At 42.1% G+C, this 141,499-nt stretch overlaps 8 protein-coding genes across 11 annotated transcripts; 6 read left to right on the plus strand and 2 right to left on the minus strand.

The window, feature by feature from the left end:
* The first annotated feature begins 4,145 nt into the window (after positions 1-4,145).
* chn1 (chimerin 1) lies at positions 4,146-14,243 on the plus strand. 3 transcript variants are annotated; one of them, XM_053439386.1, is made up of 7 exons: positions 4,146-4,797; positions 6,303-6,387; positions 9,332-9,505; positions 10,794-10,871; positions 11,567-11,704; positions 12,515-12,620; positions 13,198-14,243. In XM_053439386.1, the coding sequence occupies exons 1-7, from the start codon at positions 4,546-4,548 to the stop codon at positions 13,367-13,369; spliced, it is 1,005 nt and encodes a 334-aa protein (XP_053295361.1). In that variant the 5' UTR covers positions 4,146-4,545; the 3' UTR covers positions 13,370-14,243. The 3 variants fall into 3 exon arrangements, with proteins under 3 accessions (XP_053295361.1, XP_053295362.1, XP_053295363.1); XM_053439387.1 differs by lacking the exon at positions 11,567-11,704; XM_053439388.1 differs by lacking the exons at positions 9,332-9,505; positions 11,567-11,704.
* A 3,956-nt stretch (positions 14,244-18,199) lies between these two features.
* On the plus strand, positions 18,200-26,313 carry LOC128455646 (acetylcholine receptor subunit alpha). The gene is made up of 9 exons (XM_053439385.1): positions 18,200-18,242; positions 19,121-19,263; positions 19,353-19,397; positions 20,058-20,167; positions 20,661-20,856; positions 22,281-22,518; positions 24,769-24,992; positions 25,225-25,461; positions 25,547-26,313. The coding sequence occupies exons 1-9, from the start codon at positions 18,200-18,202 to the stop codon at positions 25,673-25,675; spliced, it is 1,365 nt and encodes a 454-aa protein (XP_053295360.1). The 3' UTR covers positions 25,676-26,313.
* Positions 26,314-27,385: 1,072 nt separating this feature from the next.
* On the plus strand, positions 27,386-35,841 carry gpr155a (G protein-coupled receptor 155a). Its single transcript, XM_053439389.1, has 15 exons — positions 27,386-28,411; positions 29,552-29,951; positions 30,310-30,478; positions 30,576-30,731; positions 31,253-31,336; positions 31,422-31,542; positions 31,655-31,739; positions 31,961-32,051; positions 32,168-32,381; positions 32,564-32,653; positions 32,783-32,913; positions 33,099-33,194; positions 33,280-33,344; positions 33,479-33,616; positions 34,045-35,841. Exons 1-15 carry the CDS (start codon positions 27,961-27,963, stop codon positions 34,238-34,240), a joined length of 2,487 nt encoding a protein of 828 aa, XP_053295364.1. The 5' UTR covers positions 27,386-27,960; the 3' UTR covers positions 34,241-35,841.
* scrn3 (secernin 3) lies at positions 35,548-39,809 on the minus strand. 2 transcript variants are annotated; one of them, XM_053439391.1, is made up of 8 exons: positions 39,684-39,809; positions 39,254-39,438; positions 38,969-39,150; positions 37,911-38,110; positions 37,219-37,431; positions 36,612-36,774; positions 36,332-36,512; positions 35,548-36,226 (listed from the first exon to the last, which is right to left on the minus strand). In XM_053439391.1, exons 2-8 carry the CDS (start codon positions 39,407-39,409, stop codon positions 36,065-36,067), a joined length of 1,257 nt encoding a protein of 418 aa, XP_053295366.1. In that variant the 5' UTR covers positions 39,410-39,438; positions 39,684-39,809; the 3' UTR covers positions 35,548-36,064. The 2 variants fall into 2 exon arrangements, with proteins under 2 accessions (XP_053295366.1, XP_053295367.1); XM_053439392.1 differs by having other exon boundaries at positions 39,254-39,435; positions 39,684-39,786.
* Positions 39,810-40,322: 513 nt separating this feature from the next.
* cir1 (corepressor interacting with RBPJ, CIR1) lies at positions 40,323-45,591 on the plus strand. The gene is made up of 10 exons (XM_053440287.1): positions 40,323-40,534; positions 41,083-41,177; positions 41,451-41,524; positions 41,652-41,665; positions 41,788-41,840; positions 41,933-41,981; positions 42,410-42,530; positions 43,305-43,411; positions 43,682-43,767; positions 44,161-45,591. The coding sequence occupies exons 1-10, from the start codon at positions 40,463-40,465 to the stop codon at positions 45,077-45,079; spliced, it is 1,590 nt and encodes a 529-aa protein (XP_053296262.1). The 5' UTR covers positions 40,323-40,462; the 3' UTR covers positions 45,080-45,591.
* A 2,128-nt stretch (positions 45,592-47,719) lies between these two features.
* Positions 47,720-49,581, minus strand: sp9 (sp9 transcription factor). Its single transcript, XM_053440288.1, has 2 exons — positions 49,452-49,581; positions 47,720-49,037 (listed from the first exon to the last, which is right to left on the minus strand). Exons 1-2 carry the CDS (start codon positions 49,470-49,472, stop codon positions 47,742-47,744), a joined length of 1,317 nt encoding a protein of 438 aa, XP_053296263.1. The 5' UTR covers positions 49,473-49,581; the 3' UTR covers positions 47,720-47,741.
* Positions 49,582-50,021: 440 nt separating this feature from the next.
* LOC128456255 (obg-like ATPase 1) lies at positions 50,022-95,135 on the plus strand. The gene is made up of 11 exons (XM_053440349.1): positions 50,022-50,081; positions 53,124-53,215; positions 57,581-57,724; positions 59,051-59,178; positions 73,584-73,759; positions 77,181-77,261; positions 77,602-77,699; positions 87,592-87,732; positions 88,286-88,382; positions 91,912-92,034; positions 95,034-95,135. Exons 1-11 carry the CDS (start codon positions 50,022-50,024, stop codon positions 95,133-95,135), a joined length of 1,242 nt encoding a protein of 413 aa, XP_053296324.1.
* A 5,712-nt stretch (positions 95,136-100,847) lies between these two features.
* sp3a (sp3a transcription factor) lies at positions 100,848-108,334 on the plus strand. The gene is made up of 6 exons (XM_053439953.1): positions 100,848-101,041; positions 101,412-101,509; positions 103,032-104,220; positions 105,117-105,303; positions 105,401-105,597; positions 106,411-108,334. Exons 1-6 carry the CDS (start codon positions 101,035-101,037, stop codon positions 106,701-106,703), a joined length of 1,971 nt encoding a protein of 656 aa, XP_053295928.1. The 5' UTR covers positions 100,848-101,034; the 3' UTR covers positions 106,704-108,334.
* The last annotated feature ends 33,165 nt before the right edge of the window (positions 108,335-141,499 follow it).

Here is a 141,499-nt window from a genome sequence, read left to right on the forward strand (position 1 = left end):
TGTTGTCGGGGGGGAAACAGCTCTCCACAGACTCACACAGAGATAAAGGAGCACTCCAGCCTTTTAATTATTCCTCACGACCATTTGTCATTCCACGTAACACACGGTCGTTCTTTATGAAAGCAGGTGATTTCCTTCACCGTGACCAAATTGGTTCTCGAGATTGGATTAATAGTAGAATGTCTCCTTGACTGTCTGTAGCTGTGAGGTTCGCTTGTAAATTCACCACTAATACATATTAAAAATGTATAAATTGATATTTAGATTTAAGACTTTTATTTGATTTTATATCTTAAAGGTACAGTGTGAAGAATTTGTCTAGTGGTGATGTTGCATGTTGGAGCTGAATACCACTCACCTCACGCTCCCCTTGCATGAGGGAGAATTATAGCCTTCACTTATAGTCATAAGAAACTCAAAAGGTGTTTAGTTTGTCCAGTTAGGGCTACTGAAAGAAAACATGGCGGCCTCCGTAGACAGGACCCACTTCTGATGTAAATATAAAGTATTTTATTAAAAAAGGACTCATTCCAAGGTAATGACAACGACTATTTGACAATTTAGATGATTAGACAGTTTCAAATACCTCCTCTTCACCTACATCTTACACACTGAACCTTTAATACCAGCAGTACAATTCAGAGTAAAGGCTTTCTGTTGTATATGTATTTCCCATTGTGAGTGAGACATCAGGGATTTTGATCACCTATTTGCTTCCACATCATTCAAGTATAGAGTTAATTTTATGTTCATCAATATGTATGTGGTATTTTCAGACTACACTATTAATACTGCAGTTTGACATCTATCAGCTCCATCAGTCAGACCAACATTCCTTTATTTCAATAGATTGTTTAATTCAACCACCGTTGATGCATGTTTCTATTCATCAAGAGTAAAAACCGCACGCTGGGATAAATCCACGGTTTAAAAAGCAGCTGCGACCTTCACCTCACACTTTGCATTGTAAAGCGTGTGTCCTGTGCAGGCTCTGACCTTGCTGTGCGAATAGTAAACCCTGATAGCAGGCCGCCATGCATCACTGTCAAAGCACAGACTGTTCCAGAGACACACAGGTAATGTATTTGTCTCACTGTGATGTCATTACTTCCAGGTTTCTCACAAGCCCAGCAAAATATCCTTGATTTACTCTCAACACTCTTTAAATTATTTCCGAAATCCCTTACTTTGGGAATTTGTTTATTTACGTATTATATGCTGCATTTTAAATAGTTAAAGGATGTAGAAGTAACGCTGATAAGACTCTAGTTGTTTTGGTTATTTCATACATTTCTCACATTATGCTATATACAGCTCCAGTGAGAGCTCCCAGTGTGCAGGCATCCCAGTCGCTGACATCCCTCCTCTATGTTCTTGGCCTTCATCGCGACTCCCTCGCTATCACACTCGTCATCCTGCTCTACATTCTGCTTATGTAACGTTACGTAACTTAATGATTTTCTGCTTCTCCCTAAGGATGAAGTCGATGGATCAGGAGGGTTTCACATCAATTCAGAAGCTTTTAGTGTCGAACGTCACTGAAACTTGTTGTGATGTTTTGCGTTAGATGGGAACTGATGTTATTTTAACCCCAACAAAGTGTGTTATGTGAGAGACGGGAATAGAAATCGTCGCCCTGAGAGTCGGAGCGGATATGTACCAATGTCCTCTTAATGGATGGTGCTGGGTCAGCTGTGCATTAGAGGAACATTGCCTTACCCACAGAAATAGTCAGCACAATGTTCAGCAGCTTAATGGCTCAAAGGAGGGACGGACGGATGGGGGGGAAGTAAAGTTTAAACAAAGAATGTGAAAGTTTGGAGGCTACATTCTTACTTTGAACTTAAAAAAATGCCTTTTTCAAACTAAAATAATCTCTGTCAACACAAGCAGTTTGCCTCCGTATCAGTTTGAATCCCCATCCATACCAACACACCTGAAAACGCACACTGGGCATGTGCATGCTGGTCTCCACAGGAATTGTTTGAATAATAGCAACTCTCCACAGCATGTAAGGAGTTGTATCATTGTCGATTGAACAATTTACCTGCACTGCAGTTAGTTGTAGCAAAGAAGTAGCAAAGATAACATAGTCAGTAACACTTGTAATAGTTAATGTTGTGTTCTATACTGGTAGTTAAGGCTAGTGCCAAAAGTTTTCTTCTGGAATTGGACCATTCTAAAAGTCTAGTGTGGATGTAGCCTGACTTTGTTCTAGTTTCTGAGTCAAATCAGTTTAAAACTCAATAATAGTAAGACTGAACCGAACAACCCCCACTTGAGGCAGGAGCCAAACTCTCAGATGAGCTCAGATGTCCAGGCCGGACACAGATGGATGCTGCAGAGATGTAAAGAGATACCGCTCGTATACATCCGTCCTCCAGGGTCCCATCTCTGGACATGTTTGGGAAACAAGCAAATCAATCAGTGTCAATTAGAGCTGCGTTCAAAGCCAACCACATCCTGGGAGTCAGGCGCTCATTCTGCACTTAACAGCGGGCAACACAATTAGGCCTCAGCCAGCCCCTCTAAAGTGCTCGGGGTCTGAGCGGATGAAGCGGTGCATATAAAAGGCTCTTATTGTCCTTTTATCTCCACCACTCTCCGGTGCCCTCCCGAGCAGAGACTCTTCACCGAGCAGGAGAAGAGCAAAGCTGCACGGGGGAAGCTCCTGCGTTTCCCCATCTTTCATGTTCCTGTCAGACATCACAGTTTGGCGAATGCCATTCTACATAAGTACAACGATGCTCAAAGCCCCCACGTCTCTGCCCCCCCCCCCCCCCACCGGTGTTCATATACATTGCTGTACCTCTCTGCTGAGGGTCGGGCAGCAGCACATTACAGCATCTCTCCTCATTGATTCCTGAAGGCGAGCCGGTACAGTCACTTCGTCTCCTGCCGCGCTCCATAAAGGTGAGAAGCAGCACTTTAACAGCTGAGTCTAAATCAGGCTCAGAGACGTGGGAGCATAATCACATCTGACTCCAAGTGTGAAACGCAGAAGCAGGTTGCGCATCCGTTCCCCCACATCGCCGTGTGCCACGCTGTATTTGACACTTCATTTGCATACACATAACACAACGCTCGGTTTGTGTGAACATCAAGGAGCTGAACCTTCAGACAAAGACAGAAAAAGCCTCTGTTTCTACATTATTTTCTTGTATATTTTATATTTTTTTAAAGATGCTATTAATTTGATGGTGTCTTTGAATATTGATTTGTCAAATGATTGACCGGAATGATATATGATATCTGAAATAAATGTAGTGATTCCTTTTGGGGCGATGTTTACATTGTTTATTGGTTCAGGCATCATGACAACAAAGCATGTTTCATCCACAAAGGAAACAAATTCAAAGTGTTTCACATAATCTGGAAAAAACAATGAGGGAAAATCCTATAAGAAATAAAAGATATACATGCATCCTCTCAAGCGGAGCACTTTGATTTCAAACTCTCGTTGGTGAATAAATGCATAAAGCTGTTTTTAATCATGGCGGGTTTGATTCAAATGCAATATTCCATTTTATCAAGGATTTCCTTTATGTTTCTCTTTATTTGTTATTTCATGACTTTTTCTCTGTTTTCATCCAGATGATGCTGAAAATAACAATAATAATAAATATGTATCTGAATGGAAGCTGGAGCACCGCTCTGTATGAAGAGGTGGGTTAATATGGATGACCTCACATGTTCCCACGGGTGCTGTGTGCTTTGGCTCGCTCGCTCCTTTGTGGTTCCGGCCACGACCAGTTTCTGTGGCAACATGATTTTGAAAATAGCTCCCCTCTCTTTTCTCTAACGGCCCAATGCTGTCGCAAGTTCCTGCCGGCTGCAGCCTGCTCCTGATGCATGACTCATTCATTGCTCATTATCATCCCACTCTCAGTTCATCCTAACCATGCAGCCTCCCCCCCCCCCCCCCCCCCCCCCCTCCCTGGCTTAGATATCTGATGGAGATGGTTGTGTGGGGGGCGGGGTGCATAGTGGATACCATACAGCCAGTGCAATCCATGCTGCTATTGGCTGGTGGGATGCGTTTAATCTGCTGTGACTGCTACAGGGTCCGCCCCTGCGCTCCTCCCCCTCGCTCTGATTGCCCCAGCAGCAGCATCCGTACACAACACTGTGCCGTCTCGGTTCCAGGGAGAATATCAGCTCTGCACAGGGAGGAGAGGATTAGCGCGGCCACTCGGCTCATCTGCATACACACATTCCCAGAGAAGCACATGAGCACCCAGGGCTGCACCTCTTTTGTATAAAACCTGGCACTCCTACTGCACAGGGCTCCACTTGATCCACTGTCACTGCTGTGAGAGGATTTATAAGGACCACTGCTTTACTTTTTTATTTTTTGGACTCCAGACTCTTTTTTTGGTCATTTGAATTGCTCTCTGCGATGTCTCTGTTTAACTGGGACAATGCAAGTAATATCGTTTGATACAGACTGGCTTTGAGCATCAAGGAGCTTCATCTGTCCTACTGTTCTACTGGGCTTGCTCCATCATCTGGTTGGGGGACAACAACAGCAGCAGCAGGAGCAGAATGCCATCTAGAGAGTCCTACGAGGTTCACAAGGAAGAGAAGTCCCTGGTGCAAAAGGCCAAGCGAGAGGCCAATCAGGAGGATATTCTGGCTGCCGCTCTGGGGATGAGGATGGGGCCACAGAAACCTCCAGCCGCTTTCTGGCAGCCACTTAAACTCTTCGCCTATTCACAGCTCACCTCACTGGTGCGCAGAGCGACACTGAGGGAGAGCGACCGGACGCCCAAATCTGAGAAAGTCCACAACTTCAAGGTGAGGGCCGAATCCGCTCAAAGAACTCTTGTCAGCTGTTGCATCTCCAAGAAATATGTCATTTAATTTCATCATGTGGGGCCTGAGGGCTGCCGCTCAAGCTTCCCTTGAGGTAGATGGAACCAGACGGGGGGGAGAGTGTTACTGAGCGGAAGAGGGATTGAAAAACAGAGATGTTTGGGTCTGTCCAGTGAGCCTCCATCAAAAGGAAATCTGTCGGGCGGGCCGTGGACCACTGCTGTTAGTTTTGAGCAGCAGATGGACAGATTAGGCCGAGCGAGAGGGGAGACAGTGGAGGAGTGTTTCCCCCGTTTGGCTCATGCTGACTCTCCTGGTTTGGCTGGTTAATGGGATGGAGAGCAGGGGGTGAAATATTACCTTCAAGGCTCTCAAACTGCTGATGCTCACTGGTTTCTCTCTGCTGCTTTGTTCCCTCACTGTGCTGAATGTTGCTCTTTTCAGCAGTTCCTGTATTTGAAAGCTCCTAGAAGCAAGGAGAGCGTTACATGTGTGTGAGTTTATAATAAATATAGAATAAGACTTTAATAACATAGAATGGGAAATCGTTTAACTTCAAAACTTTTAAAAGTGAGCTCCATGTCAAACACATTGATAAACATACTGAGCTTTACCGTCCTCTATATGTTAAAGCTTGAGACATAAATATGTAGTGTGTTGTGTCTCCTGTTTGAATTATTAAATTGGATTATGTTGTAATGGCTTTTATTCCACACTCTAAAGCGACACTTCAGTTTGACTCCTACATTTTACATCCCAACCTCTTGTATTAATTACTCTAAGTGAATCCACTAACCAGCTACACTTAGACATTTTTATTACCCATAAAAATGCATGACACGATGGGTCAAAAGCAGAATAAAGAATAATAAAATAAAAAAAAATAACAAATTGACCAGCTATGAAAGATGTGATTTACATGTTTATATTCTGTAAAGATGAAAATCACTGCTTTTCATTACTGATCATTACTCTTCCTGACACAGTGGTCACATGTACAGGGTTGTGGACGACAGCAAAAGCAGTTCTTATACTAAACGTCTCCTCTGCCTGTATCTGTTATTGATTTCGTGCAGAAGAACCGGGGGAGCTGTGGCTTGCTCTCGCTCCCACAGGCCTCCCTGATTGGCTGAGCTGTTGTTACCTGGTGGAGAGCGGTGGCTCCCTCTTCCACATGAGCATCCCAGCTCCTCTTATTGTCTCCATAGCAAAATGTCCCTGACAACTTCCACCAAGTGTCAAAACCCTACTGTGCCATAATGGCCTGGCCTCCCCGTGCTCGGTGTCACCCGCCTCAGTGTTGTCAGTTTGAGGTTCAGTGTGAACAACAATCCTCTTCCTCCTCCTCATTTAAGATGGCAGCACCTTCAGGTCTTGGGGCCTGTTGTGAGGAAGAGGAAGATGAGGTGTCTGTCGAGTAAACTACCCGCTGCTTTGACGCTGCTCTTCATCACTAACGTCTGTCACCTTCCTCCTCTCTTTCGCAGGTCCACACCTTCCGAGGGCCTCACTGGTGCGAGCACTGTGCCAGCTTCATGTGGGGACTGATGGCCCAGGGGGTCAAATGTGCCGGTACGTGATGTTCTATACGTTAACACATGTCTTATGTAAACTGCTCGATCATGTCAAAACATTCCCTCATGTACAAAGTGAGCATTATACTGAATATAGGTTACTTGGTTTTTAGTGCATCTGGTGCTGGATTATTCCGTTTTAATCCGAAATCCCAACAGTGGCTTGTGGATTATGGGTTTTATAATAGACTGAGGGACGTGGTGGCTCCGTAGCTGTGATGCAACCGATACGTTCAGGCTGAGTGTTATTTTTGACCCACTTTTTTTCTTCATGGGGTTTGTGAATGGTGTAGATCTAACACGCACAAGAATGGGTTTTGAGTGATGGTGACTGATTATATAGGATTGTTCATTATTCTTTTTCGCAACGAGTCCTAGCATCCGTCAGACAATAACAAGCTGTATACATTTTACAGATAAACATCTGCTGCAGTATGAACCGGAATACATACACACACACACACACACACACAACATAAGGCTAATTTGAATCCCTTTGCATATGAAGACAATTTGTTTTTAAGGTCCAGTCTCTTTAATATGAGGAACGAATGGCAAACGAGCTCGACAAACAATGAGCCCCTTATTGCAAAAATAAATACAATATACAACTACAATACAATTTTTTTTTAGCCTTTATAAACATTTATTGACATTTGGTGATGGATTAAGTATACTCCTATCCAGTCCTGGGACTGAAATGAAATGGTCCTGTTATAAAAGTCTCTTTTCGTGTCAACCAGAGATTTTCATTCGGTCGTATCCGTCTTTAGAATTCCTGTCCCTTCCCTGAATAGAGTGCTGATGCAGTCTGATGTGTGTTTGATGTTTTATTGATGAAACAAAGTGTGTCACACATATCTGAGGGAGCGCTGATATCAATTATTAACGTTTGGGTTTTGAAAGCTGACAACAATGAAAATAAAGGGCCCTCCGTATGTTTGGAGCCCAGCTTCTTCCACTGGTCGACCACCATTCCTTCAGACTCGACCACAGCTCCCAGAATCTAGGCCAACGAGGACTCACATGATGATCAAATTTGCATACCAAAAAAAGTCCTTTTCCGCCGCCCCCTTTCTTCTTTTTGAATGTGAGAACTGTTTTTTTGGCCGAGTGCCAGAGAGCCAGCCTCTGCTTGAGCTTGTTGTGCCACATTTCCTCATCAGAGTCCGCCCCCCCAGCCTCGGCCCATCATGCCCATGAAGGAAAACAAAGCTGGCATGTCTCTTTAATGAGGAGCAGAGCTCGGAGCGTGGGGAAAGAGCTTCGTTTCCACACACATTAGAACACAGCGGCTTCAACCAAAGAGCTGGGTCACGCAGCTCAACCCCTATTTAACTTCAATATTTTGGAGGAAAAAGGAACCAAAGACAAAACATCCAACCAAAATACAAGTGGTGCTTTGTCTTCAGGTCCTGTCAGAGAGAGACCGGTTTCAACTGGTAACTCAGACACAGCGGTGATGTGTTGATTAGCAGCCAGCCACCATTAAACCTCCTCTCATCACCTCCACGAAACAGAGGTGCCGCCCATAAACCCATAGCAACACAGACACAGCTGATGGTGCAGTGAAGCAGCATCCCCCTGTCTCCTGTCCCCTGTCTCCTGGCTCCTGGTGTCCCTTGGGCCCCTGTCTCACCCTCACCCGCCCCACCTGGGACCCTCAGGGCCCTCGGTGAGCTCACATGGACGCCAGGAGCTCAGCCGACTTCGGCGTGATGATAGGATCTCCTCTATTATACTGGCTGTCTCATATCCTTAAGAGAATCATCTCTTAAGGTAATTAGATTTCTGCATCAGTGAATATATATGCAGGCCGCCTGAATTTCTCCAGGGACCCATATTAATCTAGATATTGTCTGAGGTCCCGCAGAGGCAATGGATTCTTGGCGATTTTTATTCAACGTTGAAAAGTATCACTTCTTATAAGGGCTCAAAATGTGTTTATGTTAACGGCTTTGGAACCAAACCGCACATGGCATTTGTTCAACAACAACAACAAAAAATGGTTCAGAATTTGGAGAGAGCTCAAAAGATCTAAGAGCTTGAAGAGCTGCCCCATTTTAGTCTGGGAAACTAGGTCTAGTGTAGCCCGCAGCGCCTCTACTGCTGCTTCCACTGGCATTGTGTGTGAGCTTGGATCTGCAGAAGAATAGAGCGTGCGCAGCGGTGCTCGCTGTCCCTCCTCCAGGCCACAGCGTTTCCACTGTTCCTCTAATTCCCTGCATGCATCTCCGTTACAAAGCAGAGCTGCAACCCTCCCCGTGCATCTGCTCTCCACATGGCTTCTCTGTTCCCCACAAGGTGAATCCTGCCCTGGTACAGCGGAGCCTCGGGCCCCGTCCACTGGGACTAAAGACAAAACGCAGTGTGGGACACTTACACATGACATCACGACTAAAACACTACCTATTTATTTTTATATCATTTCTAATAGCTGTTAATAACAAATACAAATGTCCTCACTTGATCATCTGGTAATCGTTAAATTATTTTGCATGCTATTCAAAGTAGGAAAAGAAATAACAAGATTACTCTCTTGTCATCTGGTTAATTGTGGTCCTTTCGGACTATTGTTGATATCTGTGATTAGTAAATAGCCGTCTCGAGGTGACTTTGGATCTATCCAGTGCTCAAGGTGACTCCAAGGTCACACGCATGGTGGAGAGAAAGCTCTCTCCAGTGGTCTCGTGATATTCAGGTGCCAAGTATTGATCAGGGGAATTAGCTCTGTTCTTCAAGCCAAAACACACACACGAAAGCACCCAACCAAGTCCAAATGAACCTGATATTGAATTAAAATTTACATAATGGTCTGCAGCTCGGCGATTTAATGACTGAACTCTACAGAATCATTCTGTTGACTCTGTTTTTCTGGTTGACAAATTTTCCTCAGCAGTCAAGTCATGAACTCAATCTGCTGCATCTGTCTCTCTGTGTAGATTGTGGTTTGAACGTCCACAAACAATGCTCCTCTCTGGTCCCTGATGACTGCAAGCCCGACCTGAGACACATCCGTAAAGTCTACAGCTGTGACCTCACCACCCTGGTCACAGCTTACAACACAGCACGGCCCATGGTGGTGGACATGTGCATACGAGAGATCGAGTCCAGAGGTTTGTTCAGGACACTTGTGTGTGTGTGTGTGTGTGTGTGTGTGTTGTTTGTTTCAAATACAGTTTGAAACTGTGATAAAAATTGTTATATAGTTCGTATAATACATTTCAAGCACTAACAGCTTTAAAACTACAGTCTGATTTACTGTTATGTGATAAATGGATTTTCACTGAGGGTTTCAGTTGAAATGCTGCAAACTGATGAGGAGGAATTATGCAAGCAAAGAACAGTAATAATCTTATAGGCAACTGAATACTCACAGTGATGGTGAAAATGAATCACTTTAATACTTTCTGTTGAGAGTAAAATGTCAATGAATCTAAAGCATTTAAATAAATTGTGCTATTTTTCCAAATTTAGCAATTTTTCACAAATTTAGCTATTTTTCATAAATTTGGCTATTTTTCACAAATTGATATTGTGTCTCTACTAAACTCCTTCTTTGGAGATCATGTGACTGACAGAACGGAACCCTATGACCTCAGACAAACATAGGCCGGACTGTTTATACATAGTTTTCTAAATGTTCAAGTTTAAAATGTTTATCTCACTCTTGGTGTCTGAACTTAACCAGTCCTATCTGAACATCTCGATTTCAAACTTATAGAGTTATTATAAAATTGAGTATTTTTAGAAAATTAGATAGTTTTGTAGTTATTCACTTCAACATATATTTTTTCCAAACCCTTCAAAATATATATGAAAATGAGTTAAAAAAAATCGTTATCAATGTATTTACTATGCTTGTTATAAAACTGGTTTAGTTTGAGTTACTGTAAAAGATACAAAAATATTAACTGGGCAGGTTGAAGTGTTGAAAGCCTTATTTTATTATAACTCGCTAAATGTTTTTGGGTGGGGGTCGTCGGGGGGGTTGGCTGGGAGGACTGATGAGTTTGCTGGTAATTGTGGACCTGTAATGAGGAATACATTAGTCCGTTTCCTGCTGCCTTTGTTGATTGTCTTTCATTTAAATCATTCAGCAATGTAGGAAACTCATCGCTCCCTCATTGTCTCCCCTCTAATATATGTACATCTGGGGCTAAGTTTGATTTATGTCTTTATTATTTTGCCCAGTGATGCAGAAAACGATTTGCATCTGCCCATGATGTTCCTTTGTGTGACATTGTGGACATTTTATCCTTAATTTCTTATGCATATTCAAGAGCGTTTAATGGCATTTCCCTAAATGACCCAGGGCGATGTGTGCAGGTGAATTTTTCTACATTACCCGTTGACAGCCCTGACGATGTCTGAAGGTTGTTTATTTCTTGTTTGTTCCTCAAGGGCTGAAGTCTGAAGGCCTCTACAGGATATCTGGATTTAGCGATTCAGTGGAGGAGGTCAAGATGGCATTCGACAAAGGTACGTCTCCCTTGAGTTATAGATTTCTGTCAGCTCACAGCAACAACCCCACGATTGACATCGCGTGCGTGGATATGTTAACGGACACGGAACATTTCAGATTAATGAGAAAGTGACACATTAGTGAGGGATTAGTGTCCATCTGGGAGAGCAGATCCAATCCTGACATGACGCTCTCACGCGGGGTTTCAGTGGCAGGAAGAGGTGACTTGAGGAGATACAAACCCTGGACGTACTCTCACTCCCTCAAACGCAGCTGTAAAAAAAAGACTCCTCCGGTGGCTTGGGATTCAGTAGTAGTCTGAGAACCAGCCTGTCTCGGCCAAATGCAGTATGAATTTTAACTGTAAGAAAATCCTGCAGCGGTGGGATAAACTCTTAGCCAGATCCGCATGTGGGATATCATCCATGACAGAATGTCATTCCAGCTCACAGCACTGTGATGTTCAGTCTGCCAGCACAAGTAGGCCATGGCCTGCTCCGGAAAGCATGCATAACCAAGGGAAAGTCAGAATAAAACAGGCCAGGCGGATGATAGCAGCTACTCTGCAAAAAATACAAAATACAGAGTGAGAGGAGATATATTTTCCACATTCCTCAATTCACACTGTGATGTGCAAGTGCTGATGTGAGCCACTTTAAGTGTGACAATTTGTTTCTCCTTATCTTCCTTACTCCCTCTCACATCCTCACAGATGGCGAGAAGACAGACATCTCAGTGAACGCCTATGAAGACATCAATATCATCACGGGTGCACTCAAACTGTACCTGAGGGATTTGCCCGTTCCCGTCATCTCGTACGACGCCTACCCCAGGTTCATCGAGGCTGCCAGTGAGTCCCACCCTCACAAATTAGCCAGAAACGCACCTTTTCTGTTCAGTGTGTTAGTCTTTGATACCGCTAAAGATGGCAGGCAGTCGCTATTCAACTTTATGCCCTTTACTTGATGTGGTGACAAAAAGCTGAATTCTGGATATTCTCCTGAAATTATCTGGAGGGTCTGTATGTGAGAACAATAACATCAGAGTCAGATACTCCAGGTTTCTCGTGACTTTACCTGTCAGCCCCCAAGTAAAATGTCTGAGTGAGCCCATGTGAGAATAAAGCAGGATATTGTCAGGAGGATTCACCGCTAGTGAATGGGCACTTTGACGAGGTTCCTAACATGCGACAGACACCAAACAGAGGTACCATACGTGCAGAAGACACTGATGAAGATGAGAACTTGGAAAGAAAGTGAGATTTGAGAGCATTTGGCGATGAGGGACGATTCCAACATCGATGTGATGTAAACAAAAATACATTATTTTCACACAAGCATATATAAGTCACATCCTGCCTCCTGCCTCCTTCACGTCCGACCAGAACAATATCCTGAAATTGCGAAATGCAATAATAATATATCCGGGGTTCATGTCTGAAAACGGCTAAAGTGGTTACAACCAGAGACTCGAGAGCAGAGGGCTAATTTGCATAAACTCTATCAAGCAGCTTGGCTTCTTCAGACTTCCACTCAGTGACTAATGGCTTTTATTACACCCACAGGAGATAACTGCATTGATTTCTGATTGCGTCCTCTGAGGTCGGAGAGTGTATTCCTGCCTCTCTCTCTCTAACAGCTTGCTCCTTTCGGTTTCCCAGAGCTCACAGACCCAGAAAAGAAGCTGGAGGCTTTCCGCGAGGCTCTGGCTCTGCTGCCGCCATCACACAGCGAAACTCTCAAGTACCTCATGGCACATTTAAAAAGGTGAGCTTAGGGACTGGGTGAAAATTATAGGAGGGAGGGGTTTAAGAAAATGTGGTTGGTTTAAAGTTTTTTTTTAATTTGTCACTATTCTAGAGCACCTTGGTTATATCCTCCATCTAAACAGAAAGTAGATCCACGGTAATTTTAGAAGGGGTCTCAGAAGAGCACCTTCTGCCAAGGCCCAATAGACCAATCCAATCGCAACAAAATGCACACACATAGATACCAGTCCCCTTTAAATACCTTATGTTTCATGTATTCATGCATTATTCCCTGGGAAATTGGAGAAAGCATAAAAAAAGCACTAACCCTAACCATGTTAAATACTGCAAATTCCTGGATCCACCCCCACAATCCAAATCTGCCCGAAAATGCAATGTTGTCTTCTTTGGATTATGCCCCCCCACCCCCAAAAAAATATATCTCATGGAATTTGGTATTAAATCAAACAAACAAACATAAACACAACATCCTTCAATAAGTTTACAAAATGACCTCGACAATTAAGATTCATACTGTCCTTAGAATTTCCTTTCCAGAATTGGTGTAAGTTTCTAACTCTCATTCATATTTGCAGGGTGACGCAGAACGAGAAATTCAACCTGATGAACAAAGAGAACCTCGCCATTGTTTTCGCGCCCACCCTCATGTGCGCAGCGGACCTGGACGCCATCACAGCGCTCAACGACATCCGCTACCAGAGACAGGTGGTGGAGACGCTCATCAAGAACGAAGACGTGCTCTTCTGAACCCAGATCAGGACTTTTATACGACAGCCCTCTAATCACTCTTTGGTGTAAAGACTTGATTACTGTTTGTATTACACCTAGACTGTACATAAGATGGACGACAAGATGGCTCCCCAAAAGTGAAGCCAAAGCACCTTGATCGCCACCAGATGGCTGGCTGCAGTGTTGGACATATATCCCGCCTCATCCATGTTAGTGGATGGGACATGGACTAACTAAAAATATCTGAAATAGATTTTCTCTCTCTCTATTTTTGATTTTAATTTGTTATTTGAAGCTAAAACAACAGCTGAGACTGTCTCACGATTACTTTTCTGAAGACTGGCTCAAAATGCACAAGATGGCACATTTGTGTCCTGGTTATTTTGGCTTCACTTCTCGATAATGGTTGGAGAAGTGGAGACGCATCATCCATCTTTAAATACAGTCTATGGTTTTACATCTATTGATACATTTTTTTAATGCCCTGTGTATGGTCTAGTGCTGACCCAACATCTGTCCTCCCCTGTGCTGGGCGTGGATGATGAACCTGACACTTGTACGTACTCTTTGTCTCCCCATTTTTGTCGGGGGATTTTTCAGAAGCTGACAGACCAGCATGCATGGTGCGAGGTCTTTGTTGCATTGTAGTGGTGACCCAGCATGTGTTAAACATCGAGTAGCGCTTGTGATTTAGCTTATGTCTGATTTTGTAGAAGTTTTAGTTCACATTCCCGTTTGCCCCTGCGCAGTTATTTCTGTGAAACGTTGCATTGCTGGATGTAAAAAAAAAAAATGTTCTGGGGTAATTTCTATGATGCTGTATTTTTTTATCTCCTGTTTCTATGTAACCTGCAGTGCTTAGTTGAATGAGCCTTTCCTGTTACTGAGTACACACTGGTACATTTGCCTGATTGTAACATTACTGTTATAAACAGCATTATTTGTGAATTTAATTTTTTTAATGTAATGTTTTTTATAAACAACTTGTGCATGATCACTTTAATTTATTAAACCTTACTCTGACAAAATCCAATGTTTACTGAGTCGTCTGAATTGAAAACCTACATTCATTATTTTCGATGGCCACTTGGCCGCAGCAGAGACAAGCTGCATGTTTAAATTCATGTTTCTGGCGTCTTGGAAATTGGGAGTCCAGTACAAATTTTTTTCTGATTTTGGTCTCCACCAACTCCTGAAGGGAAAATAATCCCCATGTTGTCACCAGTCATATGTGTCTGTGTTCCATCAACCTGGCAACCACCTCCAATTTTTAAATGATCATTTATTCTATTGTTCATATAGAAAATAGGAATTGTTGTTATCTAATTTAGTTTTTGAATTTCATATATCAACAACAGTCCTGTACAAATAGACTTTGTCCAGATATGGAGATGCAGTGATGCAGGTGTAATGCTGCCTATGAAGTCAGTTTATTTCAACGAGAAATCGTGTGAAAAGACCAAAACCAATACTAAATTTACCTCACAACAAATATTGTCTATGCAGTCAGAGCTAGAGGTTATTTTTGTTATGCAGTATAACAATGGTGGTTGAACCTATGAGTATGTAAATAGGCCTACATACAGTATTTACTCAGTTGGTGACCCGCTGGTTCAAAAACAACAAAAAAAGGAAAACTTGGGATTTTGTAATATCAGCTGTGTAGGGAAGCTCCAAAGGAAAAAGAGATGTTGTTGGTTTTGGTCCTTCTGTGGGAATTGTTGACAAACAAACATACTCAGTCTAAGCCTTATGCTTTAGATAAAAATGAAATATATAACTGTATATAATAATTATTGTAGCTTTAGAAAATTGACATTAGCCACATATTTCTCTATGGCCACAAAATGACCGTGGCACATAAGAGTGATAGTCCTTCAGTTCTGCATACTCAAAATGACAGGTTGTGCCCAAAAGCCACACGTCATGTGACTGTACACAAGCCCCCCCGACAACACATCAGTCACACTGATTCAGTGTGTGATTAAAAACAAACCCACAATACCTGAGGCAGCAGCGCTGTAGCACTGGGAAGACTGTTAATTACTGGATGTATGTGCAAACAATGTCACATCAAATTTATGCATTTTAGGTTTAATTACCTGAAGGTTATGTCTTTCCAGGCAATTTCCATAGAGCAGCCACGCACAGCCATCAGTGGTGTGTCACATGATCCCTGCTGCACGCTGTTCAAGCTCGATTTGATTAGTTTGGATTGTATGTTTATCATATACAACATTTTGTATTAAATCCCATTTTTTTTCTCAGCACTGAATTTGGACATATGAGTCTTTATATTGAATTATTATGGACAGATATATATTTTGTTTTGTTCTACACCGTGTTGTCTGCAGCTTCACGTTGAGAAACCCCCAGTGTTTAGGTTTTGTGCTTCAATTCCCCCACAAAGCATCTGAGTCGCAATCACTTCTTGACATTTAATCACTTGGGTTGTGTGACCACATCACAGTGAGTTAATGTTAGCTGAATTCAGACTTGTCTCTGGTGATTGTGTGGCAAAATTGGATTTTCATCCAACCGTTTAGCCTCCCCCTCCATTATCGGCCATTTTAAATATATCATGCATTCATCTACATCAGGTATTGAGTGAAAAGGGGGTAAACCGCGCCATGAAGCTGTCGAGCTTCCTATCTGTGATAACACCGCGGTGAATTAATGGTCACAAAATGTATGATGTGGTGGATGGGCCTTATTCACAGTAATGAGAGTAGATCTGAAAGGCTGTGATCCATGGGATAAGTGACCTTTCTCTCTTGACTGGCTGCTGATGCTTTCCTCTCTGCAAACAGCTGAGCTGAATACATTTCGTGTTGTTGAAGTATAAAGAAAATATTCAACTCAGCCGTGTGAAGTGGTAGAAATGGAAACGTTTATTGTGCTTGCTTGCAAACAAAAGCTTTACATAATCCCAGTTATTTTATTTCACATAAAACTTACGTTCGTACAAGAAAAACATTTACTGTAAACAGTGACATATTTACATTACATTAAATGCAGCAACACTCACTCTTCATATATAGTTCAAAGTGATGAAAATATATGATTTTAAAATTCAAGGAATAATACGCAGTGTACTCAACATTTCTGTATTTATAGTGGGACCTCATAACTCAACACACATCATAACCTTTTATTTGAAAACTCTAATCCTCTTAATCTTTATAAAGGCAAAGTGTGTTTTAATCTAGCGCCTGCAGATATCACATCAACACTTTCCTCCACATTCGATGAGCATTTAATCACTTGCAGAGCAGATATAAAAACACACAGCTTTGAGGAAGAGACTGCTAGAGGTGCTTACATGGTGTGAACTCAGGTGACTGGGGAGGGAGCGAGAGGTGGGAGGTTTGAGACAAATCTCTCTTAATTCAGATGTTGCCAAAATGGTCATTTTTCTCTAAGTGAGATGAATGAGGCCTGTGGTTGAGTGACTGGCTGATTGAGCGGATTGGGGTTGTGAGGAAATTGAGTTGCCTGACCCATCACGGGCCTGACGGGGTGGGGTAGAGAAGAGCCAAGGGGGGGGCATGGGTGTAACACCTGGCCCTGTGGATACAAAAGGCTGTTTGAGTATCTGATGTTATCTAACATCATTTTATTATTCATTCTCAGGTCGGCAATTGGATGTGAGAGGCACTGTGAAAGTCAGTTCAAGATATTCATCTTAAGATATAACTGCATGTATATTTTCTGGTAACACTTTAGTTTGTCCTTTTATAAACATTTAACAAGCCTAATATAATGAAAAATAATTGAAGCAGCCTGTAAACACGTGAAGTTGTATAAACAAGATAGTGACATACATAATTTTAAATGTCCTTATAGCTGCTCACAATTATACAATAGTGTTTTAAACATTTATAAAATGTTTCATACGTGCTTATTTACGCTGAATAGAGGATTTAAATTCAAATTGTATCATTCTTAAACATGAAATGAAAATTCCAAGTTTATTTTATTTTATCAAATAAGAAAAAAATAATAGTATATATTCAACAAACAACATAAAATAAACACATTTTCCTTCTTCTCGCTCTCATCCAATTGCCGTTCATCTTCATTTAAATTCTAGGAATCGAGGTTTGTTAAATTTATCTCATCCTACTTGACTTAAATAAAATGTTTGTGTTTAGGGATTTGTGTTTTATGGACAGAGAAATGTTTTTTCCCCAGTAGAGCTTCCAAACAACTAATAATTACTGTGTTTATTGCTTTAAATCTTTTCTGAACAGGCCAACATATAGTTAAGATTTTACTCCATTAATTCTTAAGGTTTGTAGGAAATTTAAAAAATCTCAATTCTGAGTAATAGACAATATAAATCCTCATTGAACATTTATTTTGAATGGAGGTGATGTAACATTCTAGGACCGCAGCTTTAAATATGTTATATAATTGGAGACACTTTTTAAAGGGTCTAAAAATTACATTTGGATGTTCAAATCTGAAGCATTCGTCTTTAAATCTTTAATTCCTAACACAAGAGGAGCTGACGGCATTGAGCATGTGTTGCGTCTCTGCACCTCCTTGTTGTGTGTGGTCAAGTTCGCGATGGGATATTTCAGTATTGGATTACTTTGGCATGTTGATCTCATAACAGAGGACAAAGTATGGGACCCTCTCAAATGACAAGCATTGGCAGCCAGTCACTCACATCCGCTGCCACACAGTAACACCGAGGCTGCCAGTGGAGGGTCTGGAGGTTTTGCATTAAGTCAGTTGCCGGTGCTGAAGGAATGTTTTGGGTTGGCCGAAGCTTTTTAATTCTCAGGTGATCAACGGACAGCGTGTTGAAGTCGGATCGTGCTTTTGGATTCAGTGGCAAGGATGAATACTGTGTTTTTCATTTTTCATCTGTTCATTCTAGCAGGTAAGAACCTAACGCACAGAAAAACTTTTAAACTTGAAATGTGTTTTGATAACCTGCATAGGCATATGCATTTATATTTGAAAAAGCTTTCGTGTTTCAAGTAAAGTTTAGCTCGAAAAAGTTAGAAAAGAAAATACTAACCCTTCTCTGTATTAATTGTGATCGATGATACTGCTCCCGGGTCATTGTAAGCTGATCCAATTCAACAAACATAACTAATGAGCCAATTTTGCCTGTTGGTCTCCACACGCTAAAGTCCCCTGCAGAATTATGTTTAGACGATTCCTTAGTTGAGCGAGTTAAGCGACTGGAGAATTCAACCGCTCAAACAACATCTCGCTGTAAAATGACCTCCGTTTCAAGGTCAGCTGAAAATTGAAAGAGGATCCTGCTCTAGCTTGTGACGGATATGCTGCGGAGAGGATATGTCTATTAACGCCGCCTTTACTGGGGGGCCTTCACATGTTTGAATGCAGGGAAGCCAAATTTAGACTACAGACCCGACACAGTGAAGAGACATGGTTATATATACACATGGTGCATTTTAACAACAGTATACATGTTTGTGAACATGAGCTTGAATGCAGTTCACACACACATACACACACACACACACAGACGTCATACATCTGTAGTATGACACTATCACTATCACATTTATTTTCAGCTCGTGGTAACGAGTATCAAGTATCGCATGTTCTTAAAGGAATATTCAACTTTGGCACAACACAAGTTTTTTCCAACACACTCAGGAGGATCCTTGAAGGGTCAGACGCCTTCTTCTGCCCAAAAAGAGTCATTTCACTCTCCAAATGCTGCCAAAACAAATAACCAACTGTATCTGAACACCTGTACCTGCCGTGTGCTGTTTGCTTTAGGTGCTGCCTGGTGCTCCACTGATGAGACAAATCTAGTTAAGACTCTCTTCACCGGTTACAATAAGGTTGTCCGTCCTGTCAACCACTTCAAGGACCCGGTGGTTGTGACTGTGGGCCTCCAGCTCATCCAGCTCATCAGCGTGGTGAGGACTCATGTCACACACATATCAAACTGCATCATTAAGATTCACTGTCACATCAACTGTCTCAATACGTTCCTCTGCATCCACAGGACGAGGTCAACCAGATCGTAAGCAGCAATGTGAGACTGAAACAGGTTCGTTAATATGTTCTTTTTTTATATTGGCATCATTATTATATCACATTTATATTACAGATTATGTACTAATAAAAATGGATGCAAAAATAAAAATAATTTGTATTATGCTTCTAACTATTCATCAATTCCTAGACATTAATTATTTCTGTCATGCTCAATATAGACTTGAAGAGTTACAAAGAAATACTGATAACTCATGAGAATTAATCATAATGACTAATGTTAAACCACAATATTGAGCTTTTTGATTGACTGCATTCAAATGCATAACATTTTTTTGTGCCATTTTATCTATCGAGGCTGAAGTCAAAGTTGTGCATCCTGGTCATCTGCTCCACTGATGTTTGTATCTCTCCTCATGAAGACTTTTGTCATGAGGAGACCAGCTTGAACTGATGTTCAAACCAAATCAGTAACGTTTAGTAAGATTATGATAAAAGATATGAGCTGCATCATTCTTCCTTGAGTTTGAAAAGGTCACAAAGGATATTCAGGATAATCCCCATTTTAAATTAAATTATAATCTTCTCTAAAGAATATGTCCCCACTTGTTGTATCTATGTGTGCATGCTGTTTTCAGCTTGTATTTGCTTTAATAAAATAATAATGCTTGTGATGACTGATGTACTATCTATTGCTCTGCTTGTGTTTTCTCAGCAATGGAAAGATGTGAACTTGCAGTGGAACCCGGAGGATTACGGTGGCATCAAAAAGATCAGAGTTCCCTCCACTGACATTTGGCGGCCTGACCTGGTCCTCTACAACAAGTATGTCACCGGGCTATATTTGATCCATGTCCTGTAGCTCTTTGTTTTTTTCTCAAATCCTTTCATTTTTCATTACGTTAAGCTTTACGTGACCAGAGGCACCCGAACAATCATCCCACCTGTCAGCGTTGTCTCGGAATCACACTTTCCTAGGCTCCAGTCTGGAGCGTGTGAAAGCTCGGATTTCATCTGGCTAAATCTGGCCTCTGTATAGCATCCCCCCCCCCTTCCCCCATCCACACCCAAATCACCCTCCTTCCCTGCACCATATGTTGCATCTTACACACTGCTGTTTTTCCCTGACAACTCGCTCCACTGCCACGACAACTTGTGCCGTCCTGAGCGCTGGTTGGCTGGGCAGTGTGACAGCAGCGGCAGCCCACCCTCCGGCACTGATATGTCCCCCCACGTTAACATTTAACTTACTGCCCCCCCCCCCCCCCCCCCCCCCCCCCCATGTTGATGATGCTGCTGTGTCTCTCTGTGCCCGCAGTGCTGACGGTGACTTTGCCATCGTTCACCAGACCAAAGTGCTGCTGGAGTACACCGGGATGATCACGTGGAACCCGCCTGCCATCTTCAAGAGCTACTGTGAAATCATCGTGCTGCACTTCCCCTTTGACCTTCAGAACTGCAGCATGAAGCTGGGAACCTGGACCTACGATGGAAACCTGGTCGTCGTCAATCCTGTAATTCCCGTCACACATGACTCAAAGGGAGAAGCTCTACATGTTGGGAAACACGCATAGTCTCATGTGTGATATAGATGAGATGATTCACACCACTCTCATACCTGTCATTTAAGCTGATTGAACTATTTAAAGCTGAGCATGAACATGAACATTTTAATCATCGATTTAACAATTCAATACCCTTGAAATGCTAGGTGAACGCAATGCAAGGCTACCTTTTCAAAATAAAATAAAAAAAATCACTCGTATAAGAAGTGGCACTGAGGCAACAAGTTTTCTGAATTAATTAACAAATCGCTGTCAACATCATAGGGCGTCACCTAAACAGGTTTATTAAACAGAGGGGGCAAAAATATACCACTGAGATGGTTAAACCCTCCTAAAACCCCTCATGAGGCTCAATACAGCAGCCTATTAGCTTTTCCTGCCAGCTCCCTGGTAAAATGTGCACAAAGTGTCGGAGTGAGGGAATCAATGTGAGTGTTGGAATGTTTCTAACAAGTAACAGACCCAAAACTGATCAAGAAAAAATTTACTTAAAGTATACAAATATCTCAGGATGTAAAAAAAGGGGCCATTCCCTACACGTAGAGGATTCCGATCAAGATGTCAACATAGAAAAAGAAAGAGATTCGAGAGCTTTTGGTTCCCGCTGGCGTTGGTGTTGATCTGCTATTAAGACCGCGCTGTTTCCGCTGCAGAATAAATACGTCACATCCGGCCTCCTGCAGGCTCTACACAGGCACCACCCCTCAACTGAACGTTTTCAAAAAACATCTTGTATTTTTTAAATAACCAAACAACAAATTCCAGTTGTGTGGGGAAACATGTCTTTTATTAACCATTGGACCGAGGCAGGCTACCTTTCACCTGTTGTTAAGCTAAAGTAGGCTAACCTTCTTGCAACTGTAGCAACAGAGTGGTATCAATCTTCTCAACCATTTCTGGGCGAAAGACACAATGAGTGTTTTTCTCATTATGTATAGCTAACTTTAATAACAATAACTATTCCTTCACCCATTCAAATAGTGTATTGTGAAAAACCAATGGTTTAACATGATGGCACATTATCTCAAAGTAAATCTCAGAGTCGCGAATCATTTGGAACAATCCCTCATCAGGGAGTGTGGGATGTAGACACACAACAAACACAGTTTCCATTTCCCTATTAAATAATCCTTTGAACCCACACACAAGTCAGAGTACAAAATCAGCTTAAGAGAACTGTCACCAGGCACAACCCCCCTCCCAACAAATGTAATCTCTTTAGCATTTTACAGAGAGATTAGTGCAATCACATCTACAGGTAACAAGCTTATAAACAGTAGAAATTATTAATTTTTTTTAAAAGAGGAAGACAGCCAACATTAACTTTAAAGAATCCTCCTTAATTCGCCCCGTTTATTGTTTCTTTTTATCAGGACAGTGATCGGCCAGACCTGAGTAACTTTATGGAAAGTGGAGAGTGGGTGATGAAGGATTTCCGGAGCTGGAAGCACTGGGTCTACTATTCCTGCTGCCCAGACACACCTTACCTGGACATCACCTACCACTTCCTCATGCTGCGGCTCCCACTGTACTTCATCGTCAACGTCATCATCCCCTGCATGCTCTTCTCCTTCCTGACCGGCCTCGTCTTCTACCTCCCCACTGACTCTGGTATGTTGACAGACCTGCCGTTTTCAACTTTGTTTTCTTTCACATGGATATGAAGTTATCTGTTGGTAGTGCCATTATGACATTACGTCTCTCAGATCTGCACAAATATGTTATGGCTTCTTCCCTGACCCGTACCACATCCTTCCACCAGGTTGAGTTGTCATTCGTTTTACACTTTTGGTGTATTTTGGCTTAAAAACAAACCAACTTACAAATAAACAGACAGGGGCGAAAGCATAACCTACTTGAAGAAAGTCATAATAACAAACCCAAAAGGGTAAAATGGGATTAAACTGTCCGTCATCCTCCATCCTGAATAGACAATTATATGTAAGGCACAGCTCTCTCTCTCTCTTTGCTGATATTTAATATCTTCTGTCTTCATATGCACACACAGATCATTTTCTCCATTCTTTTGCAGGATTTCATATATATATTGCTTGTAAATCTCATTGTCTCTGGGCCAGTTACTCATCCTGTAGCAATTTATTTCTGTACTTTCCAGTTCATAAGATACAGGTTATGTAACATCTGATATAACCAGGCTGTGCTTGATTTGGCTTAACATTCTCCAGTTGTTTTCAAGAACTGAAGGGAAGATGTTCTGTGAAAGCAAGAGTTTTAAGACAGGATTGACACCACGTCTAACAGACAGTTGGCTTAGCTTAGCACAAACACTAAAAACAGAGAAACTGCGAGTCTTAACCAGGGTAATTTAATCTGCCTACAATCCCCTGTAAACCTCAGGGATGGCTCATTTCTTTATCATCCATGTGTTCTTGATACTCACTGATAACATGTTGGACAAATCCTCGTCTTTAATGGAGCCCGTCAGTCTCAGTTGTATTTACACTGGCTGCAACAGGAACTGCACCGCTCTTGTGCACATCTGGCCGCGTTCCCAGTGTGCAGGTCTGCCTCATTACCTAGAGTCCCTCTGTGCTGTCATGTCTGAGAAGCAGGCCTTTGCTTTAATGTATAATACATCACTTGATCCCTGTTTCTGATATGGCCGCTGACAGGATGGTGTACAGCTGAAGGAGAAGCTTGTGCCAAAAGAAACTCTCTCGGGGATAACAGCTCTTACCGAACAACAAAACAAAATGTCTCTCCTTTTACTTGTGTGAAATGGTGTCAGAATCTGTTTACTTCCTCTATTGTTGATCAGGTAAAAAAAAGTAGTCTCTCAGTCTTTAAACATGATTTGCTTGTGTAGGTGCACAGTGCCGTTATTGTGTTTTTAGAGGTGGACTGATTGAATGATGGGGAAAGTATATATTGTATGTACCATACTCATATAAACCGGGCTCGTGTAAACAGCTCTCCCATGTGGCAGCGTAATAATGAGATTGGATGTTGGAGGCGCCCTGAGAAAACTGAGAATACTGTTTGATGTGACTGCTCCACATTTTCTACTCCATTTTCACAATTACTTCAATATGTCGTTTCAAGCTCAGACGCTGCAAAGAAAACACACAGAATGTCTTATTGAATAAGAATAAGAATAAGAATAAGAATAAGAATAAGAATAAGAATAAGAACAAGAATAAGAATAAGAGTAAGAATAAGAATTAGAATAAGAATAAGAATAAGAGGAAGAATAAGAATAAGAATAAGAATTAGAATAAGAATAACATTTTAATCTATTGGACTTTTCACAAACGTTATGAAGTGCATCACTAAAGGATCAAACAACTAAGAGAACAAGAAAATAAAAGCTATGAATAGAATAAAATACAATTCTTCATTCAATGAAAGCTTTTAATTTCCGATAGTTAAACATTAAAATAAAATTCATATAGGGATGAAAACCTTTTAAGAGTGTTTTAAGAGGCGATTAAAAAGCAGGAACAGATGTAACATGTCTGATCTCAGGTGGTAAGTCCTTCCAGAATTTGGGAGCTAAAAGCATGATCCCCTTTAGTCACTAGTCGTGTTCTGAGAACTACCAGATATCCATAAAATCCTAAAATCGATCCAAAAACCAAACAGGAAGCCAATACAGTTAGGCCAGAATCAATATGGCCAAATTTTATCGAACGATATAATACATTTCTGAGTTTCCAATCTTTTTGCCCAGTGACCCCTCAAAATTAAGTTGTGACCAGGGCAGCTGAAGAAATATAGCATTTGAATATAATGTGATGATTATGTATTATAATGATATCATTATATAGGATTTTTAGAGTCCCTGATAAGAAACATTATCCAGTTATGATGTTAACAGAGATGCTTTGCTGTGTCTCCCAGGGGAGAAGATGACTCTCAGCATATCCGTTCTGCTGTCTCTGACTGTGTTCCTGCTGGTCATCGTGGAGCTGATCCCCTCCACCTCCAGTGCTGTGCCGCTCATTGGGAAGTACATGCTCTTCACCATGGTCTTCGTCATCGCCTCCATCATCATCACTGTCATTGTCATCAACACCCACCACCGTTCCCCGAGCACCCACACGATGCCAGACTGGGTCCGCAAGGTGAGTTCAGCTAGGAGCGAGATTGATGACTGATCATTTTGACTGGAGAGCTGAACAACAACAAATGAATCCATCACATTTCCAAGCCTTGGAAAACTTGTCCTAACCATTTTCACTCTGCATTACATCGCCATCTAGTGGTACTACAACAGATTGACGTAGATCCAACTGCTCTGATGCTGTACACTCCTTGACAAATGTATTGATCCTTTGTCTTTTTTTTTCCTGGCAGGTTTTTATTGAAACTATCCCAAACATTATGTTCTTTTCAACGATGAAGCGCCCGGGCAAAGAGAAACAGAATAAAAGCATCTACGGTGCCGACATGGACATCTCCGACATCTCTGGCAACCAGACCACCTCTGTTCCCTACCAGTCGCCCATCACCAAGAACCCTGACGTGCACAGCGCCATCGAAGGGGTCAAGTACATCGCAGAAACCATGAAATCAGATGAGGAGTCCAACAATGTGATGAATTGTCTCACACAGAAATCTTCTCTAATGTATGAGTGTAGCCTTGTGTGTATTGACATGTTGTCCCTCTTCTTTCCAGGCTGCTGAGGAGTGGAAGTTTGTGGCCATGGTGTTGGATCATATTCTGCTGTGTGTCTTCATGGCCGTGTGTCTCATCGGCACGCTGGGAGTGTTTGCGGGACGTCTCATCGAGCTGAGCATGCTCTGAAGGCTCTCAAGTTTTTCCTGTTTGACTGATGACCAGTATTCTTGTTCGATGAGAAACGATACCTCTGTTTGTTTCCTGTTCTCTGGTATTTGAAGAATGGAATCTTTTGTCCATGTACAACATTTTTACATTTAGTATGGTTAAGTGCATTTTTTGATAGACAAGTTTTGTCTCACTTCTTTTTCTCAAGGAATATAATGTTTGTGTCCCCCTACATGTACTCATAGGGGACAACTTAATAACATGGTTTTGTCCATTTTCAGGATGAAACATATTATTGATTATAGACTGCTGCCAAACCCACTTTCCTGACAAGATTGTTACTTAGCACATATCCCCATCATAATCACCTATTAATAAAGGTAGGGCTTTAATCTAGTCCTCACAATGGCTTTAGGGTTTAACAGGCTGATACGTTTACACAAAGGAAAGCTGTTGGACAACACCCGCTCTCTGAAGCACTGAAGCTACCAACTCTATTTGACATTTAGATAAAAATGCAAATATTTGCCATGGCACTTGTAGCTCTTGTTACCAAACATGACTGACAGTGAAGGTGGACAAACCAAAAGAGAGAAAGGATCATTCTTCTTGGAAGTACAGACATGCAGGGAACAGTAAAGAGCAACAAAGTATAATCCGACAGTTAGGTTAAGAATATTATTGATAGATTGAAAAAGATTCTCCTTCAGGGAAACCCTTGTACCCTCAGTGTTTTTAAAGGGTCTTCCTGATAGTTCTCAACTCACTGAGAACCTGTCATCTATCCTGAGAGCTCCAGTGCCTCGTAGTCAGTGCTCAGTACAGGTCTGAACACATCCAAAGAACACACCTTGTTTTGGCAATAACTCTTATCATCTCTTTAATTCCTTGTAATCCTACAATTATTAACTTTGGTTTCTACTAATAATAAAAACAAATTTATATAATGGCAGTCTTGCTGTATTGGAATTTTTTCTCCAGACCTCCCCAGTGTCATTTAAAACAAGTACAATACAGTCGGATCATTTGTATTGACAACACGTCTGGAGCAACTGACACTGTCTGTCCTTAAACAAGGGAAAGCTCAAGGTAAGAAAAGAAGAAACACTTTAAGGAAATGAAGAATTCCAGGAAAAAAACAAACACAGAAGGGATCATTTCTCCAGGAAGATCGGACATGCAGTATGTTGAGCAGCAGAGTGGATTCAAACAGTTGGGATGAGCAAATAATAACAAAGTAAATGTAGTCATGAAGTGAACATTGGGTGTGACCAAAATCTCACAACTCATTATTAACAGCAGCTGAATTTCATAGGGACTATTTCGGATGGCGGAGCCTTTTTGCTTGTTGTCATAGCAGTTTTATTATTATATTATATTATTATTATTATTATTTGACAATTTGACCATATTTAAAAATTGGGGGGGATGTGTCCCCCCTTAAGGACTATTATGACTACTGACCTGATTCAATATAGGCTATCCATAAATAACTTTAGAGGACATGAGGCAACATCCAAAGACCTCGCTCACAGTCAAACAAACACAGAAAGACAAGGAGGAGACTTTGATATTTGCATTTGGCGGAGGTTAAAATAACAAAAACAGCATGTTGAACACTGACACTAATCTGTCACACACACACACACACACACACGCACACACACACACACAGAACCACACAGGGGTGGGGAGGTCCAGCTAAGCCCCGCCCCCCTGCTCCTCGTTGAAACATGTGATTGGTGAAGTTGTGTTGACAAATCAAGTACGGAGTACGGAGATAAAGAGTGAGTTCCAAGACACGTGAGGGTGTCCTGCCGCCGTGGACCGACTCAAGGGGGACGTTAGGTAGTTTTATAATAGTTTAGTTTACCAGCTTCGTCTTCAGTCCTCCACAGACTGTGAGCGTTAGCCGCCAGCTAGCCGCTAACTGTGCTAGCAGGAACATGTGAGGGGGCTGCGCCGCTGTCACAGAGGTGAGGGTCACTTGAGTAACTCCTGACACCATGGCTGGGCGGGTCGGACAAAAGCCAGCAGTTTAACAACCCGTGTAAACGACTCGTTTCTAACCGTACGATGTAAACTAACCGGGATTACCTAAACACCTACCGCTGCTTCTGAAGTGTCCTGTTATCTGTTTACCTTTGAACCTGCCCCTGTTAGCACTTGACAGTGTTTGGCAGCGGGTGTATCCACCTTATCCGGACTTCTTCAACTTCACCTTTAGCCCCGAGCCGTGATTTAACCATGACATCAACGTGAGCTCCACCCGGGTATGATCAGCGGTCACCGGACGGAGCGCGATGAAGCCCCCGGGCAGCACCTCCACCGCCACCGGCTTCTTCAACTTCTCCTACGCGGGGGAGGGAGCCATGGATCCCTCGGGTCTCTCCGCCGGCACCATGTCTATCGAGAAGCTCTTCCCGGCTCTGCTGCAGTGCTTCGGGATCATCCTGTGCGGATACATCGCGGGGAGGGCGAACATCATCACCTCCACCCAGGCGAAAGGTCTCGGCAACTTCGTGTCCAAGTTCGCCCTCCCGGCGCTGCTCTTCAAGAACATGGTGCTGCTGGACTTCGGGAACGTCATCTGGTCGTTTCTCTGGAGCATCCTCGTCGCCAAGGTGTCCGTGTTCCTGCTGGTGTGTGTCCTCACGCTGATCGTGGCCAGTCCCGAGAGTCGCTACAGTAAAGCTGGGCTCTTCTCCATATTCGCCACACAGAGCAATGACTTTGCTTTGGGATTTCCTATAGGTGAGTGTCATGGGTTTAGACCTGCTGCCACCAACACTGCCTCTCGGTCACTGCTGCAGCTGAGATCATGTTGTCTCGATGCTTGTTCAGCCATCATAACAGTAGTATAATATTTACACTGTAAACTACCGTTGTTTACCAAAGTTGATTAAAGTGCCATCCTCTTTTTATATTTAAGCGTGTTTATTTAGTCATTCAAAGATTATTCTTTACACCTATGATCTCTCTCGTAATTGCTAATACGTTTTACATAAACAAAATAAATAAATACAAATTTCAGAATATCAGAATAATAGTATAAGTGTTTCTTGACCCAAGTAGTATTCATAATATTGTACACAAACACACACACACACACACACACACTTGTGGCTCTGTATGTATGTATACCTCTGATCATGCTTACACTCCACTACCTGCGGTTGAAAAGATAAATGTGCATGATATCCTGGAATTTTCTGGCCTGATTGTAAACTTATGCAGAAAAGGATAATATTATTGTGTAGGGCTGGGCAATAATAGAATATAAATAATAACTGTCATCTAATTGTCATCAACAGCAATATCACAAAAGTCCATTGAACACTTTCTATTATCACATTAAAAAAATTAACCAATCAATGTAATAATGAATAACGAGCGATCATGCAAATTTAAAATGGAAAGGAAATTAATGTCAGCAGTTGTTCTTCATTTCTGTTGTGCATGATTTATATCAGCATCAATTTTAGTAGTAAACCATGCTATTCTTACAGTGCTCAGTAAGTGTATTTTATTACCTTCCACCAAACTGACTAAAACATCAGCAACTTAAAAAAATTATAACAATTTCTCTGCTGCAGGAGTCTAGTCTGAGTCAGGTCATCAAACTTCTGCTCTTTATTTAAATTTATTTAAATTTAAACCATTACAGACTGTTAAGCCAGTCATTGTTTTGCAGTGGCTTGTTTGTTGGTGTTTGTCAAGTCATGTATGAAGCAATTATGATGCAATCAATATATTTTCTTAAAGGGTCTGATATAAAAACCTAATGGTCATAAATGGGGAGTCAACAGGCTGCATGTGTAAAGCTTGCAAATATACTTTGTCATTTATTAATCCACAACATACTGAACCACTCTCCTTCATCTTTATCCCCAGTTGAAGCCCTGTACCAGAACACCTACCCAGAGTACCTGCAGTACATCTACCTGGTTGCCCCCGTGTCCTTGATGCTTCTGAATCCCATCGGCTTTGCCTTCTGTGAGATCCAGAAGTGGAAGGATCAGGGAAACCACCAGCAGAGCAAACTTAAGATAGTGGGACTTGTGGTTTGGCAGGTCTTAAAGAACCCCATAGTATTCATGGTTGTCATCGGCATTGTCGCCCACTTTGTCCTGCACCAGACAATTCCTGCCTTCATGGTTAACTTCCTGGACGGCTTGGCCAACGCTTTCGGGGGAGCGGCCTTGTTCTACTTGGGTCTGTCCATGGTGGGCCAACTGGGAAAACTCACCAGATCCACAGTTGTTACACTGATATTGCTCATCACCGCAAAACTGTGAGTGAGAAAAATGTCTTCACTTGTGCGCATGATGGTCGTGACTGTGTGTTATCAGAGGACCTTGCATTTTTATAATGAGACATGTGGTTGGAGTGTAGAGAGACAGTCAGTAGGTGAGAGCTTTGTGAAGAGCTCCCTATTGCATTGTTTAGCGTCAATGGTTTAGATGACACAGAGCTTTCTCAGACCACAAGCCTCTCACCAAATGGATGACATGTTAAGAGGTCTCATGGGTGTGCGGCATAATAATAGCTTGTGTATATAAATATTTTAATATTGCAGCCCTTTCACAGAGCGTGTTTACTAACCCTTGGAATAATGATACATGACACCAGTCTTTTCCTGTGACTTTCAGGTTGCTAATGCCCCTGATTTGCAAGGAGATGGTGGAACTGTTGGACACCAGCAACGCCAGCTCGTTGAACCACTCCAGCCTCTCCAATTATGCCTTTCTTTATGGAGTGTTTCCCACTGCACCCAGTGTGGCTATCTATGCTGTCTATTATAACGCTGAGCTGGAAGTTGTGAGTTGTTTACGTTTACACACCGACCTCCTTCCTGCCATTCATATTTTTTTTCTTTGAAGCTCACCATATGTATTTTTTCAATTCCTCTGAACAGGTAACCTCTGGGATGGTGATCAGCACTTTTCTCTCAGCGCCGATAATGTACGCGTCTGCCTGGCTGCTCACGATGCAAAGGATGGATCCTCAGGTTCTGATGAATTCACTGCAGAGTGTCAGCTTTGACATAAGCATAGTGAGCTTAGTTTTACTGGTGAGTCACAGCCAGTCCCGACATCGTAATTTATACGCGCTTGTTGTTGGGCAATCTTTTCTAACTGACTTTCTATTGTCTGAATTCTAGGTTTATTGGGTTTTTATCTCAATTCACACTTGATAGTTTAGGATAATGGGAAAATGCGAGATGTTTGTAACACTGTCAAAGGGTAATGGAAAAAAGTCACCATCATTTCAGAATGCGTGTTAATGTCTTACCGCTTAACACACTTCCTCATTAATGCTCACTTTTAGCTGATCTTTTAAGGAACCTGTAGATAAGAAATGCAGAAGTGAAACCGGTTCCCCCAGTGTCTTCTGCAGTATCTTGTAATTCAATTGTTCCTCAGTCTTTCTGCTCCTCGGATATGTCATCACGTTGAGTAATTCAAACTCTCCTTTGCTTTCAAAGTGATCAACCAGCCCACAAAGTTACATATCAGTTGTCTTTAGAGTCTGTGCCTAAGTTTGTGCTTAAGTAAACGTGAAAAATTTGAAATCAGTGTTTTCTTCTGACAGGTGTGGACTATTGCCGTCATGTTTTTAAGTAAGAAATCGAGAAGGCTACCTCACATTTTCACAGTCAACCTTTTCGTCGCACAAGTGAGCACATGGTCTCTCCCCATATTTGTTTTATTGCCCATGAACTAATCTAAAATACTAATACTTGTCATGTATTGGCCTCTAGTTTCTAACTTGTATCGGGATGATCCTGTGGAACTTTGTGGTGAAGGAAAACAACTTCACTGGCCAGTTCCTGACTTTCACATTATTATCTACTTCACTCTACAGTACCTATGTGTGGCCAGGTATGCTTTGGTTGAACACACCTATCGTATCACAATAACCTCAACTTTAGCTGTTGTGTCACTCAAATGGGTTTGTTTTGTTAATGCTATAATCTGTATGTTGTCGTTTCAGGTTTAATAGCGCTCTCACTCGTGCTCATGAGAAGCTCAGAGGATCTGAAAGTTCCATCAGGTGTTTTGGTTATCGCGGGCTGGGGGTGAGTCACTTCAAATAGTAATTTGAACAGAAATGAAACTAAATCCCTGATGAAACAACGTTAAATGAACATCTTTATATTTATATTGTACCTCCTCCACCTTAGCTGAATGCAAATGATCAGACACTCATTCCTGCATGTTTCATGTACAATTCTAGTTCACTGAACAGCTTTTGATATTGTGAGTGACTTCATTGTTGACTTAATCTTCATATTAACAGGATTCCAGCCTTAGTAACTGCTGGGTTGCTCATTTCTGGGGCAGAAATATCCTACCCGATTGACTCATCATTCTTTTATGGCAGACCACAGGTAACAACATTATGGAAATTATTATCCTGTCATCTGTTGTCTGTGATTTGTGTGGGAACCAGCTAAGAATTACGAAAACAGTCTGAATGCTATTTAATATTTTTGCCAATCTACAGATAATCTGCACCATAGTGGTAGCTTCCCTTAGCATACTGCTGGGAGGCAGCTCGCTTGTTTGTCTCAGTCGAGGAAGCTGGGCCCAGAATGACCAAATCCTGGAGGGAAACTCTTCGTCCGATTTTGCAGAGGATCTTGTGATGGAAGTTGAACCAGAGAATCAGACTCCTTTTGAGCCGGTCACCTCGTCAGGAGATCTCAACAGCAACTCCGGTACTTTTCTCTTGTGATAAACAGCAGGGGTATAATGAATCTCTTGAAAATTGTATTTTTGAGACCTGAATTTGCTGGGTGGGGGGGTCATCTGCTTCTTCTGGTATGAATTCTGTGTTGTGGAATGGTATCACCAGAGCACAGACACAAAGTCAGTCTCACACATTTCACTTTGTTATCAGCATGCCTCATATGTGACTGTGCACCGCCCCAGCCGATGCCTGACATGATCAGCAGCACAAATATGAACAACACACCAGTCAACCTAACAGGTATGGTATTGATACACAAAGTATCTGTATTTTCACTCTTATCAACACACAACAGCCATAACGCTTTAATTTGGTTTAAAAAACACACGATTCAGTATTTTAAATCTATGTTCTGCTGCCCCCCCTCAGCTCGGTGTGAGAACAGGTGCGTATCCACCGACTGCCTGCTCGTCCAAGTGGAGGAGCTCCAACAGGTCGCAGACAGACAGGTGGCCCGTCATGTGCTCTTGTGTCTGCTGCTGACTGTCAGCCTGTTTGCTGTGAGTAAACCACCACCTTTCACTTCCACACATGAAGACCTCTGCATTATTACATCATGAGCCAAATCAGACAAATGACTGACCTGTGTATCCCCCCCCCCTCCCCTTTGAGGTTATGTGAATCAGATTTATTTTTTTTGCAAATATTTCCCCCAAAAACATTTTTGTAATTTCTGCTTTGACAGAACTTGTCCAGCTGCCTGTGGTTGCTCTTTAACCGTGTTCCTGGTAGACTCTACTTGGAACTGCAGTTCTTCTGTGCTGTGGCCAACTATGGACAGGTCTGGCTCCAGTTAATGAATTACCAAGAATATGAGTGTGTGTTGTTGCACCATACCAGCGTCAAGATATTATTTCTGTTTCCAGGGTTTCCTCTCCTTTGCTCTATTTGGGCTGGACAAACATTTGATTATATTACCATTTAAAAAGAGGTAAAGAATATTTATCTTCCAAACTCACTCATTTTTCATGCAATGTATATGGATACAGTACCTATACTTATTTACTGTACAATAGAGTGTACTGTGAACATGCCTTCAATTTTGTTTTTGTGAATGTTTTTTAGGTTATATAAACTGTGGTATGGAAGGAAGCGAGAGGAGCCGCTGCTGACAGATTTACCTGAGGAAGTCAGGATGACCTGCACCAAGTTCACCAAGTACCACAAGGACCAGTGTTGTCATGACATTGTTAAAAAGAGAAGGTGAGGGCACACATGAGCTGCTGTTAGACATGCACTTAACTCCGGGATTTGTCCTGTAATTTCCCAGGGGGCATGTTTGTAAATACGCAAACACCCATGTCAGTCGCTTCTGACATTTTACAGCACTTTTCTTGCCAGGTCCCTGGTATAAAGTCCAGAAAATGTCAGTGAGCCCATGTGAAAATCCAAAATGTTGAAATAACGAAATGTCTGACAATCTCCTGATGTGTTCTTCATAATGTTAAAAGAAAACTCAGTAAAATTACTTATCTGGACATTTTCTGGATATTCATTCACTAACCACAATATTTAAAAAAAAACAATGACTGTCTTTCGGCTCTGTCTGCTTTATCCTCTGCGTCTTGTAGCCACCTGTAAACAAAAAGAAGTAAACCGACATTTTGGTGAATGCTCCTTTTGACTTTCAGGTGTGGGAAGAGGGCTGTCGTTGACTGTTTTCTCGGGTATGAACTGGTGGAGTGGCTTCAGCAGGTCGGCTTGGCTCAGGACCGTGGCGAGGCGGGGCTCTACGGGAGGCAGCTACAGCAGGGCGGCGTGCTCCAGCACATCAGGCAGGAATACGACTTCCAAGACAGCCCACTGCACTACCGCTTCATAACATAAGACAAAAATATTCAGGGTTGACAGTTCTTTTATCTCAAACTTCTGATCATAGAAGTGAGGTGGAGGAATGACACTGAGTCCACACTGAAAAGTCAGCTTGCAGTGCTGGTCTGCAGCCAACAGCACAGTGGAGTGTTGAAACAGACAACAGATTGTGATCTTTGGTGTCACATGAGTGCAGCGTGCGTGAAACTGAAGGGCCAAGCCACTATGCATTACCTGAAGTTGGTTTTAAAGGGAACCACAAATTAAAGGTTCAGTGAAACGGAATTAGTTGCATCTTAACGCGTGACATAAAACATGAAAGGGCCACCTTTAAACGAAAGGTTGAAAAACCTTACTTCCGCAGTTTAACATTTAACCCTAAAGTTAATTTGTGAAATATGGAATTGCAGCACTGTTGTCAATCAGGGCATATTTTAGTTGAAACTGGGAGGAACAGTAGTGGCAGTTAAAATCACTTGTGTGGAAAAACTAGAGCTCTAGTTTAATATAGGAAGTCGGTCTTTAAATTCTAACAAATCTCTGGAACAGAACAGATGCTCCTCAGATTCTCAAATTTTCAGTTCTGCAGTTTCTCTTACAACTAACATTCTCTCTTCACTGGTTGATCATTTACATGTCTTGTGTTCCTGACTCTTGAAGTGATGTCACTTCAGCCTTTAAACTGCAGTAATGTTTTTTTAGTGAAATTTTTACGTAACTAACTACAAGACTACTAGACTCAAGGTGATTGCACTTAATAAGCATATTTTCAAGATAAACATTTCTAATCCTTTCGGGGGGAACAAGACTAGAATATTTGTTATGTAGTAAGTACACTGGAATTTACAGTGCTCATATTTTATGGCATTATGTGAGAAGTAATCCACAGGGGGGTGCAGGTAAAAACTCCTGAATCAGTATTTCCTCTATGGATACACCTTTTTATTTTTGCTTTCCTACCAAAGATACTCGCCAAAGGAAAAAATGGAAAGATGTGGTTTTTATAATTATATTTCATATTTATAGTTTTTTCTAGTCAGTTTAATGTATGATTAACTTTAGTTTCCCCAGTTATTCTTTAATTGGTAATGTATGATTAATCACAAATAATGTTGCTTTGCTCACCTGCAGCTTAGCATGACTCTGCACTGATATAAAACAGGGATTGTGTGTGAGCAGTGCACAGTCACACACAGTTCCAAAAAACAAGCAACCACTTTTAACAACAAAATAAATATCCTCTGTATTTCCATTGCCTTGTTATATCCGTTAAAAGTTTTAATAACATGCGCAAACAATATTTCAAGAAATTACAAAGGCCATTATCATTATTACATGGACTTTATGAACCTGGGAAGCTCAGGAAAGTTGCTTTAGTAGGAGCTGCTATAATTCAAAGTTTCACTCAGGTACATATATATATTTTTTAATGCAGTTAGAAACTTGTTTTTATTGTTTAAGTGTAACTATTTGAGTTTATTTCTAACTCAATCAAACATGTTGGTCTTTTAATAAAAAAATATTTAATTTACTGTTCACCACAAAATGTCTGTCAAAGGCTGTATGTTTGAGATTTTGATTTATTTAAAAATAAAGTTTACAACTGAACCCTAAAATCGTGTATCTTGTCATCTGTGCATAAATGCAATTAGAATATTGAGTCCATTCTGTACAAAATTTGACTGCTTGAGTATCCAAGGCTGCTTCTTTTGTTTTGTACAATGGTGTTATTTCATTATGCAAGCATGAGGTTTGAAATTTGGACTGAAAGGCACAAACCACAAAGACTTATTATACTGTCACCCTTGAGAAGTGGTGTGAGGTTAAGTCTCAGGCTATTCAGCTCTTGGTGTACGCAGCCATCTCCTCCTGGACAGAGTTTGGGAATAGATTTGCAAAAAGATCAGGCTGCTCAACACCATCTGAAAGAATCTTCTCCATCCGGGACATGTTCTCCTTCTCCAGCTGCCTCATCGACTCTGTGATCGTCTTTCCTCTGTCCTTTAAAAGTCAAAAAGAAGATGAATATATTTTATGCAGATCGTGACCACACTGAACTTATCTACACATGTAGGCTAACTGCAGGCTTGAAGTAAGTTGTTGAACCTTGTGAGAGTCGATGATGGCGGTCACCACTTGGTGTTTGGCAAATAGTTCGTGTTTGCGGTCGGGTTTGCTCTGAAAGCGCGGTATCTTCTTCACGGGATCATTCGGGCCGTAACTGCGAGAAGTAGTCTCCTTCAGCGGATTGGTGTGTTTCACAAAGATAAACGGCTTGAATACAGACCTGTAATAATAAACAAGTCATAAGTGAATCATCACAAACTGCAGTGTAACATAATTCATAAAGACGTCTCACCAGCTGAAGTGATTCTAAGTTCTTTACTTTTCAGGGTCTGGAGTTGCTGTGAAATAGTGAACCCCTGGCAGAGCCGGATTCGTGGGGATCACTGAGACCATACTTCCTGTAGTCATGAACATGCCCTCCATGTTGATGCCACTGTCTTTATCCCTAAGGATGCCCATCATCGTTTCAGCTGTGATGTGGCCTTTAGGAAATAAAACCAGCACATGCATAAACATAGATTTGCCTGATACAGTCCGACAATTCCGCTATGAAAGACAAAAGAATTACCTGAGTCTTGATAAAAAAGCATGTATAAATACAGAAAAATAATCCATTTAAAAATACAGAAATAAAATAAGTGTAGCACTATATCAATGATAAATCCATTTAGAAAAAGGACAAAAATTAACAAAGATAAATGCAGAAATGTAGAAACAAACAAATGTATAAATATATCAAAAAAATGAATGAACAAAAACCTGAAATCATTAAATGTAGAAATACAGAAATAATCTCTATCATCACTGTATCAGAACTGTATTTGTTTTTAATTTATTTATGTATTCAACTATGTAGTTCTGCATTAATCTATATTGATGTTGTTTTTTGTCCCTTCATATTCCACAGTAAAGTGCACTCTACAAACCGTGGCTCTTTTCCAACAACTTCTTCCCCTCACAGTAGCGGCCCCCTGAAGCCTCAATTCTGGCCGTGGTCATGAAGGAGAAGACTGTGGCGAAGTTGAACTCAGACTCTCCGTCCCACCAGCCTTGGCTTCGTGCATATTCCCTCAGTTCTGGATGTTCCTTGTCTATCTTAGATGTTATGCCATACTGGTTGGAGATGTTGCGATATCCACCTACGAAAAAAAGGTCAAATGTAGGGATCAGCCCTCAAAATAAATACATACATTAAAACATGAACTTACCAGTGCTCCTGGTGGTCAAACTATCTAATGGAGATACTTCAATACATTATAAATGCTGTGTACTTGGCATTAGTGCGCCAACTTCGCTCCACTGTATACCATTTTAGTTTATAAAAAATCGAATCGTTCCATCACTGCTTTAGATTTGAAGCAACACTATGTAACTTTAACTGTGCAACAGCGCCCTCTGCAGCCACATGTGGTGAATCATTCTGTTGAGCTCTTGGGTTTTCATACAGAGAAGAAAAAGATATTGCCCGGAGCTCTGTCTGCGTTTGTGTTACTATGAAGTTTTCCCTTATGATTAGAAATATTGTAGGTTGAATAATAAGACATATTTTGAACTCTATTGCACGAGCAAAGCTAACAGGCGCTAATACTTAGGCTCTTTTTCTGTAGGTCGTTCTCACCTTCCACTCTTTCAGCAGCCCAGTGCTTCCCTGATGTTTCCAGCAACCAGGCCTCCTTCCTGTCTGAGATGAGGAAGCTGTTGTGGTAGGTGAAGCCGGACTCATCCTCCAAGCAAGATCCTCCCTGACCGTATTTCTCCAGCAGCTCAGTTATGACGTCCACCGCTTTCTCAGCCGTGTCGGCCCTCTCAAGTCCGAGCCTGTGTAAATTGCACGGTCACAGCTTTACGTTTTTCTCACAGATTTAGTCTGAATTGACAAAAGCCAACGGAAGAAAAAAAAAAAATCTGCCAGGTGCTTTGTTATTAAAGGTTGCTTTGCACTACGAGATTAACATAGTTGGCAGTAGATTATTCAAGGCTAATATTGAAGCATTAATTTAAACTCAAACTAGACTTCTTGTTGAGAAGTAAAAGATGTTTGTCTTCTTCCAGTTTCTGCGTCTAATCTCTTTTCCATTTGAAAACACTTTGAAACGTGCTACATAAATAAAATATATTATTTAAAGTGCGTTATGTTTTATCACAAATTATAAATCGACCTATCATGATGTTCCTCTTTACAGTTTTATTGCTGTAGCTTCAAAACCACCTCACATCTTTTCTCTCATTCAATGTGAGCATCTACATTAGAACATCCAGTAGCTACTTTAGATATTACTAATGTACAGGCTAATGTTGGTAGATCTGATCTGATCCGGATCACTCAGGCGGCAGATCCAGGAATTTTTTGAGATGTTTTTCCACATTTTCAGTTTTGCCAGGCAAACACTCATAGATCTTGAGAACAGATATCTAGAAAATACATATTACTGACATCTAGACTCTGACAGTGGGACATTTAAGGAGAGTGTTGTGACTTAGTGGAGTTATTCCATCCATTTACTCCCAACCTAGTTGTCTAATTTGATGATTCTTGAATCAGTTTTTCTGAATTCCTTTATTCTTATTTGGTTGCTTATTTATTTGTTCTCAGGGCTCTCGTGGAAAAGAGATCTTAACCATAATTTCCTAGTTATGGAGTCAACATGTTGAAATGCATGTTAACAGGTGGTTTACCTGAGAAGATCCATACCGAGAAGAGCCTCATCACCCTCAGTGCTCTCTCTGCCCCACACTGCCTCGTTCCCAATGCACACTTGATGCTCATTGGCCCCCATCTCCGCCCCCCACAGCCAGGCTGGTCTGCTCAGCACCACTGCATACGTCTTGGCCACCTGGTCGATCTCTATGTACGTACACTTAGAAGACAAACAAGACACAGGGGCAGAAGTCTGTTAATGGTTGTTCGCTGAGGAAACTGAAGGTTGGAGGTCAATAACCAGCTGTCTGTGTGTCACCCACCTCAACCTTCTCCCCTGCATCGTAACATTTAGCAGGAAAATACACCACCTCCTGCACCTCGTCACTGGGCCTGTCTGAGTTTTTCCCGAAGATGATGCGTTGTCCCTCAGTGGAGGGGGGCAGAGCCACAAAGGTGTCACAGGAGGACGGCTGCATGTTTTTGTTTTCTTTCAGTCTCAAACCTGCTGAGAGGAAACACAGAAAATCCCACTGGTCAGATAACATGTATGAAGCATGGACAAACTTTTGTCTAATGATCACATCTAAAGATCTATGACGTTAGTAAAAACTTCCACCGCACTAAAGCACAGAATGCACCGATTTAGGTTCAGATATAGACCTAAATCATTATATTAACTGTGATCACTGATGCCAGTTACCGGTGTAGAGTTATTAATATAATTACAACAACACAACAATACAATCTCACCTGTGTCTTCCAGTCAAACCGAACAGTCACTGTCAGTTTCTATTCTCCAATGTGTTGACCACGTGACTACGCTCTCTGACACGGAAGCACTGCCGTCACGTGACCCGGAGGAAGTCGGTTTTGTATTCGTAGTAAGGCGAATGGAAAACTAACATTTGTGCACGTTTCACACTTTTCCCTCACAATTTTTACAGACTTACATTTTTTAAAGATTGTAAGTTATATTGTATATATATATTCAGTATTATAGTTGTGTATTTATCCTTTAATCCAAATGCTGATGTTCTGAAAGTCTAATATTTGCGTATAAAATAGGTAGGTTTGGCTTTTCTAGCAGTTTTCTGATTATATAAGAAATATTTAATTTCCCCCCCTCCCTGCAATTCAATCTGTGATTGTATTGTACAAATATTTGAGATATTTCAAATGAATCATATATATCCTCTTTATCTCCATGCACAAAATAAAAACCCGCAGTGTTTTTTTAATTTATTTTCTACATGTGTATATCTGTGTATTACTGCGATATACTGCTTTTTGTATTCGTGCATATTAAATTAAGTTTGTATAATAAATGCAGTAAACATTTTAATTGGCTTCATTGAATCAGCTCTTCCTGTCTTTAATAATCAACGTAGAACTGACTTCACGCGGACATGTTTGTTTACAAGGGGTCGAAGCTGCGCTAGCGTCTCTGTTAGCTTAAGTTAACTCCACGTTCTTTCTTCAGAAAACGTTACAGGCTTTGATTCACTGTCTGCGACCTTCACCGTTCAGCCATGGGGAAGTCATTTGCCAATTTCATGTGCAAGAAGGATTTCCACCCTGCGTCGAAGTCAAATATCAAGAAGGTGAGCGCTAGCTACTGTTAGCTACAGCTAGCCTACAGATCCTAGTTCCAAAACAGCAGGTTAGCCGACGAGCTAACAAGCTTTGGTTACTTTGGCTAGCCCAGGTTTCTAGCAACGACTACACAGTTACTTGATATAAACTGTTGATCTCCGTCTTGAGGCATCATGTTCTGTATGAAAACCCAGTGAAGACAAACCATTTCAGGGATATATGTGGCGACGTAATGGAAGGGAGCTAATGCTACTGTTACTGTTAGCTAAGGTTTGCTTCACCACTAATAGCAAAGGCTAACGACTCCTGTCCCTATTAAATAAACTGTGGTTATTATTAAATACGACAAATCATATCCCATAATAGGAGGGAATAAATCAACACACTTCTGATAACATTATTTATTGACATTACATTGTTCTGCTGTACAACCTGCTGCCCAAGTCCTACTGTGATTTAATGTACAATTTGAATTTGTGTATCAAGTAAGTAAGCTCAACCAAATGTATGAAACCCATGCATAATGTGAATCCTCCTCTTCATTCTTATCTCAAAGGTATGGATAGCAGAGCAGAAAATAACTTTCGACCAGAAAAAGCAAGAAGATCTTATGCAGGCGTACCTGAAAGAGCAGGACGTGTACGACAACAGGTAAGAGCAATACACAGCATGATAACTTGTACCTAATGTGCTCTCTTAACATCAAGTTTAGTTTATATAAAATGGTTTTAGTGCATTAATCGATGCATAATTAATGTTTTATTCAATAAATAGAAACGATATATTAAACTTTAACTTAAATATTTGGCTAAACTGCTGAGGAGAAATCCTGTTGACTTGTACCGGAGACCTCCCCCAAAATTCACGTGTTTAAAATGCTATTGTGTTTTTTTATTGTTTGTAATGTTATTTTCTAACCCGTAGGGTGTTGATGGGTGATGATCGTGTTAAAAATGGCCTCAATTTCATGTATGAAGCTCCACCTGGAGCATCCAAAGGTAAACACACACTTGACCCGAGCATCTGTGTTCCCGTCTAAATATTATATTCTGTCCTAAACATTTGATTTTGATACTAACAGTCTAATGTGTGCTCTTCTTTTCATATCCATCTTCTGTCCTCAAGAGGAAACGAAGGAGGTAAAGAAGAGAAAATATTTTACCCACTCAGTTTCGCAATCAGTATTTGTCTGATATTAAACATACTTAAAAAATCTATACAATATATATATAGTTTATCATGAAATGTGTTTATTTGTCAGGACGGAGAACAAGAGTATAAATTTGAGTGGCAGAAGGGCGCTCCTCGAGAGAAGTGAGTGGTTGACTTTATACACATTTTCTGGGCATGTTGTCCAGTGCTCCGGCAGAATTTACCTTATTTTGATCCTTATTTTTCTTTCGTAGATATGCAAAGGATGACATGACTATTAGAGATCAGCCGTTTGGAATCCAGGTGCGTGGTGATTTGTATTTACTTCAAGAAAATGTACATCAGTGATACACAACCTGTGGTTAAACTTAAGGAGGTCGTGGTTAATGGAATAAGAAACTGAATGAAGAATAATATGTTTCCATCAACATTATTTTATTTTCCTTCCTTTTTTCCTTCTTAAATAATCAGTAAATCTTCTTCTCACACAGGCATAACTTGTGCATATGTATAAAGTGATTTGTATCACTGAGGGATCAGACACACTGCACATTTTCCAAAGTAAAACTAGAGCTTGTCATGAGTTTAAAGTCTAGAGTATTTTTTTTTTTTTTCAATTTGGTGTTCCTATCAATATGTGTAGCATATAATTTTTCTTTATTTCATTAGCAGGCATGCATCTCAGCTATCGAGACGACTGCATGTAATGTCTGTTGTTGTTGACTTCACAGGTGCGCAACGTGAGATGCATCAAATGTCACAAATGGGGCCACGTGAACACAGACAGAGAGTGTCCTCTGTATGGACTCTCTGGTATCAGCGCCACCTCTGTGGCCACAGAGGAGGTAGCAGGTAGAGTACACGCAATAATTGAGTGAAAGGTCATTTTAAACATGTTGCCCTGCTGCTCCCTTGTTTAAAGTGTGATCATTTAATGATGACATCAACAGTCTATAGCACTGAACTAGAATAAACATCAGCAGAGAAGCACATGCAAATATTAATGCATAAATATTTGATGAATATATAATTATTCAGTGTTGAACTGATTTGTACATTTTACCTCCTTAAATTGGGTTTACAGTATGTATTTATACATTTTTGGATATGTATAAACTATGTTGTTATTTATGCCATTTAAAACAGTAGAATAATTGTAACGTGTGTAGAAAAGAGCAGAGATCCAGAAAATCTGTGCGGCTGGATGTTAGTGGCTTTTGTGAGTCACTAGACGTTGCCGCGTGTGCACAACCTGTACGTTCTCCTCCCAGGTCTCAGCTCCATTCTACAGCTGATTCTGACTTCCGCAATCAGCGAGGGGAGTAGTAAAGTAATAACGTTTTCCTGAGGGAGAGTCCAGTCAGTGCATGGTGTTGATGGTGTAGTGCTGTAATGGTCCCCCTCCTGTGCCGGGAGAAAAAGTGTAATTGTTGTGTATTCTGATTCCCCCTAACTGCTGCTTTGGCAGGGAATGATATTGTATGATTTGCTCAGCCAGAAGTGCAGTGAGTTGATTTGATGTCCCATTCGGTTAACAAAGCCGCCCCTGAAATTCCCACTGTGGAGATAGTGGTTGGTATGGGTTTGACATCAATGGGACTCTGAGGCTGTGATTTGTGCTAACAGGTCCGTCGATGCACCCCTCAGAGTTAATGGCGGAGATGCGAAACAGTGGGTTTGCCCTGAAAAAATGTGTCCTTGATAGGAATTCTACGTTTTGTGATCCATCACAGGTAATTGTCTGTCTCACGCTCCCGTCTTTGCACACATAGGAGAATATAGGAAAACACACATTCTCTACCCTTCAGACAGAAAAGATTAAGCATATCTACAGCTCTATATATAGATGTATGGATTCTGCTAAGAACAACAATAATGACTAGATGACAGAATACAGATGAGATCCTTCAAATTTTATCGTTTTTTGTTGCTCAGATCTGCCTTTTGTGCCTTTCAGTATTTAGAAATGTCAGTATACATTTCATTGTGCTTTAATTTGATAGGATTATGTTGCCAGTGATGAAGAGGATGATCCTGAGGTGGAATTTCTAAAGTCATTATCGTCCAAGGAAAAACAGAAACTCCTCAGGTAAAAATATAGCACTGTTTACGCGTATTCAAATATTAATGTTACATTAATTAAACTGCATGATAATTAAACCAAATTTATACTTCATTTTAAGACAGTTTGAGCAATTTGTTTGGCTTGATGTTTATGATATGAAAAGATTTCTCTTAAATGATCTGATAAATTAACATGATGTTGTCCTACATAGAAAAAAAACACATGTGTTTTACTGTGTACAAAGTAAATATCAGGTGATTTTAAATAGTAATATGAACGTGATATCAAAAATTCCATTTGGGTTCTTTCTTTTTTTTTTATTCAGCTTGCATGTCCTTGATTCATCAAATTTATTTGACATCTGTCAGCTGCCTTATTGGAAAATTAAGATTTTTTTGTTTTGTTATTATTTTACAGAAAACTTGATCGTCTGGATGAGAAGAAAAAGAAAAAGAAGAGCAAAAAGCAGAAGAAGAAAAGCAAAAGAAAGCAAAAGAAAAAGCATGAAAGTAGCAGTGACTCCAGCAGCAGTGATAGTGGCTCAGATTCAGACGACCATGGCAAGAGCAAGAAGCAGAAGAAGAAAAGCAAAAGAAAGCAAAAGAAGAAGCAAGAAAGTAGCAGTGACTCAAGCAGCAGCAGTGATAGTGACTCAGATTCAGACGACCATGGCAAGAGCAAAAAGCAGAAGAAGAAAAGCAAAAGCAAAAGAAAGAAAAAGCATGAAAGTAGCAGTGACTCCTCCAGCAGCAGCAGCAGTGATAGTGACTCAGATTCAGACGACCACGGCAAGTTCAAGAGCCAAAAGCGAAAGAAGAACAAGAAAAAGGATTCCTGTCGGGAGAAGAGCTCCAAGAGCGAGCAACAAGTCAAGAGTGAGAGAAAGGCCTCCTCCTCTCACAGGAGCAGGTCACGGAGCCCTGACGCCGGAAAGCCGAGGCCTGAAGAGGAGCCGCAAAATGACAGACAAACGCGAACAGAGAGGGGAAGGAGTAGGAGTCGAGATCGCAGCCCGGAGAACAAGATCAAGTCGGAGGGAGGTCAAGAGAGACAGAGGCGCACCAGCAGGGACAGGCAGAGGCCAGGCAGCTCCAAGACTGGTTTGGAGGAAAGTCGGAGCTGCGACAGAGGCAGGGAGGACAGAGGTACAGACAGGCGTCACAGCAGAGATGGAGAGAGGAACAGAAGTGGCACAGATGGAAGGAGAGGTAGAACAGCAGATGGGAGGAGCAGGAGCAGGGAAGGAGGTAGAGGAAGGGGCTGCAGGGGAAGGAGTAGAAGTGGGAGCAGGGAGAGAAAAGAGAGGAGCCAAGACCGAGATAAAAGAAAGCGCTGACTGTTTTTAAATGACTTTTCTTTTCCCCGAAACAATTACAATGAACATGTAATGTGAACGAATTGTTTTTTTGTTTTTTGTTTTTTATCACTTTAGTAGTATTGAGATGTAATGTAAAAGTAATTCTTTAGGTTATCAAACAGACTCACTCTATTGAAATTCGAATTGCAGATATTGTGCACGAGTCTCGTTTTCCTCCAGTAGAGGGAAGCAGTTGACAGTAAATATGTGGATGCAGCTCATTGCGCTCTGTGTTGTCTCGCGCCATATGAAAGGGTCTAAATTAATTGATAACCATTGGAAGCAATTTGCAGCCGTGATCTGTTGATGGGAAAATGTTGGACTCGTTTTCATGGTCATTTGGCCACGAGACGGACTATTTCTGTTGCTGCAGTTTTTAGTCCTCACTTCATTGTGTCTTTTTTTGGGGGGGAATTATAGCCACTGTAAAAACGCCTGAAAACCTTTTTATTTTTTATTTTGTGATTAAATGTGAAATCCTCTCATTTTAATGGCTGTATTTGTCTCGAGTGAAACGACTGTCTGTGTCATAGATTTGACGGAAGAGGGAAGATTGAGGATTAATCTGTTGATTGGTTAAGTTTTAAATGCTCTGGATGCCTGATAGTAAATTATACATTTTGCTCTCGATAAATATTTTTTTTAATATATATATATATATATAAAAAAAAAAAAATTCAGACCGTGTTCCAGAATGACACAAAATCAGGAGGTTTTAAAGCAATGTGTCTCTCTGAGGTTTTTTGGGCGTTAAACAAAACTAATATAACTTCAGTCCAGCGTCTAAATACAGAATATACGGAGCTAAATTACTATTAATACACACAAGTGTTATATATTTTTTTGGGATAATTTAATATGTTAAATCTAAGAATTTATATTTTTGCAATTCACATTTTCAGCATTAATTTGTATAATTTATTTGACATGTTCAGTCTCCACTCTGGATTTTTTTCAGACAGATAAAATAAAAAAAAGTCAACAATTAGTTTATACTTTGTCAAAAAAAAATATTTTATCAAATTTCTATCGATTGTTAAAAGCCATATTTTAACCTGTAAATTTCACATATTTTCCCCTGAGTGCTGGTGACGTGTTGTATTTGGATGAAATTCAAAACGTCAGTCTAATTTGTTAGTTTTCACTATCTGGCCGTTTCCTAGAAGCTGCTGTTGCACAAAAGGAAATGGAAATAATTTCCCTCTATTGCCTTCTGGTCAATTTAACATCCTCTTAAAAAAAAAAAAAAAAAAGGAGCGGGTGTCTGGGTGAGATGCCCCCCCCCCCCCCTGACGTATATTCCAGGTCCTGGACTCAGGCTGTAATTATTCCTCGGCCCTTTTCTCACTGACAGTCGGACGCTGCACTGGCTGAGCACAAAGAAGTCAGAGAGCATCCTTGAACCCTTTCAATGCGGGGCCACTGATATTCAAATAACACGCAGCCACCATTTGACTGCGCTGAGCAGAGACTATTTCAAATTCAACATTTGCATGTGACTCTTTGCCCTTTTCTCTTTTTTTCACCCCCTGAAGTAAAAAAAAAAACTGTTCCCATGTAACATCTTCGAGGTTTTTGGCAAAGAGGGAGAAAAAAAGACGCATCCTTATTCTCGGTCCATCGATTGGTATGCAAATGAAAGCAGTTAATTTGGACAATTAGAATAAATATTCAGGGACCTTTGTCATCAAACCCCCTCGGAAACCCCCCGATAAAGTGGAAGTGAACAAAAGATGCCTCGGAGATTAATTAGATATTTGATAAGACACGAATCCCTAATCGCAAATACAAAACACATGGGGCTGCGATGTGCTCCAAGTCATAATTAATAGCATTTAACAAGATTTTCATTTAGGCATGAAATGTCTTTTCCGGGGCATTAAACATTGATTTATTCCATAGGGGAAATAAATAGTGAAAGTCAAGGTATTATAGGCCTATGGGTGATTTTAAGAAGAAAAAAAAAGCATGCGAATAACATTTTAAATTATTTCTTTTTTTTCCCTAAAGCAAATAATTAAACAAAAATAAATATATAAAGTCCGCATCACACAATTCCAGCCGTTTTTAAAGACGTTTTAATTACGATAAAATGAAAGCCTTATACGTATGACTTTATACAGGTAAACATTTATATATAGATATTTTTTTAGCAAAGAAATAAAAATGGTAAACCAAAGTTGGAAAGAAAGCTGTGTACATACATATCCACAAAGTGCGTCGAAAGTAAACTCCCTGATTTCCAGGATATACCAACACGAACAAAACAATCAGAGCCAAACATTTACATGGAAAATAACACATGGATAGTTTTAGTCGTCAATATACAAGATGTCACTCACATTGTCCAACCAAAGTTCAACAGGTTTCCGCGCACCCTCAGCAAACATCCGTTTCATTTTCAAGTTGTCCCTAAAAATGTCTCCACAGGCTCGGACAGTAAATTACGAGGATTTACTGTGATTTACTCGTTACGCCTGTTTGGAGAATATTTTTTTCTGACTGCGTAATCGCCTCGCGACACATTTTCTCCTGTATTGTCTGTCAGATAAGACCCGTGTTTCAATGCTGTGCAGATTTTGATGTGGTTTTATTTTTTATTTTTTGGGGGGGGGGGGGGGGGGGGGGGGGCGCAGCCTCATCAGGGCTCGTCGTGAGGAGACGGGTCTTTGACATTGATTCTGGGATTCACACCCTCCATAATAAGTTCGGGGGACTCGGACCTCGGGGTCTCCAGGTTGCTGGTGTCGGTGTCACTGTCGCTGCCCTTTTTGCTTCCACCCGCCGTGTGCGTTTTGATGTGCTTGCTCAAATGGTCACTGCGCATGAAGCGCTTGTTGCACACCGGGCACGCGAACCGTTTCTCGCCGGTGTGGGTGCGCAGGTGTCTCTGGAGCTCATCGGACCGAGTGAACCTTTTGCCGCAGAAAAGCCAGTTGCAGACAAAAGGCCTCTCGCCGGTGTGCCACCTCAAATGCGCCTTGAGGTGAGACGTCTTTCCGTACACCTTGCCGCAGCCGGGGATGTGGCAGCTGTGGAGTCCCTTTCTGCGCAGGCTGGCCCCCGCGGGTCCTAGCCGCTCGGCCTCCTGACAGTTCGGACAGTCGCACGTGGCTCTGCCGGAGTACCGCCTGGACGACCTGGAGGAGCTGCTTATTCCTGAGCTGCCCCCAGAGATCATGGCGTTGGCGGCAGAAGCGTCTGTGTACGTGGGGATGACTGTTTTGAAGCCGTCCTGCGTTAACAGGTGCTGGCCGGTGGACAGGAGATGAGACGCGGAGGGGCTGATTCCCGTGGAGCTGAACGCCGAGTGGGTCAGCGAGGAGAAGTCCGGGTTGTAGCCACTCAGCTGGGAGTGGATGGCCTGGGGCGTCCCGGAGTGCAGCGAGGTCTGGAGGCTGCCGGCGGGGTTTTGCACATCGAGCCAGGACCCCGGGTTAGTGTGCACATCCCACCACGACGACGCACCGTTGGCTACCTCGCCAGAGATGGTCGAGTGGAAACCGGACTTGTACCACGACTCGTACGGATGCGCCATGCCCACCCGCGGGTACAGAGTCTCTGCTGATGTGTGGACTTTGGAGATAAACGCCGACTGTCCCGAGTCTTGCGCCGAGACACCCGCGGCGTTGGAAAACAGACCGCTGTAGTCTGTGGAAAACGCGGACGAGGTCGGGGAGGTGGAGGCTAGGCAAAAGGCGCTGTTACCGGTGCCACTGGTTGGTGTTAGTCCTGATGACGCGCGGCTCGTTGCCACCGCAAAACCGGACAGACTGGATCCCAAGTTGCAGCTGGAGGAGGTTCTCTTCCACGGATGAAATCCACCTTTGGAGAAAGCACTGGAGTCAGGTAGAGTTGTGAGGGGACTGGTGTTGCCGATTTTGTTGCAGGTTGCCGCCAGCATCGCTAGAGGTGTAGTTCCAAACCGTGGCTCTTCCTGGAGGAAACACAGTAAAAGTTGGACTTAAAACAGGCAACAACACAGCTGGGAGGGATTCACAACATAACACAGCTTCAACAACTCGATTGTAACAGTTTTAATTCTTAAGAGTGTAATTTAAACTGCAGTAAATGTGTTTGGAGAGAGAGGAGGCGAATCAGGCCACGTTAAATGATCTGTTTTACGCTGCGTAAAACACAAAACAAAACGCACTGAATACGATCAACATTTTAATAAACTCATTCATCAGCTGCAACAGAGTGATCAGGCAGTAAAGTTGACTTTTAATAATAAATAACTAACCGAAACAAGAGACGCTGCAGAAACTCTGAACTCCAAACTTTGTGGAAAACGTCGTCCACAACAACTTGACGCACAACTTTAGCGCACAGATCACAAAGCCGGACTCACCCCAAGTATAGACGTAGCCATATCCAGGGTCTGTGCCGAGGGGAGAGTGTTCGCGGTGTCTGTGCTGCAGCTGCACGGCTCCAATGTGATTCCAGACTCACCGTGTCCGACGCGGGTCACACGGTTTCTCTCTTGGCTCGCAGCTCTCGACACTACCTAGTTGTAGAGAGCGTGTTCTTTGAAGTACAGCTGGCGAGGACGCGCAGCCAATCCGAACGCCGCATCCGTGGCCTGGGATGGAGACAGCCAATGAGAGACTCGACCGCAGACAGAAACACCAAAAACCCCGCCGTCAATCATCTGTTGTGTGCAGCTTCTGCTCCGACTGTCATACAAGACACGATTTGGTATGTTTCTTTTTTTAATGCACACAGTTATTTTTTTTCTATGAATTCTCTCACACGAAGCTTCAATGTCTCCTTTTCATTTTGCAGAATTGAGTTCACACGCGAGTTCTCCACGAGGTAAGCGTTTCACTCATTTCAACGTGTTTGTGGGTTATGGCACAAGGACACGTCTCCTCGTCCGTGCAGCTCCAGGTTTCCCTTCCGATTTTTCAATATTCAGATCATGCGCAACACGTCACGGGAGAAACTGTTGCCATTTCAATTTCAGAGAATCCTGGACGATGTGAGAGACGCTGCTTGCGCTGATGACATTCTTAGAAAATAAAACGCGTCTGTAGTCAGTGCATGCTGCTGCGCGCTCTATGGCACAGTTTACGCACGGGTGGGGAGGGAAACAATTTCTGTGATATGCTCAAGCTTAAAAATTGAAAAGTCCTTAGCGCTTAAGCGCTTAAATTGGAATAAAAAAAAATGTCAGATGGAGTAGTTTATTGAAGAAGCCCAGAATCAGGCCTGAGAGCACAGACGTCGCTTCTCTTGCCACGGTTATACTATTTAATCATTGTCTGAATAAAAAGGATTTACAGGAGGGAAATTGACAATAGTTTACTTCCAGCCAAAATTCCTGTTGAGTCCATGCTCGTGCGTGCTCGCTCCCCCCTGCTTACTTGTTGGGGCAGTGGAGGTGAGGGGTTAATTAAAAATGACAGCTCGCTTTATCAGTGCGCACAGCAGATAAGTATTTTATAGGCGGAAAAAGTTGTAGTATCCAGGGGGCGCCCGCTGTAAGGCCGCCAGTCATCTCCATTAAACACATTTAACAGGAGGCACGATGCCCGTCCTGTAGCTGGGAAATAAAAATGTAATGGCAACATTATTACGCATTTAATTAAACAGTGGATAGTTTAGAGGGGGCCGCGTTTCACCATGCACTTCTCCCTAAAAAACTCGCCACTCTTCTCCTATATATTTTTTTGTCTTTTATTATCACCATCCAATGGGCTCAGCCAGCTTATGCCACAGCTTGTTGTAAATGCTCGGCGGGATAAATGGCATAATGTAAAATTGACCTGCTCCGATGTGAATCATCTGCCCCTTTAAAAGTTAAAGCAATTTCCCAGAGAAAGGCTTGACCGAAAAATGCGCATTACAGTATTCAGAACGGGCAAATAATGCTCCATTATGGATTGTGAACGCTGCCAGTCAACACAGGCGCAATTTGTTCAAACACTCTTTTTTTTCTTTCCTTCTTTTGCTTTAAAACCCCACCTTTTTGCAAAGGGTGAATAAAGAATCCTTCTCATCAGACACTGAGCGCTGCCAGGAAAATGGAATCATCTTTGCAATCATGACAATTTGGCAGAGTGCTGTTAACAGTATTAAATGTGGGCGCTGGATAAACAAAGTTGATTGTCGCTAAAGAAGTTAAATTAATTTGTGCATTAAATGGAAATCAAGGTAAAAAATTAAAGTATGTCTCTCTGCATTTACAAAAAATTATTCACCCTTGAATTAAGTTCAGACTATTGTTTAAAAAAACATATCACAGTTTAATTTATTGGAAATTCATATTTGAGATATAATGTTTATATATATATAATTTTTTCTGATGTTAATATTCTTAGAATTACTTGTATCGTCTTGCATGTTTATAATCAGCAGTTCAGCTTGGAATAATTATGCTCTTAAGTTCTAACAAAGAAAACTGCATTGGACATTTATGCAACAACTCACTATACATGTCTTTTTAAATATAAATGCCTTTCAAAGGAAATGTGTTTGTCGCGTGAACCCAGAATAATACGATAATCGAGCATTTTTTCAAATGTTTACCTGAGACAAAGGGAGGGAGAACATGATCTTGCCTTGTCATTCAAGAGAGGATTTTGAGTCGAATCTGTAATCCTGGACTCTATTCGTGAGCCACTTCTCTGTGGCAATTAGGAGCCTATTACAAGCCATTAGATTGATCAATGTACCTTAAACAATGGGAATGATTTATATGGTCGAACAAAACGCTCTGCACCTATTGTGATGAGTCTAAGTGGGGGTGCATCCATCAACAAAAGATAAATGATTAATTCAGACCCATTCATTTGAATTCTCCCGACAAAGCAGAGCACCACTCGCCTCAAATCCAGATTATTAGAGGCTCATTTTCTGCATGTTAAACCAGACAGGCTGCCGGATTGGGTGATGGTTTTTGGTTGTGCCCCTGTGTGTTTTAATTTGTATTTCTACTGAGGGAAGTTTATTTGAGGACATTTAACTAATTGTTGTAATTTTGTGTGCTCGTGTGGTTACACCTGTTTCTCTCAAAAGGGGGGGTTGGAGGAGAGTGCAAGGATGTTGTACTTTATTTCTCCGGTGCTGAAGCTGTTTGTCTGAGGACTTACAGAGGATGCTTGCTGAATTTAAAAAGTGAGTGCAAGTATGAAGATTTTGTTAAGACGCTTTTACTAATGATATCTTATATTTAGGTCGTGATGGTGCACTTTATTATACAAGCAATGCTTAAAAACAGGATTCATCCTCTGTTTGCTCCTGGTTTGCTTTAATAACAATGTCTACACTGCTATTTCCCATGAGTCTATTACTTGCACTTTGCCAGATCAGGGCTTCATGCATGCAGAGGACACAGCAAAGAAAAATGTAATCAACCTACTGTTACATTAAAGTGCAGCCTGAAATAAACTGCTCAGGAATTAATGATTAATTTCTATATAAAGCGTATAGTGGAACTGAGAAACCTGCGTGGAGCTGTCAGCACACAGATCCAAGTCCTGGAGGTCTTAACTTAAACGACTGTCAGGCATATGATTCAAATGGTAATAGAAAAGCAAGCAGCTGTTGTCAAAGCCTCTGATAAAGACAAACTCCACTTTCGAAGCCCCCACCTTTCAAGTCCTCTGCGGATTCTGACAGCAGCTCATCAACCTGCATTGATAGTATCGACAGCTAAATTTGGCCGCACAGGTCAGCTCGCCAGCTTACAGTGTCGACTTTCATTTCCAGAGACTGCATGTTCTATTCTGAGCTCGCGAGGGAACCAGCCAGTTGAAGTGCAGTCGACTGGTTGCATGTAAGGACTTTGCTTAGCCCATTTTCTGCCAATGAGCGTGTGTGTGTTTTCACCTCCAAGATGCTGAGCTGTGGTGGAACTCAGCATAAAAAAACTAAAAAACTCAAGTGTGAGAAATGGCTCCGAAGAAGTTGCGTTTAGTTAAAGGAGCGCTCCATTCAAAAAGAAAGGAGAATGCACTGTAGATTATGTAATGGCAAGTGTTGCTTCTGACTGCAAGACTCTCCACATTGTCTTTATTAGGGAAAAGGAAATGATGCAGGGACGCCTCCACCACTGATTGGAAGATTTGGCACCTCATTGAAAATAGGGATTGTTGGCCTTCCCAATGTTGGGTAAGTAAAAGCTTTTTTACTTGCCCATAAATATGTAGCCTACTTGCCGAGCACTGCATGCACCAACGTGTGCTCTGTTCACTACAAGTGCCTTCTATGAAACTATGTCAGGCTGGATGCAAACTGAATATAGTTTACATTGAAGTTATGAAATGAAACTTAAAGAAATTGGTCAGACTGTGTTTCACATTTTCGGACAGGAGTTGCTGCACACAACACTTTATACTGAAACTAGCAAAATGTTGAAATGATAAAGCAAAATAAATCCTTCTACATAGACGACAGTCCGTGGATATCTTTTTGTCCCTGAACAACCTGAGGATTTTTTCTTCGGCTGTTAAGCGATTGGGACCATGTGCCCCCCTGATCGAAGGATCAAATCCCCCAAGAGCTTTTCATTCAGCGTCTTCCTATGTCCTAACTATATTTGTGTCTAAATAATGTTCTGAGAGTTCTTTTATTTTAATAGCAAATTAGTGAAGGTCTGTGTAGTATGTATTCAGTGTGTCTAAATAATGGTCTGAGAGTCACATTATTATGGCTGTGTGTTTTCAGCTGTAGTAAATTGTTTCTACCATCTTATTTGTCATATTCCATCTGCATTTGAATGACAGCGAGCAATAGTGAACCTTTCTTCCTCAATCTCTGCTGCAGGTGGGACAGAAAACTCTTGTTATGATGAAACTGGTGGTCATTAAGTGAACTGCACTCAGCCTCATGTTGTTCGCCACCAAGTTAGCGAGTTCCCACTGTAGGCATGACGGAGGATCCTGGGCATCGGCCCAAACAGTGACATGACATATACGAGACTTAACATGATTGATTGACATCATGATGACAAATGAGGTAACTAATGTTACACTGTCAGCACAGACTGTCTGTAAGCTATGAGTCTCTGGTGCTGGCAAAGTGCTAAAACAAACTGTGGAGATAACTCTGGCTGTGTGATAAAACTTTGTTATGTTTTTTTAGGATTTATAAAGTTTTTATCAGCTTGTGAATTGAACTGGATACTCTGCCGTTCTCGTGACATTGGTCACATTCATAGACTGTATATACAAATTACCTTGAGGTGTGGAAAAAGAGACCGTGCATGAAACCAGTTTTGTCTCGAATGACCAGCAGAGGCAACTCCACTGATTTCAAAGAGAAGTTGGCCTCTATTGAAGTCAGGGAAAGTGATCATACTTCTCTACATACTTTTTATACAGTTTATAATCTTCCAAGTCTTCTTCATTACATCATCATGTTTATTTTGTAAATCATGGCCCTGTTCAGAGTAAAATAGACAATAAAACATGGCATGCACTGGGGCGTGGATGCTGTGTGATTGATAGCTAGTACCAACCAATGGTTGCAGGTCGCTGGTAGATGGGCGTGTAATGTCCTCAAGCTCTGAGTCAGGCTCCACCCCTGCTCCTCCAAATATGGTTACTTCTGGTTTCAAAAAACCAAGATGGCGCTGATCAAAATGCCCAAGTCGAGGTATAAACCAGTAGCTCACAAACAAATGGGCGACGTCATGGTGGGTTGCCACGTGATCACGTTCCTGTCATACCAGATGGGTTTCTCAACATCAAACCTTTTCTGTACCAATGTGGTTTGTGTTGTAGTCAGTTGTCTGTTGACATTATCGGAGTCCATTCCTGAGCTAGTCAGCTGGACAGCCGAGGAGGGGTGTTGAATGAATGTCACATCCTTTTATTGGAAATGGTGATTGGCGATGGTGATTATTTGAACAGTGTTTGTTAGCAACCTCTAACCGGTTTGTATTGGTAAGGTGGACGATGTGTGGAGAATCTTTACTGCAGGGCCACAGTGTGTGAGTTTGTGTGTACGTGCGTGTGTGTGATGCCGACACACTTCCTCACACTGTCTGCATGTCAGACCTGGCCAGACACATCCACCTTGTCCGCGTCCACCAAGACCTTCAGCACCATCACTGACAGGGTCTAATCACTGGGCCGAGAGAGAGGTCATCCGCTGTCCACATGACAAGTTCTCATCTTTTTCAGCTCCTTAAATTTATTTTGTTTTCAAGCAGCCCTGAAAGACCGACAAGAAGGGAGCGGTAAGACCCAAGGTGACGTAACTTGGTCGGTAAATGAACCTGTGAAATTGAGGCCCAGTATTTCAAATGACCACCTTAAGTATATAGTTACAAACCCTATATTGATAAGCAATCGGTTTAGATTGAGGTTTCTGAAGTTGTTTGTGCTTCTTCCGTCCTACCAGACTTCGGATCCTATTGCACAGAGATCACTTCAGTGGCCAGTGTCTTGATTTCTACTGGTCTATTAGAAGTAGAACTCATTGAGGTTGTGTGCTGCCGTACCACATTTGTGACAAAATAGAACGTTGTCAACCCTCTTACGGTTGTCTTTGTGAATTCACGTTCACATGCCAGCCTGCTGTTAGTTGGGCGTGACTAGCCATTCTTCACAAACATGGGAAACTTGAGAGTGTGATTCAGCCTGCCCTGCAGCTATTTCTACGCCATTTCTAGACCCTTTTCGGTTTACGGCCAATTCTCCTGCTAGCAGACAATAAAAAGGTTTGTTTTTGTTCTGAATAAGGAGTTAAATGGACAAAATGCCTCGGGTCAAAGTTTTCCTCCAGTTATATACATTATATATACATCATTGATATATTTTTATACATCATTGACTGGTGTTCAAATGTAAATGAACAAACCAATGTGAAAATCAATATACATAATTATTTCTAGTTAATAACTTTAATATACTAAGTAAACACAGGCATATTTGGTCCATTTTTGGAGACGTTTTAAACAGTTCAGTTGTTGGCAGACCACAGCTGTTAATGAATTGTTGCGCTGTGAAAAACCATCGTTAAAATAACCTGGTTTTCCACTTAATGCTCAGTTGGACTCTGGAATTCTAAATATCAGAAAGTAAAAGCTATCTGTTTTTCAATGGGGCTTTGGATTTGCACTGTAGCTTCTCCCAGGTCAGTTGGGTCAAACGGAACATGGGATGGGTGGGATTAAATCAGATTTAAAAGACAAAGCAGGTTGCGACAAAGAAGTCAAGGCCAACCAATAATACAATGAGCCCTTAAAACCCCTTCAGGACCCAAGTCTGCTTTAAAGTAAACTGAGTCAGACGACAAAGTCTCTAAAAGTTATTTTAGAGACTTTATATCATTTGTGATATGAAATCTTTCAATGACTATGATTAAATAAAACAGTCTTTGTATGTTCTGAATATAATTCTAATTATACATTTCATCCCCATAATTTCCTGCATGCTCCGCCCGAGACGCCTCGCCTGAATGTTCCTGATATTGTTCCTGTTGTTGTGAACTCACCTGACCAGACAATCTCCTGTTTTATTACTTACAAAGCAAACTCCAGAAATGTCTCCTCCCACATTTTTCAGTCAGTTTCTCGAGCTCTGGTCTGGGTATTCTGAAATATGGTCATGTGAAGGCTGTAAAATATATATTTTTGTCTGCCATATTCCTAATTGTCATCGTTAACCCTGTCCACCTCTCTAGGTTTATATAGTGTTTAGTCGTCTTTTACCTAAATCCATGTTTATTTGCCTTACCTCCATATAAGACCTCCACCACCACCCTGTGAACAAACACTCGTCTGATCACTTCTCCTATCATTGACCTGCATATTACACTGTAATTCACATTTTAGGGTGTAACTAAGTAATTTGCTTTGTAATTGTTCATAATATCACGTTGTTTCTAACACCTTTCAATGGTTGAAGCGTTACCGTAGATGGGTTTAATTCTTCGCGCCAAGGTGACCCAAGAAAAGCCTTCACTTAGAGCACTGATCTAACTTTATGTAAGGAATTAAGGCATGCACTTTAGCAATCTCAAGCAATTTCATGCCTTTAGGATTTAGCAAACAATCATTTCAATGTGAAGAGTGAGGGGATAAGACGGAAAGTCCTGGATTATAGTTAACTGCCATGCCATCATTACTCTTAGACACTCACCATTGTCTGTAGATTTTTGAAGTACACTTGAGCTGCTTGTGCGGCAGAAAATAAATCTCTCTGTGATCACAACGTGGGGCAGCGTTCGTCCAATCCAGTCCAGCAGCTGAGATCTATCTGAAACGTAATTTGCCCCTTTCGATTCCACCTACAATTGATCTATTATGGGATTATTTGACCGTGTAATTTGGTGTAGTATTTAACAGAGCAGTTATGATTCAAGTGCTCAAATATTCAATCTGTTAAAATAACCTTTTCCTGCTTACAGAAAAAAAAATGCAATCTTGCATAATTTACTGGAGAGTTTCAGGATCATTCTATCAAACCATCAGGCTCTGCACACTGGCTCTTTCAGATGGCCTGACCTCGCTGCTGTTTTTATTTTCAGGAAGTCGACCTTCTTCAACGTGCTGACAAAGAGTCAGGCTGCAGCTGAAAATTTCCCCTTCTGCACCATTGACCCAAATGAAAGTAGAGTGCCCATTCCAGATGAACGCTATGATTTCCTCTGCCAATTCCACAAACCTGCCAGGTATGGGGTCTCATCCGTCATGTTTTATTCACACACAGTTCAGGTCTGTAGTCTCACGACGGTGCTCCTGCTATAGGTGTGAGAAAAATGCAATGTTGTTGATATGTAGCTGCCAGTTCTGTATGATGTATATTCGCCGCTCTATCTCGAGGTGTTCCGTTGAAGGAAAAGCATCTGCACCTCCAGCCCCTGGCTGTCATACATGTTTCTAGAGGCTGTTAAAGTGGACTGGATTCAGATTTGCGTGATGTCTCTTTTTTGACTGACAAGAATTGGCAAGCAGAATCTCAGAGGAACGTTTCAGTGCACACAGTTTAGTCACCAGAACTAGGCTTCTGCTTTTCAAAGAGCACCATGAATCTCACTACATCATGGTTCTCCTCCGTTCTGTCTTATTAGCAACACAGTCAGGTAAACACATGCAAAACAGAATCCAGGGGTTATAAGTAAATACAAAACAGGAATAAAAAATGCATGCTGTAAAAGAGCAAAAGCAGCAATGGATTGAACCTAAAAACAATATTTTACATCAACTGGAATGGCATTCAGTAGAGCTCATACCTGCACCGAGACCCAACAGCCAGTCGTTTTTATGTAATCCTGCTGACAAACCAACCAAAAAAAGGGTGAAAACATCCTTGGCAGAGGTAATAACACTATTGAGCCACACTGATGCACTGGCTGACATTCTTCTTCACAGCATTGAACGTGGGCGCTGCAGTTTATTTTAAATCCAACATATAAACTACTCACCTCATCAAATGTGTATGAGTCTGACTTTGAAAATAGTCTCCAACAAATGCTGTGTCTAACCCTGTTTGAATAATATGGATAAAATCGACAGTGCCCAATCGATTTGAAAAGTACCATCGCCTTATTTAAAAAAGGGAAACAATACATTTATGAACCATTGAGCGTGGAGCTGGCTGCCACACTACTAACACAGTCATGTTGAGAGACAGAATAATGCATTACTGGTTTTGATGCTTTTACAAGTTTTCACTTTTGATACTAGTGACCACTTTGCTGTACATTTTGAGACTGTGATTTATGGTGATTTTAGATTGAATTACATAATAATGGGATTATTTATATTTTGTTATATGTTTGTTATTTAAAATTTTTTTTTATTGATTCAGTTTAGTTCAGAGAAAGATTCACAAAAATCCTTGAAAAACACACCTCATGACTGGCACCTCATGGTAAAGTTTCTATCCACATTTTTTTATTTAGTACAAATGTGAAGTAGTCTCTGTTTTACTAAAGAGCCACTGATAACGTTTGAAGTGTAACATGTTTTTTTCACTTTTACTTCTTGGCTTGCAGAGAAATCCCAGCATTCCTTAATGTTGTCGACATCGCTGGCCTGGTGAAAGGTGCTCACTCTGGCCAAGGCCTGGGAAATGCCTTCCTGTCCCACATCAGCGCCTGCGATGGCATCTTCCACTTGACACGTGAGTCACAGGTGGAGGGTTTCATATCCTCAAAAATCATGTATGCGCAAACACGTCAAATATTTTATTTTGTATAAGTCTATCAATGACAATCAGTCGCCAGCGCTTTCTCCAGCAAAGGCAGTAGTTGTGTCGTTACTTTGCCGGTAGGACACCTTTGTGTGGTGGGAGCCAATATCAATATCACAGATAGGTTTAATGAAGTCAGAGCAAACCTAACGTTCCTACTGGGACGTTTCCTGAATGAGAATCACATATGTGAAAGGATCTGTGTCTAGTTGAGCTTCACACAATCGGTATCATATCCTGAGACTTGGAAACAGCACAAGACTGTGGAGAACGACCACCACAGGTTATTGTAACTTGATTCCTAATGTCACTGTTGATTAAGTTTGAATACAACAGAGGTAAGTAAGTTATTAACAATCATATAATGAGAATGGAGGTATTCATTTTCTTCTACTCTCCTTATTGTGTATAAACTGTGTATTTTCGTGACAAATCTAATAATAATAGATACAAAAAATACACATATGCTGCTCATACAGAGTAACAGTGACTGCCTACTTTTAGAACAGTTCTGGTTCTGCAGGTACATTTCCAATTCATTTTCTCCATTGACGTTTCAGAAAGTCGTCAGCCAACAGGCTACGAGATGAATCATGACCATAAAACATTTGATTTGGAGCAGATAAAAATTTAAAATGGCTAAAGAAAGGCAAAAGTACGAGACTATGTACATAATTTTTTACTGCAAATAATCACTTTCCAATGGCTCCCAGTGTTCTTCTACTCGGATTTGACGTCATTGTAGTGATTTGCCCCCCCTGGACTTCCTTTTTTTCCTCTCTAAAAAAATGATTATGTAACAATTAACAATCTGCTCGTAGCTGACATGATATTCGTGATGGTTAATATTTCCATGGTAACAGCGAGCTTCACCAATCAAAGCCATCACTATTTTATCAAAGCATTATCATTTCACATTCTCGTAGCTTGTGGTAAGTCTACCTTGGATGGTTAAAATATTATGGCTGATATTCAAAATCTCTGCTCAGAACATATCCACACTGCTCTGCTCTAAACCACAGTTAAATAATTACATTGATTACATTACTTGTAGTAGAAATGGAATTTTTTCTTTATACATTTGGAATTATTCAAAATACTGCTACTCTGTGTATACACTCCTGTGTCCCTCCACAAGTTTCCCTCTGTCTCAAGTTCTTCTGTGTCTCTGACATGGTCTTTGTCTTGCACAATTAAAGTGTTACACGCTAGAATAATTCAAATTACAGCAACTCAAATGAATGAAGGGGCCCTTTTTAGAAATAGCTGAATTTGTTTACTGAACGTGTACCGTTATTGACTTTCCCTCCATGTGAAAGGAGCTCTGATTAGAGAGTTGGTGGTGGCAGGCGGAGAACAGCCCATAGAAAGGGTTCAAATTAAGGCCATTTTCCTGCATTGTTCCTAAACTGTGTCTGTGTATCACTAACAAGAGTATTACTTCTGTTCCGGTGCAGTTTTAAAATGGCCCTTCTGCCTGATATGTTTAGTTTGTGAGGAGTTGAAATGGATGACCACCAACTGACCGTAGGATTTGACTGGTGTTATTCTATACCTTTTTAATTGTCAACAGTTTCCTTAAAAATACCTCCCAATTGTAATACTCCATCTCTCAGTACTGACTTCCTCTCTGTGACCAAAGCAACATTCAGCGCAAACAAAAACAGAAATATTTGCTAAGACAACACACATCCACCCAGTTACCAGTGAATGAATCCTACCTTCAGAGAGGTAATTACTCTCATTGTGCAGGCTGTAGATTGTGGAGCTGTTGAACTGCAATACATCATCAAGACAGGTATTTCTGGTATTTAGCTCTCATGGTTATACATGGGGTGGAAACACTAAAAGAAACACCTGTCAAGACAATTCATAAATCCCAGCTACATTTAAAGTGCATCGCTGCTTAAAATGAGGATGTTTGGAAATGCTGCTGATTCCATTTCAGTTTCAATACTCTGGGGCTACATTGTTGACCGAACGGGCAAAAACAGAGAAATGATGCAGTCGCTTCCTAATTCGCTCTCGTTAGTCCTGACTCAACCACTAGTGGTAAATGCTCAGCTTTCCAAACACTTACAGTTCCACCTCATCGTGGGTCCAATTAACGTAATCCCTCATCTTAATTTTCATCATTGTGATTTCTCACTTGTATTTTCTGAAAGTAAGCAACCAACTGCAGAGTAGACAACCTGCTTCCTGTTTTCACCAGCACACACATGCCCAGTGCACATGAATGCTCACACCATGGAGCTAAAACACCCGTGTCTACTGAGATTATTTTAGTTTCGAAAAGCAAAAACCAAGTATGGATTTGGTCAAAAGCCTCGGAAATAACCACAAAGTCAATTCAACACCTCTCAACAAAATTTTGCATTCATTTACGAAAGCCATAAGTTCTATAAGGGCCCAACAAATTCTATAGTGATTCTGTATTACGGTATTCATGCTTTCGTGGTTTACGTGTGTTTTTATACACATTATTATGTATAAATTGGGCCTGTATTATGTTCCTTTGATATGGACTAAATGTATACAGCACATCCTCACCCAAAACCAACTCTTTTGTTTCCACTCGCACAAAGACAGTAAACATCCACAAGAATTCAGCAATCGAAAGCTTCTCCTTCTGTGTGCGTGTTTACATCTATCTGCTGCGGCATGCCATTGTTTCCACTCTCCCTTAGAAACAATGTGGTATGTTTCACAAGTTAACCATTAAACATAGCTGGTTTTGTTTTGTAATTATATCTATCTGGTGTCAGGCGGACTTCATAGCTCAAGTCACTACTTTTATATAGCCTGATTATATGGTTGTGGGGATCACACTTTTCTGTGTCTGGAGTGGTGCGTTGTTGTTGGTTTTGTGTAGTAATTAGTGGAAGAGTCTATAAAGATACTACGGAGAGATGAACAGCGTTAATAACATGAAACAGCTCAGTGGGATTGTTAGTGCAAACCAAGGACACAAGCAATTAACCTGAATCTGATAAAGACAAGTTTGCAATCTTGTCAAACTTCAGAGATCAGCCCTAATTTTCAGCCAGATCTGTCTATGAAATCATTGAGTTCTTTATTCCCGACATTGGTTTACAGTTCTGTGTTGAGAAGTTAGGATTTTAAATTGTTATGCGAATAATCCTTGAGAAATATATATGTCACAGATGTTTTACAAAGACATGACGGTGTATTACCCTAATTTACCTTCCAGGGAGTAGACCTACAAAGATTTAAACGTAACGATTAGTTTTCAACGTCTAATGACTTGAGAAGTCTGTGTAAACAGTGGATTTGCTTTCAACAATACTTTCCAGAAACTATTAGGGCACATGATGATATCCTGAAAGCTGATTCTCATGATTGCCTGGTGTTCCCTGGTCTCATAACCAAATGGTTTGCAGGCTAAGTGCTCCCAGCGCTTCTGCAGTGACTAGAACGCGGCTGGATCCTCGCCGTCTGAGACAAGACACGGACATGTTCTACTTCATCCGCTCTTCTGTTCCCTGCGAGCAGCCCTGCCAGCTCACCTGGCCTAATTCCCAGATGTTTGGTTTCCAGCAATTAGATGTTTGAATGCTCTCACGGTGCAGCACCCCCCCCCCCCCCCCCCCCCTCCCCCAATTCACTGTAGGAAACCTTTAGCTCACTTATTTACAGTTGCACGACACTCAGTAAGAATCTAGCCTGGAGATACTGTGGTGTAGCACATTTATTCTTGAGGGACTGGCTGTGGTTGTGGGCAGCCAACTGGAAAGTAGCTGTTATTTTTGGCGTTGCCTCTTCTCCCACTGTGATATTCAAGCTTTCAGCACCTGAACTCCTGGTTAAGTCGAGGCCCCCGCCCCCTCTCCTCCTCCACTGCCTGAAGGCGACACAAGTCCGTCCTCCAACCTTATATAAAATAACTTGGATAGTTTTGAGGGGAAGTTTAGTAGTAAATATTACCTGATGCTATCCTTTGTGGGGCTGAATATTTGTGTCTATTTTTCAATTAGTTAGCTACTGATTTGAAAAGTAATTCATTATTTAAAGCATTCCTAAAGACACGATGATAAATATTTGAGGACTTGCATGTGTTTCCTGTTGACTCAACAACTTGATGCAAGACGAAAACGAACGATAGGAGGATTTAACGGAAACACATGGTCATTTACTTTGTGTGGCGTGACGTGATACAAACTGCATTGTGTTTCCATTGCGTTGCTCGTGCTCGAAGTTGAGCAGACTTTCATGCGGCAGCAGAGGCAGCCAATCAAATTGTCTTAAAACAAGTACAAGCCGATCAAATCCTGTTGCTGCGAATGAGGAGGCGGATCGAGGCAGTTGGTGAAGCTGTTGTGTCTTCATGTGGTAGTGGGTCGCATTTCCCACGAACTTCTATTTAGTACTACTCTATTTTGTAGCAAGCGTGAAACTGTGATTGTTGTCATTACGATGATTGCGTCAGCATCAAGTATCGGGCGCGCCCACTGTCATTGCAACACATTCGAATGAGACCTGCATTAGACTGTTGGATAAATTAAAAACTTTAGGAACACACACACCTTTTATTGAATAATTGACATACAGTTATTAAAATACGATTACAATTGTTGACAGTTTGCACATAATTGGTTTAATTATTTATCTTATATCATGCACTGATGGGTCAACCACACAGCATGCGTGTTAGTACAGAGCTCACGACATCCTTATATATGAAGGTTTTGAGTAAAATTTGTTGTCTTGCCAACAGTTGGAAGACTGATGAATATGAATAAAGCCGATACAGTCTATGTGTTATCAGGTAAGTGAATTTTGCTAACTGGTACTCGGACAGAGCCATGCTAGCTGAGAGATGATTCGCCCAGTCGCTGAGCTAAGCTATAATACAATCAGCTTGTGTTAGGTTCAAATCCACCACACATGAAGGACAGATGTTTCAATCTTCTGCTCTAACTCTTGGCATGAAAATGAATACAACCTTATCTGTATGTATTTCCAAATGCAAAGACACAGTTCATTTTCACAAAGTGTGAACGTAGACAAAAGGCTTGTGCCCACAAGAACTAGCACTGTGCTAAAAGCTCAGGGGGAAATGCTTGTGTTTGTTTTATAGTCTTGGATACCAGGAAAACACCTTCATAAAATAAAATGGTTGAGAGACTATTCTTTAGATGTACTACAGAACACAAAATTATTGTTCCCATATGTCAATGATCATATCAATGTGCTTTAATAGTAGGCGAGAGTCGTCTTTTTACTTAAGGAACAATCTGAAAATGAACAACTTAGTTTGTGTATTAAAATACCTGTCTTAAAATACTTTGGGAGTGTTAACAGAATCCGACTTTAATCATGGGTCAAGTCACCAAAATGTCAAATACACTGACTTGTTCCTTTCGAGAAAATAACCCCACTTACTCACCTAAAATGTTTTCAATTTAAAGATGTCCAATGTTGTCAGTGAGATCCACTTGAATCAGTATTAGCTGATGAATATCTGAATTGGAGAGAACGAGTGATCAAATTAGCTCTCTTTACAGCATCTAGCACGATATTTTTGTTTTGGAAGGTGTTTTCATTCAGGAGTCATCACTCACTCCACTAATCGCTTCGAGCAAACAAATCAAACTGTGATTGTTGAGCTACAGGCGCTGAGAGCAAACTGGATCGACTGTTCACTGATGATTTATGGCCAACCTGCCTCCTGACTGACGCCGAGGTGGCTGCTGTGCAGGAATTCAGCCTGATCACTCACCAATTCACACATTCTCCAACTTGACAAACACCTGAGTCAGCCCAGTGACTATGTGCTTGCGTGAATGTGTCAGCAGAATGGTTGTGCAATCCCCTGTTGCATCAGTGTCTTAAAAACGACCAATATTATTGTTTAAAATATGACAACAGATTATTTCAAAAGAGAGAAATCCTCCAAAGGCTTACGAATGTATAATATAGGCGATGCAATGTTGCACCACCGTAAATACTGATGGTAAAAACACATGATTTAACTAGGGCTACGTTGTAGCACTTGCGGGCCCGAGCACCCGCACGTTGAAGCCTGTTGCGGTCGGTGGAGAGAGCGATCGATGACCAAGCGCACATCATCGATCGAGCATGCACTTCTCCACGTTGCATGCGTTTTGCGCTCTGCGGCAGTAGGTTTGCCAGTAGGTGGCGCCATCACTATTATTACGCACAGACATATATATCTGTTCAAGTAGGCGCTCTGATGTAGCGTGATAAATTTTGTGTCAATTGGACAATGTTTCCGCAACTTAATTTTCACACTGATCAATAGGTGGCGCTATGATCCTGAACTAATATTCATATATGGAGCTGTTCTATTCAGGATTGTGATCATAGGTCAGTAGTTTGGAGCCGGTTGGATAATGCAGAGTGGATTAACAAAGTACTTCCTGTTTCCTGGCGAATCAGTAGGTGGCGCTATGACACTGAGGAAATATTGACACATAGAGCTGTTCAGGCTTGGACTCTGACCATGTGACAGAAGTTTTGTAGTGATAGGACAATGCACAGTGGAGTTATGATAACATCGTGTCCTTTGGCGAAGGAAAATCCTTCGCCGCACATCAATGTTTACACGGTTTGAGGAAACGTCACAATTCTGACCATGATCTAATGACTTGACTGATCTGATTTGAGCTGTATATTGTAAATCAGCCAGGAGCAGTTCATCAAAGTATAAAACATGTCACTTCCTGTAGCCACCAGGGGGCGCTGTAATTTCAAGTCATAATTTCTGTGTAGATGTCATCAGGATGGCACCCTTGTCTTACATGTCTAGTTTGGACTCGATTGGACAATGTATGTCCGAGATACAGAACCTCGTGTTTTGATGGCGTTTAATCAAACTCAAGACGCCACGCCACGGTCACACGGTGTGACGAAAGGTCAATCTCTTAATCACTTTTTATCTCCATCTTGTTGTGATGGCACTGATCTTAATTTGAAGTTAATCTGATGAAAGCCCTGGGACAAGTGCATCAAGTAAAAATGTGGAATATGGAAAAAAAATGGCCACTTAATCCAAAATGGCGGCCTCCCTGTTTGGTCAAGCATACCTATCCAAGATATTTTTTTGTTTGTTATGAAACGACACATGTCCCGATAGATTTGTATAAATGTCGGCCATCGTAGTGCCGGGGTTGCCTTATAGGGGGCGCTGGTCAGTTTTTTTGCCACGCCCATTTCTTAAAACCATATGAATATCTTCAGGGGGGGGCTGTTGTTACACACATGTAGTTTGAGAGAGATAGAATCATGAACACTGAAGTTACAGCAATTTCGTGTTTCACGGCGAGTTGATGAACTTTAATGCCACGCCATTCATATGGCGTTTGACGAAAAGTCACGGTAATCTTATGTCTTCATTGTCAATGTCTTGGGACCCATTTGATACAGTTTGACATGGTTGAGGTCAGTGGATGAGGAGAAATTCATCCAAGTGTAAGACAAGCAAAAAACAAGACATTTCCTATTGCCACCAGGGGGCGCTGCGGTTTTAAGTCATCATTTATGCATAGATGTCATCAGGCGGGGACTATTGTCTTACATGTCTAGTTTGGACTTGATTGGAACATGTATGTCCGAGATACAGATGCCCGTGTTTTGATGGCGTGTAACCAATTTTTAACGCCATGCCACGGTCACACGGTGTGATAAAAAAAAAATCCCTCAATCATTTTTTATCTCCATCTTGTTGTGATGACACTCATCTGAATTTGAAGTTGATCTGATGAAAGCCCTGGGACAAGTACGTAAAAGTAAAAATGTGGGATATTGCCAAAATGGCCACTAAAAGCAAAATGGCGGACTTCCTGTTGCGTTTTTCATAATGCTCCATGAGACTTTTTTTCATGACTGGTCACGATACACCTATATCCAGATTTTGATGAAAATCCGTTATGTGGAAACCTAGGGGCTGGTTCCAGGGGGCGCTGTAGAGCCATTTTGCCACGCCCAATTCCAATTACTCCAGAATACTAAAATATCCGCAGACCTTGAATTTCCTGCAAAGTTTCATAACTTTTTGAGCATGTCTAGACCCTGAAAAAGCCCCCCAAAGGGAAATAATAATAATAATAATAATAATAATAATAATAATAATAAAAATCCTTACAGATTCAATAGGGCCTCTCACCATTCGGTGCTCGGGCCCTAATAATAAAATGTTTATGTGAGTTATAAAAGCTTCTGCACAGATGACCTCTGGGGTTATTTTTACAAGAAGACATTCTCCAGCAGTGAGATGATCCCAGCTCACTGCATGTATGTCTGTAGTGTTAGCCTGCAAACATGCTTTCCTTGTTTGTAATACTAATCCACACTCACAGGGCATGTTTGAACAATAGCCTAATTCTGTTTGTTATATAGCATATCATTTCAAAAAATGTTATTCATGACAAACAGGTCATAGAGAAAAAAAATGAAACTCAAAAAATTTCTGAAATATTCCCTTGTAATGTAACTGACACTATAATTTGTTCTTCTACAATTGCATCTATATTTTATTTTTTATAGTTAAAATTACTCTAAGTGCAGCTTTCTATTCATTTTTGGTGACACCTGTGCTTTTAGTACAAGTAATTATTATTTGTGGACCTTTTACATTCTTGTAGCACGTCAGATTTTATATATCTTATATAGGGTCGTAACATCTGCCGTCCTTGTGTCTTTGTAAGTAAAAATAACAATTGCCTAATAATTAAATCAGAAAAAAATAAGCTGCTGTCTTGTATGTGCTTCCTTGTTTATGTCACTTGTGTTGTTTTAACCAATATAGCGATTCTAAACCTTGCTCATTCAGCTGCACAGGGACCGTCCTTCTTTTGTGTGTTCCCGGCCTGTGTCGAGGTGCTGTCACAGCATTTAAATGAGCATTTTGCTTCAGCGAGAATGAAGCGTTTTTGTCAGCCTCCACTCATCATGGATGATTAGAGCAAAATGTCTACCCATCTTGACTGGAGATCGCCACGGCCCCAGATAACATGCCTGGTGATTGAAGGTCGCAATATTTTGAATTCTAATGGGGCTGCAAGATGAATTGCCTGAAATAGACTGTAGAATCTGCCTGCTTCCTCCTCATGCCCCCCTTGCCTGTCCGCTGTGAAAAGAACCACTGGGAATGGCAAGGCCCGATGATCATAGAATTATTGGATGGTGATTCTAAACCCTTCAAAGAGGAGTTGCTATGGAGATCTCGTTCCAAACTGTGAAATGATTCACCTTTGAAAGGCTGGAGGGCCTGAAAGCTGAACACATCATTGTTCAGGTGGCGGTTGGTTAGGAAATTGCTGGTGCCTGTGCAATCAGCAGCACTATAGTAGTTAAGGATCTAAAAAGGTTTGTTCGCTGAATGATGTGGGACAACAGAGGTGTGCATGTGACAGTTCCTTTCAATCACGGCACTCTCATGCGCCGCAGTTTAACAAAATAAATGCAATGACAGAGGTTAAGCTAATGATAAGGGAATTAACACTGTTGTTTTCTGTCTGACCTCGTGAAAACCGAAGCGTCACCTGCACATTCACTTTTCCCACAACTGACTTGTCTGAACGGCTTTTCCCTACCCTGCCTGTTTTTCAGCCAGTGACACTACACATAAGATGCACCTTTAATACTTAGTCTGGTGTGAGACACCACGGCCGGCAGCAGATTACACAGACACTTTGTGAGGTACTGATTTTAACATCATTTCACGGGGATCTATCACGAATGATGGGATCATGGAGAGAACACGGCTGAGTCTCTGAAGGGCTCAAACCCACCATAGATATATGCAAAGACTGATTATGCTGCAATCTCTGTCAGCGCACGACAAATTGCTGTTGATTTCATGTATCCCAAAAAATGAATGTCAAGAAGATATTCCCTGAATGAACATAAATACCCTTGTGTGCATTGCCAGTGTTTTTATGCTGGGAAGACATCCATAATGTGCTTTTCCTGACAGACCCATAAAATAGCTTTTACTGCTCTGAATACCAGGAGAATTGCGGCACTGACTTTGCATGAACATTTTAAAAGCAGTGTGAGGAATGCACGTTCTTTAGATGTGCTCTTACCCATCTTGCATGTGAAAACATGCACAGGAAGTACGAAGTCAATGAATACTGTAATTTAACTGAATTATGTTGACCACATATCCTCCCAGGTAGCAACATCAGAGAAAGCAGCTCAATCAGTATTGATCTCGAGTTGACTCAGATGACTGCCTTGTCTGTGTACCTGACAGAACTGTAATGATATAAGCTAGCAGGAGCACGCTTTTGGGGCTTTTAGATGTATTCTTACTGGAAAGCTAATTAGAAATATTCCTGAGATGCAGAGAAGCTTGCATGCTGGGGTAAAAGTAAAAACATGAACAAAGTACCTGATACATCTTCTTATCTTTGTTCTTATTCATTTTTAAATATAATATATGAGTTTTATCTTCTCAGGCTACACCATCCTGCAGTGCCGCTGTAAGTCCATAATTTTAGAGCTTAGCCTGATCCCTAATCAGGCCATTGAACACCACTCACCCTCTACAGACTAATCCTTTTGTTCTCTCAATAAAGGAGCACCTGTTAATAAAGTCTTTAAAACATACACGATTTGAGATGAAGCAGCAGCATGTACATCGAGAGACAGACCTGACTCCTGAGACGGGGCCTTTCCAACCTCTTTCTGGTCCCGTTTTATTGTGTGTTTTACTGTATTGCGTGTAGCTTTGTGTTGCTCTGCGGCCCCGTAAGCGCTGTCTCCACAGAGCCTGACCCGGGCCCAGTTGTTAAAAGACTAATTGTGGAGATTGCCCCTCAGATTTCTCTCCTCTCTTTCTCTGTGTGCATTTGTTCTCCAGCTCTAAGCCCTGAATGGGGCTGGGGGGGTGGGGGGGGGAGTGAAGTCGATGTGAATGTTAAATTAGGCAAAATTAATTAAAGCAAATTACCTTGGAATATGTGGCAGTCAAAGAGGAGTGTCAGCTGATAACTAAATAGTGAGTGATCAGCTGCTACTGCTGCTTCTGTTTTTTTTGTTAGAACACATAACAATGGTCAGAAACTGTTGATTATATTTTCAGAGAGTAAAAAATGTTTTTCAGGAACTATTTTCATATCGTGGTTTCCAACGCTTTCATCAGCAGTGATTTATACCAATCATTAGTGGTTTATTAACCATGGGAACCTGTTTCAAACCTCTTTGCTCCTAATTAATATAAACTCAATTTTACAACAGACTCATGCATTTTCCATTGTGTATCAGAACTGTACATCGTTATTGTTTATAATGTATGTATACTCCTGCGGCTAGCAAAATTATTTCGTTGCATTATATGTTCTGAGCTCAAGCAGACACAATAGCAAATTTTCATTCCAATCAGTGCCGAACAGGGGACTGGTAAATTGGAGCAGCAAAACAATAATTCCACTGATTAGCCCCTTTCTGTGGTGCGTAAGTGAACTGTTTATACTGTGGAGTACCTCTGCAAGAGGAGAGGAACCAAAACAGCCTGATTAGGCAAAGAGTAATTGGATAAGTTCATTTCACCATGAGGACAACGCGCAGGATGACAGCTTGCACAAAAGTCTACAGCTTCTGTTGACTCGCATGAGTAATAGAGCCGCTGGTGTAGGACTTCTGGTTGTCTGCTGTTGATGTATGATGTAGATTGTGAAAGCACTGTAGTTTAGTTCCATTAGAAATCAGGTACTTTTGTCCCTTCTTAATCCAGAAACAAGATATGATGTCATGTGGACGTGCCGGATTACTGATCAGTTTACGATTCGGTGTCCCTAACAATTTAAAAACACGTAGAGCTGGTCTCAGGGGAACTGATTGTGAACAAGCTTAAGAGTCGGCAAACATGCTAGCAGCTAAATTCAAGGTTAGCATGCTAACAAGCTTGCAATGAAAATATTGATATGGTGAAGTTTAGCGGGTGTGATGTTTAACATGCAACATATTACTATGTCATTATGATTTAACCTCTAGATTATCTAGTATCTAGTATGAATTTGAATATGTCTGCACCATAAAGATGGACGACATGAATGATCCCGAAAAGTGAAGCCAAAGCATCTCCATTGCCACCTGGTGACAGGCTGCATTAGAGATCATATACCCCACTTCCTCAATGTTAGTTGATGGGACATGGGCTAAACTCAAAAGTCAAAGTAGGAAGTACACCACCAAGAAATCACATTGTTATATATTCAAGTGTAAATTCTTCTTCTTTGGTTTTGTTTGTATCAATGGGACTTCACCACCTGCTCTGGCCCCTAACCATTATGCATGTCAGCATTCGTACCCAGGACATTTTAGCTTAATTTCTGGATAGTGGGAGGAAGTGGAGACGCATCGTACATTTTTATATACAGTTAATGGTCTGATCCAGATTTCATGGCAACCATTTCAATGGTTGTTGAGACCTTTGACTCTAAATCCCGGATGAGAACAGTTGGGCGGGCTCTAGAGCAAACGTCAGGGGATCATGTTAGTCATTAAGATTGGTCCTCTGGTGTCCAAGAAAAACTACAAAAAGTTGTTGCATTGATCGGATTAGTTGAGTGGCAGTAGACAACTTTACTGCTTTTCAAACCCTCTTTCTATTGAGCTGCCGTCACACGTCACACGTGATGCAGCTCTACAAACAGTCGCCTGCATATTAGTAATGCTGCTGTGCATCATGTCGACTACGCACAGCTATCTGACTCATTAATATTTTCTACGTGTATCACCGTCAGAACTTGTTGAGAGATGATGCGACAGGCGTGATGAGTAATGTGGATCACTGCGGTGACGTCAGTGCCTCGCAGGCCCTCACCTGTCAGCAGCCCGTCACACACTCGGGTGTCAACGCATGAGTGTGGATTGTTGATAACTTTTAGTGACTCCACCATGCGCATTCCAAACATTGTGTCCCTCAGCACAGCAATACTTAAAGCCAAGTTATCATTTGCCTGACATCCACTTCCCTGTTGAAGGAGATGGCATTCCCATTATGCCCCAGTGTGATACTCCATGGCCCTTAAATCACTGTTGTTGACTGAAAAGTGTGTCAGTATATTCCAAAACAGGGTTTACATAAATCTAGAGTGAAGATGCTCCAGTGGTTGTACTTAAGTATACATTTGAGTTAGGCCTACTTGTGCTTAATGTGAGTATTTCCACTTGAAACCATTCTACTCCACTACATGAAAATGTTGTACTTTTTAGTCCACTACATTTATAGACGTAGTTACAAGACACTTAATAGATTAAGAAATACCCAGGGCTCATTGCTGCGTGTGGGGAGCAAAAAGTGGTCCCATCCCACAGAAGAGCTGCTATAGCTCCCATGCAGAATCCCTCTACCACTGTAATGAAAAACATTTTCAAACAATTATGAATATTGTATTCTTCCTCCCTAAATCCAACACACTGGATCTTTAAAGTTGCAGCTGGTAGGTTTATGAAATAGTTGAAACGTTCTCAATTGGTCTGCTACAACTTGGTTCTTACTCACTTAGTATAATAATCCAATGATGTAATAATATTAACATGTCCTTGCAAGCTAATTTTTCTGACAACAAATTTTATTGTAGGGAATATAATCTATTGAATGTGTTACATGTTTTATCCTGGAGCATTACTACTCTTAACAGAATTTATTTAATATTACAAAACAAATGGTTCACAAATTGTTATGAGTTGTAAATCAAAGAAAGCACGAGAATAACATTCAGGGGGAGCGTCCACTATACTTGCCACTGGTGATGTGAAAAGCTGTCACTCATGTGACAGATGTACAGCACCACCCCCCCCCCCCTTCCCCCTGAACGCTGCTGGAGAATCCTGATGGTCTGCTTCAGAGCCTCATTACCTAATCACCAGCACAGCTACAGCGGTGATGCAAACGATTAGTGGAAGACTGTCCTCTGTCATTTATGTTTGTGGACATTTTTCTGTTAAATTATACTCTCCTTTGTTTATTTCTCATATTTTCGAACAGAATAACTAATAGTTTTAAGGCTGTGGTGCAGACTTGACAGAGAAGCCGGTTCTGTTGCACTTAAAGACAGTTTAGGTCGAACTGACTTTGACACTGTAAAGTGGTTTCTTACAGTTCAGAGACTTAAAGAAGTTTTAAATATAATCCTGAATATTTTATTGCATTTGTTATGACTCTCCTGTGAACCCCCCCCCCCCCCCCCACTGTGCCTCTTTAAACATATTTTTTTTTCTTTTTTTCATTCTCTAAAGCTAATGGTTTACTGAACTAAATCTAATAGTTGCACGATCGATCTCGAGAAGTCCGTGTCACTCATTGTGTTCATGTGAAGCCGTGTTGTGTCCTGTCGCCGCAGGTGCTTTTGAGGACGAGGATATCATCCATGTTGAGGGGACAGTGGACCCAGTGAGGGACATGGAGATCATCCACGAGGAGCTGAGGCTGAAGGATGAAGAGATGATCGGCCCTGTTATTGACAAGCTGGAGAAGACTGCCATTAGAGGCGTTGACAAGAAACTCAAACCAGAATATGTGAGTCAATGTCCCAGCAGGCCCTTTGCTCTCCCTCACAGCAAGGCACAAATAATAACCCTCCCACACACACGGCCAAGGAGAGGAAAAAAAAAAACGTGTGTTTTTTTTTAATCTCCCTCCAATATGTCTCACCCCTCCCCCTGCCCCATTTTTCCCTCTCTGAGATTGAAAGTGATCAGAGGTCAGGGGTTTTCTGCTGTAGAAATCATTAATAGAGAGTTACTTATTCAGCTGCTGACCCTGGGTCGCAGCACAGGGCTAATGAAAGTGTTTCCACACAGCTCTTTACATCTAAAGTAATACTCAAATCATGGCACCGCTCTTGCTCAATGCTCATACACCTACAGCAGTTCGGGAAATGGTGTAAGGCCAAACAGAGGGTGACACGTATTCCTATACCTCGCTATGAATACCGTCAATGTTTAGAATACTCTTTGACAGGGGAGCCTCGGTCATATGAGGTGCAGAGCAAAAAAAAAAAAAAACCGCAGGGTAGGATCAGAGAAAGAAGAAAATCCATATACTGGCTGTCAGATTTATGCTGATGAACCACACGTTCGGGTGGCCGTATTGTTAAGGTAATGAGGCTCAGCACCCAACTTTAGCGATGATTTGGCTGTAAATGTCTCACGATGCCCGTCCCTCACCGGAGCGGGATGAGATGGGCCCGCGTGCGAGGGGATCCGGCCTTTCACTGGGAGCGGTTTGCCCAATTTCAGGCCCCAACACGCCGAGGCTCTGACCACTCATTACGCTAACGAGAGGGGCTATTTCACCTGCTGTAGAGGCCCCTTGCCTGGCTGGGTCCCCCCCCCCCCCCCCCCCTCCTCCGTCCTTTCCAGCCAACAGCACCTCCCCACACCCCTGTAGCCCCACAGACAGGAGCCATTCAGACAAGGCAGGTGGCCGTTTACGCACATAATTGCTAACAATTTTAGGCAATGAATAAAAATGATCTACATTACTTGTCAAAGGTTGTGCACACGTCGGTGACTGAGGATCTATAGAAGATCTCTTTAAATGGCAAAGAATGGCACTTATCAGAGGCTGCACCAAGCTTTTAGATGTGTGTGTGTGTGTGTGTGTGTGTGTGTGTGTGTGTGTGTGTGTGTGTGTGTGTGTGTGTGTGTGTGTGTGTGTGTGTGTGTGTGTGTGTGTGTGTGTGTGTGTGTGTGTGTGTGTGTGTGTGTGTGTGTGTGTGTGTGTGTGTGTGTGTGTGTGTGTGTGTGTGTGTATACACATATTTATGTCTTCTGTATACACATCTAACTCTATGCATCTATGTGCAGAAAGAAACAACGTGCTTGCAGTTTATTTGGTATATAGCCACGTTATGATATGAAAATTATTTTCTGCAATTATTCACATTGTGAATACTTCCCTAAGTAATTTGAAATAAGATCACACTGGAGCCCTATGGGATTCTATGTTGACTTTAAATTCCATGAGCAAATATAGCTTTATCCTGTTTGTAGTAGATTTTATAAATACAATATATTGACATTAAGTTGAGAGGGAAACTTACTTCATAATTTAGTATTCTGGTTCTTATCACATATACATAAATCTGTTACAATTCGAAATGACAGTGACTATTTGAGACAGATTAGATCAAACACATATTGTCCTATCTGTGACAGTGAAAATCAAATAAGACTAAAACTACATGTCAACATTTTTTGCCTGGGTTCATCAAGTCTTGAAACAAGTCTGCCATATAAATGTAGGGTAAGTAGGAAATGCACTACATATTTAGATATAGAAAGATATAGAAATAATATAAAAATTACAAAATCACTATATGTATTATTACTGAATTATACTTTAACATTGTAATCTAAAATGTATAATTTAGGTTGTCTGTTGGGAAGTGGGTACAGCTAATTAAAAAGAACAAAACCAAAGTTTATATTTGGTTTGAGTTGCACTTGCTCTCTGCTGCAGAATGAGCTCACAGTTGCAGATATGAAGAAAATATGATTTTCAGATTTTAACAGCCAAATCCAGAATTTTTGATTTATTTTTAAAATACTCTTCGAATTAAAGAGGTGCTTTATATTTCATTTCAAATTTTACACTGATTACATTTTCTGCCGGAGCATAGTGTTACATAGATATGCATTGTTTATGAAAATTCAAATCCATTTTGCTGGTGCTGTGTTTACAAGAACACTGTTTCATCGCCTTTGTCCGTATGAATCCTCAAAATCCCTATCCTCGCAAAACAATAATAAGAAGCCGGCCCACCAGCGGCGCTTCATGGTGGCAGGCGTATGTGTTTGACCCCTGTGGGACCTATATGCCTTTTATTAACACCTGCCTGTTAGAGGAACGCTGCACGGCGGCTGCGAGCTGATGAGGGAAACCTGGAGCGGGTTCGGCCTGTGTCACCGGCCGTTTGCTGTTTCCATTTCACAGATGATTAATCTCTCTGTGAAGACTTGGGCCGGCGCGGGCGGAGTGTATGCAGCCCTTCCTGCGCTCTCTCCCGCTGGCTGCACTCTGGCTGCCTGACTAAAAGGCCTTTAGAATTCCTGTGGAGAGAGATGTGCAGAGAGTGAATGCAGCTGGCTGGGGGTCAGTGTGTGGAGCTTTTTCTGCCATTGTGTAATTGAGGCTCTGGCAGGATTTTTTCCTCAGTTCTTTCAAAAGGGAGTATGATTGTGAAGTGCTGCAAGGGTTTGGGGAGGGAAAAGGAGGTAGGGGGAGTGTTGCAGGGGGTGGGGGAGTTTTTATATGAAGGGGGAGGTCAAGTTGACAGGAACAAAAAGAATGTGTTCCGCTAATTTCTGTGGGGCTGGATCAACAATAATGGGCTCAATTTCTTTATTACAAATTTTATAACTACCTCCCACCCTTTTTTCCCGCCCTTTTCCGCTTCCAGATCCTGTCGAGGCCCAGTCTTGCCTGTGGTCTCAACCCACAAGTACCTCGGAAATGAATGCAACATACATCGCTGGAAATGCTCAATATTTTCTCCAGAGGAAGCGTTTAATAATTTGTTCGGCTCCTCGCTAGTGCTTATCCAGTATGACTGCCGTTCTGCAAAGTGCCTGAGGAAGGCCCAATAATTTACACCTAACTAACCAACTTCCAATTAGTTTCCCCGCTCTTTCCAATTTAGTCTCTCTCTCACTCCGTCCTTTTCATTAAACAGTCCCGATGGAATATTGATGTGTTAAACTGAGACACCCCAGAAGGCATTTTGTCATGATTTAAAGGAGGGAAGGGGGTCTCGCGCACGCTCTCCCCCGTCAAAGCCAGACCACTCCTGCTTGAATGCGAGCACAGCCATTGTTCATTTTGGCATCAGGATGCCATGCATTTAGGAAATAATTACCCCATACCCTGCTGGGTTTATATTCTTTTTCATCTCCTTTAATGGTTTTCTTGTTCATTCTCTTTTAACCCCAAACAGGACGTTATGTGCAAAATCAAGAGCTGGGTAGTGGATGAAAAGAAACATGTCCGCTACTATCCGGATTGGAACGACAACGAGGTAAGCCTTTCATGTTAAAGTCAAATCTATTAATATGATTTATCTAGTAAGTAATTTTATCCAAACTGAAAAGAAGTACAACTGCTTCCCCCTCTCTTTTCTGCCTCTTGAGCAACATGTCTTTTATGCAACTCACTTGTTTATATGTCTTGTGTTGTTTGTATTTTGACATGACCTTTTTGCAAGCTAATGACATCTTTCAGTGCTGATCTCAATTTGAAGGCTTTATAGTCGCTCCCCACTGAGGCTAAAACACCAGACCTGAAGTCTGTGCTGTCCTCAAAGGCTCCTTTGGAAAAGTTTGGACTCTCAGTTCATGCCCTGTCTGTCTTGATCGCAGATCGATGTGTTGAACAAATACTTGTTTTTGACATCCAAACCAATGATTTACCTTGTTAACCTCTCTGAGAAAGACTACATCAGGAGAAAGAACAAATGGTAAGTGCCTCAAAGGTGTTCTGGAGGCACCTCACTGCATCCACTAATCATTTCCGCAGAGCTTTTCCTCAACTTGCATACATCGATTCCTACAAACTTTCATTGAATCTGCATTGCAGCTCTAAAAAGCATGTGTGCATGCCTCTGCATATATGCATGTGCCGGGGTGTGAGAAGTGTGGGAGTGTCAGTTGATCTACTGACTGTGGTCTCACGCTGACAGAGAGGGTCATATCCTTGCGAGAGGATCCGCCTGGAGGTGGCACATGAGTAAACCCCAACACAACATCCAGCCCCTGCAAACCCCCGAGCAGCCTCCAGACCCTGCAGTTCATTAAGCACATGCAAGCATATGGTCTCAATTTTCCATCAAAACTTCTCATTTCCATACAATATTAAAGAGCAAGGGCCTTAGATGACAAACTTAAATAAACATATGTACTTTCAAAGCCAAACTTATAATTAAAATCGTGTGGAGACAGAAAAAAAAATTGCTCCTTAAATATTTTCTGAAATTGTTTTGCAGCCGTAACATTCCCGCAGTTCACGATGACAACTCAGGCTTGTACTCAGCTGTGTGTTTTGCTCTGTGCTACAAATAAACAGGGATTTGTACTTTTTGCTTTGCGGCCTGAACTCACTGAGAATTACCTTTAATGCACTAATAGACACATCTTCTTGTGGCGCTATGATCCTCCACATTTTTAAAAGTAATGTCATCTAGCCCCAGTGAGCGGTGATCTGGAAGGCTGGTGTTAGACGTCCATTACTTCTGAAAGGGCTACTTTTCCACACTACTGCCGTTTTGTCAATAACACCAACTTGTGGATTGTTATCCCACTTTTCCAATTGCCCTCTAGGCTTGTGGTGTCAGTTCTTCCAAAATTTGTTTTTAGTGGTTTGCCTGGCAGCATTGTATTACAAGGAGGAGTTGTTTACCCAAGACTGTTTGTTAAAATGTTCCTGACACGAAAGTATGACTGTCAGACAGAGGGGAGGAGGGAGAGAAGTCGTAAATCAAATGATTCATGGTATGTGGAACATCCGTCATCAGTAGGAAGAGAGGATTTTTTTTCTTTCTCCATGTTCAGTGTGTGTGTGTGTGATTTTTAACTGTCTGAAATGCAATAAATCTGAGTGCGTTTTTTTAAAGCAGGCAAACAGTAGTGCTCAGGTGTCCTGAGGGCTCCCCGGTGAACAATGCCGACATCAAAGTGTTGATGTTTGACAAGTGATGAGTCACTTCCCTTGTCCGGAGAGGAGCTCACACCTGTATGGAGATGATTACAGGTAGATCTAGTTGGCCCTAATTGTACAATAAATGCTGCTCTCAGACCTAATGGCAGCTAGTCTGCAGCAGAGACGCCAGACTGCCATTTGGCTGTCGCCATGCTCCCGTGTTTTTCCACCGCCACAGTTGAGATGATGATACGGTTAAGGTCTATTCAAAGCAAACAGCAAGACAAATTGCAATCTCAGCTTTAATGTGCGTCGGGAAAGATGGCGAATCCCATGAGGCAAATAAGCCAATTTTATCTGTGTCTCTCAGGACACAGCAGTCAGGCCATTTCACAGTTTCACTTTTGTTGTTGTTATATATTTGCTGTGTGTTGTCGAGTGCATGCTGCCAGTCAGACAGTAGGTTAGTGTTGTTTATTCTAGCAACATTCTTTACCCAATATGATTTGTGGGGTTCTCCTCTTTGAAGGTTATTGTGTTTTTTTATTACAGACACTTAATAGCAGGCTACAGAGACACACATGGGCAACAACAGTAGTTGTATCAGACTTTTTGAGCCTGCGAAAAACTGTTTATTGTTAACCAAGATCATCCTCTTTGGAGTGTGGGAGCCACATACCAGGCTGCCCTTGTTTAGACAAGAATACACAGTATTAGCTTTAGCAAGCCATCATTAATGGAGGGATCAGACGAGGAGCAAGGCCTCCTTTCATCCCCAGGTTCTCTGCTGGAGACAGTACATCATTTACTGTTGAGAGGAGCACATGGCTCCAATCCTATACAGTGTATGTGTATGAGAATGCGTACATGTGCATGTTTGAAGTCTGTTTCAGAGGCGACTCCATGCTCATTTGGATGCTGGCGTAATTGCGGTGTGCAGATCAAAGGGACTCGGGCCGAGTGATGTTCCAGAGGAGACTTTACCACACAGCCCTCTCCTCTGTGCGGATGGGGCCGCCTGCTGCTCACCGCTCCCCTCTCCCCTCCAGCCATGCACTGCCCCCTGCACATCCCCGCTCGTAAAAAATGATTAAGGCTGCATTTGTCATGTGTTTATTACTGAGAGGCATTGCATGATAGGGAATGGCATCTACAAGAGTCTATCGAGAGGCTTTCTCCTCTTTCCCCCGGCGTCAGTGAGCTGCCTGGAAGACTTGGTCACATGCCGTAGTTTGTGTGTGAGAGAGGGTCATTAGGACACTGGTGATGATGTGGGGGCTGCAGCCTGCCCAGCGTTAGCATGTTTTCACTCGTTCAAGAGAGTTGCTTATCAAGCATGTTGCCCCCATCATCATTATCACTCTTTATTTTGAATTTATTGAGTTGAATTTATTTGAATTTATATTGAATATTTATTCAAGAGAATGAGGAGCAGTCACATGTTGTAAAGGCAAGAAACACGGCTGAGAATCCTCCAGATATGCAGTGATGTTTTTCTTTCTTGTCAGTTCTTTCCCTGATATTTCTCTCCTGATATTTTTCTCTTCTTTTGGACAATGTCTATTAAAGTAAATTGGTGCCTCTTAAGTAGATGTGTTGACCTTTAAGGAAACTAGCAAGTGTGACCTGTCTGTGAGTGCCTCTGCGGTGTGCATTCTCCTGGTGAGTGTAAGAACTGCAGGTTATCTTTGCTTGAGGCTTCTCTCTCTCGCTCTCTCTCTCTCTCTATATATATATATATTTATATATAGGAATGTATTAATATAGGTACAGCTATATTACTTTCATTCAAACTTATTTATTAATTTGTCTCTATGATATATATATATATGAATTATTTGCCTCTCAGACTATGTGAGATAAGGTATTTTTGTTTTGGTATAATTCAGGTAAATACATAAGTAAAAAAGTCAAATAGTAAAGTTGATTTGTGATTCATTAATTCTGTACTGCAAAAAACATTCTTATAAACTCATCCTGACTCATTACAGCAGCAGATCGTCAGGATGAGGATGACAGGAGATCATGTGAAAGTATAAAAAAAAGATAAATATAATATAATACATAGAACATATCCATGACTCTAAAGTTCAAAGACACCTTGTTTATGGAAAGCATGTTATCAGAACACTTACCTGTGTCTGATTTCTGAGGAAAGTCATTTGTTAAAAGGTAAAAGGAGAGGGCTGGAAATATTGTATTTTTGTCCAATTCTCAAAAAATCGGTTAAAAGATAAAAATCCCGAATGAATTGATCCAACAATGTTGTTTGTGAACACAGTTTACTTCCCCTTAAGTAACATTCGCTGAAAACTCAGCAGTTGTAGGAAATGATTTGTAATACCTCTGTTTTTTAGAGAGTAATGCTTCGGGTGGGCGGGAGGTGACATGTTTGGAAAAGGAAATCCAGCCACGGTCACTCAGGGAGGAGAACAGCAGGGAAATGTCTCGTTGTGAGTCTGATACTTCATTTGGCCTGTAGGAGGAGCTTTGACAATTAAATCAGAGGAAGCCCTGGCATGATTTTCCACTGTCGCACTTGCGGACCCTCGTGTCTGCAGAGCTTCAGACCTGCTTACACAGAAACACATGGGGAAACAGATCCTTCATCTGCACCGCTTTGGTGTTGACACGTATTTTGTTAAATTCATGTTTTTGTTTTGAAGAACCCCAGTAATAAGTTAAGCATGCCCCGTTGTTGTTGTGTGATCATTTTGACAAACGGCCTTCTTTGAGTCGTACCCATCAACACTTGGAGACGGAGGGGGTAAACAACTGAGGTGGAGGGGCTGCTGGTGGTGGTGGTGGAGGGGTTTACTGTGACTCACTGAAAGCCACTCCATGAAAGTAGTCACTGCAGCCCACTCCAGCTACTCCAAACCATAATTCCAATAAACACTAAGCTGAAACTTTATTGAGTGCAAAACCACTGGCTCCATCCAAGATTTTAGGAACTACCATCGAGGGAGTTCACTTTTCAAAGTGCTGTGGGAGATGTACGATCGCTTGCGCCCTGTTTTTTTTGTGTGTGTTTTTGTTTTGTGCTCAGCCTCGTCCACTCTCTCCTTGTGCAGTGTGAGATCCATGAGAAGCACTTTCCCATGCTAAGATGTGTACCCGTACTGGCCACAGTGGTTCCTAATGGATGCCTTCAGCTATAGCTCTCGATGAGAGAAAACAACAGGAGAGGTTGTGGTGTAAAACTGGAACAGATGGCGCTAATAAAAGTCCTGTCGGTCCAGTTAGCCTGGTTATTGACTGTCCCGAGTCCAGATAATGAAAGGACTTTGTTGACATGTCACACGTCACCCTGTTGTCTTTGTTGTCAAGACTCAGCGCTGCTGGTGTAACAATAATGAGACTAATGACCCTAAATCCAGAGACTTTTTCCATCCCTTGTTTTTTCTTTATTGACCTTCCGAGAAATCATTCTGCTCCTCAAAAATCCAAGACAGACTCTCACTTCTCCCTCGTTCATCGGGTCCGAGCCCAGGGTGGCTGTGCCTGAGTGAGTCTCCTGCAGCTCATAACGTATGGAGACACCTCTGTGGCAGCACAACATGCTCGCTTGCTTCCGAGGGGCGCCGTGGGAATTGTTTCCCCCCGTAAAGCCTGTGGCCCCGGCATCGCAGACATAAAAAGACATGCGAGTTTCAAGTCCTTCTAATGACACATTTTGATTGTCGAGCTGTGCTTTTTATTATCTTTGTGATAAGGTTAAGACCGAACACACATGCGTGCCACGGTGAGTAGCCTGCAGCCTTGGCAGCTCTAATGAGACAAATAAATGAATTTAGTGTAGCCACATACAGCTCCTGAATGCTTATTATCAGGATTATTGTTGAACTGTTGTGAATGGGGGGAGGACGCGGAGGGGGGCATGATTGGCTGATGTTACATATGTCCTTGATTACCTTCCTTCTACTTTTATTCTAATAAGTGGCATTCTTTGTACTCCCTGGGACAGCTAGACAGTCTGACACACGATGAGAATAAATATTGCATGTGGTAGACATTAAGCTGTCATCCTGGAAAAAAAAAGAAGAGACGGAGAAATCCGTGTGGCATTCTCCGGCGCTACACTTTGCCTGCTCTTGTCACAATTGTCACATCTTGATGACTCCCCCCCCACTCTACCCCAGCCCCCTTATTTTCTCTCGCCCAGTCAACTGCTGTAAATGACAGTGGATACCCCATATAGAGAATTATTTTGGGTGATGTAGAATGTACTTGTCTGGGTTACTGTTTGAATTTCTGATGTTTGCCTCCCCCCCCACCACCACCCTCCCCTCTCGACTTAAACAAAGTCACGGCTATGATAATGTGCCCTCGTAAAACCCCCCCCCAAAAATGTAATGGTGTGTTTGTTTGGGTTTTATCCATCATGTGCAAACGTTTAAAGTCTAAATATTCCTCTTTTAAAAAGAAAAGAAACTTGTTAAAAAAAAAAAAAGAAGGAGCTTGTTACCAGCACATCCTTGAGGTTTATCCGAGGTGTGATGTGAGATGATGCTCTTAATTAAAGCTGCTGATTGCTTTGAAGGCGGAAAGAAGATGACAATATTGGCGATTTTGTGTGCGTCTGTTTGTGTGTGTGCTTCAGATCTCCTCTTTCTTCTCTCAGACACCGATGTGTAATGCCATTCCTCCCGGCCACGGCCGCAGGGAGCAGGGAGCATCTGCACTCTTGTCGCTCAGGAGCTCACCACTGGGTGGATGAAAAGCTTCCCACAGAGCAGCCTGACTTCCCAGCCTCAAAAGCCACCATGAGCTCATACCTCTCATTTCTGTCTCCCTTCACGGAGGAAGGAAAGAGGGAGGGGGGGGGGGGGTTATTGTGCGCTCTGCGTGCCACAGCCTCCTCACCCCCAAAGCATGCTCGTCCCTGCAACCTGGCACCAGGAACACAGAGGGGACCCACGGGTTTATTACTCGCCGAGTCTGTGCCAGCCATGCACAGATGTGCCACGGTTTGTGATTCGGGTTCAGGTGTCGGCTCCCTGACCTGTTGGTTTGTCAGGGGATGCAGGTAGTGGATTATTCTTCGGCGTTCAATTTCAATCTGAAAGGAACACAGGCTGGAGGTGACGGCACCACCTTTCACAGGCTTAACCGGGCTAAGCACTCCTAATAAAGGCCAACCTGTATGAATGTGTGTCAGACGCAGGCCCAGGTCATTGTCTCAGGTAGCTGCCCCTGTACTTCGGAAGCTCCCATTGTTTTTCTCCTCCTGAGCCATTTAAGCAGATCAAAGCACTGACAAAGCCCAGGGAAGCCTTAGGCATGTGAAACACAGGAATTATCCCCCCCCCCCCCCCCCGATTCCCACATAAAAAAAGACAGATAGACTATAGCTCCGGAGGGTGGGCCCCTGTGGGACACCTCCATTCAGAGCCAATCTGTTGTGGAAGCTGCAGTGGGTTTTTGTTTTTTAATTTTGTCTTCTCACAATACGTTGTGCTCAAGATTAGAGGCATTGTAAATACAGCAGGTGTCAAATTTTAAGATTAGAAAAATTAAGATGACAGCTGTTAATTCATGTGTTACAAACACACATGCAATAATATTATGCTGAATGATAAAATAATAATTTTGTACTTGCAAAAGTTTGATTTCCCTTGCTTTGTATTGAGAGCAGCAGGCGAAAGCACAAACACAGCTCGCTCCTTGAGACTTGTTTGAGCCTTCAAGCCGGTGAATGATTAGCAGAAATAATGTCCCTGTCACCCTTAATCACATTAAAACGTGGTTAACATTTAATTTTCCCCACTTGATATGCAAAAATTTCCAGTTGATTTGCAGCAAAGGCCATTGGAATTCCATTATAAAAAGAATAAAAATTTCAGGCATCATTTGTTCAGAGAGGGATATCAAGAGCAGAAAGTGCTGAATCTTTCTATTAACCGAGCAGTGAGAGATGTGCACTTAATGCTGGGACATAATGGGAGACTGACAAGACGCGGACACACTCACGTTCACACGCACGCACGCATGCACACACACACACACACACACACACACACACACACACACACACAAACACACACACACATGGATGTTTCTGTTCAGCTTAGACTTTCAAAACATTTTTATATCTTCACTATAGAATTTCTCAAATGCCTGTAGATTGATATCACTTTTCTCTTGAAACACGTGGCTAATAAGCAGAAACATTAAATGTGCACAGTTGTAAACAGGCCTTGATCAAATTCCTCCGAAATAAAGATTTACATGAATGCTGTAGAATTGCATGAATGACAGAAAGATACAAACAAGATAGAAACATCAGCGGCGTGTTTTACATATACATTCTCCCCCAATTTACAACAAAATCCACACAAATAATTGGTGAGGACATAAATGCAAGTTGCAGCGCGGCGGCCCTGAAGTTGACAGGACCGGTTTTGGGAGTCATGTTGACGGAGCATCACAGCTCTTAATTGACAGTGCTTTGTTTCTGGAGTTGGGAGAAGGGGGAGTTTCATGTTCCTGGTGCAAGGTGATGGTCTGGTCCCGTGTCAGTCAGTGCGGGGACCCTGAGAACCCCCCCCCCCCCCCTTCCTCATTTGCAGCTCACGTTCTCCGTCTCGGCTCCACATTATTAAAATCATCCCTCAGCCTTCCACCAAGAGCCTCTTTGTTACTTGGCTAGCTTGGCTCGGCTCTGTCAAGTCTTCACCAATTACAGTCTCAGGTACAATGGTCTATTCAAAGGATCACAGCCCTTGACTGGTGTGGAGAGAGTGATTTGTGAATCATTATTCCGCCGCCTGTAGAGAACGCAATACCTGAGGAATGCAAATAACGTGCCACCAAATAGACAGCTGTGCTGCTAAAAGTGACAAACTACAGCTGTTATTATCTCCGATTGGATTTTTTCCCCCCTCTCGGAGCGCCTTCCATCTCCTGTGTTTTCAGGGTTTTGGATTCGACTAAATGTGTTTTATTTTCCTGTCCTTTGTTGGTGAGACATCGGCTGCCACCTTAGCTCAGCGGCAGTCGCACACAAGCTCTGTGTGTACAGTGTAGTGTGAGCAGAGAGGGAAATATTAGGTTACGGCGTTTAATAGATGTGCATCTGAACAGACAGACCGACTGGCATATGAGGCTTTTGAAATTTACCCTGTGGCTTGTTTGGAAAAACAACCAATCAAAGCAAAACTGTGATCTTCCTGCAGCCGGTCCTCTGTCATATGTTGTATATTGATAACCATTAGGTAGCAGCAGTGATATGGTGCTGTAGATGATAAAGCGGTGACATTGTTATTGGAATAGATGTGGTACAGAGGTGGTCGGGTCCCTCCCAGTCTTTGATTGTTATGGGCTTTAAACAGGAAACTAGGATTACAGATAATGACGGGGACCCCTTCGAATCAATCCAGCCCAGGAGCTCTGTCAGGGCCGGCGTGTGAAAATGGATTTGTGTGAAGCTGTTCTTTAAAACCTGTCCAATCCCGGCCCGAGAGCTTGTGGGGCTAATCTCATAATTGCCTTAACCCCCTTTATATTGTTCTGACTGCAAGTTACCATTAAGTGTAAGGATATCTTTGTCCTGCAATGTCAGGTGTCCTGCTGGACTGCAAGACAACAGAAAACACAGGCACTTAAGAGCAGGACGTTTATAAGTAATAAGGGGTGGCGCCCTCCTGGTGGCTTTATGGGTAATGTTCAGTAAGACCCTCATTAGGTGAACAACTTTCTTTTCTTCTTTTAAATAAAAATTGGACAAAAAAAAGCAGGATTTCAGTTAGTGCTGTAAACTGTGGTGGAAAGCAGCTAAGTACATTTAAGTGTTGTATTTTTGATATCATTTTCTCACAGCTTACAGTTGCCATTTACTTAACAGGCAGTTAAAACCCACAAATATATTCCAAAAAACTAAGTATTGTCTTCCAGTGAATTGATTTTTATTCAGTCTTCAGGAGGCGGAGCTGTAGCGCTACACACTTTCCTGTGCTCCCTTTAGATCAGTCACACATCCAAAACCCCCAGAGACTGTGTCTGCCCTCCGTTCAATTCAATTCATTAAATCAAAAATAAACAGAGGATGAACTCCACATAAAATACCAATAGAAAAGATCACAACCTCTGCCAAAAAATACAACAAAACAAGAGAACTAAATGTGGTATCTTAAAGATTGTTAAACTGTGAATGAGGCAAATTGTGATTTGTGAATATGGGATACAAAAATACAATTTGATTGATTGACTGATTATATACAATCTACAGATGCACCATGAGAATATTACTAGTAATTAAGTCATTGTTAATCTTTTCCATAATTATTGTGCAGCACCTTGTCTTGTTGTTTCTTTATTTTTAAGATGCAGGCAATATCTAGAACAGTCATGGAACGAGGTTATTTCATCTTAAACTGAAATGGCTATACAAAATATGATTTTTGCAATATATATATAATCATCTTGCACAGTGAGCACTTTCATTTTTTATATTTTCCATCTACAAGTCATGGAGGGCACATTTAATATGTGAATTAACAGTCAAATCAAATGTATAGCTGGAAACTTCTGTGGAAACAAGTCTCAAACTGTGATGGAAAGCCTCCTTTGGAGTGCAGTCTCCTGCAAACACTCATATGTTCAGCTGCTCTCATGAATATGCATGCGACCGGCAGATAACGAATACTTTCGTGTTAATCAAGACTTTCAACTAGTTCTTGTGGACACTGTTTTTCTTTCTTTTTTAAACCCAGGCTGGTGAAAATCAAGGCGTGGGTGGACAGTCATGACCCCGGGGCCTTGGTCATCCCCTTCAGCGGCGGCCTGGAGAGCCAGCTCCAGGACGCCAGTGACGAGGACAGGCAGAAGCACTGCACGGAGCACAAGACGCAGAGGTTAATTAGCATTCAGTCTCCCCACACTTATTATCAGCTGTGTCCTCCATGCACTCCTTTAATTGCATGTGCTGATAGAATAATAAATGGCAGAGTAATTACCATCATAAAGAAAAGGATCCCTCTTCTTACCGAACAACTCAGTCAAAGGGTTTTCCTCTAAATTAAGTTTTTAACTGTCATCTGTCATCCCTAGGTATAATTATAACTTGGGCATTTCGGGTTTATTGTTCCTGTGTGAAAAACCTCTATGGAGAGAAAAATTGTGACAGCAGAATTTTTTTTCCCCCTCTCGGCGCAGGACAAGGCGTCGGGTTGAATTCTTATAAAATGCTAAATGAGTCTACACGCTTTGTAATTAATCAAAGAAACCATTGGAGAGTTGAATGTCTCACATGAAGCGAAGTGACCCATCTTATTCACTTAATGAGTTTGCATCGGAATGAATGGGGCCTCGCTGCCGAAGTGAACTTTGTCTTGGCGTCAGTGGCGATAAAGAATACCTAAACAGTTTGTACCCCTTGATTCGAGCTGGATCCTCTGTCTCCACCAGCGCCCTGTGCAGGATCATCAAGGCAGGCTACGCAGCCCTGCAGCTGGAGTACTTCTTCACTGCCGGACCAGATGAGGTCCGTGCATGGACCGTTCGGGTAAGAGCCAGCTGGCTGCTGCGAACGTACATGGGAGTGCGGGGGAGTGCGCCACATGCACATACACACACACACACACACACACACACACCGGACACAAAGGAATACACACTGTGTCCCACGTTCCACCCTGCTGGCACCCTCACTGATATCACACACTTTCAACTTTGTCATGGTGGTGCCTTAGCTAGTCATTACAGGCCAAGGATAACTTCAATTACTGGTGAGCTGCTGAACAGTGAAAGTGGGGGCTACATTGATTGAGGAGGGCAACAATTGATTTTGCCCATTACGTCCATGAGAATGTTTCCATCCTGTGCAGATCTGCCTGCCCTCCTCCTGCCGCTGGAGATAAGGAGCCCGTGCATTGTGCCTGCCTAATCTGTGTGACGGAGGCTGTCTGTGCCAAAATTGATGTCGCTTTTCATTCGACTGTTTGTGGGCCTGGCTGGGGGCTCCTCCTCCCTGTGTGTCTCAGTTTACTGAGCGCGGCCCGCCAAGACCTTTGTGCACCGGGATCGCAGGACTTACATCAATACAGATGTTGGCTTTGCATGCTTTCATTGTGTTGTTGTTGTTGTTTTCTTGAGCAAACAGAAGATAGATTTAATCAGGTATTCGACTAGTCGGGAGTTTTATGTTATAAACCAGTGCAGGTGGTTTAATACTGCATATTTTACTTTTTGAAAAACTTTCGCACTGTATCGTGTATTTAATCATGTATATTAATTCGATAGTTCAATTACTATTACAATGCATGGTGCACAATTTAAAAAAAAAGCTAATTTCAAAGAACTTTTCCAAATCGTCTTATAAAATAGGTTTAATATCTTATTTTGATAAGGAAAAAATAAAATTGAGAACCTTATCTCAAATACTGTGGTAAAATTCTTTAAAATCCAAATTTCTTCTTTACTCAGAGGACATATGCATAGTTAGCAGTTTATTAGGTACACCTAGCTCAAACCAATGCAATCTCATGTCCTGCAATATAGCCTCTTTTCATGAAGGTTAAAATGTTTAGTTGGTGTTGAAACTTTTCAGAGAGGTGTTTATTCAGAAGCATGGTCATTTCAAAGGCTGCCGTTAAATGTGCAGTTAAATTGTACAGTGATTTGTACCAACAGATGTCTTTCACTTTTTCCAAACCCATCCCTGTCATTAAGGGTATAGACGTAATAACACTAACAGAAAAACTGAAATAAGGTGTTTTTTCAACAGTGATCTTTTTTATCTTTTTTCAACCAAAGTGGGAAACAAACATCAGGCTTTAAAATAGTGAATTTTCACTTTCTCAATATGCTAAATATTGATACACAAAATAAATGTGAAATACTGAGAATGTGTTTGATGTGTTAATATTTCAATCTACATTCAATAGCTGGTAATAAATGCTCCATAATAATGATCTGAAACTATATTTCACATTATCCCCCAAAGTAGAGAATTAATGAACCATTGGTGCGATGATATGGTTCTCAACTCACAGAAAATGAATTCACAACATCCTCTGATATGTTATTATGCAATACGTACAAACACACCATAACCACACTGGGTTGCAGGATGTGTTGCTTCTATCAGATAGTTGACAAAGAAGAAAACCAATAAGTGGAGAATAGTGTGCAACCAACCCCCTGGTCAGATATGAACACAACACATTTCAGTTATACACTATGAGCCTCAGACCTCCTGCCAACAGGAAGCCCCACGCTGCTGCCTCAGACAAGAATTCTCATTTTGATCAGAAACGCACATTTTATATCAGCCTGGCAAACTGCAATAATTGTCTTGATTCTTTTGCCCCTGACTGCATCACAACGAGAATAACACACCACTAAATAAGGGTAAGTTGTGGACAGTACAGCCGTTTTTCAGACATGACCTGTGGGTACAATCCAGAGAACTGGCTTTGCCTTTGTGCCTTTCACACATGCACAACACAGCTGGGGATCCCCCGCTGTGTTCACACATTGGATTCTCCTGACTTCCTCTGGACGTTATTCTAGAAGGCCAGACGTGGAATGTCCACAGAAACTGCGAAGCCTCTCACTTCGGACATTCGCGTTCACACATGCACGTCCTCTGGAGAAAATTCGGAGGATCTGCGGAGCTCAGTCTGAAAGCAGCTTATTAAAGTTACGGCACAGACTTTTTCTTTTACGGCCTTGTGACTGTGTTTCGGGCCAGAGGGGGAAGGTGAGCTCACTCCCTCTTATTTACTCAGAACACATTACGTTGAAGCCGAATGACATCACCAGGTTGAAACTCGTCTCGGTCTGACTGATGTCCTCGCTATTTACCCCCAAAAAAGTCTCGAAAACACTTCAAAGACGACCTCAGAAACCCGCCTGTCCCCCTTCGACATAACTGATTACAGGCAGCCTTGATTGTGTGTGAGGGGCATTTAGTCAGGTAAGCATCAGTGAGTAACTATATTAAGCCAATACATCTTGCATTGTAAAAACTACACTCAGTAATGTCGTGTTCCCCGGTCCTTTAACATGGTTTATTAGGCAGCCTCGAGGTGACCATTATCTATCAACCTGCTCTGCATAGCTCTTAACTAGGACAATGTGGAGCTCCTGCAACGCGCCCGTGTGAAAAAAAAAATCCCTCCCTTAATCTATTTTTCTCCAGATAGACAAACCTTGATGCTGATTAATGGTAGTTAAACTCACAAGCACTCCGTCAATGAGATTGCAAAGAGATGGTAATGTATTAGAGTCATTAAATACGCATCATTCTTTTGGCATGAAATATGTTGACCCCAACCTGATTATATACATAATTAAAACTGCTCAACAGTTCCTGGGGGGGGGGGGGGTGGGGGGAGCGAGCAGGTCGACGGGCAGGAGTCAGGAGGATCCACATCACTTATTTGGGTCATTTGTCATTTTGGTTTTTAGTGCATATAAATTGCACATTTTATCCGTCAAAAGAGGATTCAGAGTGCAGCCAATTTATAAATCCAGTGAATTGTTATTCTGTGCTTTTAAGATTGCATGGTTTGGAAGAGACGACCCTTATTGTGTATTTCAAGTCAATTTTAAAAATATGCTCGAGCACTATAGCCCCGCATCTTCAACAGCGAGATATAGTTAAGTGTTTGGATTTTACCAAACTCCGGAGTGTCAACGCAGTGAGGCCTGATGCAGTCAGCTCTGTGCCACCCTGGCCTCTCACTGCAACACCAGGTCTTCTTGCTGTCATGACCAGAGAGCCGAGCAGTGACCCACAATGAGGCAAGATTGCTTGGACAGAAATCAATACTGCCACGGAATGAGAATCAGAAGGCATTGATAGCAGTGCTGGGTCCTTATCGGCGTCCAGGCCGCCCTTAGCAGGGCACGGCCGAGTGGAAAGCTATCCAGAAATCATGACTGAGGCGAGAATACCCCCGACTGAAAACAACCCGGAGTGATGCTCGCGACGCTATCGCCCTATCAAACACTGTGTCGCTGGCATGCTGTAATCCATCTTCTCCAAAACAATTCATTTGTCCTCTCTCTTCCCTTCCTCGTGACAGAAAGGAACTAAGGCTCCACAGGCTGCGGGGAAGATCCACACGGACTTTGAGAGGGGCTTCATTACGGCGGAAGTAATGAAATTCCAGGATTTTAAAGAGGAAGGCAGCGAGAACTCTGTCAAGGTGAGCAGTCAGGGTGCCAGAGGAGATGAGGGGAAGTCTCCTGTGATCAGTGGAGCTGACAGTCAGCGCACTGCTCCGACTGCAAACTGCTCCTCACCTTTACTCGGGGGAAGAAATTACTGCAGCACACTCCGGCACGGCTCCTGACAAGCCAGCTGATTCTGGCTCTAAACACTGCCATTCTGCTCCAGCTGTGCATATCTTTATCACAATGTGTCTTAACTGGCTGATGGTGCCTCTGTCTCGTGGCCCGGCTCAGTAGCACAGAGGCAGCACTTCTTCACCCTCACCAGGCATTTAGCAGATCTATAGAGCGCGCTGTTTGCTTACCGCTCTCTCCGTTGCCAAATCCCCCAAGCCACTGGCGGCATGTGACAGTGATATAAAGCGGCGAGTTAAATAAAGTGTGAAATTCCTCATATTAGGACTGTTTCATGGCTGCGTGGCACATAAATGTGACTTGCATATCTTATTTATTTTTTTATGATAGCCAGTGTTTGTTTTGACCTTTTAACTGGGATGTGGGTTGTTCATGTGCACACTGCTGTCAAATGTAATAACTGATTTCATGGTGAATTTGTGCAGACAATAACTGGGCGTCTGCTGCAGCAGGTACCCTGCCAGTGATTCAAAAATGATTTTCTTTACAAGTGTTGCTTCAGCTTTAGCATCAATTTGGTGTCATCTCAATAAACTGTAGTAATGGGTGATACAGAATTTATAATGAACACAACAGAATGCCTTTCATATTGAACAACATTAAACATGTTTTATTTATCATTTAAATGTATTTTCTGTATAGACACATTTTTAAATGTAATTCTCATGGCCCTTAGTAAAGCGCCTACCTCCGCCAAGACCCAACGGTCGTCTTATGAAACCACATTTAAATGTTGTTTGATCAGCATCATATGACACACATCATGGTCTGTGGATTTTTCTCAGAGAGATCAATGAAAATGTTGAAAAATCTCACAATGTTCTCTGGATCCGCCCCCTATCCAGGATCTGAGGCTTTATTGGATCTTCCTTTGGTCATCCTCCAACGCTCCGCTACATTTCCTGGAAACAAGTTTTTGCATAATCTTGCTTATAGCCGAACAAAGATAAAAACCAACCAACACACAAAGGAACGGGGGTAAAAAAAATAAAAAACTCCTTGGCAGAGTTAGTTAGAAAACACAACAACAACAAATCAGAAAAAAAACATTTGTTGTTGTTGTGTTTTGTGATCTGCACTTCAGAGCTTACGTACAAAATTGTTTTAATTTGCTCCAAGGTAAATGTACCTTTTACTTCAAACCATAAGCAACCTTCATATATGTGTTAAGCTTATGAAGGCTCTTAGTGACAGCAGATATCTTTAAGCTCATGCAGGTCAGAGACAAAAAGGTCTCAAATATAGGCTGTAGTTTCTGCGTGTCATGAATTATTCTCTGAGAAATAAAGGAAAAAATTAAAAAAACGCTTTGCAATGTTAAAGATATTAAAAAAAAATCCTTGATCTGGATCTGCACCTTCATTTAATTGGTTCATCTCTGAATCATACAGCACCCGTCCTATACGTTTTGTGGTAATCCATCTTTCAATTTTTTCTAAATCCTGCTAAATAACAGAGCAGCAAACAGAGACGGAAACATAACCTGGAGGCTATCAACTGAATTACAGTAGAAGTTAACCTTGCATGCATATGTGACATTTTGATGGCAGCCGCTGTAACGTGCTGTTACAATCCCACTATCACCACCATCAACTCCACGAGTCCACTCACAGTCTCCACTAATGTGATCTTACAGTGACACACAGGGACCTGCGGGGAGCACTATGACAACATTCAAATCTCTTCACTATTCAAGTCTCTTCTATTTAAAGACGCATTTAATATTTAATGCAGCAGCAGTGTATTGTCCACTCCCCTCATAAGCGGCAAACAGAGGGTGAGACGTGCCGCTCTCTCTGGGGTTCGGCCATTGTTATCCGGGCTGGAGATCTGAGTGTCAGGTCCTTACTGCACGCTCTCTCACTAATCCCTTTTTGAGCCTCATAAGAACATGGAGCAGTTCTGACTGTGGCATTAGGGCCCGTGCTATTTAATGCCAGTTGTGGGAATAGGCCGTCTGAATAGGGCCAGTGTACGAGGATATCACATTATTAGTAATCATATCTGCTTAAGCCAAGCTTGCTGCTCCAGATGGCTGCTTTCAAGTGCAAATGAACCAGTTAGACATGTCTGGTTTAATACACACTCAGGAATCACAAATAGCCATTGATTTTCTTCCCCCCGTCTCCCTCTCCGTCCAGTGTTTCTGGTGGTATTGAGCTTGGATTAAATGGTCTCCTGAGCCTTTAAAGGGACATTGATTCTTCTAATTAATTGTGCGCTGTGCAGAACCAGAATGCATAAACCCGTCCGTATTAGCACTTCAAGTCAATTATTTTTTGAGTTGGCCAGGAAGGAGAACAAACACTTACTGTACACAAAAGAAATGTTAGAACTTGTTTGGTTTCCTCAAGAAGTTTGATAGTGCTGTAATCAAAGACATATTAACATTCTGTGCTCGGGTACATGAAACTGGAACCGGCAGAGGAGAGGATTATTCACTCAGTGGGAATTCAGGCGCCCCATTGGAACAAAAACATGGAGGCCCGTGTGTGTGTGCGTGTGTGTGTGTGTGTGTGTGTTTGTGTGTGTGTGTGTGAGAGTGTGTGTTTGTGTGTGTGTGTGTGTGAGAGTGTGTGTTTGTGTGTGTGTGTGTGTGAGAGTGTGAGTCTTGCAGTAAAGTAATTGAAGGCAATGAAATATATTGGAAACTAATCTTGTGCTTATATTTTCTTTTTCTATTTATAATACACATTCTTATTATGGGCTCCATATTGTCTACGGTGCCAATAGATATTTAGTTAAAGTATGTAACAGTCTATAACCTGTCCATCCTAAAATGCTTTTGTTTGGTTTGTGATTGTTGGCTTTTGATTCGGTTTTTATTTTGACCTCACAGGCATCTGGGAAATACAGACAACAGGGAAGGAACTACGTCGTGGAGGATGGAGACATCATCTTTTTCAAATTCAACGCACCAAATGCGCCGAAGAAAAAGTGACACAAGAACAATCTGTTTGTTTACATAACTGACTTTATTGTTACCTCTCTTTTCTTGGCTGATACACACCGCCAGTTCTTTTTTCCTCCACCCATCCTGTAAGATCAAATCCCCCCTCGGGTGCCAAAGCACAGGTTCAGTAAACTCTGACAGCTTTGCTATTTAAGATCAGGATTGGCCCCCTCTCCAAATTGTAGCAGCATTTGAAGGAGCATATTACTCTCCAGATACTTCATTAATCTCCATCACGGGTGCCAGCCCTGACACAGCTGACAGCGGGGACAATGCCACCTGCTCCTCTCCCCCTTCTGCAGATAATACATGTTTTACAGTAGCCCAGATGTCTACACTCAATAAAACATTTGACAAAAACCAGTCTGTGTGTGTTTTGGGATGTCTGTATTGAGTGGGAAGCTGCATGGGGACGCCGATAGCGGTCCTGCCGACCACTGATTAGAGAATTAAAAGACACAGCTGACACTGACTGTAGCAGAGCGGGGACAGTTATAATTAAATCTGTTAAGTGATGCTGATTTTAGAAGGTCACATGCAGCATGCAGGTGTTTTTTTGGCTGAAAGAATTGGTCAGTTTAAATGATTATTTGTAAAGCTACGGAGGTAACCTTTTATTCACACTTTTTATTTGATTTATGATTGATGAATTTGTGCGTCGTCCCCTTGGCTATCGCTACAGTTCTTAGCCTCAATCTTCAAATATGCAAAAAAAAATCATCTTTGTTGTGTTTACTGTCTTACTCCCATCCCTCAACAATGAGGAAATTACACGCCTACAAAAAAAATATTAATTCAAACAATATTTCCACCCAAAAAGTCCACATTTTATCATATTCTATATAGTATGAAAATAGAATTTGACACAATCCACAAGCACAAGCAGAAAACGATTCCTGTAGCCTGAAGGAGTGTTTTTCTCGCCCCTATACTTTGTGTGTAAGTGTTTGTGAAGCTTTTATGCTGATGGAATTGTATGGCGGCAGCCGCAGTTCCCCAAAGTAAGATTGTGTTCTCCATGGGAGTCCCAACAACGAGCGGCAGATCAGCAGTGCTTTGCTGAATATCTCGTAACCATTAAGATTGCAGAGAACAAAATGGCCTTTTGATGGGCACAAAAAAGATTGAATAAAAATGGTCATTTTACAGAGATAGCATTGCATATCTAAGTTTTGGATGGGATGTTTTTATGGAGTATGTGCTATAGCAGCACAGAGAACAGTGTTTGTCATGGAAATATTGGATGGATTGTAGTCTTTAAGGTTTGGAGATCAGTGGCAAAATATAGCATAGTGTTTATTGAGGTTAGATGGAACAAAGGACAATTGACAAAATGTGCATCAAATAACATTACGGCCTTCTTCTTTTTAGCGTCAGCATTAACCGCTGATAATCACTTGTACAAATTCCACAAAGCGAATCAAGGAAGATATTACGACCAAGATTTACTCCCAGACAGTATCCTGTGTACAACAACAGGCTGTGTTCTAAGTGAAACCATACAAATCCTCTGCAGAGCACAATGTGGGCTTGAGACAAAACTGTTTTTGCATTCTTCTCAGGGTGTTGGTGGTGTTGGCCAACCTTGCATAGAATATCATTCATCTACTCTGTAGTCTTGAAGCTCGGGGACTGACGAGTTGCTCCCAGTGGTCTGAGTTGTGGCACATTTTGTTTTTCATAAAGCGACAGTAAATCTTCATAAAGTGAGTAATAAAGATCATTGGGCTTCCTCTCTAGTCTGGTTTCACAGAGCACATACATGTGAACATGTAACCAGTGGTTGATAATAAAAACAAATGGGTATTTATAGAGACTAGAATGTGATGTAGGTGGGTTGTAGAAGCAGTCTGACTGGTAAAGCCTCCCTGAGAAATAAAAGAAGTCCAGGAATGTGACAGATTCTCAGTTGCCTCAAACGTTCTGTCAGCCCCATCAATCAAGCGGTGCCACTGTGCCCTGAGGCAGACCGCAGTGGCATCAAACCAAGAAGGGCACAGAGCGGAGAGCTCACTTTAAAAAACACCATTGACACTCGTAAATCACACACACACACCAAAGGCCTTTTAGGAATAAAACAAGAGTTATGTTGTAGTTAAAACAAATAAACATATAAATAATTAGAGCACTTTTCAGAGTAGTAACTGTGCTCAGGGGACTGTGTTGGGAAATTCAATGGTTCTTATACATGTTTTGTATCATATTATTACAGAGTGGAAATGATCTCTATTTTGGATGACAATAGCCAAGTGTTGCCATGCTGTAATCATTACCATTGTGTGACTTGTCTGCCTGACATTTGTGCTATATACTGTACACAGAATAGACATGAAATCAATATAGATTCAGAAACAAATGTTCATGTATATGAGGGCTTATGCAACGTTTCTTTCTTGTTTGTGTTCTAGTTTCATGTTGAGACTGAAGACTTTGATTTACTGCTTTCCCTGTCAGTGGTAAAAAATTGCCAGTATAATGTTGCAAACCCCCACGCTGTAAACAGGAAAAAAGGAACTTTATTCATAACTTATGTCTGACAAATTTTTACATCTCTTATGCAGTTCCAATTACAGCAAATATGCCTTATTGTGCCATTAAAGTTTTACTTTAAATTTGCACATTTTATGTATAATTTGCAGAAAGTGCAGCAAGACATGTTTTGGGCATTAAAGTAAACGTTTAAAGTTTCTTTATTTCTGCCAGTACAGGAACAAATAAACAGGTAAATCAGCCATGTGATGTTAAAAAACAAATCCTATGCAACAGTCCTGCAATACCGGCTTATTTGACCATACTTGCTGTAAATGAGATATATCACATATAGCTCAGGATTCACTGTGCACTGCTATACACCAGGCCACATATTTTATTGTTGCATAGAAACTGTATCTTTGTAGTCTAGTTGTTTATGTGTGTATATAAATTCATATATTTTATCAAAATTATATTTGCATTACATTTTTTTACCTCATTGAATTTGTTCTGGTTAAGTTACGTTTTTTATCTTACTCTGCATTCTTTTTTTCTATTATAAATATGAACTTCCACAGTAAAATCACTATTTATATTATCTTTAATTTGTTGAAATGCGACATAACACGTGAGACATGACAGAGCTACCTTTTAAAGGGGCAAACATGATATAATGTTGTTTAATATGATGAAATAATATATACAGAGCAACAGGTAAAAACTAAAAAATGTAATCAAATGCAAATGTAATAGATACATGTGAGTAAGAGAGGCCATATTCCTGTGTATGTGTGTTTCTGTGTGTGTGTGCACAAACAAAGGAACCCAAAATGAATGAGAAGGGAGGAAACTTCCATGTTACTGCCTTTGAAACCCTCCCTTATGTACAGCAGTTATAGTCTCAGCACCTCGGACAAAGAACAGTGTGGTGGTTCCTGTCGCGGCTGCCTCAGCGTCGCCTATTACACACATTTGATATTCCACACACACTTCTTCTCTATGTAGCACCAGTTTCAATTTTCTCTCACAGGTCCCATTTACAGTGTCCCACAAGGTGCCTCCAGCAGGGGCACTTTCTCTCCGTGGGGTCACTCTCTCTTGGACCAGCCATCATGAAAACAACTGTCAATATGTTAATCTGAAACACTCAGAGCAATTGTGGAGTCGCTCAGTTACTCTTCTCAGCCTCCACATTTCTGCACTGTGTGAGACAACAATGACAACTCCCAGAAGATATTGGGAAGAGGCTTTTTTGCATTTAATAACATCTTTTTCTTGTAATTCCTCATCCATTATTTCATGCAGATCTGTTATTAAAGCATATAATCTGTATCACATTTACCAGCCATAACCCTAAAGGAAAATTAAAGCTAGTTGGCCTGTTCATGCAGAGAGAAGGTCATGGATGCGGCTGTTTACAGTTTTATCTATCACTGGATCCTTGTGTAGCCAAAGTCCCACTGGGTAATTGCTTCACAGACTTCACATCTTTCCTCTCATGAGGCGAATACAACACGATGTGGATACAGTCTCATTTCCCTTGTATGCAGCTGTGGCTGGAGACACTGTGGAAAATCACAGGCCTGAAGACAAACTCCATGCCGCAGCGCCGTGTCTCGTGTAGGCCCCGGTGTCCTGCAAGTTTGTTTTGTTGTTGTTGCTTTTAGGGTTTCCGACTTTTCCCGTTAACTTGGAGGTCTTTGTAGAATCGTTGATATGTTTCCAAGGACTCTTGGAGTAAGACAGACACAGCTGCAAGGTTTTTCTGAAGCTGCTTCCATTGGCCTGTGTTTACCTGACACTTGGATTGACAGCAGAGTGATTGGAAATATCCACCATTCACTGCTGTGAGCTCCTGAGTGCACAGAAAGTGCTTTTGTAGTCTGGCTGTAATGGGCCAAGTTTGAATTGAAGGTTGAGAGAAATAGCCTCACTGCAGTCGCTCACTGTGAGGAACTGACACACCACAAATAATACTCAGAATCGGGGTCCTGATAGCATCAGAGCCACAGATCAGGTACAATGGGATGCAGGTTCTCATTTCAATGCACTTTCACAATGTCGTAATGTGCACAATCAGACGGAGGGGAAGAAATCCACTCAAATGCAAACTCCGATTGTGTCTTGATTGTGTTTTTTGTTCAAGTTGTCATCACAAAAGACATCTTAAAACTCAATAGCAGATCACGTTCTAATGCAGAAGTACGACACGCCACAGTAAGTTTTCAAAGACACAAGGCGACAAAGATAAATGGCATCAGGGAAGAATTCAGGTGCATGGTGAAGTCAGATTTTTATTTAACTGTGCAATTGATCGAGTAAAGTATACTTTGTAAACAAAGAAATTGCAATACCAAGATCTACAGGATTGATATGGGAGTATTTGGTTGCCTGGTATTTGGTTGTGTTGCAAGTATTTGGTTGGTTGGGTATTTGGAACACATTTTCTATTGGCCATTTGTTTTGTCTATTTACATCAGTATTCTAAGTTGCAGTACGTTAGGCTCTCATACTCACCATACTTAGGTACTTTGGGAACTTTTATAGTTGTGTGCAAAATGTTATCATTGCATACGTGCAATATTTGATCAAGGCTGCATATGTGCAATACTTTGTCAATATTGCAATACATGCTAAAGAGAATATTAAAGTAATTAAACTTCATTTTTATTTGCTGCACAGGAATCCCTCGCAGAAGAGACACAGTCTCTCTGTGAGACCTTTCTGGTTAAATAAGGGATGAATAAATAAAAAGGAAAAACATACGTGGTGTAATGAGTTGCAAACCAGTGAATTAATGAGCCCAGTTCCAAGGTTTATTGTAAATGTTAAAGGTGTGGGGTGATATAAATGGTAACTCATGGAAAGAGTCATTATGTAACAGCTTGACGAGCAAGTTTTGGTCTTGAGGTAAATGCTGATGATTCTCAAGTGTTTGGTTAAAGTAACTGCACCTCTGAGTCTGAGTCTTCAAGATAACTTTTCTACATCTTTTATTTGACACACTTCAGAGGCTGCATGTCACCTGTTCCCTGCACAGCTTCACTGATAAACCTGCAAACAGCCAAACTCCGATCCGCGGTACTGTACAAACTAACAATGCATAATAAACAGGAAGAGGCCAACAAAAGATGAGTGGCGCGTCAGGGGACCAATCGCGACGCGGTGTGCGGAGCGAGCGACCAATCGGCTCGACGAAGAACGGCGGGACTTCCTGTGCGTGACGCAAACGCTGCTGGTCAACAGCGCAGGCCCCACCCTTTGTGTTCCCCCCTCACCGCCCGTCAATCAAAATACAAAGAAATCTTGACAGTTATCACCTGATTTTTTTACGCGCATGCTTTCGATATAATCCGCCGATCATGTCCGGTGGCTTGTGACTGTCAGGACTCTCCGGTTCACGACGAGTCACGCGATGACTGGTATGTAACATCTGTCTCAGTCCTCGGAAGCTAACAGGCTATCAGGCTAAGAGGCATCCTCCGGTTACATTAGCTCGCTAGCAGGGGATGTCTGTCGGGGATCATGCTAATCACCGCCGGGGTAAAGTAGCTTTAGCAGCTAGCTAGCTTAGCTCGGCTATCGTCAAAAGTCAGGTCGTCTGAATCCAGTCGACCCCGCACTGTTGTTACCTGCACGGAGCTTCGTAGCATTAGTTGTAACCGTGTTGTTAGCTTGTACAGCGATGCTATTATAGCCCAGCAGATGTTTTGCGTGTGTGTGTGTGTGGTGTGTGTAGCTAGCGTTAGCTTCGGCTAACACTGCCTAACCTAAATGCTTTTTACCACACAGCACCAGAACAGCCATTGAAACCAGAAGAGATGGCTGCCATGGAGGTGGACAGCAGTCACGGCGACTTTCTGCCGCAGGAGGACGGCAGGGGCGGCCAGGTAAGGCGTCTCTCTCCCGGGGGCGGCTAACACTCATTATGTCGGTGCTGCGTTGTCAGTAGCTGAGCGGCGCTAAGTGGAGTTCACACATTTCAAACTTTGGGAGGTGGGAATTGTCTCAGGAAACGCTTCGCCTCAGGCAGCGCCGAGAATCCCGCCTCCTACGCTGGGGTGGAAGTGACAGGCCAGTTACAGACACCACCGCCAGGCTGCTAACCCCTGGGTGGCTGCCTGCGGCGCTCGAACACAGGACGAGGAAGTCCCTCCACAACTTTAGCTGTCTAGCAGCGAATCACCACTTTATGTGTGGCCGCCCACTCCCTCTTCCTTTTAAAATAGGCCGCCCCCCCCTCGACCTGCTGGCGACCCCGTGCACTAGGGATGAGTCCTAAGTTTGGGTCAGCGTCATCAGAGGTGGACAGAGCTGCTGCTGGTGCTGATGCTGCTGAGGTGAACCCTTCACCCACAGCAGAGAGAAGAGCATCCTCTGTAATTTGGCATTGACACAAGAAAATGCGTCATTGCTACAGCTGGAATGTGTTTACAAATTTAATTATTCAAACAGACCAAGTAAGGACACCTATATCCATCTGGTCACATGACAAGCTCCTTAAAGGGATGGAGGGGTGGGTGAAGTTTTTGAGTCCACAAATCACTTTAAGAGTTTCAGGGGTGAACAGTGTTGCAGCCAAATCTAATACAATTGAAGTAACACAGGGACGATTCTTCAGACGCAATAAAACAACAGAAAAAAATCCTAAAATGCCTCCATACTGCTCTCGTGGTGTTATCCAAGGAACCGGCATTCAAATTCGACTCGAAATAGGGTCAATAACTTGTGTCTTAAGCCTGTTGGTGAGATTGTATTTATAGTCAATTAAAACTGAATTATCACAGAAGAGAATGGCAGTGTACAGTACAGAAGAAGACTCTGAGATTGAAATCACCTGTTAAATACAAACCATGGTGTGTTTACGGAGTTCTTCTGCTTAAATTACATCATTAAAAACACTGTGCCTAGAAAATCTTAAACAAATCTCAAACAGATGCATGAAATGATTTTTAAAAAATCAGGCTATGACAACCAGAGAAGATAAATGGAACATTTAAGTATGTGTAGGTCGAGCATGAGCCAGGACAGGCCATAACATTTTCCCTGTGTGTGTCTGTGTGGAGCAGTGATGATGCACAGCAGCACAACAAGCTAATGATGTTGTCTGATGAATGAGCTGCTACTGTCAGACCTCAGTTGTGACTTCAGGTTTACAAATCTTTATTTGTCATGATTTGTAATCAAACTGACTGAATAACAATTTTCTCCAATATTTGCTTCCCAATATTTCTGGTACTAATTTTGTGCAATGCAAGCATCATTATTTATCCTCCAAAATATTGGGCCATGTGTGCAGGCTATAACTAGGCTGTTACTTGCTATATCTATTTAAATTACATCAGGGGCTTGATCTTGTTTTTTTTATATGTCAACCATTTTCTTAAGCAAACCTCTTATTCCCCTTCTCAGCTCACTGGGACTGACACATGGGAGGTGTTGACACCCACAACAAAGGATGAATCTGGGATGATCCAAATCCAAAGTCAAGGAATATTAACGTCAAACGGACAGTATGTTCTTCCTCTTCAAAACCTACAAAGTCAGCAAATCTTTGTGACGTCGGGAACGGCCTCCTCCAATGCCAACGCAGTGCCTAACATTCAGTACCAAGTAATTCCTCAGATTCAGACCGCAGACGGACAGCTGAGCTTCTCCACATCCAGCATGACTCAGGATGCCACGGGGCAGATTCAGATCCTACCTGATGGTAGCCAGAGTCTCAGTGTGACATCAACGGCAAACATCCTTAATAACAACCAGAACCTCATCTCACAGACTGGTAATGTCCAGCAGATCCAGGGGGTTTCTATTGGCAGCTCCACCTTCAACAACCAGGGTCAGGTTGTTACTAATGTGCCTATGGGTCTGCCAGGGAATATCACTTTTGTTCCTATTAACAGCATGGACTTGGAATCCTTGGGCCTGTCTGGAGCTCAAACTATAGCAACAGGGGTCACTGCTGATGGCCAGTTAATTATGACGAGTCAGCCTGTGGATGGCTCCGAGAGTCAGGTGAAGGCAGATGTTCAACTCACACAGACGATACCAGTCAGTGACTCGAATGCAAATCCTGACCTTTATGTGCCAACGTCTTCCTCTGAGCTCCACATTTCAGTAAATGAATCAGGTCTGCTGACACAGGATTCGTCGTCGTCGTCAGTGGCTAATGAACAGGCCGACTCAAACTCTGGCTACATCCAACAAAACAATGAGCAGAGCATCCAGGTGTCCTCAGCCACACCCATCCTCCAGCTGCAGCAGGTGCCTGTTCAGACCACCAACGGTCAGGTGATGCAGACGGGCGGACAGGGTCTGCAGAACGTCCAGCTGATCAACCCGGGAACCTTCATCATCCAAGCCCAGACGGTCACAGCATCGGGTCAGATACAGTGGCAGACCTTTCAGGTGCAAGGAGTGCAGAACCTGCAGAACCTCCAGCTGCCGACCACACCCCCCCAGCAGATTACCCTGGCCCCTGTCCAGACCCTGTCACTGGGGTCCGGTCAGGTCAGCATCAACACAGGTCAGATCCCCAACCTGCAGACAGTGACGGTCAACTCGATGGCCCAACAGGAGGGAGACACAGACACCATGGGAGGTAGGGCAGCTCTTTATTATTATACACACATTGTTATCTCACGTGAGTGTTTACAATACGAACTGTGCTTGACTGACATATCCAGAACTGTCTTATTGGTGCTGATGCTCCTGGTAAGGTGGGACCAATTAGACCTTTATTATTATTATTATTATTCTTTTTATAAGCACATGGAGTCAAATGACCTCACATCATTTGTTTAAAAAAAAAAATGCTGTCCCTTTCACATCTCTCTGAAAGGTCCATCTCTATATTCTCCTACGTACTGAATTATTGCATCAATACTATGAAAGTGAATGGATTTTTCTTTGTGTTGCTCAAAACACACAACCCACTGTAACACTCGTGTACGCTGCTACATCCAGTGTATTTGTCTTTGTGATATCTTTAGTTTGTGCTGCCTCCCTGTCATGACTCAATAAGACACTTGGACAGAGAAAGGGACTTTTAATGTTGTTAATCAGAACTGTGTATTCTATAGTTTAGTCTATAAAATCGTGATGAAGGCAAATCAAGCGCTGCCTAATGAAAACAAAATAATTAAAATGTAGAGTTTGAATCACGTGGAGTTTTCATTGTTAACATAGTTTACATTTATTGTATACATTTAAATAAGCATGTGTTGTGCTCTGACACAATGCATTGTGTTAATGCTGGTGTTAAAACATTGTCGTGAATTTTTTTAACTGTTGCAAAGTTTATTTACTATTATAATAAGCGATGACACTGATGTATTTTCTATCAATCAACTATTTATTTTATCGCTGAGTTTAATATGGATACTGGGCAATTTGCCACTATGCTGTCAGCAAAGCACAATCGTAAAATACCTCTCTGGGTTTGTGTCGTGTTATTACCAGAGCTAGTGTGGACATTAACGCACACATTCATTTCAGACATTCAGATAAAGGAAGAGCCCGACTCTGGAGAGTGGCAGCTGAGCACCGACTCCACCCTGAACACGAGCGATCTGTCCCACCTGCGCGTCCGGCTGGTGGATGACGATGATCAGTTGGGTCAGGAGGGCAAGAGGCTGCGCCGGGTGGCGTGTACTTGCCCCAACTGTAAAGAGTCAGGTGGCAGGTTAGTAATCTTGTGAGTCGTTTGGGTGTCGTGGCTGCCTCTGCAGGGGGGAATAAAGCATGTCGGGAGCCTAACTGTCGGTGCATGTGTTTCTCAGGGGATCCAGCACGGGGAAAAAGAAGCAGCACATCTGCCACATCGCAGGCTGTGGGAAAGTATACGGGAAGACGTCGCACCTGCGAGCCCACCTGCGCTGGCATTCAGGGGAGCGACCTTTTGTCTGCAGCTGGATGTTCTGTGGGAAGAGGTTCACACGCAGCGACGAGCTGCAGAGACACAGGAGAACACACACAGGTGCCCTTTTTTGGATCCCTTAGTGTTTGCACATCAGGAAAACATCAGTGTAATGTTCTTGTTTTTGCTCTTCAAAATGTGAGTCACACAAGAAATAACAGCATTTTCCCTCCACCCTGAATTGATATGTAAAATGTCAGGTTAGGAATGAAGACCACTGTGGAAACAGATCCAGATTTTACCGTCTCGATAGTAATTTTCCAGTTCAGAATGTTTTAACAGTTTATGCAGCACCATCATTTACAAGATTTGTTAACCGATTATGTAACAAACATTTCAAGAGATGCTAGTAATGAGCTGTGGCTTTTATATTCATCCCATGGTTCTTTATTGAGTGTGGACTCAGCCTCTCATCGGCTCGCCTGCTCTGTTTTGAATTTTATAGAATGTTCCTTTGTAATTACAATCGTTCACATGGGGTGAAATGCACAACATGTTTATTTGCTGGTTTTGAGGGAACAGGTTGGCACTCAACTATGAACGAAACAATAATAATAATTATCCCAATATAATTTCCATCAATTGCAACATAACAAAAGTCTAAAATATGGATTCAATGCTGATGCATTGTGCAAACAAAGTGAGGAGGTATAACAAATGATTGATCTACCTATTTAATGCAGGGATTAAAATGTGGCTGTACACACAATAATAATCTATTATTTCTATCAACTCTGAACTTCTGTGCCACTGTCTTAAACTTGTAATCCCTTCTTAAAAACATATCCTCCAGACAGATGACAGGTTTGACCCTCTCCAAATGTATTCACCCCATAACGATTTACCCTTCAAACTGTATTTTCTCTCTGGCAGGAGAGAAGAAGTTTGTCTGCCCAGAATGTTCCAAGCGCTTCATGCGGAGCGACCACCTGGCGAAGCACATTAAAACTCATCAGAACAAAAAAGGTGTGAACTCTGGCAGCGCAGTGGTGGCCTCGATGGAATCCCCGGGGTCCTCGGACAGTATCATCACCACGGCGGGCGGGACCACCCTCATCCTCACCAACATCCAGCAGGGCTCCAACGCCGCCCAGGACATCCTGGCCAATGCAGAGATCCCGCTCCAGCTCGTCACCACAGTAGCGGCCAGTGAAGTCATGGAGTGATTTACACTCCGCGTATGAACTCGTGCAAACTCCATCATACTGTATACTCCTACCTGCGTTTTTATTCAAGTTTTGGAAGGAAACTGAAATTATAAATATATATATACATATATATTTTAACACGAAAATAGTCCGACCATGTCCGTACTCAGTTTCTAATGAGGAAAAACTAGTATTGGAGACTAAAAGAAGGTGGAAAAAACATTGCAGTAAACACACAAAGAAATGCCTTATTTTGTACAATATTGTGTAGTTGCAAATGTAGGATGCCATTATGTTTTGAATCTACTAATATGTTAATGTGTTTTTTCATGACAAATTATTGGTAAGTTGATCAATTGTCTCCTCCGCCTTTTTGCTGGTGGTTTGTTCTGATGAGGTAAAGTATGTTCCATATTGCTCTCAGCAAAGACTCGATCCTTTTATCCAACTCAAGTCATGTTATTGCTTATGTCCTCGCAAATCTCTTAATGTAACATGTTTTATTTTCACTGTCCTCTTTTACAGTCAGTCTGCTTGCACATTAGCGAACCTCCTTCCTGCGTTTATTTTTAAAGAGACAAACTCTTCACACAGACGACATTGCAGGTGAAAATGAAAAACAATCAATTTTTTTGTAATGTAATTCCTCTTGAACATAAAATGTTGATATGATATATACGTCATTTGCTTATTAAATATTTTGACCGAACCACTATTTATATCAGGCTTTACACAGAAAAATGCATTTGTGATATTGAAAGTCGAAATCTTTCCTACGGTTCCATTATATGTAATTGAAATGTGTTTTCCTTCTATGGGAGGACTTCAAAACGAGAAGGAAAAAAATAATTAATTGTTATTTGAAGAGAAAAAAGCCATTTTTTTAAGGTAATTGCCAAAATTTGACTACAAACTCAGGGTGACTTGTGACTGTGTGATATGAGTAGAGTTCATCACCCCTCGGGCTCCTCGGACAATGAGGGTGTTGTGGTAATCAGATGGACCAAAGGCTGAGGTGAATTAAGCTGTCACCACGTTACCTGTGCTTGTTAAATCTCACCGTCGTTTTCTTTTCTTTTTGTAACAATAAGGACGACCCCTGTTATTGAAACAGAATTCTTCAGCAGTATCTTGCTCCATCACTTCTCAATTATGCATTTGGGGGAAACAATCAGTGTATTACTAAAAGCGGTACTCTTTCTATTAACAGCACTGTTCATCTTGTTTGTTGATAATCCTTTTTTGTTTTTATGAAAAATATGTTTTGTATACTTCCCAAGAAACCACTTTATATCCATCGTCAGTACTATTGTTTCTTTCTTTGTTGATACTCATGGTTAATTCTATGTTGCGTTGTCCTGTTCCATGTTGTTATTATTTCTGTTGTTTAACCCCTCAACTGTTGAATAGTGAACGTCACATTAGGATATTTGTGTATTTTCTTTAAATCCAACCGGTTGCCACATGGTCTTTTTCAGGAGATTACACTTGAGCCTTTAAGTCAGATAGCACAGAAGGCAAGATGCTGTAGAAACACTCAAACACCATCTTCCTATTATGTACTAAACACTGAAGTTTTATCTTCAATCCAATCTTCTGTATAAATATGTCAATATAACATCAATATAAACTCTTCTGTCACACTTGAATTTCCTTTGGATTTTTGCTTTATTTAAAAATGCTGTTTTTTACATTTGTGCTTTTACATCGGAGGTAGGCCTGATATTTCAGTCTAAATGACAATGTAAATCCAGTTTTCATTTTTCCTTGCACTTGAAATGTTTTGTTTCTCGTGTCGTGTCATATCATCAAGCCAGGCACTGCGTTCTCCACCCCCCTCCCCCCCCCCCCCCCCCCCCCCCCCCACCCCAAAGGGTTTACACTGGGCCACTAGCCCAGTAGATGTCACTGCAGCCAAGGGAGCAGGACGCGACGTGTGTTTGACCCCTCGACCTCCCCCTGGTGTTGTGTTCCCGGGATGGAAGACAGAAGTCACCGGGGCCAAAAGGAGGTGTGGACCCTCGATTAACCACGAGTTAATGTCACACGGAAATGTCAGGAACATATTCTGCTGTCGGAGAACAAAGTAGTGTCTCATGACTTTGAACCAGCCCAGCAGAGTTAACACCTCATTCTGTCTGACCTGGATTCATGTACGTTTGAGGGGAACACAGGGAAATGCTTTTTAAATGAATTGCTGCGTCTTGTTTCTTAAACACAAAGTTAAATGTCCTTATAGGTTAAAAATATAACTTGTTTGATATTTTTGGATAAATTAAGCTGATGTCAAAGCATCACATAAGAGCTGTATCCCTTTACCTCTTTACACTAAATGGGACATTTACCTAATTAGGTAATCATTAATATGAGGCTCAAACAGCAGCATGAGAGAGGAAACGTCTCTCAGCCTTCACCTGGCTTCAGTGCCTGCATGTGAACATAATTAAAATGATAGTCATTGAAAAGCTTTATCTGGTAAATCAGAGTGAAGAGCACATGCTTTTTGAGTCTTTGTCGATTTGCTGAAAACGAGCGAGGAAATGTGGTCTGTGCCGTTAAAAAAAGGACTCGTCCTTTCTGTCGCTCCTTTCATTTGCATAATTTAATGAATCCAATTCATTGTAATGCAATACCAAGTGCAGCAGGAACATAGAATGACAGTTTGAGTTAATGAAATGTGTTAACGGTATCATCATTTACTTGTATGTTAATTAGTCCAATTAATTTCCCCCTGCTCGGTAATCTGAATATTGTAATAATCTTTGCTTCCCTGCAGGAATGAAATCTATGATACACACACCTCCGGGGCCGTCTGCAACCAGAGCCGTGGGTTTTCCACTTGTGTGGCAGATTTGAGTGAGTGCACGGAGATCTAGGAATGTTTATGTTTTTTTTAAACATTTCCTATGTCCGATTTTTCTTTATTTTATGACATTCCTTAAGCTTTTATCATGCAAATCCCACCCACTGCTGGGAGCGCACCGAGGAGCGGAGGGCGAGTGTCTGGTGTCAGTGGCAGGATAACTTTGTCTTGCTTGACAAAGTGCCATCACCTCATAGCAGGAGGTATGTGTCTCCTGGCCTCTGCAGATAAAAGCTGCCATCGGTGGGCGACCCTCCCCGGCAGCTCAGCAGGTTTAAAAAAGGAGGAAGAGAGAAATGGTGCGGCTGCAGAGCGTGACTCTGTGCACGCTGTCCTCTCAGATGACCGCCCGGACTGGAGGCCAACGCTGTCGCACTTCTCTTCTCTGTTCTCACATGTTGATGCCATCATTAGATTAAGATGAGCAGAGGCTTCAACAGCCACGTTAATGAATCTGGCAGCGTCGGTTTATAATTGTTAAATTAAAAGAAATCCACAGAAAGTAAAGCTTCCTGTGGATTTGATCTGCACGTCTCTGCAGCACAGACTCGGTTCTTCTCCATCACTTATGGGGTTTGAACATAATGTGGCACAAATTCTTCTAACGGACAATGACACAGTTTGACTTGAGCAAAGGGAAGATTCTTATTTTCAGTCACGTGGCCTTAAAATTGTGTTTTTGTCAACGAAAGGTAGCGATTCAAACATTTCTTACACTACAAGTTGTTTTGTACCAAATAGCTTCGGTTCTTCTGGCTCAGTTTGAAAAGCAGTGTAATTGTACACGGTGCTCAACTTCTCTTCCAATTCATGTGCAAAATGCATAAATACAATAACTCTGCAGAGGCAGAGGAACACTATAATCATGCAATAACATTTCTGAGTGTATGTGTGATAGAATTCAAAATGCTATTGGGATTATGGTTCTTAACCATTGGGAGGTAATGTGAACCGCGGGCAGAAATGACTTATTGCATTATACTGTCCCAAATATACAAACTACTTCAGGGAGCGGGCTGCTTCTTCCCTATCTCTGCCCAATTTTAACTGTTTTCCTCCGTTGTTGAAGGATAGGCCTGCAATTTTGCAAAATGACTATTATTTGCCTTTCTCGAGGAATCAACAACTTGAAAGTACAGTGCAATGAATTGTTGCGGTTCTGCAGCTGCATTCATTTACAACGTGTCTTTTCTGTGAAACATCTCACAGGCTTTAGAGCACGACGCCTTTATTTCGTTTTCCTTTTGGATATAAACTGCCGGGCTCCTCATAAGTGAAAAGCTCTTACCTCCCTGCTTAATATTGTGTTTGCTGCAGGGAACTAATGGTGTTTTTTTTTCCTGATAAACCATTAGAACATTTCAAACTACATTTATAAAAAAAAAGTGGCTTGTGATTCCACATTCCCGACACATTCTTGCCCTTGATCAACTACAGAAGGCAGACAATAGCTTAGATCATTTTCCCCAGGCAAGGAAACACAGCATGGATCAACTCAATAACCTGATATTCCCTGTCTACTGAATGTGGCCAATTTAGCAAAGGTCAGCGCCTTTTTTTTTTTGATTCCAGAGACAATTTGGTGACCTCCCTCCAGAGCCCCAGCGGGACCCGAGGAGACAAACAGAATCGTCGAGCTGCAAAGTGCTCCTGTTGACATTGCGTTCAGGTCTGGACTTCTCAAGGTGAACAGATACCTGGTGTGGGACAGAGGGGGCCATTATGCAAACCTGATAGCCACGGCAAGCCTGTGACCGAGATTGTTCTTGAGTTTTTCGGTCGTTTATTTATGGAGTCAGGTCGGGTGGTTAGAGAAGTCTGGGCCGTGTGTTGTTGGCTCGGCTGCAAACCGTCCTCCGTCCTCCCTTTTATATGCTAAAGAGCCGTTCACGACTTCAAATTAAAAGCTCTTGTTTCAGGGGAAATTGTGGCCTCACGATGGTCTCGCTCCGGAGCAATCAATCTCTGCTGCCTTTATTGTGAAACGTCCCTCTCCTGCTGTTTTGCATCTATAGAACGGATTTTTTTCTTTCTAGAACAAACTGTGAAAATTGCATCTCTAGACAATGAGACGGCTCCATCAAAATGTTCCGCATCCACCTTTGCCCTCGTTCACAGTGTGCGTCTGTTTTCAGTGAGGATACAATTGTGTAAAGGGGACGTTAGAGATCCATATGAGAAGATTAGGAGCAATCATCTTTAGCCGTTCCCTGCAGCACTCGTATAGTTGTCCCACTGTACAATATAACTCTGTCTTTGTTGTGCACCTCAAGGTCAAACGAGACAATCGCTTCAACTTCTGTGGACTCGAGTCGGACGGAGAGAAAAAAACCCCAGTATTTTCTTTTGGTGACAAGAGCTGGCCCTCAGTGTTACTCAGCCCATTGAAAACGATTTCAGATATGAAAGGGGATGTTTTGTATTTGAAAATGTACATTAAACGGTGTCAACAACATCCTGGAGGTCAGAGAAGAGTCCCCCCACGCAGACTGAATCCGTCTGCGGCGCACGGAGCCTCGACACCCCCCTGAGTGGCGGCTCGGTGATGGCTCTCAGTTTCTCTCGTCATGTCCCTGGCAGCTTTGACACAGGTAATATGCATGCACGCTGACAGTGCCTGCGATGTGCTGCAGAGACAATGATGTACATATCATTTCCCCCCCTGACTGATTGAAGACTGTAATCTGTGCTGGACTTTCTCTCTGATTACACACGTCTCAGGGAGCAAAACAAGGACTCTGAGCCTCCGCTGGGCACCGGGCTCATCCAGGGCTTTCAGCCTTCAAGAGGACTGAAGTCTGCCTTTAAGGTGAGCTCAATTTTCGTCCAATTTACACTATTGTTACAAGTGTCGGATAGGATGCATCTGGCGGATAGTGGTCAAACAGCGGCTGTCTGAAGATGACACGCGAACAGAGATGTATCTGGCACCCAAGGTCATCCTATTCCCATCTCCGGCACAGTCGTGAATGTTTAGAGCTGCCGCGAAGAGAGAGAAACAGTATCATGAATTTTACATTCAGCAGCTTTGTGCTCTCGTACAAAACACAAAGTATCTCCTGCAGCCGCACAGGCCAATACCAAACCTGTCCAAGGAGAGCGGCCATGAAGCGTGGACAGAGGATATGTCGCCGGTAGCTATAATACTCTGAACCGTCCTCTGTGCAAACAGTGATCCGCTGGTTTAATGAGGAAGCAAACGGGTGTTTCAAGTTTTTTATTTTTATTTGATGTTAGCAAACAGCGCACTCAGACATTTAACATGCTCTTAACCTGCCTGCGTAACCTTGTGAGGTGCACTTGTGTCTTCATGTAAAAGCTGGGAGATTCCTCTGTTGACAATAGGTCAATCCTTTACAGAAGGTACCTAGCACATTACAAGGTTGGTCCCGAGGGAGAAGTAATGGGTTCTGGGCAATTGACCAACCTGCCATGCTTTACTGCACCTGCACTGAGTTAGAGCTGTCATCATTACCACTTCCTCCAACGTTCACCCGCAGCCACCCGGACACTCCCACCGGCAGCGATATTTCACTTCGGTGGAACATTTTCACTTTTTTTTTATCGCGCGTGCCTCCGTACAGGAGCGGAGGCAGCCGAGGCAGTGAGGTAACCTCTACCGGGCCTGCACTAACACATAAGACTAAGGGATTCCCAAGAAAAGACACAAATCAAGGTGGTAAAATGCCTCTACTCATATTTTCTCTGTGGCAAAATATGAAGAACGTGAGTTCAGTCTTTGAATGGCTTTTGGACTTATTCAAAATGATTGCGAGAGAGATTTGGCAGTCGGAAAATAATCATTAGGCCGCTTTGTTTAAAAAAAAATAAGAAGCAGTTGAAATGGTTCATTAAAATGAATCGGAAAAGGGAGCATGTCTCCACGTGTTCGTTAATTAAGCAGCGCTGTTACAAGGAACCTTTGATCTAATTTGTATTTTGCGTCTTTCTTTAGAAAATTATTTTACATTCAAGGGAGTGCAGCTACAGCAGACAGGTCAGAAGTCAATGCTGTGAAGGTCACAGACAAATGCACACAGTGATACTGATAACAAGGCCGTCTGAGACCTGATTTAATCAACATTTACCAAGTAGTTACAGTGTTAAGACCATTGAGTTGCATTTGCCTGAATAAATAGAATGAAAAGACGTCTTATTTCTGAAATGATATCACCATAAGGTCCATATAGTAGCTTTCACGTTATGTCCCTTTGTTTGCTGTTTGGATTGTGAGCAGGATTACACACAAAGTGCTCGATGGATTACCATGATATTTGGGGGAAGGGTGCCGATCCAGATGAGGGGGTCGATCCAGGATCTGTTTTCGCATTTTCTTTAACATTGTGAGATTTGGCATGTTGCGTCATTTTCCTCAATTTCCCAGATAATAATTCATAGACCCTGATGAAAGAAGGCCTCTTCAGGGGACTGATATTTATGAGTGTGTGCAATTTGGTTCAGATCCAAATAAAAATCAGCCTCCAGTCGATTTAAATGTGGTTTACAGAAGGGGACTTCAGAAGGTATACTGCTACTGATTTTGTACATTTTCAAATCTTCCACTTTTTACGAGGACTTTAAGCTCAGTGTTCGACTAATGTCACAGCTCTAACCCAAATAAATCTCTCTCTCTTATATTATTTATATAACTTTTGGCTTTGATTGCTCCGAGCCCCCTCCTGCGTATGTTGCATTCAGGCTTTTTAAATGGTGAATATCACAGATGATCAAGGCCTCAGCCCGGCTTGCCTACAGCAACTTTCCTGCGACTTGCAGATGTTTTTCCCCTCGGTTTTCACATCCTCCTCCCACACACACGTCTTTTATCAGTATTTGCCAGATCCAAAACGACCAGCTTTGAAAATGAAGGAGAGGAACTTTACATTGTGCCAGAAAAAGGAATGGAAATTACGGGCAGTGTCAGATAATTGAGCTTGTCGTAAGAGACATGTTAATAACAGACGAAGATGCAGAAGACTTGTCACTCTGTACCCCGGGTGACAGACTCTCTCTGCCGCTGATGAGCTGTTTTAGAGAAGGGAAATTGTTCCACGCAAACACCATCGTTATTACAAGCTGGCAAGCCGCGCGCTTGTGTACCCAATTCCGCTTGAACTGACAGAATCCAATTGACCGGCACATATTCATGCACTTTATTTTCTTTATTCTCACCAACAATGCAGATAATTACTGCAGCAAGTAAAAAACTGAAAATAGAATTTCACTGTGTCCCCGGAAAACAATGCCGGAGCTGTCTCAGCAACACGTCTGTGGAAAGCGCAGAGACCGGGAGACTTTACTGTAAGACGAGCGGCAATCCAATTTTACTTGTCAACTTCCAACCGGCTGGAAGCGTATTGGCATTCTGATCTTACACAGAACAGAGTGAAATGACTGAGATTCTGTCGTCCCTGCTTTAAAGAAAGGCCACATGCAAACCCGCACTCAGTAAAGCTTCAGCAGAGCTTTGTGGTTTTATGGTCCTACCTTTTTTTTATGGGCCTCTGTATTCATCTCTCTGTGTCTCAGGTCAACGCATCGATCTACTTTCACAATGTTTTAAAGTTATACAGCAAAGTTATGAAAGCCTGAAATTACAATATAAACGTTTGGACTTGGAATTTGATTCATATTTCTGTGTTATTATTTGTACTCTCAGGCAACAAAAGAGAAAATGATCACGTGAGCAAAATATACTTTGACTTTTAAAATTGCATTAAGAATGACTTACTGTGCATTGGTCATAAACTGGAAAGTGTGATGCTCTCTGGGTCACTTTTATTTGAGAAATTCATTATTTTCACACTTATTCATTTGCAAAGGAAAAACATGTAAGCAAGCCTTTTTTCCAGAGGTTGAAATAAGCCATGTTTTAATAAAACAAGCCACATTTAGACCCTAAAATCATATTGAAATATTGTCAAACAATCTCCTGAAGAAGCTCCTCAAATTGTTTTACATTAAATCACTGGTGCATTAACCACTGATTGAAAGAAATTGGGCAATTTATCTTTTAATCTGAAGTCTGAGTTGTGTATTTATTTTTCATTCCTGATCTTTTCATGAAGCATTTTTCCAACCCAGTGTCTGATCTGCCAAAAGAATCGCTCACAAAATAGTCACCTTGTTTTTAGACTGTTTCACATATTTATACTAGTGCATGTGGCTGTCATATTAAACATGAAGAGGCTTTTAAGTACAGGAAAACAAAAATGTTGTAACCAAATAAATAAATATACAAAATAAAATATAAATAAACTAATTACCCAACTAAATGTATTTATCCATCTAGAAATGACTGAAAAAAGATACTGGTGTGGCTAAATGGCACATTTACCCTAAATTTCACGCCTATCATGAATTCCCCCGGGAATTAATGTAATCAGTGGAGAAGCGAATGTCTCTGATGCTGGTGCCCTCAGAGAATAGCGTCCATGGTGGGGCGGCTAAGTGTCTCCCAGGAACCAGATCACATCTGCCGGGTTCACGTCCCTCTGCCACCTCTAGCACAACTCATTAACATACTGGAGCCATGTCCCTGTCTCATGTATGTTATTCTTATTTAACTTTAACTTTGTTGCCGGACCCAGAGTTTCGGAGGATGTGTGGCGATCACACCAACGTACAGGGTGGGGGGGGGGGGGATCCTGGTGTCGCTGTCCAACAAGTCGTCCGTTATCTGAGGGAAATGTGTGTCTGTCCAGAGGTGAGGGCGGCTTTGTGCTCTCAACCAGGCCACCTCTCAGCCTTTGTGCCAGTAACAAGCTCAGCTCAGGCTCCAGCGAAGCGAGAAATTGTAAACTCTCCGGAGAGGCCCAGTGGAGAGATAAGGGCTTAGTGTTTGCTGGAACTGTGCATGGGGATGAATCAGATACGGCCGAGTCCCACGCCAGAATGGGAGTGATGATACCTCCCCTTCTATGGAGAGTTATGTTTAATCCCCTTTGCCAGTGTATTCACTTGCAAATATTCCTGTCACCATTAATATGTATTAACATCCTTCACACACTGTTCAATACAGATTTATCAGACTCTATTTTTCCCTCTTGTGCTCGCCGCCGTCTCTCTGCTGCTCTTGAGCCGCAGCCTTTGACGAGGAGAAAAGAGCCGAATGTGCTGCTGATGTTCAAGCAGCAAACCTTTGGCTGGAGATCCTGCAGGGTTCAATACAGGCCTCACTGATCGTCTGCAGCTAAACCGCACAGACCTGAGCAAACCCATCACATGTTCAGTGTTCACTTGGTCAGATGCAGTTTTCATTTACCTTCCAAACATAAATGGTCCTTGATGTGACCATGAGATCTTTGGCAAATGTAAACTCTTAAAATCTTTCACATAAAATGCAGCAGGTTCCTAAAAAGTCTCGTCATGTGCTTAGGTGAAAATAACAGATAACCGACACAGATTTGATTTAAATTGAAAGATTTGTATTTCTTTATATTGTATTAACCAAATACTTCATTATACAATTTGGTTGATTTAGTATTTTTCCATTTTCAGCATCATTTTTCCTGAAAATCTGTTTTTGTTTTGGTCCTTACAAGATTTTAAAAGCTTTAAATGTGAATCTTTGACACCTTAATGAATTTATTAAGCTTTATATTAATATTCAGTAGTTTTTTGTGTTTTCACAGTGAAAAACACAGTGAAATAACATGTTTACCTTTGCAGTGCCCCTCACATTTACTTTTATTTACCAATGCAAATACAATGCATTTCTGTTAACCCTAACCCTTCTTTTGAAACAAAAGGAGCAAACAGTATCTACAGGCACCTTGTACAAGACCTGATTCTGTTGATCATAGCTCATTAGATTTAAATGTGAAATTTGACATTGCTGACACTTCCCTGTAACTCTCTATTAATCTGATGGTAATTGTGAAGTACAGCACATGATGTAATATAACAGGATAAGGATTGTTGGATGGGATTTGTGTGATATTTTGTCTGTGTTTCTCGGTCTAATCCAGACAAAGCCGTGAGAAGCTCATTACAGCCTGGTGAGGCCTTAAGCCGGTGCTGCCTGCATTAAAGCAGCCAAGAACTGTCTGTCAGCCTCCTGGCAGAGCCCAAATCAAGCTGTCAATTACCGGTTGTGTTTATGGAAATTACATGTTTGTTAACATGCGGGAAAAATGTGCTCTCGGCTCAAGCAGCATGTGTTCGGTGAAACAATTTTGCTCAGAAATCACCTTTCAAACGGATGAAGGTGATCCTCATCAGATCACAGACACGAGAGGCATTTTAACTCTCGCCGTGCTGATCGGGCGAGGAGCAGCCCAGACACACGGAGCCACAACTAACAATCAAAGGTGGAGTCCGTGTGTGTAACGCAACCGTTTTTGTCTATTAAGTAATTTCACTCAGCGTTGGCTGATGTTCGGCCTCTTTGTCTCAAAGCCGCGAAAAAAGCTCAGAACTGACAACAATGGCGGCAGTGAAAAGAAAGACGTGTTTGATCCGGAACAGTAACTCATACGTTTGACATGCAACCACACAAAGTAAACATTACATTAAGCCTATTTGATCAAACAAACAAAAGGTGAATTAACCACTAGAGGGAGCAGCAAGCTCTGAATCCTAATCAAGATTTTCATATTAATAATAGAAACGCAGTATTTCCATTTTCACTTAACGTGTGTTTATGTGTTGCAGTGTGAAAGGCTTACCAGTTCCCACCTGAACAATGGCTCCCTTGAAGAACAGCTTCAGGTTAAATAGATTCACAACCGTGCCGTGTGGAGATGAAGCCATTCCTACCTTTCAGTGTAATGTCTCTGGTGTTTATGTCAATTTCCCTGTTGATTTTCTCCCACATAAAGGCCTTGATTTCAGCCTCCCAATGATCATGAAATTGAGCCAATCGACATGCATATCTCCGATGTCTGGTCGAGCTCATCTTAGACAAGGTAATTTTCTCGGAGCAATTACCATTGTAATGTATTCTGAAGTCAGGGCTTTCTCTGCTGCTTAGGTGAGCTGCTGACAGCATGTTTTGATTTTGAAGCAATTGTGCTTTTCACTCTGAGATCTCGCCCAAGCCTGCATTTCTCCCTATGTAACAACCCGCCATGATTCCATTATATCACATTAACATCTAATTACCTCACTCAGACCCACAGCTATATTGAAAAGCCACTGCGAGTCCTGAGGTTTGACGAAGCTGTAAGTAAAGATGGGTCGGAGATGGGGGGGGGTGTTTACAAACAAGAAACTCCCAACTGTAAGACATACCCAATTCCCAGTGGACCCATATTACCTGTCAGGGACGATGACAATGCCCTAGAGAATGTCACTGTGCAGTGAAACTGTCATCACACAATTACTCTCACCATTACTGGCCCTACATCTCCATGTAATGACTGTGACACACTTTACAATTCAGATTGTATTCTCAGTCATTGGCACTTAAATGCTGCACTCCGTTTTATGAAAAGATAAAGATCTCTGTAATCTGCCAGAGCTCAAACATCCCTTGAAAGCTTGTCAGGCGGCGTTTTGTCGTTCACAAGAAGTTGTCATAGCCCGGAGCATCTCCCTTTTGTTGGGCTGGTGAAAGTGTCTTTTTGAGTGTGCCATTGTGAGCTTGTTGATATGTGCTCACCGAGACACGAGAGTCAAACTGTGTTCGGGTTCAGATATCGATGGGAAGTGCAATGCGCTGCGTTCCGCGCGGCTCAGAAGAGAATCAGCACGGAGCGTCGGAGGATCCCTCAGACATGTATCATCAAATCACAATCCTGAATGATGCCTGTCGTGTTGTGATGTGATGCAGACGTGCAGTGCACTGTGCCCTCGGATTTAGATTTAAACCTTCACACTGGATTCTTGCATTGTTTCGCAAACGGCTCGAGATAATCTGCACTTATATGATCCTCAACAAGTCCCATCGAAGGCCATAAACTAAGAATGCATCAGTCCAAGTTGTCTTGGTTTCACACTGACGCCAATTTGAAAGCTTGCATTTCCTGCTACAGTGTAAGAGAAGAGAAAATGGGAAGTGATTCATATGAGGGAGGAAGGACACCCAGGGCTCATCATCAATCTTACATTTCATGTAAAGATTAGAGGTGATCCAAAGAGAGTGAAGAGTGAGGTCCCTAACAGATGACATGCTAAAATATAGCACATTAAATATATATATGCTATTTAAATAATCAACAATCAATGGAGGTTCATATGTGAATGATTTGAAAATGCAACAACAATTAGACTCCAATGTATTGATCTTTAAAAATGTAAACACACGTTATTCCAACACAGTGACCACATTGCTCAGTTGTAAGCTTCTGTTTGCAGCCACCTCTCCTCTCCATTCTTTCTCCACTCCCCCAACCGGTCGAGGCAGATGGCCGACCACACCGAGTCTGGTTCTGCTGGAGGTTTCTCCCCAGGGGTGGACTGGGACAAAAATTCAGCCCTGGCATTGTCTGTCCAGACCAGCCCACTACATTATCAGCGGACACCACATAGAAGTCCACAAATCTCGCGGCGTCTTCTCTCATGCATACTACTGTTACCACCTATCTAGAAGATGGCAACAAGAAGGGAGGCCACACACAAACCTCTCAAGCCAAAAGTAAATTTATTTAACTCCAAATCAAGATAGCTCTAACTACGTAGTGGGATGTGTAAAATATGTTATGCGTCAGTGGTGTTAACAGTGGTTGGATGTGTCAAAATAAGGTGTGATGTATGTTGTAAGGTGCAGAAGCAAAGAAAAACAAAGGCTGAGGGCCCCATGCCCCTGGAAGCAGCCTTTAGATCTGCAGCTGAAGCCCAGTCCAAAAGGGCAGGCCCAGGGTGACGCCCCTGCCAGCTCTACCTGTGTCTGGAAAACAACTCTTCAGACTCTCACATGTCAAGTGGTCAACCTGAGAAGGACATGGATACATTATAATGTCTCTAATCATCACAAATTAAGTATGATTTCATAAAACATAAAACATGATAAACTCACCAGACTAGAGGAGACTCAACAGACAAACTTTGGTACAGTGAAGGCAGAGAGTGGAGGCAGACAGAGAGCAAGTCCTCGAACATGGACAGAGGGGGAACAACTCCTCAGGCTCTCACATGTCAAGTGGTCGACCTGAGAAGGACATGGATACATTATAATGTCTGAAAAATAAAGAAAATGTTTTCCTCTGTCCTGCACCTAGAGTTGAGAACTTTTTGGATGTGTGTTTCTTTTAAAACCTTTTGAAAATTATTATAATTTTGAATTTATACATTCAAAAATACATGATAAACTTACCAAATTCTAACAGTGGTCCCAAATGTCCACATATAAAAACAGAGGGAGAACGACTCCTCAAATATATCACAACAACTTGTAATGGAGAATGATTGATCATTTAGTGTACATGATCACACCATTAAGGATCAACACATAACTCTCATCTCTATTTACAGCTCAGAAAGTTTACTGTTGCTATGGCAACAGTAAACGACGTTAGCAGCTCTTAGCTAGCTTAGCTAAATCATCTGAACAATAATAACCCATAATATCACAATTTTGCATATTAACACAAAATCAAAAACGTTTTCTACTTTGTTTTGGACATGTCTAAAAAATGTAGCCTAGCCAGCCCCAGGCCAACGTTACTTACCATGTCTGCCTCCACTCGCTCATCATTGTCGAGTCCTCCTCGCTCGTCTCCCGGCGCACCTGCTGCTGCTGGGCTGGTGAACCCGGCACCAAACAGGTCCGTCAGTTTGCCACATGTAGCAGCCTCCACCTCCAGAGACTTCCGCTTTTTTTCCCGATGCTTCTCAGCGCCACCCGGGCGTTTTTTACTCTTATTATCCATTTTAAGTTTCTGTCTCAGCAGCAGCCCGTCCCTAGCCTGGATGCCAGACGAATTTAGCCCCGCCCACAACAGATTTGGTCGGGCAGTTCGGTCTGGGGTCGCTCCATTGGGAAAAAATTATGGCCGGACCGGGCCAATCAGATTGTCAGGGCGGGCTTTATACGATGATTGACAGATGATCAACGGTGACGTAATCAACCACGTCATCAAAGTGCCCTCGGGTTGAATTCGTTTTCAACAAACATGCCTGCCGCTGGCGAGCTGAGATGTGTAGATGCTGCCATTGAGTCTGTTTTAGAAGACATCGACAGCGCATTCATTTTGAAAGAGGAACACAGAACGTGGAGGTGTCGCCAAAGCACCGCGCTAATCCCTATTGCCCCGGCCCTTGGCTGTTCACAACGGACACTGAAGCGACGCTGAACCGCCGGGCAGCGCTAATAATATCACCCGTTGATCCAGTAGATCGCTGCACGGCTTTGTGCCAGTCACACCGGAGGCTGAAGCACCGCGCTGCGCCAAGGCTGCCTCGCGGTGCTTCAGCCTCCGGTGTGACCGGCACAAAGTTTTAACATGGGAGTGGATGGGAGCCAGCTGTTATTTAAGGCTTGGCGCTGCGCTGAAGCGTCCGGTGTGAACCCAGTAAATAACTCACAATGCGTTGCTTAGCATACGTCACATACTACGTTGCTCTGATTGGTTGTAGGTCTATCCAATTGAGCGAAGAGGAATTTTACTTCCTGGTCAGTTGAAACACGCCCCATCATTTTTTCCCAATGGAGCGACTCCAGACCGAACTGCCCGACCAAAATGTTGTGGGCGGGGCTAAGTTCGTCTGGCATCCAGGCTAGCCCGTCCCGCGACTCCCCCGCCAATGCCGTGAGGTCCCGCCCCACCCTGGTTTGTGATGTGATTGACAGCACTGTCAGGGCTCTCTGAGCCTGTCAGCCCATGATTGATTGACAATGACAAACAATAGACCAATAATATGTGTCGATGCTGGCAACACACTGCCAGCCCTCTGTAGCCAATTGGCCGGCCCAATTGGAGGGAGTTTAGAGAGGAAGAAGAGAAAAAAAACAGAAAAAAAAAACATAGCGGACCAGACCGGCCCACATTGGGTCAACGGCCCACCGGGACGATGCCCGGTATGCCAGATGGCCAGTCCACCCCTGTTTCTCCCCCAGTAAAAGTGAGTTATTTCTCTTTACAGTCGCAAAGTGTTTCCTCGTTGAGGTGTTTTGTGATTTGATGTTGTACATACAAAAATCGAATTAAATGAAAAAGCGATACTTTACCCTAACTTCCCTGAAGTGTCTCTGGCCCACTTAGATCTCGAAAAACCGATCTCAAAAACATACTTTAAACGTCAAAAATCCGATGAGTGTAAGCATTACTCCAACTGGACTCTTTTTTAGTTAAGGATAATTACACATGGAGTGCTTCAGTGGGGATTCACAGCAGTGCATGATGATACAGTGCATAACTCCAAATCAACAAACTAGAAGGGTGTGTGGCGAGGACATACCTCTGTCAAGGCTGATGCTTCCTCTTGCCATGTTAATGAAACCGAAAAACAATTCTGATGCACATCCACTAAAATCCATCCGACAGTTAAAGGTTTCTTTCCCTTGGGTCATATCCCACCGTTCCATAAAATTTCATGGGAATTGGTTCAGTAGTTTTCGCATAATGCTGATAGCTAACAGGCACGCAGATGAAAACATAACCACCTTGGTTGGAGGTAACTACGTGGTTGATTCATAGCAATGGAGAAATACATCCTCCATTACAACAGAGAGGCTCACTGAGGACTTTTAGAACAACGCATTCTGACTATTTCAAGAATTCTTATGGCAACACAAACATAAGTTTAGAGTCCCGTGTCAAAACGTTCAAAAAATATGAATATTGAGGCGATAAGGCGCTGAGCTGTGGTTGTGTCAAAGCCGTACAGACCTAAGAGCACCTTTTGAATATGGAATAAATGATCACTTGCTTCTTCGGTAACCTGGAAACCTAAATGTGACCAGAGATCAACTGCCTCAAAAAGAGGAAAACAAAGGTTTGCTGAGATGGATGTGATTGGCTGAAAGTATCAGACAAAGCAGATCTCTATGGATAAAGTTCATCACTTGATTCTCTTTTTCCACATTTAGATTTCCATACGATCGAATCTGGAGACAGTAACAACTGATGATGGATCAGTTTATTTTGATCTGTTGACATTAATCAATAGAGTTGTTGTTGCTTTGCCTGATAAAGTCGTTTTTGGTTTCTTTATGACATTTGTTGACCATGAGAAAATATACAGTTTATCACCAGACTCATCCTTCAAATTTCCGTCATTCGCCGATCTGGGATCAGTCCAACTGCAAAGAGCCAAACTGCCGGGGCAGCGTGCGATAGCAGATTGCGTTTAACAAGCCAGATGGGTTGTAATTGTCTGATCAATCCAATGTTTGTGCGCTTTTATGCCTTTTGTTATGGTTTGTTTTCCTTACATGCTATTTCCTCCGTTGATTTGCCTTCCCTCGGGGGTGGGGGGGGGGGTCAAAAACACTTTTGCTGCCTGGCCACCGTTAACTTCTCTCAGGTTGTGTGGAGTCGCACGTGTTGTGTGCTTTTCTGGAGTCGGGCTGCTCCTCCCATGACAGTGAGTGGAGCAGCGTTATCTTCCGCGGCTGTCGGCCATGCCGCTGCAGTCTCACTCTTCACCTTCCTCAAGGCAGCGCTGTGTGATTAATGCTGTCCTGCTCTCCTGTGCAGTGAAGGAGAGACTCTTCTCTGCAGCTCTAAGGAGTAAAGAACCAGTGTGGATGCTTTGTAACGTCATTTCTTGAATTCTCAAACAGGGATCCACCTGTGCTCTCACTAAGATATCCTTGTTCCTGCAGCATCAGCTTGCTTCATACTCAAGGCTATGAGTAACACCGATGAGTCTTACTTAAATTTGCACATGCTCGTCGTCTTATATTGCAGGCATTGTTTTTTCCATGCCGGCCCGCAACAGCAGGCTCACTCTCCAATCACAACGTAAGAGTTGGTCCAGATGTGAAGAGGTGAACCATTGACTGCTCCCCCTCGCCTCTCCTTTACTTCATCACAGTAATTGAGACTTTTTTTTTCCCGGCACTCCCTTTTCTCTTCTTGGATACGTAATGCTCTGGATCAGCACGCTCAATCACAGAGAACTAATTTGACTGTATTGTTTGACAAGTGTCCCTTTCAGCTTGGTGCGAGTGAGACGCAATCTAAGAACAATTAGGCCATTTTCTGAGAACAGTATGGGGCAGGTAACAGCTATTTAAAATTTCCACAGGTTAAATGTAATGGCCACTTTAAGTGCTGTGTTTCAGAGTTGTTTTTTTTCATGCAAACAAGACTGCTGCTGCTCAGGGCGAGAACACAAAGTGGAATACTGGCATTGTACATGTATGTTATATGAATTGTTAAAGGGCTGATTCTGTCCCTGTCTGCCACGTTGAAAGAGGAGCGAGTCATTTTCATAAGGGGGGAGAGCTTCATCCTAATTCTGCGGCACATCAGATACCTAATGTTAAAAAATGGTGGATGAAAGAGCCTGGATGTGCGCTGGCATTTGAGAGGTAGTGAAGTGATAGAGCTCAAGGTTGCAGAGGACTGGAGCCCACCGGAGCCTCGTCTTCCAAGCCCCCCGTTGGACTTTTACATTTTTATCACTCCTGATATTTGTTCTCGATGGCAAATTAACAGCCTTCCTTGTGCCATTCAGTTTCCTTTCCGAAGACATGGCTTAAATTCGGCCTAACTGCCTGAATTTACTACTGTTCTATTTTTCACACGACAGAATCAATGCCGGCGCCGACGAGGAGAGGATAAAAATTTATGGTATCTTGCAATTTAATGGTTGAAAAGATGCAATTTGAAAGATCATAAATTGTGAAGGAGCTTATGCTTCATTGCACTTGATTCAGTGCTTGCTGTTAGAACTTGATTTGCGAGTGTCTGCAAAGTGTGATTAACGAGGCGATCAATGTGCAGTGCAGCACACTATGGCACTCCTAATGCTCTTCATTAGAATAAATAAAATAAATTGACTGGAGCTCTGTGAAAACTCTGTAATGGTTAAAAATCAAAGAATGTCATCCCCCGGCCACGATTTAGCTCCTCTCAGCCTGCATCCACCTTGATCACATTGCCCTGACAGCCATGTCTCTGAACCTGCAGGGGCCCGGAGACAAGCTCGCGGCGAAGGGAAGTAAAAGGAAGTGGTGTGTCGGCGGGGGCCACAGGCTATTGCTTAGTTGACTGGTAATCATAAATCGGAGGGCTTTTGTGCTGCAAGTGCCTCGGGGGGGAATGCAGTTTGTGAAGTACTAATGCATGAAATAACATTTCAAGTTGATAAACGGTTCGCGGAATGGTCAGTCCGGCGCAGATTGCTCTTCCCTCTTTTCCTTTTCCATGAAGGCATATTGTTTGTAATAACATTTACCAAGGGAATTTATTCCACTTCATCTCATGCTTTCTTGCCAGACAGCCCGGTGCTGCCGCCGCGGAGGGAGGTTGGACTCTGCTGTAACAGTCACTCCTCCCGCCTGTCCCCGCTGGATTATTGTCTTTTCAGATTAGACCACGTCGGGATGGCCACAATATGAGCTGTCACGCAGTCACTTAACTTGGCCCTGCAATTGATTTCTTGCTCTGTCTCCCGTGTGGCTGTTAAAATCAATTAGCTATAAGTAACTGGGCAACAGAATGCATTTGTAAATGAGCCGGTATTGATATTTTCATCTTTCTCCATTAAAAGCAAAGTATCGACTCGAAGGTTTATGTTATGTGTCATGTTGTCTTTTGTCCACACCGTTAAGGGGGTTGGGGGGGGTGGGTGGGGGGGGGGGGGGGGGTATGAACCGTGCGGCTGCAGATCCATGAGAGTGGAGCGGATGAACATCCAACACCGTGCACGACACCGACAGTAATAGTCTGCACGTCGGCTAAAGCAAATATCACATTCATAACATCGGAAGCAGCTGCAGGAAGAAATCCGAGGGCATGCATAGGAAACATGTTTGTTAATAAGGAGCTGTTTGTTCTGTGTGTTTCCTTCCCAGGGAGAAGAGCTGCAGCTCTGTGCAGGAAGATGAGGACGGCGGTGGAGTCCACATGGCGACCGGCGATCCTACCTGCTCTCGTCTTTGCAACACCTTCGTGCCGTACGGTGAGTCACCTCCGCTGCCACTCAGCCCAACCTTTATCAACTCTCTGCCCATTAAACATGACCTGAGTGCTCATTTTGCATGGAGACATTTAATTGCGCGCCGCTGAGGCACTAGTCCTAATAGGCTAAGTGCCGGCTCCCACAGTGACTTGCCTGAACTGGATATGAACTGCAAAACTTCCCTCCCACCTGTGACCCCCCCCAACCTTTTCATTATTGTAATCATCTAAGAAATCACACTTTTCACGAGCTAATCATGTTGAGTTTGTGCAAATTAACCAATACATTACAGATAAAAGCATTTTGTTCTCACTAATTCAACTATTCATTATTGATTAATTAATTAATCAATCATTATCGTTAAATACCTGAATCATATTTTACTGATTTATATTGTTTTTTTTTTATCCACTGCGTCACAGGTGCTTTCTGCCATAACGTCCTTTTCTTGTCTGGTCTGCAGTGTCAAAGGGAGAGTTCAAAGAAAAATATTAAAATCCACTCATTATCTACTCGCCCCTATGCCAATGGAAGGGTGAGGGAAGTGTTTGAGTCAAAAAACACTTTTGGAGATTCAGGGGTAAACAGCATTGCAGCCACATCCAAAACAACTGAAGGAACTGGGGGACTGATTCTTCAAACGTATAAAAAAACAACAGAAGAAAAACATCAAATGCCTCCATACTGCTCGTGAGGTGTCATCCAAGTGTCCGTAAGCCCCGAGATTCTTAATCGTCCTGAAACTACGTCACTTACACCATGTTTGAGTTCAATCTGAATGTCTGGGCTCACGGACACTTGAATGACGCCACAGGAGCAGCATGGAGGAAGATACTTCAGTTGTATTGGATTCGGCTGCAACGTTGTTTACCCCTGAAACTCCAAAAGTGTTTTGTGGACTCAAACACTTCAGCCACCACCTCCATCAGCAGAGTGGGGCGTAGGTAACAATCCCTTTAAAGACCAGTTCAGACCGTCTGTGTCCGTGTGACACCTGATGATTGTTCAGTCCAACAGAGAAACATTCACTTATCAATCCTTACAGTTACTTACTGTAACACCTGAGTAAACATGCCAACGTAAACAGGATTACTTTTAACATAAGGTGTTCCGCACTGATCACTTCTGAGACCACAGTCGACTGGGAGTCTTGTTGATGGTCTGGATGGTTTTCGTCCTGATGGTCAGTTTCTGCAGCGTGTCTCATCCAGGGACTGTTCCAGTTGTCCATAATGGGAGGTTTCTTTTCCTGTCCCTTGTTTTCCTGATATTTCCAAAGCAACTGTGGGTCAAAGCCCAGACATGGTGGCCACTGATATATTCCATGAGAGAGCACTGGATACCCTAAAGTAATTATTGCAGCGTCTCGTATTTTTTTGTGTTTTTTTGTTCTCTTGATGATTTCCCTGGGCATCTCTTTTCAAATGGAGGGACAATACGTGCAATCATTTCTATATTTTTGTTTTCCACCGTCAGCCAGAATACGGCTAATAATCCGTGAAGGCCTTTTCTTTCCTGAAAGGTAAACTACAACCGACTGCAGCCCAACGGGAAAGGGTCAGCGCTGAGACAAAACAGATCAGGTTTTTTGTTTGGAGCAGGCTCCGTGTTGCATGCCGTGTTTCCATGAATAGTAGACAGCACAATTTTATTTCCAAAAGATCACTTCAAGATCATGTTCAATTACTCGGATGAGACAAGCAGATGTTGTCTGGACCTGGAAAACCTTGGGTTTTTTTGTACATCGTGAAGTTTATGTTTCAAGTCAAATATACCACAGAGAAGTCTTTTCTATGAGTTTTGATGCAATTCAGAGTTATTTACTGCAATAAAATGAGAAATAATTGATGTAGTAATGTGTTACCTGGGATATATGCAGAAAGAGGCAGTAGAGGAAGTACCCAGATCATGTACTACTGTCATGGACTGAATGTTATTTGAGTTAAGATCCAGAAGTTTTTATTCTAAAATACAAAAAACATCACATTTCATATTTAAAGTTAATATAATTACTGATGTTAAGATGTTATAGGTGATTCATATTCTAGATTATTTTAGATTCATTAACATGTTAGCTTTTTAATGTAACTAATTGTGACAATTCATATACTGTTGGGCAACTTAATCTATGACACATAAATACATTAATAAAAAACTTTGAAAGTGTGAAAAGGATATTGTCGAGTAATAAGTACAATATTTACGGATAAACAATTTTGTGTATTATAAATACGATTTTTTTAAAATAAAGTGAATCAAAACTTGTCATATAGTAAAAGACGAACCTTAACTCAGTTTTAATTAGTATTCAGAAAGTATACTTTAACTAACAATCCATTTAAATAACTCGTCTAAAAAGTACAGTCTTAATTTAAGCGTTCCAGTAAATGTCCTGTCAATCATTGCACACGAGGGATTTAAAAAAATGTCAGTTTCCTACGTATTTCTTCAAAGTGTGTTTCTACCGGATCATGTCGTTTTAGCACAGAACATGTTTTAGGTTTTATACCCAGTGAATCGTTTTCTCGTCATTAAATTTTCTCGAGTCCTTCAGCTCCCTCCATCCTCCTCTGCTCTGAGGGGAGAAACCTCCGACGCCGGCTCTCCATTACTTCCTCACACAGGGATGTGGTTGTGTAAAATCATTTGCTTTGAAACTTTAACAACACACTCCTCATCCTGTGGCAGCGTAAGGAGCTGGGAGGGGGCACAGGGCAGCCGAGTTGTGAATAGGCCTCATCAGCGAGGGTGAGGGTTCAGATCCTTATATTAGTTATACAGGAGTCACCCTCACCGACCTAAGGCAAATAAGCCACTTAACGCAATTATTTGCAATCACTAAAGGTGGTATTCATTGTAAAAGATTTTTCCTTCCTTGCCTCCACATAATTTCCCATTGTTCGTGTGAAAATGGCAGCTAAGAGAGCGATTGGAGTGTTATTGCAGAGAAGGCCATCTCCTTTTCTTTTTTTTTCACAAGACCTCTTCAAAGTCTGAATAAACTTTCAAATTGTGTGATAAAACCGAGCCTTATTGTGCGTTGACCCTCGGTGGGGGAGAAAACGGCAGGCTCCCGCTGCACTCTGTATCGGGGCTGATTTGTAAATATGCGTTTTTGAAAAGCGGCACAATACTCCATCATGAATATTTCAGCTGTTACACATTTCACGCCATTGTAATCCTGTGGCTGTTTTTATTAGGCTTATCAGAGGGTATTGTGATCGGAGGTATTTTCCATTCAGCCGCACGCTCTCTGATACCTGGTACCTATAGACGTGGAATCACACAGAGGGAAAGTGTCTGTAATAAACCGCGCTCACGGATGAAGAAGAAGAAGAAGAAGAAGCAGTTCTGCCAGCAGATGAATAATTATGGCAAACTTTCTAGTGTTTATCTGTACATCTGTCTTTGTTTGATTACAGTTTCAGGAACAGAAGCCTCACTCTTTGAGCCTCCTATCTGCGCGGGGCGTACCGTGCCGTTTGGTAATGCAAACCAAATATCGGACTAATTAGCAATTCCCTCATGTTGCTATACGTTTTTCGCTCTGCATATTTCTGCCTTCCAGATAGTAATGCAATTAAGCACAACACTTTCTTTTTTTTCCCCCTCCTCAAAATTGCTTAAGTAGATGTAATTAGGGAGTGAATGTTTTGATGAGGAGAAGTTGTACCATATATCCATAAACAGTCTGGGAAATCATACAGTGGCTATAGAAGAAAGTGTTTGTCGGTAAGAAGAAATGCTCAATGTTTTAAGTCTATTTGAATTTAAATACAATACTCTCAGGAGTTTAAATGTGTTATTTGTCGGAATTAGTATTCCTCTTTGGCGATGTAAGTCACAGAGCCCACATTCTGTGTGAAGCTGAAGGCTGCGTCAAAACAATCAGTTTGAGTGTGAAGGACTTTTCTTTCCCTCCAGAAAAGCAGCATATATTAATACTAAATAACACAACAGACCAGCACTGTGCCACTGACTGACTGACTGACTGACTGACTGACTGACTGTCTCCTTATCTGATTTGTTGAAGCAGATTTTTTGGTCAATGGTCAATTAAGATTATTTTGATGAAGTGAATGAGCTGTGTTCTCACCAGGAATCAAGAAAACTCAAATGATAGGGATGCAGACAGAAATTACACAACAACAACTTAATTTGGTATCTGACCTAAATCCAGGCTTGACAAAGGTGAGCTTTGACACAGACGCTCTCTCTTGAACGTCGAGCAGCGATCACAGTGTCGTGAGTCTAAGAAGCTGGAAACAAAACCTTTTCGTACATCTTAGTGCTTTTTATCCAATCAGACCACAGTTTCCTCTTTGTGTGTTTTATAGGCCTGATTTGCCCAGACAAAAAAGTTGGGGAATTTTTTCAGTTTTCCCAGTTTCCAGAAACAAATCATTTCCATTCTATGACAGATTTTCATTTGTAATTGCTGAAGTCGGAAGTTGTGTCAAGCAGCAGTATGTTTATTTGCTCAGCTGCTGCCTTTCTATGGAATCCATATGACATAAGTAGAACAGCGTTGGGGGAACGTATCCCTCCTCCAAGGCTTATGTCTTATTTTCCATGTTGTAGGAAGCGAGAGAAACCTTCCTGGATCCGCTCGTTTATCCGTATCGACATCAAGTTGCAACAGGTTCCTCCTTGAGTCATCCTTCACAAACTTTGATGGAAATCAGTTGAGTAGCAGACAAACAAACGGATGAAAACATAGCCTCCTTGTTCGAGGTAATTGTGGTTACAGAGGCATCCAGAAAGGGAGCCAAACTAGGCAAGAAAGCAAAGGTAAAGCGAGGGGGCTTTTTATTCCAAGTGCAAATTCAAGCCAACATTTCAGTTGAGCTTTATCTTGTGCAGAAGCAGCAATTCAAGAAGTTGCATTCTCTATAATTACACTGTTCACCTTTGCTGTGTTTTTACAATCAAATACCACAAAATGTACAGTAAGAATACCATAAACATATTTACACTTAGTAACTGCAACTTGCATGGCATTGGGGTTGAAGTGAATGATGCAATACGTCATTGACAGTAACTTACAGCATTTTTTTGAAGTAGTGCTATACATGAAGTGTTGCATTAAGATTTTCTCCATTAAGGGCCATTCCGCTGTAATAATGTGTATTCTGTGTATTATATATATTTTCTATCAATTGGTATTTAGTCATTTTGACTATGATGAACACCCTTTACTCAGAACAAGACACTGAACCAGTCTCTCCTCCCAGTGCAGACGCCACAGGCCGAGCTGAGACTCAGGGAACTTGTGGTGGCATGTGCAGCATCTGTATGGAAACTGGTGGCAGCATGATGCGTCACAATCGCCTCCGATCAGTAACAATGGAAATAAATAATTCATGCTGGAGGAAATGAGTCTAATTAGCAGGCAGTTTGGGTCCGTTGATAAAACTGAGGACTAATTCTACGAAGGGCAGGAAGCTCTGTCATCAGTCAGCCCTGAGCAGATTAGCATCTATTATGAATGAGGGATGAGCAGCCTGGTGAAACCAAGTGTGTCCACGAGACAAACTTAATAACTCCTGCGATGGGACAAACTTCCCCGCACCCTCCACCCCCATGCACCTCCTCCAACATACACACACATACACATATCCTCCCTCCTCTCTCCCCCCCCTCTCATCTGTCTGCGCTCCCATCCTGCAGGTCCATTGTGAGCAGGTAGAGGCACGCCGCTGCAATGGAGGGACTCACACCCCTCCGTCACCCTGACAGCTGTGAAAATGCATCCGCCATGCTGCATTAAGGAGCCGCCACAGCATTTAACACCACACTTCCTCACAAAAGGAATTGGGGGGGGCGCCTTCCTCTCTTATGGTCCCATTTTCCACGTCCGTCCACCAGATTCCCGGCCTTTAAAGCGTCTATCACTTCACTCCACTGGCTTATTCCCTCTAAGGGATTGTTTTAGCAACATCCAGCAGTAAAGAGGTGCTCTGTGGGATGTAGGTGTGAAATCGGTGAAGCAACACAATGCCACATTCGTTCCTCTTTCCTCGCAAGAGCAACACAATCGAGGCCAATTAGAAGTGAGCGTGGAGCCGGCGTGACGAGCAAAGGTCCCCGTATCGGGGGGGCACACACGCGTGGGCGGGGTGGCCCTGTCAGCGCCACATTGAGGAAGATAACAATAAATAGCTAATAATGAGACTTAATGAGCTTGATTGAGTTGATTTGTTCTGGTAAAAAGTGCGGCAAACGGAGGATGGAGGCGACGCGATGAGAGATGGATTTTAATAGATAGGAAACTCTGTTGGGGCTTCGCTACACAATGGGGCTGCAGAGGGAAAATAAGGTACAAAAGGACGCTGAATGGATTCTCATGAGACATATCGGAGATAATTAGATAAATTTCACACTAACATAGATCACTCACTCAAGGACATGATGAACATGTAACACTTCTACAGAGGATTTCATATATATATATATATATATATATATATATGCAAGAAACGGCTGGTGGGATTATTTTCAGCTTACATGTTTCCAACAAGTGCAATATGTTCATACAGTATATGAATGTCGTTAAATGCTATTATGGGAGCCGTAATGACTGCCAGATAATTATCCCTCCCACTCAGACTTGACGGCTGCTGAATTTCTCTCATTTCACCACATAATTGTCTGTGATTGAATTGGAGATTTCATATACTTTTCCGTTCCTTGGGGCTCGGCTGACTTTCCGCGGCGATGCTGCTTGGAGGTTAGCGCGGTGCCTGCGAGTCAGCCGATGAATTGGCCTGTAAACAACATGCGATACCGAACAAAGTTTCCCTTTGCTTTTTTTTTTCAAATACGCCTCTCCCAATTTTCCCTTGAAAGCGACCGAAAAGTCAGATGAAGGGAAGTTTAATTAAGTAAGAACCTGTTGAGGAAGATTTCCAATCATGGTCTTCAGAATGAGTGCATTCAGCGTATTCATCTCCAGGCGATGTGCTGTCTCTTTATCCAAGTGTGGGCTGGAGATCTCTAGAGGGACCCCAGTTAATTGAATACATTAAAGTAGAGCGCCGCAGGCTTTATTTATTTTTCTACTTTAGTCAGAGTTGTTTAAAGGAGACCAACTGCTGATGTTTGGCCCCTTCTAGAGTTTAAATGGTCTCTACACTGGGAGTGGCACGCAGGAGTAGTGGTTGGAGAAGAGATTTGATGTAATCCACAGCCTTATTTATTCGCCACGAGCCCCTGAGTGAGCCTAGTTTATGTATTTGGCAGTTATTCAAATGTGCATCTTGGCCCTTGGGCCTGTGTCCCATTATGTTTCTGTAGGACTCAGTGTAGTTTCATTTTGTTCCCTTAAACGTTTGTGTGCTGCAGCTGGAATCTTTCCCCCTTATAACTTTTATGACAAGATGCATAAGCCAACTTCACACACATGGGATTATCACACGAGTTAGGTGTATTATCAGTCACGTTGCAATACTTTTTGTATCTGGTTAAAAAAAAACATGGATTCACATCACAAAATATGCATTTGGGAGACATGTTGTGATTTTGTGAGAAAAATATTCTCCCATATTTTAAAAATAACTTCCGCCAAGGAGGTTCTGCTTTCATCTGCATTTGTTTGTTAGCAAGATTAAGTCAAAACTACTTGACATGAAACTTGGTGGAAGGATGTGGTGTGGGTCCCTTTAAATTAGTTGTGGAACCATATCAGAGGGTAAGATTCAGGAATTTTCTTTTTACTTTCCTCAACATTGTGAGAAATCTTTTGACATTAACACTGATTTCCCAATGAATAATTCATTGATCTTGATGTAAGAAGTCGATTGTGTTGCAATTTGATTGTATTTAAGGAAACTGTTGGACTTGATGGAGATTTGTGCTCTGCTTCTTGTTGCATGTAGACCGGGATGTAGACATTTTTGTTAAAATCAATCACTTTTAGGTGAAAGTCTCACGTGTTTTCATAATAAAAAAAAACTATCCTCCCTTCATGCATTTTTTTTAATAAAGAGATTCTCACTCTTATTTATTCCAAAATCCTCCAGAATTTTTACAAATACAAAAGTTGTTAAATGCTATTATAGGAGCATATGGAGGCTTGATAACTCCTGCAGCGTCTGCAGGTTCGGTTCTGACCCTTTGCTGCGTGTCTTCCCCATTCTCTCCCCCCATTAGACACTTATCCACTGTTCTCTTAAAAAAATGTCTTTAAAGAAATGTTAGTTTTCTGATTCGCTGCTTGTAGACATCGAAGGGGAAGAGGGATTTCATTCTGATTATATTAAGAGTTAATGTTGCTTCAATATATATATATATATATATATTTATATTTATATGTATGACTGTCAGTTACGTCTCATGTAGACATGATGGAGCAGATTCTTTAACAAACTGCTTGACTGGTGGAGCTCGGGGGTTTTAACATCATGTGATGTGTGAAATCCAGACGGTGGCTTTCTCCCCAGAGGGCAGTGAGATCAGGTCCCTGGACAATACTCATTAGTCAACACGCTCTTCACCTCTGTCGTCACATTCATCACAGCGACATAGAAAACATACTTGTACAAGCACATCATATGCTCATTAATAACCTGCTTCAACATCCATCTTGCTGGAAAGGGAATTAATTTCCTTGCTGTGGTGCACTGGTTCATTTAAAGCAATTGTCAAAAGATCCTTATTCTTTGTTTTGCTGGGCAAGATTTGCCGCATCCCTTCAATCATAGTTGAAATAAGATAATGAGATATGTATTATTTTGCATTATATTACACTGACTGGACATCAGTGAACACAAAGGGGTTTTGAAAGGTTCCAAACTTCATTTTTTCTGATAAAAGACTGAAAAAACATGAGTGTGTGGCTCTTGAAGGTGTTTTTGCTGTCGGAAAGTTCATTAAACTGGCCACAGCTTAATGGGAATACGTAAAACGCTGTAATTTAAATACAGCGATGCCTTTTAATAAAAAGGATTGAAGTGAGATTTAAAATGATCAGGGTGATTAAGAGCAACTGTGCTGGACATTTATGTAGCAGGACCGCACGTAATGAATAAAGATTCATACTTTAGTCCCAAATTTAAATTTTTGCACAGAATGTGCCTGATGTCGGCAGCTTTTAATCACCTCACTGACAGGAGTAACTGCTTTCATTTAACCTTGACTGAAGATCATGAATTCTAAAGCATTTAATTGGATACATCATTTACCAGAATGAACAGAGCAAATTTTCACCAATTCAAAGGCTCAGATTGACAGACAGTGGCAGTAAGACCCACCACAATTAAAGCTGATCTGTATTCACTGGCCCTGTCACCCAGCGCCATTAGTGATGCGACTGTTTGATCATCTCTGCACAGAAACTTTGCTGAACTTCACCTTGTTTTGAAAGGGCTCGGCGTTGAATGAGAGACGGTAGGTGGAGGGGCTCTGGAGGATAGCGGCTCCCCACACACAAAAGTCCACACACACACCTACATCTGGAACCAGATGCACCTCTGGTCTTACTGCTGTCACCATCCTGAAAGTGGCCTCCACAGCACAAAAGACAACAGTGAAAACTCTCACACCATTATATTTATTATCTCCATCATAGGCTTAATTGAAATGTTTCAAAATCACAACATAACAATGGCGTCTCTTTGAGACATTGGAAGTAATGGCTTTGTCTCGTCACTCTCTGCAGACAATTGCCCCAGTGATGTGAAGAACTGTGTCAAGTGGTACACAGCGAAATGTGCGGCGCACACTTAATTGTTTTCCTGCCTTTGACTTCAGAGAGAACAAATTCAATCTGTGTGCCAGACATTTCCTCTGTGACTAAGCCTAACCAGCCAAAGCATGTTTGGTTAAGCAACCAGCCCCAGGGTTAAAATTTCACATTTTGCAATTACAGTTTTTTTTTTTTATCCACAAAAACGCATTGTGTTATTTAAATGAACATAGCTGTGGGATGTTTCTGTTAACCAGATCCAATATCGTGGTTCTCAAAGCAAGGTCTGGGGACCCCCGTGGGCCTGGCTGACTGCCCTGGGGGGTTCTCCCAGAAAAATGAATTGTAGATTAATTTCACTCTATTTTAACTCGTAATTTCATACAGTGAGAATAGAGAGTGGAGCATCTCTTTTTGGGTCATGGACAAGACGTCTCTATATGTTACTGGGCTGAGACATTTAATGTTTCACTTTCTTGCGAAAAGAATTGAGAAACCATTATTTCTCTAGTGAACAATGCGTCTTCATTTCAAGAGGATTCACTCACAGACACAGTACAGACTCAGTAGACTGTGTACGTCCACCAATGCCCAACAGTCACCTTACCAAACCACATTTAAATTCACTAGAGCTGGGTTTTAATTGGGATCTGCACCAAATTTCACAGACCCATAAAGATCAGTCTCCTAAAAATGTCAGATTGTTTTCTTTAAGATTCACGACAATGTTGAAAAATCTTGCCGTGTCATAGAAAGAATATCTAGATCCGAAACTGCACCAAAATTCAGAGGGTTCTTCCTTTCATCAAGTTGCAACCCTCCACAAAATCTCATGGAAATCGATTGATTTGTTTTTGCTTAATCCTGCAAACTAACAAACCTCCTTGGTGGAAGTAAATACTGAATCTGCATAATATCACAGGCGACAGCTCGGGACACGCCTCAGACCGAGATGCTTTCATTCAATCCTCTCGGGTGGGAAAAAAAGAAATCTTCTCAGAAATTCTGCAACTGCTATGAATCACGCCGGGCCCGTTCCAGCTGGAGTTGATCAACGCTGACATTTTGGAACAGACGAAAGGCATGTTAAAGGAAATGCAGATTAGGGAGACCAAATCAAATCCACTCAAGTGTTGTTCATTCTGCCCCACCACAACACAAACCATGTGTGCTGCTTTTAAGTGGTGAAAATAATAGTAAGATTATAGAGTGGTCTCTGGTGCTAATTGTCTAAGAGCTGTTTTTCTTTTGCTCCCATTAATTCCTGCTTTAAGAGACGGGCCCCGAATGTTTTAACTGGATTTGGGGGAACTGTTAGCTCTGGAGATATTGTTTGATGGCGAATGTAATGAGGGCATCATCATTTCAACATGTGTGTGGCGAGGCCGCGCTGGCAAATGTTGCCCGGGACAGCTGTCGCAACAGATTTGAAATGTGAAGAAGTTGATGTTGCCTGGGAGGGGGAAAGCACTCAGCAGCCGCTCACTGATGTGTTGTTCTCAGGCTCGGTGAGGGAGAGCGTCTGACAACAAGTTTAAAGCTTGAACAACTTCACACAGTCACAGAATCCATGGGAGGAAAAAGTGCCGCAATTAAAAAGCCTCGGATTCATCATTATCAGACATTCTATCGTTAAAATGCCATAAACCAAAAGGCGAGATTGCGTCACTCGGTTCTTTATTTCCCCTAAATTCCCCTCCACTCAGATTTGTGTGCGGCTTATTGATTCTTTCACTTTAATGTGAAGAATGATGAATAGTATAAAGGCTGTTATCCCATTCATCTCCTGACTGGGGGAAGTTTTCTCCGGGCTCACGTCAAAGTTTAGGACGTGTGTGTGCGAGCAGGGTTTGCTCACAAAGTGTTATATGGGATCTAAACACACACTCACTCACTCTCTCACTCTCTCTCTCTCTCCTTTGAGGGTCACAGGAGGAGCTGGAGCCAAATGTCCAATCCAAGTATCCAAATATTTACTCTCACATTCACACCTATGGACATTTGAGATTTTCCAATTAACCGAACAACAATCTGCATGTCTTTGGACTGTAGGAGGGAGACTACCCACAGGAACTAGGGAGTACGTGCACAACTCCAAAAACAGAAAGACCCCGGCCAAACTGGGATTCAAACCGGTGACGTTCTTGCTAACCACTGTACCGCCGGTACCACTTGATTTTTCGAGTTGGGAGGAGTAATAGAAGCAACATTATGTTTACATGTTTTGTGGACAAACACCTCAAACACCTTTATTTGTGGTTTTCCTAAATGAGGTATAGATCTAGATCTTTACTTTTCTTCACTTCTCCTGAAAACACCAAACACTCCATCTTAAGTCTCATGTGCTCTCAAGACTTCCGCTGTGCATTCCCCACCGTGGTGCGCGTGCTCTCACATGCACCTCACTGAATAGGTCAATCAGTTCCTTTTTTCTTTCTTAAAGTGAAGTCAAAAGCAAGCCGTCCACAACATCCATTTATTTATCCACTTTACCTCCCGACGCCCTCCCTCCTCGTCGCCTTGCAGAACCAGCGGAGGCCATCACTTCTCCGGAGTTAATGGTGACACAGGGCCAAGCAGCATGCACAGGTGCTTTCATGACTGATTGATATTGTTGGGTTTAAGGCTATAATATTAACCAAATGGCGCGTTCCAAAGTGCCCATAGGGACTTTTCTTTTTGTTGAAATGCCTCGATGCCGAAGGGGCGGCGGCAGCACCCATTGGTTCGTGCGAGCGGAAGTGGGTAAGCACGCGGCGGGAAAGTACAGGACCTGTCCGGATGAGGGCCCGGGATGTGTAATTATCACAAATGATTTTAAACAGTCACCGGTGCAGTTTGAAAACAATCGTGGAGAGGCTTGTTATTATTCCAAAATGTGCTGTTGTCAGTGGAAAGATTTTTATATTATTTTTTAAAGATTTCGGCTGACGTCTTTGTTGTTTGGCTTGGTGCCTTTTCTTGTCTGTGGCTTTTTGACGGATTTATTGACGCATTGACTGTAGCGACTTCTTTACGACCCCCCCCCCCCCCCCCCCGTGACGCGGTGCAGGATGGATGTCCGGGTTATGTATATTCCACGTGTTACTGATTTGTTTGGACAGCGTTGCTCGGTGCGTCCGCTCCACCGGGAAGCCGCGGCGCCCGGGCTCCGCGTCCGTTTGCCCGTGGAGCTGGATTCATGGCCGGCAATGAATTGTGATGTCTGAGGGGTCGGAAGGAGAGAGAGAGAGAGAGAGTTAATGAAGTAAAAATTAATGAAGCACGTGAGCACCACCATCTCGAGGCTGTAAGCTCCCTCCATGCCCCATTTATAATGTATGATCTCAATAAAAATCAATCCAATGTACCGGTTCTCACTGGGGGTAAGAATAGATTTACCGATTACAGCCCCGTGTTCCCCTGGTCGTAATTACCCACTCGCCCACCTTCCCCTGCTTCCAGTCGGTGCCCTGCCTCACCCCACCACAGACTCCAATTTGATCCCTGCGTCAGTGGCTGAAAATGAGCTCATTGCCCGCACGGACACTGCGAGGCTCTTTGGAAAAAGCTGCCTGTTTGTGTCGTGTGTTCTCACATCATCAGACGTACAGGGAAATGTGAGGTGAGGCACTTTGTCCCTCCTGCAGACTTGCTGAAAGTTAAAAAGCAAAGGTAAGTTGGGGCAAGTCGCCTGTATTAGAGCGCCCCCTCCAGGTGTCACGCAGCACCGTGTGTCAGGAGAGTGGACTCCTGCACGTGATGAGACGCTGGTTACGATACAGCTCAGCCCAAATATCAATAAGAAGCTTTAATCGATAATGAATATTTTCTATTATTAAGGCTTATTTCATATTTGTAATCAATTATTTTTTTTGACAATAGCTGTGTTAATGCTGACAGAAATAGTCTTTGTCCAACAGAAAAATGCAATTAAAATAATCAAAATTATTCTCGAGTGTGCAATTTATTATGCAAAAATGTGTAGGAGCACTCTTTAACATTTTATAAATTATTCAAAGCCTGCTGTCTGTTTATTATTTACTTTATTCGCTTCATGTAAAGGGTGCCTTCATTTTCATTTGCTCAGCATCATCAGTGTTTACTCTTCCTCTGGCTTGGGAGTCGTCCTGGAGCTGAAGTTGTAAACAACACGAGGCTCTCAAACTAAAGACGTCCAGTTTAACTCATCTTACCAGAAAAAGAAATGTACGGAAGCCCAAGTGGAAGAGAAACAGTTTTTGTTTCTGATCAACCCGCACATTGCTGCAGACGTGCAGGTGCAAAAGCAGGATTTTCAAGTTCAGCTACCTGATGTGCCTGCCCCTCCACCGCCGGGAACAATTCTGTATTTATAATGTCATCTTATCACGCTCCCCTTGAAGGCAGCAGCAAGTGCACTTATGCCTTCCTTTGTTAGGGTGAGTTGGCAATTTCCTGTGAGATGGAGCTACTGCAGGCAGCCCCCTTTTTCCTTTGATAATGTCCCTGACACCTGGACCGAATGCTGTTTCCATCACTTTGCAGAAGGAACAGGAGGAAAGCAACATGTCATAAGCTTCCTGCCACCCAGAGTCACTCACTGTGCGTTTAACGGCACTCTCCTCGCCGCACTCTCCAGGAAGTGGAGGTCAGACACACACACACACACACACACACACACACACACACACACACACACAGACACACACACACAGGGAGAGTTGAAAAGTTGTCTCGATGCATCAAGATTTTAGAATCACATTTTTTTTAAGTCTTATGTTCCTTCACGTTTCATCGTCAGTATTTTATACTTACACACTTTACACTGTGTGCCACGCGAGAAGCTGATTAATAAGCAGCAGGCCTGAAATCCTGTTTATTACAGAGGCTTCACGGACCAGTTCTAAATTATAATTAATCAGTTGATTTTGACCCACAGATTGTGATTATGCGAGATTCATTTATTCAGCTTTTCCTTCTGGCTCTACTTCAACCACCGTCGACCTGAAGGACAAATTAACAGTCTTCATTCTACTCTGCAGCCATAATGAAAATATCAGTCAATCAAAACCCATATTATGCTGTGAAGCCCTATACAACATATCTACAGAGCTGCATATAAATAGAAAACTGCAGAATAAGTGCCCAACCTGGCCTAATGGCGATGGTTAAAAGCCTCCCCGCGTGGACCACGTCCACCTGAGGCGTCACAGTGCTGAGACTGTTGAATGTTGACTTGCAATAAAAACAGATAATGTTAAGATTCTTCCTTAAATCCAGGAAGTGGGA

This window comes from Pleuronectes platessa, chromosome 14 (genome assembly GCF_947347685.1).
Source record: "Pleuronectes platessa chromosome 14, fPlePla1.1, whole genome shotgun sequence".
NCBI classification, from domain to species: domain Eukaryota; kingdom Metazoa; phylum Chordata; class Actinopteri; order Pleuronectiformes; family Pleuronectidae; genus Pleuronectes; species Pleuronectes platessa.

What these genes read in the sequence shown, in the direction of transcription:
- sp9 (XM_053440288.1), bottom strand. Translation starts at nt 49,472, where the DNA reads ATGGCTACGTCTATACTTGGG. An exon ending in TGGCTACGTCTATACTTGGG is followed by an intron (nt 49,038 to 49,451) that starts GTGAGTCCGGCT and finishes TGTTTCCTCCAG; the next exon opens with GAAGAGCCACGGTTTGGAAC.
- chn1 (XM_053439386.1), top strand. Translation starts at nt 4,546, where the DNA reads ATGCCATCTAGAGAGTCCTACGAGGTTCACAAGGAAGAGAAGTCCCTG. An exon ending in ACGAGAGATCGAGTCCAGAG is followed by an intron (nt 9,506 to 10,793) that starts GTTTGTTCAGGA and finishes TTGTTCCTCAAG; the next exon opens with GGCTGAAGTCTGAAGGCCTC. An exon ending in CTCATGGCACATTTAAAAAG is followed by an intron (nt 12,621 to 13,197) that starts GTGAGCTTAGGG and finishes TCATATTTGCAG; the next exon opens with GGTGACGCAGAACGAGAAAT.
- LOC128456255 (XM_053440349.1), top strand. Translation starts at nt 50,022, where the DNA reads ATGCGCAACACGTCACGGGAGAAACTGTTGCCATTTCAATTTCAGAGA. An exon ending in TTCAGAGAATCCTGGACGAT is followed by an intron (nt 50,082 to 53,123) that starts GTGAGAGACGCT and finishes TGTCTTTATTAG; the next exon opens with GGAAAAGGAAATGATGCAGG. An exon ending in TCCGTGCATGGACCGTTCGG is followed by an intron (nt 88,383 to 91,911) that starts GTAAGAGCCAGC and finishes TCCTCGTGACAG; the next exon opens with AAAGGAACTAAGGCTCCACA.
- gpr155a (XM_053439389.1), top strand. Translation starts at nt 27,961, where the DNA reads ATGAAGCCCCCGGGCAGCACCTCCACCGCCACCGGCTTCTTCAACTTC. An exon ending in CAGTACCTATGTGTGGCCAG is followed by an intron (nt 31,543 to 31,654) that starts GTATGCTTTGGT and finishes TTGTCGTTTCAG; the next exon opens with GTTTAATAGCGCTCTCACTC. An exon ending in ATATTACCATTTAAAAAGAG is followed by an intron (nt 33,345 to 33,478) that starts GTAAAGAATATT and finishes AATGTTTTTTAG; the next exon opens with GTTATATAAACTGTGGTATG.
- scrn3 (XM_053439391.1), bottom strand. Translation starts at nt 39,409, where the DNA reads ATGCAGCCGTCCTCCTGTGACACCTTTGTGGCTCTGCCCCCCTCCACT. An exon ending in ATGCAGGGGAGAAGGTTGAG is followed by an intron (nt 39,151 to 39,253) that starts GTGGGTGACACA and finishes TTGTCTTCTAAG; the next exon opens with TGTACGTACATAGAGATCGA. An exon ending in GTTGTTGGAAAAGAGCCACG is followed by an intron (nt 36,775 to 37,218) that starts GTTTGTAGAGTG and finishes TATTTCCTAAAG; the next exon opens with GCCACATCACAGCTGAAACG.
- sp3a (XM_053439953.1), top strand. An exon ending in AGGACGGCAGGGGCGGCCAG is followed by an intron (nt 101,510 to 103,031) that starts GTAAGGCGTCTC and finishes TCCCCTTCTCAG; the next exon opens with CTCACTGGGACTGACACATG. An exon ending in ACACAGGAGAACACACACAG is followed by an intron (nt 105,598 to 106,410) that starts GTGCCCTTTTTT and finishes TCTCTCTGGCAG; the next exon opens with GAGAGAAGAAGTTTGTCTGC.
- cir1 (XM_053440287.1), top strand. Translation starts at nt 40,463, where the DNA reads ATGGGGAAGTCATTTGCCAATTTCATGTGCAAGAAGGATTTCCACCCT. An exon ending in CAGGACGTGTACGACAACAG is followed by an intron (nt 41,178 to 41,450) that starts GTAAGAGCAATA and finishes TCTAACCCGTAG; the next exon opens with GGTGTTGATGGGTGATGATC. An exon ending in GGCCACAGAGGAGGTAGCAG is followed by an intron (nt 42,531 to 43,304) that starts GTAGAGTACACG and finishes TTGTGCTAACAG; the next exon opens with GTCCGTCGATGCACCCCTCA.
- LOC128455646 (XM_053439385.1), top strand. Translation starts at nt 18,200, where the DNA reads ATGAATACTGTGTTTTTCATTTTTCATCTGTTCATTCTAGCAG. An exon ending in GCAATGTGAGACTGAAACAG is followed by an intron (nt 19,398 to 20,057) that starts GTTCGTTAATAT and finishes GTGTTTTCTCAG; the next exon opens with CAATGGAAAGATGTGAACTT. An exon ending in CAGATGAGGAGTCCAACAAT is followed by an intron (nt 25,462 to 25,546) that starts GTGATGAATTGT and finishes TCTTCTTTCCAG; the next exon opens with GCTGCTGAGGAGTGGAAGTT.